Source organism: Tachypleus tridentatus, chromosome 9 (genome assembly GCF_004210375.1).
Source record: "Tachypleus tridentatus isolate NWPU-2018 chromosome 9, ASM421037v1, whole genome shotgun sequence".
NCBI lineage: Eukaryota > Metazoa > Arthropoda > Merostomata > Xiphosura > Limulidae > Tachypleus > Tachypleus tridentatus.
In genome coordinates this window covers 161,110,546-161,248,849 of record NC_134833.1, presented here as the reverse complement: position 1 = coordinate 161,248,849, position 138,304 = coordinate 161,110,546, and the positions used below count along the sequence as shown (strand labels likewise).

The window sequence follows — 138,304 nt, the reverse complement described above, 5'->3', positions numbered from 1 at the left end:
TGTACTATATCTTTACCAGAACTTACCTTTCTTTAGGTGTTGTTATTATTAGTACTTTATATTTACCAGAACACCTTTCTTAAGGGTGTTATTATTAATGTATCTATATCTTTACCAGAACACCTTTCTTAGGTGTTATTGTTAGCATGTACTATATCTTTACTGGAACACCTTTCTTAAGTGTTATTATTAATTAATGCTATATCTTTTACCAGAACACCTTTCTTAAGTGTTATTGTTAATGTACTATATCTTTACCAGAACACTTTCTTAAGTGTTATTGTTAATGTACTATATCTTTACCAGAACACCTTTCTTAAGTGTTATTGTTAATGTACTATATCTTTACCAGAACACCTTTCTTAAGTGTTATTGTTAATGTACTATATCTTTACCAGAACACCTTTCTTAAGTGTTATTATTAATGTGCTATATCTTTACCAGAACACCTTTCTTAAGTGTTATTATTAATGTACCATATCTTTACCAGAACACCTTTTTAAGTGTTATTATTAACGTACTATATCTTTACCAGAACACCTTTCTTAAGTGTTATTGTTAATGTACTATATCTTTACCAGAACACCTTTCTTAAGTGTTATTGTTAATGTACTATATCTTTACCAGAACACCTTTCTTAAGTGTTATTGTTAATGTACTATATCTTTACCAGAACACCTTTCTTAAGTGTTATTGTTAATGTACTATATCTTTACCAGAACACCTTTCTTAAGTGTTATTGTTAATGTACTATATCTTTACCAGAACACCTTTCTTAAGTGTTATTGTTAATGTACTATATCTTTACCAGAACACCTTTCTTAAGTGTTATTGTTAATGTACTATATCTTTACCAGAACACCTTTCTTAAGTGTTATTATTAATGTACTATATCTTTACCAGAACACCTTTCTTAAGTGTTATTATTAATGTACTATATCTTTACCAGAACACCTTTCTTAAGTGTTATTGTTAATGTACTATATCTTTACCAGAACACCTTTCTTAAGTGTTATTATTAATGTATTATATCTTTACCAGAACACCTTTCTTAAGTGTTATTATTAATGTACTATATCTTTACCAGAACACCTTTCTTAAGTGTTATTATCAATGTACTATATCTTTACCAGAACACCTTTCTTAAGTGTTATTGTTAATGTACTTTACCAGAACACCTTTCTTAAGTGTTATTGTTAATGTACTATATCTTTACCAGAACACCTTTCTTAAGGTGTTATTGTTAATGTACTATATCTTTACCAGAACACCTTTCTTAAGTGTTATTGTTAACGTACTATATCTTTACCAGAACACCTTTCTTAAGTGTTATTGTTAATGTACTATATCTTTACCAGAACACCTTTCTTAAGTGTTATTATTAATGTACTATATCTTTACCAGAACACCTTTCTTAAGTGTTATTGTTAATGTACTATATCTTTACCAGAACACCTTTCTTAAGTGTTATTGTTAATGTACTATATCTTTACCAGAACACCTTTCTTAAGTGTTATTGTTAATGTACTATATCTTTACCAGAACACCTTTCTTAAGTGTTATTGTTAATGTACTATATCTTTACCAGAACACCTTTCTTAAGTGTTATTATTAATGTACTATATCTTTACCAGAACACCTTTCTTAAGTGTTATTATTAATGTACTATATCTTTACCAGAACACCTTTCTTAAGTGTTATTGTTAATGTACTATATCTTTACCAGAACACCTTTCTTAAGTGTTATTATTAATGTACTATATCTTTACCAGAACACCTTTCTTAAGTGTTATTATTAATGTACTATATCTTTACCAGAACACCTTTCTTAAGTGTTATTGTTAATGTACTATATCTTTACCAGAACACCTTTCTTAAGTGTTATTATTAATGTACTATATCTTTACCAGAACACCTTTCTTAAGTGTTATTATTAATGTACTATATCTTTACCAGAACACCTTTCTTAAGTGTTATTGTTAATGTACTATATCTTTACCAGAACACCTTTCTTAAGTGTTATTATTAATGTACTATATCTTTACCAGAACACCTTTCTTAAGTGTTATTATTAATGTACTATATCTTTACCAGAACACCTTTCTTAAGTGTTATTGTTAATGTACTATATCTTTACCAGAACACCTTTCTTAAGTGTTATTGTTAATGTACTATATCTTTACCAGAACACCTTTCTTAAGTGTTATTGTTAATGTACTATATCTTTACCAGAACACCTTTCTTAAGTGTTATTGTTAATGTACTATATCTTTACCAGAACACCTTTCTTAAGTGTTATTATTAATGTACTATATCTTTACCAGAACACCTTTCTTAAGTGTTATTATTAATGTACTATATCTTTACCAGAACACCTTTCTTAAGTGTTATTGTTAATGTACTATATCTTTACCAGAACACCTTTCTTAAGTGTTATTATTAATGTACTATATCTTTACCAGAACACCTTTCTTAAGTGTTATTGTTAATGTACTATATCTTTACCAGAACACCTTTCTTAAGTGTTATTATTAATGTACTATATCTTTACCAGAACACCTTTCTTAAGTGTTATTATTAATGTACTATATCTTTACCAGAACACCTTTCTTAAGTGTTATTGTTAATGTACTATATCTTTACCAGAACACCTTTCTTAAGTGTTATTGTTAATGTACTATATCTTTACCAGAACACCTTTCTTAAGTGTTATTGTTAATGTACTATATCTTTACCAGAACACCTTTCTTAAGTGTTATTATTAATGTACTATATCTTTACCAGAACACCTTTCTTAAGTGTTATTATTAATGTACTATATCTTTACCAGAACACCTTTCTTAAGTGTTATTGTTAATGTACTATATCTTTACCAGAACACCTTTCTTAAGTGTTATTATTAATGTACTATATCTTTACCAGAACACCTTTCTTAAGTGTTATTGTTAATGTACTATATCTTTACCAGAACACCTTTCTTAAGTGTTATTGTTAATGTACTATATCTTTACCAGAACACCTTTCTTAAGTGTTATTGTTAATGTACTATATCTTTACCAGAACACCTTTCTTAAGTGTTATTATTAATGTACTATATCTTTACCAGAACACCTTTCTTAAGTGTTATTGTTAATGTACTATATCTTTACCAGAACACCTTTCTTAAGTGTTATTATTAATGTACTATATCTTTACCAGAACACCTTTCTTAAGTGTTATTGTTAATGTACTATATCTTTACCAGAACACCTTTCTTAAGTGTTATTATTAATGTACTATATCTTTACCAGAACACCTTTCTTAAGTGTTATTATTAATGTACTATATCTTTACCAGAACACCTTTCTTAAGTGTTATTATTAATGTACTATATCTTTACCAGAACACCTTTCTTAAGTGTTATTGTTAATGTACTATATCTTTACCAGAACACCTTTCTTAAGTGTTATTGTTAATGTACTATATCTTTACCAGAACACCTTTCTTAAGTGTTATTGTTAATGTACTATATCTTTACCAGAACACCTTTCTTAAGTGTTATTGTTAATGTACTATATCTTTACCAGAACACCTTTCTTAAGTGTTATTATTAATGTACTATATCTTTACCAGAACACCTTTCTTAAGTGTTATTGTTAATGTACTATATCTTTACCAGAACACCTTTCTTAAGTGTTATTATTAATGTACTATATCTTTACCAGAACACCTTTCTTAAGTGTTATTGTTAATGTACTATATCTTTACCAGAACACCTTTCTTAAGTGTTATTATTAATGTACTATATCTTTACCAGAACACCTTTCTTAAGTGTTATTGTTAATGTACTATATCTTTACCAGAACACCTTTCTTAAGTGTTATTGTTAATGTACTATATCTTTACCAGAACACCTTTCTTAAGTGTTATTGTTAATGTACTATATCTTTACCAGAACACCTTTCTTAAGTGTTATTATTAATGTACTATATCTTTACCAGAACACCTTTCTTAAGTGTTATTGTTAATGTACTATATCTTTACCAGAACACCTTTCTTAAGTGTTATTGTTAATGTACTATATCTTTACCAGAACACCTTTCTTAAGTGTTATTGTTAATGTACTATATCTTTACCAGAACACCTTTCTTAAGTGTTATTATTAATGTACTATATCTTTACCAGAACACCTTTCTTAAGTGTTATTGTTAATGTACTATATCTTTACCAGAACACCTTTCTTAAGTGTTATTATTAATGTACTATATCTTTACCAGAACACCTTTCTTAAGTGTTATTGTTAATGTACTATATCTTTACCAGAACACCTTTCTTAAGTGTTATTGTTAATGTACTATATCTTTACCAGAACACCTTTCTTAAGTGTTATTATTAATGTACTATATCTTTACCAGAACACCTTTCTTAAGTGTTATTGTTAATGTACTATATCTTTACCAGAACACCTTTCTTAAGTGTTATTGTTAATGTACTATATCTTTACCAGAACACCTTTCTTAAGTGTTATTGTTAATGTACTATATCTTTACCAGAACACCTTTCTTAAGTGTTATTATTAATGTACTATATCTTTACCAGAACACCTTTCTTAAGTGTTATTATTAATGTACTATATCTTTACCAGAACACCTTTCTTAAGTGTTATTATTAATGTACTATATCTTTACCAGAACACCTTTCTTAAGTGTTATTGTTAATGTACTATATCTTTACCAGAACACCTTTCTTAAGTGTTATTATTAATGTACTATATCTTTACCAGAACACCTTTCTTAAGTGTTATTGTTAATGTACTATATCTTTACCAGAACACCTTTCTTAAGTGTTATTGTTAATGTACTATATCTTTACCAGAACACCTTTCTTAAGTGTTATTGTTACTATATCTTTACCAGAACACCTTTCTTAACTATATCTATTTTACCAGAACACCTTTCTTAAGTGTTATTGTTAATGTACTATATCTTTACCAGAACACCTTTCTTAAGTGTTATTATTAATGTACTATATCTTTACCAGAACACCTTTCTTAAGTGTTATTATTAATGTACTATATCTTTACCAGAACACCTTTCTTAAGTGTTATTGTTAATGTACTATATCTTTACCAGAACACCTTTCTTAAGTGTTATTATTAATGTACTATATCTTTACCAGAACACCTTTCTTAAGTGTTATTATTAATGTACTATATCTTTACCAGAACACCTTTCTTAAGTGTTATTATTAATGTACTATATCTTTACCAGAACACCTTTCTTAAGTGTTATATCTATATCTTTACCAGAACACCTTTCTTAAGTGTTATTATTAATGTACTATATCTTTACCAGAACACCTTTCTTAAGTGTTATTGTTAATGTACTATATCTTTACCAGAACACCTTTCTTAAGTGTTATTATTAATGTACTATATCTTTACCAGAACACCTTTCTTAAGTGTTATTGTTAATGTACTATATCTTTACCAGAACACCTTTCTTAAGTGTTATTGTTAATGTACTATATCTTTACCAGAACACCTTTCTTAAGTGTTATTGTTAATGTACTATATCTTTACCAGAACACCTTTCTTAAGTGTTATTGTTAATGTACTATATCTTTACCAGAACACCTTTCTTAAGTGTTATTATGTACTATATCTTTACCAGAACACCTTTCTTAAGTGTTATTATTAATGTACTATATCTTTACCAGAACACCTTTCTTAAGTGTTATTATTAATGTACTATATCTTTACCAGAACACCTTTCTTAAGTGTTATTATTAATGTACTATATCTTTACCAGAACACCTTTCTTAAGTGTTATTGTTAATGTACTATATCTTTACCAGAACACCTTTCTTAAGTGTTATTATTAATGTACTATATCTTTACCAGAACACCTTTCTTAAGTGTTATTGTTAATGTACTATATCTTTACCAGAACACCTTTCTTAAGTGTTATTGTTAATGTACTATATCTTTACCAGAACACCTTTCTTAAGTGTTATTGTTAATGTACTATATCTTTACCAGAACACCTTTCTTAAGTGTTATTATTAATGTACTATATCTTTACCAGAACACCTTTCTTAAGTGTTATTGTTAATGTACTATATCTTTACCAGAACACCTTTCTTAAGTGTTATTATTAATGTACTATATCTTTACCAGAACACCTTTCTTAAGTGTTATTGTTAATGTACTATATCTTTACCAGAACACCTTTCTTAAGTGTTATTATTAATGTACTATATCTTTACCAGAACACCTTTCTTAAGTGTTATTATTAATGTACTATATCTTTACCAGAACACCTTTCTTAAGTGTTATTATTAATGTACTATATCTTTACCAGAACACCTTTCTTAAGTGTTATTATTAATGTACTATATCTTTACCAGAACACCTTTCTTAAGTGTTATTGTTAATGTACTATATCTTTACCAGAACACCTTTCTTAAGTGTTATTATTAATGTACTATATCTTTACCAGAACACCTTTCTTAAGTGTTATTGTTAATGTACTATATCTTTACCAGAACACCTTTCTTAAGTGTTATTGTTAATGTACTATATCTTTACCAGAACACCTTTCTTAAGTGTTATTGTTAATGTACTATATCTTTACCAGAACACCTTTCTTAAGTGTTATTGTTAATGTACTATATCTTTACCAGAACACCTTTCTTAAGTGTTATTGTTAATGTACTATATCTTTACCAGAACACCTTTCTTAAGTGTTATTATTAATGTACTATATCTTTACCAGAACACCTTTCTTAAGTGTTATTATTAATGTACTATATCTTTACCAGAACACCTTTCTTAAGTGTTATTATTAATGTACTATATCTTTACCAGAACACCTTTCTTAAGTGTTATTATTAATGTACTATATCTTTACCAGAACACCTTTCTTAAGTGTTATTATTAATGTACTATATCTTTACCAGAACACCTTTCTTAAGTGTTATTGTTAATGTACTATATCTTTACCAGAACACCTTTCTTAAGTGTTATTGTTAATGTACTATATCTTTACCAGAACACCTTTCTTAAGTGTTATTATTAATGTACTATATCTTTACCAGAACACCTTTCTTAAGTGTTATTGTTAATGTACTATATCTTTACCAGAACACCTTTCTTAAGTGTTATTATTAATGTACTATATCTTTACCAGAACACCTTTCTTAAGTGTTATTATTAATGTACTATATCTTTACCAGAACACCTTTCTTAAGTGTTATTATTAATGTACTATATCTTTACCAGAACACCTTTCTTAAGTGTTATTGTTAATGTACTATATCTTTACCAGAACACCTTTCTTAAGTGTTATTATTAATGTACTATATCTTTACCAGAACACCTTTCTTAAGTGTTATTATTAATGTACTATATCTTTACCAGAACACCTTTCTTAAGTGTTATTGTTAATGTACTATATCTTTACCAGAACACCTTTCTTAAGTGTTATTATTAATGTACTATATCTTTACCAGAACACCTTTCTTAAGTGTTATTGTTAATGTACTATATCTTTACCAGAACACCTTTCTTAAGTGTTATTGTTAATGTACTATATCTTTACCAGAACACCTTTCTTAAGTGTTATTATTAATGTACTATATCTTTACCAGAACACCTTTCTTAAGTGTTATTGTTAATGTACTATATCTTTACCAGAACACCTTTCTTAAGTGTTATTGTTAATGTACTATATCTTTACCAGAACACCTTTCTTAAGTGTTATTATTAATGTACTATATCTTTACCAGAACACCTTTCTTAAGTGTTATTGTTAATGTACTATATCTTTACCAGAACACCTTTCTTAAGTGTTATTGTTAATGTACTATATCTTTACCAGAACACCTTTCTTAAGTGTTATTGTTAATGTACTATATCTTTACCAGAACACCTTTCTTAAGTGTTATTATTAATGTACTATATCTTTACCAGAACACCTTTCTTAAGTGTTATTGTTAATGTACTATATCTTTACCAGAACACCTTTCTTAAGTGTTATTATTAATGTACTATATCTTTACCAGAACACCTTTCTTAAGTGTTATTGTTAATGTACTATATCTTTACCAGAACACCTTTCTTAAGTGTTATTATTAATGTACTATATCTTTACCAGAACACCTTTCTTAAGTGTTATTGTTAATGTACTATATCTTTACCAGAACACCTTTCTTAAGTGTTATTATTAATGTACTATATCTTTACCAGAACACCTTTCTTAAGTGTTATTGTTAATGTACTATATCTTTACCAGAACACCTTTCTTAAGTGTTATTGTTAATGTACTATATCTTTACCAGAACACCTTTCTTAAGTGTTATTGTTAATGTACTATATCTTTACCAGAACACCTTTCTTAAGTGTTATTGTTAATGTACTATATCTTTACCAGAACACCTTTCTTAAGTGTTATTGTTAATGTACTATATCTTTACCAGAACACCTTTCTTAAGTGTTATTATTAATGTACTATATCTTTACCAGAACACCTTTCTTAAGTGTTATTGTTAATGTACTATATCTTTACCAGAACACCTTTCTTAAGTGTTATTATTAATGTACTATATCTTTACCAGAACACCTTTCTTAAGTGTTATTATTAATGTACTATATCTTTACCAGAACACCTTTCTTAAGTGTTATTGTTAATGTACTATATCTTTACCAGAACACCTTTCTTAAGTGTTATTATTAATGTACTATATCTTTACCAGAACACCTTTCTTAAGTGTTATTGTTAATGTACTATATCTTTACCAGAACACCTTTCTTAAGTGTTATTATTAATGTACTATATCTTTACCAGAACACCTTTCTTAAGTGTTATTATTAATGTACTATATCTTTACCAGAACACCTTTCTTAAGTGTTATTATTAATGTACTATATCTTTACCAGAACACCTTTCTTAAGTGTTATTGTTAATGTACTATATCTTTACCAGAACACCTTTCTTAAGTGTTATTGTTAATGTACTATATCTTTACCAGAACACCTTTCTTAAGTGTTATTGTTAATGTACTATATCTTTACCAGAACACCTTTCTTAAGTGTTATTGTTAATGTACTATATCTTTACCAGAACACCTTTCTTAAGTGTTATTGTTAATGTACTATATCTTTACCAGAACACCTTTCTTAAGTGTTATTATTAATGTACTATATCTTTACCAGAACACCTTTCTTAAGTGTTATTGTTAATGTACTATATCTTTACCAGAACACCTTTCTTAAGTGTTATTGTTAATGTACTATATCTTTACCAGAACACCTTTCTTAAGTGTTATTGTTAATGTACTATATCTTTACCAGAACACCTTTCTTAAGTGTTATTATTAATGTACTATATCTTTACCAGAACACCTTTCTTAAGTGTTATTGTTAATGTACTATATCTTTACCAGAACACCTTTCTTAAGTGTTATTATTAATGTACTATATCTTTACCAGAACACCTTTCTTAAGTGTTATTGTTAATGTACTATATCTTTACCAGAACACCTTTCTTAAGTGTTATTGTTAATGTACTATATCTTTACCAGAACACCTTTCTTAAGTGTTATTGTTAATGTACTATATCTTTACCAGAACACCTTTCTTAAGTGTTATTGTTAATGTACTATATCTTTACCAGAACACCTTTCTTAAGTGTTATTGTTAATGTACTATATCTTTACCAGAACACCTTTCTTAAGTGTTATTGTTAATGTACTATATCTTTACCAGAACACCTTTCTTAAGTGTTATTGTTAATGTACTATATCTTTACCAGAACACCTTTCTTAAGTGTTATTGTTAATGTACTATATCTTTACCAGAACACCTTTCTTAAGTGTTATTGTTAATGTACTATATCTTTACCAGAACACCTTTCTTAAGTGTTATTGTTAATGTACTATATCTTTACCAGAACACCTTTCTTAAGTGTTATTATTAATGTACTATATCTTTACCAGAACACCTTTCTTAAGTGTTATTGTTAATGTACTATATCTTTACCAGAACACCTTTCTTAAGTGTTATTATTAATGTACTATATCTTTACCAGAACACCTTTCTTAAGTGTTATTATTAATGTACTATATCTTTACCAGAACACCTTTCTTAAGTGTTATTATTAATGTACTATATCTTTACCAGAACACCTTTCTTAAGTGTTATTAATTATATCTTTACCAGAACACCTTTATATCTTATTACCAGAACACCTTTCTTAAGTGTTATTATTAATGTACTATATCTTTACCAGAACACCTTTCTTAAGTGTTATTGTTAATGTACTATATCTTTACCAGAACACCTTTCTTAAGTGTTATTATTAATGTACTATATCTTTACCAGAACACCTTTCTTAAGTGTTATTGTTAATGTACTATATCTTTACCAGAACACCTTTCTTAAGTGTTATTGTTAATGTACTATATCTTTACCAGAACACCTTTCTTAAGTGTTATTATTAATGTACTATATCTTTACCAGAACACCTTTCTTAAGTGTTATTGTTAATGTACTATATCTTTACCAGAACACCTTTCTTAAGTGTTATTGTTAATGTACTATATCTTTACCAGAACACCTTTCTTAAGTGTTATTGTTAATGTACTATATCTTTACCAGAACACCTTTCTTAAGTGTTATTATTAATGTACTATATCTTTACCAGAACACCTTTCTTAAGTGTTATTATTAATGTACTATATCTTTACCAGAACACCTTTCTTAAGTGTTATTGTTAATGTACTATATCTTTACCAGAACACCTTTCTTAAGTGTTATTATTAATGTACTATATCTTTACCAGAACACCTTTCTTAAGTGTTATTATTAATGTACTATATCTTTACCAGAACACCTTTCTTAAGTGTTATTATTAATGTACTATATCTTTACCAGAACACCTTTCTTAAGTGTTATTGTTAATGTACTATATCTTTACCAGAACACCTTTCTTAAGTGTTATTGTTAATGTACTATATCTTTACCAGAACACCTTTCTTAAGTGTTATTATTAATGTACTATATCTTTACCAGAACACCTTTCTTAAGTGTTATTGTTAATGTACTATATCTTTACCAGAACACCTTTCTTAAGTGTTATTGTTAATGTACTATATCTTTACCAGAACACCTTTCTTAAGTGTTATTATTAATGTACTATATCTTTACCAGAACACCTTTCTTAAGTGTTATTATTAATGTACTATATCTTTACCAGAACACCTTTCTTAAGTGTTATTGTTAATGTACTATATCTTTACCAGAACACCTTTCTTAAGTGTTATTGTTAATGTACTATATCTTTACCAGAACACCTTTCTTAAGTGTTATTGTTAATGTACTATATCTTTACCAGAACACCTTTCTTAAGTGTTATTGTTAATGTACTATATCTTTACCAGAACACCTTTCTTAAGTGTTATTGTTAATGTACTATATCTTTACCAGAACACCTTTCTTAAGTGTTATTATTAATGTACTATATCTTTACCAGAACACCTTTCTTAAGTGTTATTATTAATGTACTATACCAGAACACCTTTCTTAAGTGTTATTATTAATGTACTATATCTTTACCAGAACACCTTTCTTAAGTGTTATTATTAATGTACTATATCTTTACCAGAACACCTTTCTTAAGTGTTATTATTAATGTACTATATCTTTACCAGAACACCTTTCTTAAGTGTTATTGTTAATGTACTATATCTTTACCAGAACACCTTTCTTAAGTGTTATTATTAATGTACTATATCTTTACCAGAACACCTTTCTTAAGTGTTATTGTTAATGTACTATATCTTTACCAGAACACCTTTCTTAAGTGTTATTGTTAATGTACTATATCTTTACCAGAACACCTTTCTTAAGTGTTATTGTTAATGTACTATATCTTTACCAGAACACCTTTCTTAAGTGTTATTATTAATGTACTATATCTTTACCAGAACACCTTTCTTAAGTGTTATTGTTAATGTACTATATCTTTACCAGAACACCTTTCTTAAGTGTTATTGTTAATGTACTATATCTTTACCAGAACACCTTTCTTAAGTGTTATTATTAATGTTATATCTTTACCAGAACACCTTTCTTAAGTGTTATTGTTAATGTACTATATCTTTACCAGAACACCTTTCTTAAGTGTTATTGTTAATGTACTATATCTTTACCAGAACACCTTTCTTAAGTGTTATTGTTAATGTACTATATCTTTACCAGAACACCTTTCTTAAGTGTTTATTAATGTTATTAATTTCTTAAGTACTATATATCTTTACCAGAACACCTTTCTTAAGTGTTATTGTTAATGTACTATATCTTTACCAGAACACCTTTCTTAAGTGTTATTGTTAATGTACTATATCTTTACCAGAACACCTTTCTTAAGTGTTATTGTTAATGTACTATATCTTTACCAGAACACCTTTCTTAAGTGTTATTATTAATGTACTATATCTTTACCAGAACACCTTTCTTAAGTGTTATTATTAATGTACTATATCTTTACCAGAACACCTTTCTTAAGTGTTATTATTAATGTACTATATCTTTACCAGAACACCTTTCTTAAGTGTTATTGTTAATGTACTATATCTTTACCAGAACACCTTTCTTAAGTGTTATTATTAATGTACTATATCTTTACCAGAACACCTTTCTTAAGTGTTATTGTTAATGTACTATATCTTTACCAGAACACCTTTCTTAAGTGTTATTGTTAATTTCTTAAGTACTATATCTTTACCAGAACACCTTTCTTAAGTGTTATTATTAATGTACTATATCTTTACCAGAACACCTTTCTTAAGTGTTATTATTAATGTACTATATCTTTACCAGAACACCTTTCTTAAGTGTTATTGTTAATGTACTATATCTTTACCAGAACACCTTTCTTAAGTGTTATTGTTAATGTACTATATCTTTACCAGAACACCTTTCTTAAGTGTTATTGTTAATGTACTATATCTTTACCAGAACACCTTTCTTAAGTGTTATTATTAATGTACTATATCTTTACCAGAACACCTTTCTTAAGTGTTATTGTTAATGTACTATATCTTTACCAGAACACCTTTCTTAAGTGTTATTGTTAATGTACTATATCTTTACCAGAACACCTTTCTTAAGTGTTATTGTTAATGTACTATATCTTTACCAGAACACCTTTCTTAAGTGTTATTGTTAATGTACTATATCTTTACCAGAACACCTTTCTTAAGTGTTATTGTTAATGTACTATATCTTTACCAGAACACCTTTCTTAAGTGTTATTATTAATGTACTATATCTTTACCAGAACACCTTTCTTAAGTGTTATTATTAATGTACTATATCTTTACCAGAACACCTTTCTTAAGTGTTATTATTAATGTACTATATCTTTACCAGAACACCTTTCTTAAGTGTTATTGTTAATGTACTATATCTTTACCAGAACACCTTTCTTAAGTGTTATTATTAATGTACTATATCTTTACCAGAACACCTTTCTTAAGTGTTATTGTTAATGTACTATATCTTTACCAGAACACCTTTCTTAAGTGTTATTATTAATGTACTATATCTTTACCAGAACACCTTTCTTAAGTGTTATTGTTAATGTACTATATCTTTACCAGAACACCTTTCTTAAGTGTTATTATTAATGTACTATATCTTTACCAGAACACCTTTCTTAAGTGTTATTGTTAATGTACTATATCTTTACCAGAACACCTTTCTTAAGTGTTATTATTAATGTACTATATCTTTACCAGAACACCTTTCTTAAGTGTTATTGTTAATGTACTATATCTTTACCAGAACACCTTTCTTAAGTGTTATTGTTAATGTACTATATCTTTACCAGAACACCTTTCTTAAGTGTTATTATTAATGTACTATATCTTTACCAGAACACCTTTCTTAAGTGTTATTATTAATGTACTATATCTTTACCAGAACACCTTTCTTAAGTGTTATTGTTAATGTACTATATCTTTACCAGAACACCTTTCTTAAGTGTTATTATTAATGTACTATATCTTTACCAGAACACCTTTCTTAAGTGTTATTATTAATGTACTATATCTTTACCAGAACACCTTTCTTAAGTGTTATTGTTAATGTACTATATCTTTACCAGAACACCTTTCTTAAGTGTTATTGTTAATGTACTATATCTTTACCAGAACACCTTTCTTAAGTGTTATTGTTAATGTACTATATCTTTACCAGAACACCTTTCTTAAGTGTTATTGTTAATGTACTATATCTTTACCAGAACACCTTTCTTAAGTGTTATTATTAATGTACTATATCTTTACCAGAACACCTTTCTTAAGTGTTATTGTTAATGTACTATATCTTTACCAGAACACCTTTCTTAAGTGTTATTGTTAATGTACTATATCTTTACCAGAACACCTTTCTTAAGTGTTATTGTTAATGTACTATATCTTTACCAGAACACCTTTCTTAAGTGTTATTATTAATGTACTATATCTTTACCAGAACACCTTTCTTAAGTGTTATTGTTAATGTACTATATCTTTACCAGAACACCTTTCTTAAGTGTTATTGTTAATGTACTATATCTTTACCAGAACACCTTTCTTAAGTGTTATTATTAATGTACTATATCTTTACCAGAACACCTTTCTTAAGTGTTATTATTAATGTACTATATCTTTACCAGAACACCTTTCTTAAGTGTTATTATTAATGTACTATATCTTTACCAGAACACCTTTCTTAAGTGTTATTATTAATGTACTATATCTTTACCAGAACACCTTTCTTAAGTGTTATTATTAATGTACTATATCTTTACCAGAACACCTTTCTTAAGTGTTATTGTTAATGTACTATATCTTTACCAGAACACCTTTCTTAAGTGTTATTATTAATGTACTATATCTTTACCAGAACACCTTTCTTAAGTGTTATTGTTAATGTACTATATCTTTACCAGAACACCTTTCTTAAGTGTTATTGTTAATGTACTATATCTTTACCAGAACACCTTTCTTAAGTGTTATTGTTAATGTACTATATCTTTACCAGAACACCTTTCTTAAGTGTTATTGTTAATGTACTATATCTTTACCAGAACACCTTTCTTAAGTGTTATTGTTAATGTACTATATCTTTACCAGAACACCTTTCTTAAGTGTTATTGTTAATGTACTATATCTTTACCAGAACACCTTTCTTAAGTGTTATTGTTAATGTACTATATCTTTACCAGAACACCTTTCTTAAGTGTTATTATTAATGTACTATATCTTTACCAGAACACCTTTCTTAAGTGTTATTGTTAATGTACTATATCTTTACCAGAACACCTTTCTTAAGTGTTATTGTTAATGTACTATATCTTTACCAGAACACCTTTCTTAAGTGTTATTATTAATGTACTATATCTTTACCAGAACACCTTTCTTAAGTGTTATTGTTAATGTACTATATCTTTACCAGAACACCTTTCTTAAGTGTTAAGTGTTATTATTAATGTACTATATCTTTACCAGAACACCTTTCTTAAGTGTTATTATTAATGTACTATATCTTTACCAGAACACCTTTCTTAAGTGTTATTATTAATGTACTATATCTTTACCAGAACACCTTTCTTAAGTGTTATTATTAATGTACTATATCTTTACCAGAACACCTTTCTTAAGTGTTATTGTTAATGTACTATATCTTTACCAGAACACCTTTCTTAAGTGTTATTGTTAATGTACTATATCTTTACCAGAACACCTTTCTTAAGTGTTATTGTTAATGTACTATATCTTTACCAGAACACCTTTCTTAAGTGTTATTGTTAATGTACTATATCTTTACCAGAACACCTTTCTTAAGTGTTATTATTAATGTACTATATCTTTACCAGAACACCTTTCTTAAGTGTTATTGTTAATGTACTATATCTTTACCAGAACACCTTTCTTAAGTGTTATTGTTAATGTACTATATCTTTACCAGAACACCTTTCTTAAGTGTTATTGTTAATGTACTATATCTTTACCAGAACACCTTTCTTAAGTGTTATTGTTAATGTACTATATCTTTACCAGAACACCTTTCTTAAGTGTTATTGTTAATGTACTATATCTTTACCAGAACACCTTTCTTAAGTGTTATTATTAATGTACTATATCTTTACCAGAACACCTTTCTTAAGTGTTATTATTAATGTACTATATCTTTACCAGAACACCTTTCTTAAGTGTTATTGTTAATGTACTATATCTTTACCAGAACACCTTTCTTAAGTGTTATTGTTAATGTACTATATCTTTACCAGAACACCTTTCTTAAGTGTTATTGTTAATGTACTATATCTTTACCAGAACACCTTTCTTAAGTGTTATTGTTAATGTACTATATCTTTACCAGAACACCTTTCTTAAGTGTTATTATTAATGTACTATATCTTTACCAGAACACCTTTCTTAAGTGTTATTATTAATGTACTATATCTTTACCAGAACACCTTTCTTAAGTGTTATTATTAATGTACTATATCTTTACCAGAACACCTTTCTTAAGTGTTATTATTAATGTACTATATCTTTACCAGAACACCTTTCTTAAGTGTTATTATTAATGTACTATATCTTTACCAGAACACCTTTCTTAAGTGTTATTATTAATGTACTATATCTTTACCAGAACACCTTTCTTAAGTGTTATTATTAATGTACTATATCTTTACCAGAACACCTTTCTTAAGTGTTATTGTTAATGTACTATATCTTTACCAGAACACCTTTCTTAAGTGTTATTGTTAATGTACTATATCTTTACCAGAACACCTTTCTTAAGTGTTATTATTAATGTACTATATCTTTACCAGAACACCTTTCTTAAGTGTTATTATTAATGTACTATATCTTTACCAGAACACCTTTCTTAAGTGTTATTGTTAATGTACTATATCTTTACCAGAACACCTTTCTTAAGTGTTATTGTTAATGTACTATATCTTTACCAGAACACCTTTCTTAAGTGTTATTGTTAATGTACTATATCTTTACCAGAACACCTTTCTTAAGTGTTATTGTTAATGTACTATATCTTTACCAGAACACCTTTCTTAAGTGTTATTGTTAATGTACTATATCTTTACCAGAACACCTTTCTTAAGTGTTATTATTAATGTACTATATCTTTACCAGAACACCTTTCTTAAGTGTTATTGTTAATGTACTATATCTTTACCAGAACACCTTTCTTAAGTGTTATTATTAATGTACTATATCTTTACCAGAACACCTTTCTTAAGTGTTATTGTTAATGTACTATATCTTTACCAGAACACCTTTCTTAAGTGTTATTGTTAATGTACTATATCTTTACCAGAACACCTTTCTTAAGTGTTATTGTTAATGTACTATATCTTTACCAGAACACCTTTCTTAAGTGTTATTGTTAATGTACTATATCTTTACCAGAACACCTTTCTTAAGTGTTATTGTTAATGTACTATATCTTTACCAGAACACCTTTCTTAAGTGTTATTGTTAATGTACTATATCTTTACCAGAACACCTTTCTTAAGTGTTATTGTTAATGTACTATATCTTTACCAGAACACCTTTCTTAAGTGTTATTATTAATGTACTATATCTTTACCAGAACACCTTTCTTAAGTGTTATTATTAATGTACTATATCTTTACCAGAACACCTTTCTTAAGTGTTATTGTTAATGTACTATATCTTTACCAGAACACCTTTCTTAAGTGTTATTGTTAATGTACTATATCTTTACCAGAACACCTTTCTTAAGTGTTATTATTAATGTACTATATCTTTACCAGAACACCTTTCTTAAGTGTTATTATTAATGTACTATATCTTTACCAGAACACCTTTCTTAAGTGTTATTGTTAATGTACTATATCTTTACCAGAACACCTTTCTTAAGTGTTATTATTAATGTACTATATCTTTACCAGAACACCTTTCTTAAGTGTTATTATTAATGTACTATATCTTTACCAGAACACCTTTCTTAAGTGTTATTATTAATGTACTATATCTTTACCAGAACACCTTTCTTAAGTGTTATTATTAATGTACTATATCTTTACCAGAACACCTTTCTTAAGTGTTATTATTAATGTACTATATCTTTACCAGAACACCTTTCTTAAGTGTTATTATTAATGTACTATATCTTTACCAGAACACCTTTCTTAAGTGTTATTATTAATGTACTATATCTTTACCAGAACACCTTTCTTAAGTGTTATTATTAATGTACTATATCTTTACCAGAACACCTTTCTTAAGTGTTATTGTTAATGTACTATATCTTTACCAGAACACCTTTCTTAAGTGTTATTGTTAATGTACTATATCTTTACCAGAACACCTTTCTTAAGTGTTATTATTAATGTACTATATCTTTACCAGAACACCTTTCTTAAGTGTTATTATTAATGTACTATATCTTTACCAGAACACCTTTCTTAAGTGTTATTGTTAATGTACTATATCTTTACCAGAACACCTTTCTTAAGTGTTATTATTAATGTACTATATCTTTACCAGAACACCTTTCTTAAGTGTTATTGTTAATGTACTATATCTTTACCAGAACACCTTTCTTAAGTGTTATTGTTAATGTACTATATCTTTACCAGAACACCTTTCTTAAGTGTTATTATTAATGTACTATATCTTTACCAGAACACCTTTCTTAAGTGTTATTGTTAATGTACTATATCTTTACCAGAACACCTTTCTTAAGTGTTATTATTAATGTACTATATCTTTACCAGAACACCTTTCTTAAGTGTTATTATTAATGTACTATATCTTTACCAGAACACCTTTCTTAAGTGTTATTATTAATGTACTATATCTTTACCAGAACACCTTTCTTAAGTGTTATTATTAACGTACTATATCTTTACCAGAACACCTTTCTTAAGTGTTATTATTAATGTACTATATCTTTACCAGAACACCTTTCTTAAGTGTTATTGTTAATGTACTATATCTTTACCAGAACACCTTTCTTAAGTGTTATTGTTAACGTACTATATCTTTACCAGAACACCTTTCTTAAGTGTTATTATTAATGTACTATATCTTTACCAGAACACCTTTCTTAAGTGTTATTGTTAACGTACTATATCTTTACCAGAACACCTTTCTTAAGTGTTATTGTTAATGTACTATATCTTTACCAGAACACCTTTCTTAAGTGTTATTGTTAACGTACTATATCTTTACCAGAACACCTTTCTTAAGTGTTATTGTTAATGTACTATATCTTTACCAGAACACCTTTCTTAAGTGTTATTATTAATGTACTATATCTTTACCAGAACACCTTTCTTAAGTGTTATTATTAATGTACTATATCTTTACCAGAACACCTTTCTTAAGTGTTATTGTTAATGTACTATATCTTTACCAGAACACCTTTCTTAAGTGTTATTATTAATGTACTATATCTTTACCAGAACACCTTTCTTAAGTGTTATTATTAATGTACTATATCTTTACCAGAACACCTTTCTTAAGTGTTATTGTTAACGTACTATATCTTTACCAGAACACCTTTCTTAAGTGTTATTATTAATGTACTATATCTTTACCAGAACACCTTTCTTAAGTGTTATTATTAATGTACTATATCTTTACCAGAACACCTTTCTTAAGTGTTATTGTTAACGTACTATATCTTTACCAGAACACCTTTCTTAAGTGTTATTGTTAATGTACTATATCTTTACCAGAACACCTTTCTTAAGTGTTATTGTTAATGTACTATATCTTTACCAGAACACCTTTCTTAAGTGTTATTGTTAATGTACTATATCTTTACCAGAACACCTTTCTTAAGTGTTATTATTAATGTACTATATCTTTACCAGAACACCTTTTTTAAGTGTTATTATTAATGTACCATATCTTTACCAGAACACCTTTCTTAAGTGTTATTATTAATACCTATATCTTTACCAGAACACCTTTCTTAAGTGTTATTATTAATGTACTATATCTTTACCAGAACACCTTTCTTAAGTGTTATTGTTAATGTACTATATCTTTACCAGAACACCTTTCTTAAGTGTTATTATTAATGTACTATATCTTTACCAGAACACCTTTCTTAAGTGTTATTATTAACGTACTATATCTTTACCAGAACACCTTTCTTAAGTGTTATTGTTAATGTACTATATCTTTACCAGAACACCTTTCTTAAGTGTTATTATTAATGTACTATATCTTTACCAGAACACCTTTCTTAAGTGTTATTATTAATGTACTATATCTTTACCAGAACACCTTTCTTAAGTGTTATTGTTAATGTACTATATCTTTACCAGAACACCTTTCTTAAGTGTTATTGTTAATGTACTATATCTTTACCAGAACACCTTTCTTAAGTGTTATTGTTAACGTACTATATCTTTACCAGAACACCTTTTCTTAAGTGTTATTGTTAATGTACTATATCTTTACCAGAACACCTTTCTTAAGTGTTATTATTAATATACCATATCTTTACCAGAACACCTTTCTTAAGTGTTATTATTAATGTACTATATCTTTACCAGAACACCTTTCTTAAGTGTTATTATTAATGTACTATATCTTTACCAGAACACCTTTCTTAAGTGTTATTGTTAATGTACTATATCTTTACCAGAACACCTTTCTTAAGTGTTATTATTAATGTACTATATCTTTACCAGAACACCTTTCTTAAGTGTTATTGTTAATGTACTATATCTTTACCAGAACACCTTTCTTAAGTGTTATTATTAATGTACAATATCTTTACCAGAACACCTTTCTTAAGTGTTATTGTTAACGTACTATATCTTTACCAGAACACCTTTCTTAAGTGTTATTGTTAATGTACTATATCTTTACCAGAACACCTTTCTTAAGTGTTATTATTAATGTACTATATCTTTACCAGAACACCTTTCTTAAGTGTTATTGTTAACGTACTATATCTTTACCAGAACACCTTTCTTAAGTGTTATTGTTAATGTACTATATCTTTACCAGAACACCTTTCTTAAGTGTTATTATTAATGTACAATATCTTTACCAGAACACCTTTCTTAAGTGTTATTATTAATGTACTATATCTTTACCAGAACACCTTTCTTAAGTGTTATTGTTAACGTACTATATATTTACCAGAACACCTTTCTTAAGTGTTATTATTAATGTACAATATCTTTACCAGAACACCTTTCTTAAGTGTTATTGTTAATGTACTATATCTTTACCAGAACACCTTTTTTAAGTGTTATTGTTAATGTACCATATCTTTACCAGAACACCTTTCTTAAGTGTTATTATTAATGTACTATATCTTTACCAGAACACCTTTCTTAAGTGTTATTATTAATGTACCATATCTTTACCAGAACACCTTTTAAGTGTTATTATTAATGTACCATATCTTTACCAGAACACCTTTTTTAAGTGTTATTATTAATGTACTATATCTTTACCAGAACACCTTTCTTAAGTGTTATTATTAATGTACTATATCTTTACCAGAACACCTTTCTTAAGTGTTATTATTAATGTACAATATCTTTACCAGAACACCTTTCTTAAGTGTTATTGTTAATGTACAATATCTTTACCAGAACACCTTTCTTAAGTGTTATTGTTAACGTACTATATCTTTACCAGAACACCTTTCTTAAGTGTTATTGTTAACGTACTATATCTTTACCAGAACACCTTTCTTAAGTGTTATTGTTAACGTACTATATCTTTACCAGAACACCTTTCTTAAGTGTTATTGTTAATGTACTATATCTTTACCAGAACACCTTTCTTAAGTGTTATTATTAATATACCATATCTTTACCAGAACACCTTCTTTTAAGTGATAGTTATTAATGTACCATATCTTTACCAGAACACCTTTCTTAAGTGTTATTATTAATGTACTATATCTTTACCAGAACACCTTTCTTAAGTGTTATTGTTAATGTACTATATATTTACCAGAACACCTTTCTTAAGTGTTATTATTAATGTACTATATCTTTACCAGAACACCTTTCTTAAGTGTTATTATTAACGTACTATATCTTTACCAGAACACCTTTCTTAAGTGTTATTATTAATGTACAATATCTTTACCAGAACACCTTTCTTAAGTGTTATTAGTAATGTACTATATCTTTACCAGAACACCTTTCTTAAGTGTTATTGTTAATGTACTATATCTTTACCAGAACACCTTTCTTAAGTGTTATTATTAATGTACTATATCTTTACCAGAACACCTTTCTTAAGTGTTATTGTTAACGTACTATATTGTTACCAGAACACCTTTCTTAAGTGTTATTATTAATGTACAATATCTTTACCAGAACACTTTTCTTAAGTGTTATTGTTAACGTACTATATCTTTACCAGAACACCTTTCTTAAGTGTTATTGTTAATGTACTATATCTTTACCAGAACACCTTTCTTAAGTGTTATTATTAATGTACTATATCTTTACCAGAACACCTTTCTTAAGTGTTATTGTTAACGTACTATATCTTTACCAGAACACCTTTCTTATGTGTTATTGTTAACGTACTATATATTTACCAGAACACCTTTCTTAAGTGTTATTATTAACGTACTATATATTTACCAGAACACCTTTCTTAAGTGTTATTGTTAACGTACTATATCTTACCAGAACACCTTTCTTAAGTGTTATAATTAATTTACAATATCTTTAGCAGAACACCTTTCTTAAGTGTTATTGTTAATGTACTATATCTTTACCAGAACACCTTCCTTAAGAGTTATTATTAATGTACTATATCTTTACCATAACACCTTTCTTAAGTGTTATTGTTAACGTACTATATCTTTACCAGAACACCTTTCTTGAGTGTTATTTTTAATGTACTATATCTTTACCAGGAGATTTAGGCTCTTTCCTCAATTCCGACTTATTTCTAATGATTTGTTTAATTTTCCTTCTTTTTTGCAAATCTTTGATATATCCAGTGGATTGATTTAAACTTCGAGACAAACTCATAATTGTTAGAGTTAAAATGATTAATCTGTTGAATCTAACAATTGCTGTGTATGTATATTTTGATACTTCACGGTTTGGAAATGATTCATCTGTTGTTTAGATATTAGAAATGTTTCCACATTTGATTTTTCAAATTCTTGTATGTCATTTAGTGACTAACTGGGAAGTGAGAAAAACTGTCTATTTTTAACTTTAACTTAATAAAATCGATCCTTGAAAATCTAATAAGACGTCACGTGACTGAGGAAAGCTTGGCGTACACACACATTATTTAAGATTATGCACAAAATTCGATATACATTAAATTATTAAGAAATAACAACTTTTATTCATGTAGAGCTATAAACGGATTTTTCCCTAAATAAAAATACTTTCATTGGAAGCTTTTAGCCCTCTTATAGGAGCCATCATCGAACAACAATAAGAAAAACTGTTACATAATGCTACCTCTTAATTTTCCTACGATATGAATTTAAAACAACAACGTTAATCTATCTTAGGCCAAACTTCGATTCACAGTAATCCCCTAAACATGCTCCACGCTTTTACCTGTAAAAGTGTTATAGTCGTGATAGTCAGTTCTTTTGTTAGTTTAATATTACTCTGTCAGCGAAAGATGTTGCTACTTGGTTATTTCCTTCTATCTCCCTACAAGCTCAGCAGTAAACATGAAGGATTATAAGACTACAAATCGGGTTCCATTTAACAGTGGGCAGAACACAGACAGCCAATTGTATAATCTTGCACTTAACGACAAATAAACTCTCCTTGTGTTCAGAGGTTCTATATTAGAGATAGTTATGACTAAACTTTGGAGCCTTAACTTTGTTTAACTTATGTGTCATATAAAGTGTTGTTCAGATAGAAAATACAAAATATGAATCTCTATTACTGAATTTTGATCCTGCACTATAAGTCTGAGTTGTTGAATTACATAAGAACTTTGGTTTCTTAGAGTTCGTCAGTACTCACTTGTTTCTAAAATACTATGTCTATAAAACTGATTAATTAATTAAGAATGACTAATTAATTAAAAATAATTGTTTCTACAAACTATGTGATCAAAATTCATGTACCAAAATAAAAAAACATATGTTGTTGAGTATTACATTTCCAAAAGTTAAAATTTTGAAAAGTAATGTTAAATTTCTGCTTTCAAAACTAGCGAAATGGTGCTGTTGTAAATTTATTATTTTAAGTTATTTATCGATTCCTCTGAGTGGATTCAGCAGATAGCTAAATGTGGCTTTGCTATAAAAAAACACACAAACACTTGAGCGATTTAATAAAAATATCTTGAGATCCAGTCCACTTAAAGACAACAAACAACTTTTTGTTGTGGTCTGACATGGCCAAGTCGGTTAAGGCGTTCGACTAGTAATCCGAAGGTCGGGAGTTCGGATCCCCGTTGCACCAAACACGCTTGCTCTTTCAGCCGTGGGGGTGTTATAATGTGACAGTCAATCCTACTATTCGTTGGTAAAAGAGTAGCCCAAGAGTTGGTGGTGAGTAGTGATGACTAGATGCCTTCCCTCTTGTCTTTCACTACTAAATTGGGGACGTCTAGCGCAATTAGCCCTCGTCTAGCTTTGCGCAAAATTAAAAAACAAAATCAAACTTTTTATTTCTTCCTTGCGTTTATAGTGCCTTCGTTTCTACAGTGTTGCAAGTTGTAGGCCTAAATTTGCAAATGACAATAAAACAAAAATAAATCGCAAATTGTACCACGAATTACATAAAATAAACTTGCTGACACAATTCCAGAGTTAATCGATCGAGTATCTGAGTTTACGCAGTAACTAAATCTGATACTAATACTAAAGTCACGAACACTAAGCTAGTGAAATTATTTAATTTGTTCATCTCGATGAAGTGTTTCTCTAATTCTCCTTTGATATTCTTACCCGAGAGGTAAAAACTCATTTAACAACCTCCAATATTTTGTACGTGACAGTTATCTATTAACAGACACCAATCCTCAAAAACGCTTTAAAATGCAATGGGTCATTTTAAAACATACGGTCTTAGGTGAGAAATTCCGATTTTTTAAAAGCCTTACATCTATGAATTTAATCTAATAATTTATTCATAGCGCCTGAGCAATTAATTTGTAAGCGTATTTTACGACATTATATCTCGTGAATCTCATCATTTTATACAAGCACCATTAATTGAATCATTGAATGGAACCGTTGTACATTCTAATAACTTTCTTTATTTATTTGTATTGTAAGTAAGTATTCATGCGATGATTATAATTTCTATCCCCCAACCCCACCCTCTCTTTTTTTTAATTTCTGCTTTCGACTGGCTAACAACGGCAGTACAAATATATAGTTATGTTTACGCTTCCTAGGTGGCGGTATACTTTCACAATTCAAAATGGACGATTATGGTAAGTTGTTGTTGTAAACAACCTGTTAACTTTATATTCTGGTTTAATGTTTTAGATCTGCAATTATGTAAGAAATTGTGTGTAAGATAATAGCTTTTATTCAGTTGAATATGGAAAACTGGCTTAAAAGATAATCTTTTGAATGGTATGGGTGAAACAAAGCAGGTCAGATGACTCGGACGAGTGAGAATTGAAGTCATTTTAACTCGTGGAGTTTGGATCATATGATAATGAAAAGTTATCTGAAGTCAATTATACTATATTTTATAGTGGAAAACATTACGCGTCTATTGATGTACAAAGATATTAATGATGTGAATAATTTAATTTGAACGATAGACTCGTACATGTTTACAATGGAAAATGCTTGCACTGCGGTATTCAATTATTATATCCAGACAGAATGACTCATCATAAGAAAAATGAAAACCCAGTTAAACTTTCGTTAAAGGAGGGCATGCTCTACTATTTTATTAATGCAAGCCTGAAGACGTTTGCCATAAAAGGGAAAATGCTAAACATATTTAACTTGAATTGAGGTTGTTAAAGTCAAAATGCTGTTGCGTACTTAATATTTATTAGTGTTAAATTGTAAAAAAAAAAACGTTTCATTTCTGGTTAAGAGAACGAACTGTGATGCATCTTAGTTATTGTTATAGCTAGATGAGATTGAATGTTTTGTTATCAGTATTTTAAACCTTTAGTATGGGAATTAATACATAAATTTTAGCTGTGGTAAATATTTCAGTATTTTGTTGATTATCTATCTAATTTCTTTCTTGTTGCTTATCTGAATTATAGAAATAAAACTTCATATTGCTTGATCGAACTAGATTCTGATGAAATATTATGATTCTACAATCTGATAGAAAATTGTGGAGAAATATTTATAAGGTGTCCCATAGTTTTACTTGTAAAGAATTCTAGGTGAATACATTTTATATTGCAGCTATAAAAATATTCTAAAACATCTGTTACACACAAAACCATAACCTTTGTTAACTTATTATTATTATTAGCAAACCATGCCAATGTTTATTCCAAGTAACAAAGTATCTAGTTAAGAAAACTAAATAATTTAGCTTAACAAACATAAGAGTGCATTGAAATTTCAAAATTCTGTACTGAATCAGTGTTTTCAGTAATGTGACAAAATATTAAGATCATTGCCACAAATGCTTTATTTTCTGTAATGACTTTTTCATCTGTAGTATTAGTTAGTACCTTTACATATTTTCATTTAAAACATTAGTACCATTAAAAGTACCTGAAAAAAGATGTACATTTTTAGGTGCAATCATAACTTTTGTAACTTTGTATTAAGTTAACATTTTCAGTTTCTGAAATACATTTTTGAACTAGCAGGCGGACAATAAGGGACTATTTAAGGCTGCCTTTATATACTTTAAAAACTGGTATTTTAGGAAGTCATCAGTTCTCTGAACTGCTGGCCTCCATTACTGCCAGTGGCAATTCTAAGTCATTCACCACCTGAGAAAATAAAAAGTAGAGTAAGGCCCATATTTTCCAACTCTTAAACTTTTATTCGATTACTTTCAGAATTAAACTCAATGATATAAATATTTTTATCCTGTTTGTTCTCTCAAATAATCTTGTATAAGATCAGTATTATTTTTTTCAAGAGAAAATATCCTATTTGTACAAGATATCTCTTTAATTCTACGAATATCCTAGTAGCCCTTTTCTCTGTTATTTCCACTAAGTCAATAGCCTATCATAAATTGGTACTAAATGCACCTAATATTTTAACTGAAACTTGAATAGTAATTTGTGTGGAGAAATAATTACTCTTTTCACTTGTGACTGATACATCTTTAAGTAAATCCTGTCTTTATTATTAACAACAGAACCTAATTGTATAATGATCACTCTTCACAACTTCAGTTCTTGGAACAGTATTCTCAGTAGGTTAATCTTTTGTGTGTGTGTGTGTCTGAAAGGTACATGGGTACAGTGTTTTAACTCTGGTTTATTGTGGATAAAGCAGATGAAGACAGTGAAACATTACTACCTGGATTGGATGCCTACCTATTGCAAGGTTAACCCATAACTACTCAATGGTACTAATTATACAGCTGAGTGGGCTGAAGATGTTAAGATGTAGTGTCTTGTTGAGGGCTACAGTGTGGGCAAAACTCAAACTTGCAATCTTTGAAGTACAAGTTAAAAGAAGGTAATCTTTGGGTCATGCCACCCTGCATCCTTGTTATTTGTTATAAAAAAAAATAATAGTATTTTCCTTCATTAGCTTTTTGACAATTTGGTATAGAATCATATGAAAAAATCCCTTACTGTCTGACTCCATACAATACAAATCAATGTGTTGAAACAGAACTTGTTTTCAAATTATGTATTTTCATTCCTTAAATACTAATGCCTACAACAACAATGTAAGGTTATGGATATGTTTTTTAGTAATAATATAGGTGCTTTACCACATATAACTAAGTAGCCATTTGGATACTAGTTATTGGGATTTATGCATAATTTGCCTTATCCTGGACAGTTACATTCACTAAAATAAAATCATTAGAGAAATCACACACTAATCTTATAGTTTTCTTACTGTTCCTGTCTTAACGGGCCACCCTTATATTCTTACTCTATATAACAGGTTTTCATTGTTGTTAACAAGAAACTAGGCTTCTTAAGCTGTGTAATTTGGAGCCATTAACCAAAAAATATATTTTGTTTGTGCTCTTGAGTATAATTGTTAGTATGAATCACAGTTTAATTTCAACTTTCTTCACTTCTTGGAAGGAAAGCCATTTTTAGCCTTGGACCAGCAAAGAAAATGATCACATTTCTTATGTTTGTTCATCTTGCCCTGAATGGAGTGATATGGAACAAATATTAGATACATATCTTTCTTTACGTAATAATCTATATTAACATGCATCATTTTTGCGTGCTGTAATTTTTTATTAGAATAAGTGTTTTTAGCTAATTTTAATTTAATCAAACTCTTATAAAGGTTTGAAATTCCTAGATCTGAGATTAGTTGAGTTACAATTACATGTACTGTAGAACATTAGACCATTTTGTGTGTAATATATTCACCTGATATGGTGATTTCCATACTGGGTCGTCAATCAAAGTGGGCACACTTGCAGTTTGGTGTTCACACTTGATGCCAAATAAAGAACTAGTAGCTTGTAAAGAATGTTTTCTTAAAAACAATAAAATATAAATTGAATAATAAACTGATCTCAAAACACTAGTAATGTTTGTTCTCCATCTTTACACAATCTGTGATCGTGTGACAAGTCAATATAATGAAACATTCATAACACTTAAGTTAGGTATTACCAAAGAAAATGAAAAACAAATTATGCAAAATGGACAGTTTAATATTAAACCAAAGTATTTTTGTGTTAGCATTTCAACAATTTCTAAAGAAAATATATTTTGATCTTTGTAGAATATCAGAAAATGTATTTGACGTTTATTTAAGTAACAGTGGAAACAGAAAAATGTTTTGTATTTTTTAATTTAATGTGCTAACAATAATGTACATTTCTGTTTATATTAACAATAATGTGCATTTCTGTTTATATTACTAAACTAAGTCTGTCATTTAGAGTATGTTAACAACCATTTTGTTTCTATGAATGTAGTTACTTATACTTTTGACATGTAACTATTTACAGTATTGTATTCGTTACCATAGATGAATAAATCTTCTGAGAATCTACTTAAATTTCAAACATCAATCCAACAAAGTTCTATGGAATTAATTCAGGTTATGTGAAAGCAGAGTTTACAATAATATTTTTCACACGTACAATACAAGTTAGAGGGATTGTTTTCAAAAGATTGATTATTGTTTATGATTGTAAGTACTGTTTGAGATGAGATACTGAGCTACATTCATGTTTTTGTTTTAAACTTTGGGTCCGTATTTGTATATAACTCATTCCAAGGGACAGACGTGTAGTATATCTGCTACTATTGTATGTCACTGTCTTCTATTTATCCTGCTTTTCTTAATAAATCTGTTGTTAGAAACTAAAATGTTAAATTGAATTTACACAGAACTGTATGTGATATTTAAACATAATTTGTTTTAATGTGGTTGGTGGGATTATAATTGTCTGCTACTGTTTCCTCGTCGCACCAAACATGTTCATCCTTTCAGCTGTGGGGGTGTTATAATGTACAGTCAATCCCACTATTTGTTGGTAAAAGAGTAGTCCAACAGTTGGTGGTGATGACTAGCTGTGTTCCCTCTAGTCTTACACTGCTAAATAAGGAACGGTTAATGCAGGTAGCCCTTGAGTAGCTTTGCACGAAATAAAAAGAAAAAACAAAAACAAAACTGTTATTGTTTCTGTGTAAGTGTGTATGTTTGTTTGGTCAGAAATGACATTAACTAAAGTAGGTTTAGGTTTCAATTTCTGTCATGATAGCTAAAATAACTTTCACGAGGACAAACCCAAGTTTTATTAAGATCACTTTGGTTTCCTGTTTAGCTATCAGGCTCCAGATAAATTAATCTCTTAATGTACACTATAGTTTGATATTAAAAGTTTTTGCTGATAACCTATTAATTTTAGATCAATTTTTTAAAAAGTGAATCTTCAGTTTTATCAAATAGAAAAATACTAGAGGATAGCCTCTTATTGTTCAGTCATTATACAATATTAAATAATAGCCTGTTATTGTTAAAGTAGACAGATGTTTGGTGCTGGTGCCACTACTGTTGACAAGACCCATATGAAGAATTGGAATTGACTAGGTAATTTGGTCATTAGGTTTACCATGGATAGTAAAATTATGTGCAAATATTATAACAAAAGTTTACAGGTTTTATTATTGATAGATGACCTGTTTCAACTTTTTGTGAAACTCTGCAAGATAAATTATTTAAATTTTTTCCCCCACTGGAGTTTATTGTTTTATTTTTTTTGTTTGTTTAGCATTGAACTCAAAATTACACAATTAGCTACCTGTGGTCAGCCCACTATAGCTATCGAAACTCGGTTTCTAGAAGTGCGAGTTCGAAGATATACTGCGGTGCCACTGGGAAGATTATTGTTTTGAAATGCTGTGCTTGTTACAAATGAGCCAACATTTGATAGACCTCTGACCTAATACCATGCCTCTTTAAAGAAATAACTTTGTTGATAATAAGTGTAGAACCACTGTTCACCATCTGCTTATAATAAGTGTAGAACCACTGTTCACCATCTGCTTATAATAAGTGTAGAACCACTGTTCACCATCTGCTTATAATAAGTGTAGAACCACTGTTCACCAGCTGCTTATAATAAGTGTAGAACCACTGTTCACCAGCTGCTTATAATAAGTGTAGAACCACTGTTCACCATCTGCTTATAATAAGTGTAGAACCACTGTTCACCATCTGCTTATAATAAGTGTAGAACCACTGTTCACCATCTGCTATAATAAGTGTAGAACCACTGTTCACCATCTGCTTATAATAAGTGTAGAACCACTGTTCACCAGCTGCTTATAATAAGTGTAGAACCACTGTTCACCATCTGCTTATAATAAGTGTAGAACCACTGTTCACCATCTGCTTATAATAAGTGTAGAACCACTGTTCACCATCTGCTTATAATAAGTGTAGAACCACTGTTCACCAGCTGCTTATAATAAGTGTAGAACCACTGTTCACCATCTGCTTATAATAAGTGTAGAACCACTGTTCACCATCTGCTTATAATAAGTGTAGATCCACTGTTCACCATCTGCTTATAAACTCTGTGAAAGAATCCCTGCAATACTAAATATGTTTAACCCAGTTTAGTCTTCTAAAGCAGGACTGAAGGCATTACCTTGAATTATCAAAGAAATAGTTGAATGGACTCAGTATAAAGATCAAGCCACAGGTAATGGAACACTTTGAATAAAAATAGTTGTAAAGGGGTAATTTGCTACCCACAGCCATGAAAATGGTTATTTACTATAGTTGACAAGGGTTCAATGTGATGAGATGGTTGAATTAGTCTATGAGGCTTAATGTTCAAAATAACCCTGGAAAACATGTAGGTGGTTAAATTGTTCTAGGTCTAGTTACTATTTATATAATCAGAGCAGGAGTTGGTTATGTTGAAGGGCCTTTTGCATCCGTTAAGATTGTGTTCAGTATAGGAACCTGTTCTAACAAACTACCATCTACATTGGTATTTTTAAAATTTAAAATGCCTTTTATATCTCTCTATCCTGTAGTTTAAGTATAATAACACTACTTTTGACTTTGACCTGAAGACATGGGTCACACTTTAATTATATAACCTTTTTTTCATGTTTTATCATTATTATGATTACAAGCTTTTACAGCTTATTTCAACTGCTGTTGTCCAGTTGTTAATACTGAAATATTCAGGAATAGACCATTGTATAATGTCTCTGAGGCATCAAAACTAAAAAAGCACTAAATGTCGTTTTGATGTTTGTTAAGTCCAAAGTAGCATGATTTGAGTTCAAAGGTGAAGAGGGTGTGTGTGCATAATATTTCAGAAATACACTTGTCCCCCTGGTGGTTCAGTGGTAAGTCCTTTGGCTTGTAATGCTAAATATTAGGATGTAATACCTGCAAGGAAGTGTAGAGTACATGTAACCTATTGTGTAATTTTAGCGTTTAATAACAAACAAGAATTGCATGTACACTATTTAATTTCGACGCAAACTGCCTTTCACATGCTCTACACAATAAACAAGTTCTGTGTTTGTGGCAGAAGAGTCTAGAATGCATAGTTCACTATAGTTTAAAGTTAGAAAACACTATAAAATGTTTGAAATATGCGAGACCAATGTGTGAAGTCAAAGATAATTCTGTTGAAAACGAGGCCAGAAGCATTTGAATTAAGGTTTTAAAGATGTTTTCTTTCTCAGGTGCGAGTTTGGAATTCATATTTGGTGTTTAGTGAATAAGGAAGACAAAGTTTTGAATATTGCTGTAAGACAAGTGTGTGTGTGTGTATGAAAATTGGAAACTCCGAGCTGTGGATTTGCTTTAACGTTAACTGTTTTTATTTAATTACAAAATCATAAGAACAAGTAATGCGAATATTGTAACTTGTTTCATCCTTTTAAAGTCGAGTGAAAGAAAAAAAAGAGGCATTGAAAATAATAATGAATTTATGACCTTCTATACGCGACAGTTATAATACTAGAGTAAATGAATTTGTAATCTTCTATACACGACAGTTATAATACTATAGTAAATGAATTTGTAACCTTCTATACACGACAGTTATAATACTAGAGTAAATGAATTTGTAACCTTCTATACACGACAGTTATAATACTAGAGTAAATGAATTTGTAACCTATACACGACAGTTATAATACTAGAGTAAATGAATTTGTAACCTATACACGACAGTTATAATACTATAGTAAATGAATTTGTAACCTTCTATACACGACAGTTATAATACTATAGTAAATGAATTTGTAACCTTCTATACACGACAGTTATAATACTAGAGTAAATGAATTTGTAACCTATACACGACAGTTATAATACTAGAGTAAATGAATTTGTAACCTTCTATACACGACAGTTATAATACTAGAGTAAATGAATTTGTAACCTTCTATACACGACAGTTATAATACTAGAGTAAATGAATTTGTAACCTTCTATACACGACAGTTATAGTACTAGAGTAAATGAATTTGTAACCTTCTATACACGACAGTTATAATACTAGAGTAAATGAATTTGTAACCTTCTATACACGACAGTTATAATACTAGAGTAAATGAATTTGTAACCTTCTATACACGACAGTTATAATACTAGAGTAAATGAATTTGTAACCTTCTATACACGACAGTTATAATACTAGAGTAAATGAATTTGTAACCTTCTATACACGACAGTTATAATACTAGAGTAAATGAATTTGTAACCTTCTATACACGACAGTTATAATACTAGAGTAAATGAATTTGTAACCTTCTATACACGACAGTTATAATACTATAGTAAATGAATTTGTAACCTTCTATACACGACAGTTATAATACTAGAGTAAATGAATTTGTAACCTTCTATACACGACAGTTATAATACTAGAGTAAATGAATTTGTAACCTTCTATACACGACAGTTATAATACTAGAGTAAATGAATTTGTAACCTTCTATACACGACAGTTATAATACTAGAGTAAATGAATTTGTAACCTTCTATACACGACAGTTATAATACTAGAGTAAATGAATTTGTAACCTTCTATACACACGACAGTTATAATACTAGAGTAAATGAATTTGTAACCTTCTATACACGACAGTTATAATACTAGAGTAAATGAATTTGTAACCTTCTATACACGACAGTTATAATACTAGAGTAAATGAATTTGTAACCTTCTATACACGACAGTTATAATACTAGAGTAAATGAATTTGTAACCTTCTATACACGACAGTTATAATACTAGAGTAAATGAATTTGTAACCTTCTATACACGACAGTTATAATACTAGAGTAAATGAATTTGTAACCTTCTTATAATACGACAGTTATAATACTAGAGTAAATGAATTTGTAACCTTCTATACACGACAGTTATAATACTAGAGTAAATGAATTTGTAACCTTCTATACACGACAGTTATAATACTAGAGTAAATGAATTTGTAACCTTCTATACACGACAGTTATAATACTAGAGTAAATGAATTTGTAACCTTCTATACACGACAGTTATAATACTAGAGTAAATGAATTTGTAACCTTCTATACACGACAGTTATAATACTAGAGTAAATGAATTTGTAACCTTCTATACACGACAGTTATAATACTAGAGTAAATGAATTTGTAACCTTCTATACACGACAGTTATAATACTAGAGTAAATGAATTTGTAACCTATACACGACAGTTATAATACTAGAGTAAATGAATTTGTAACCTTCTATACACGACAGTTATAATACTAGAGTAAATGAATTTGTAACCTTCTATACACGACAGTTATAATACTAGAGTAAATGAATTTGTAACCTTCTATACACGACAGTTATAATACTAGAGTAAATGAATTTGTAACCTATACACGACAGTTATAATACTAGAGTAAATGAATTTGTAACCTTCTATACACGACAGTTATAATACTAGAGTAAATATTTGTAACCTATATACTTATAATAAGAGTAAATGAATTTGTAACCTTCTATACACGACAGTTATAATACTAGAGTAAATGAATTTGTAACCTTCTATACACGACAGTTATAATACTAGAGTAAATGAATTTGTAACCTTCTATACACGACAGTTATAATACTAGAGTAAATGAATTTGTAACCTTCTATACACGACAGTTATAATACTAGAGTAAATGAATTTGTAACCTTCTATACACGACAGTTATAATACTAGAGTAAATGAATTTGTAACCTTCTATACACGATAGTTATAATACTAGAGTAAATGAATTTGTAACCTTCTATACACGACAGTTATAATACTAGAGTAAATGAATTTGTAACCTTCTATACACGACAGTTATAATACTAGAGTAAATGAATTTGTAACCTTCTATACACGTCAGTTATAATACTGGAGTAAATGAATTTGTAACCTTCTATATACAACAGTTATAATACTAGAGTAAATGAATTTGTAACCTTCTATACACGATAGTTATAATACTAGAGTAAATGAACTTGTAACCTTCTATATACGACAGTTATAATACTATAGTAAATGAATTTGTAACCTTCTATACACGACAGTTATAATACTATAGTAAATGAATTTGTAACCTTCTATACACGACAGTTATAATACTAGAATAAATGAACTTGTAACCTTCTATACACGACAGTTATAATACTAGAGTAAATGAATTTGTGACCTTCTATACACGACAGTTATAATACTAGAGTAAATGAATTTGTGACCTTCTATACACGACAGTTATAACACTAGAGTAAATGATTTGTGACCTTCTATACACGACAGTTATAATACTAGAGTAAATGAATTTGTGACCTTCTATACACGACAGTTATAATACTAGAGTAAATGAATTTGTGACCTTCTATACACGACAATTATAATACTAGAGTAAATGAATTTGTGACCTTCTATACACGATAGTTATAATACCAGAGTAAATGAATTTGTGACCTTCTATTCACGACAGTTTTATGGACTCGAGAAAAATCGTTGTTCCAATTCTTTCATGCTTCGAGTACTTCTTCGCTTAACAAGGAAATCCCCACTTCTGTGGATCACTTACTTCATTGTGCTGTTCCAAATAGTTTGTTTTTATCACAGACGTATTGTTTTAGAAGAACATAAAATGTGATTGTTAAAGTAAAACGTGTATTAATCCAACCGTAGCCTTGGTATTTTGAATTAAACGTGTTATTAAGAAAATAGAAGAGCATAATAGACTTTGTTTACCAGGTCATTTGGCAGTCATTGACCAAAGATGAGCGAGTCAGCGTGACAATGTTTTTGTTAGCTATATTTTATACGTTATTACTGCTGTTTCAGGTAGAGTACGTATAGTGTTTAAGATAGGCCTTGAATGCTTAGAAAATTCTAAGTTGTCGTTTTTCTCGTATAGGTAATTATAAACACAAGATAGGTGTTGGGATTGTAGAGTTTGTTTGTAAGATAGTTTTTCCAAGGAAATAGTATTGTGAATCAGCCAGTGTGTTAGCTCTCGTGTTTACTTTAAAGAAGTTGGTTTGATTTTGCGTTAGTCGTAGAACATTATAAAAGCTCGAATGTCATTTGTAACTTAGGCTTAGAGCAAGTTACGACAGTGTGGAAATGTTCCTGTGCAGAATCATTAAAGGAGAAAATAAATTAATTTAATTATTACGCGGAGTGAACGTTGAATTGTTTTTATCAAACAATTTAAAATAAACCTGCCAATGAAAAAACGATATAACTATATTAGAAGTTGTTTAATCTAAAAACATATTTTCTGTCATTCTAAATACAATTAAGAGCATATAAGATTTATCATGTTCAACTTGTGTGGAAATTCAGTCATGTAAACATGAATTTGGTGGGTCATTATTTACTCTTTTTGTAAGCCAAAGGAAACAGAAGGGGAAGGTTTTTTCTAAGTGGTTTTATAAGTAGTTTTCACCCAATCTACTTTCAAACGTTTTTAAATAAACAACCTGTACAACCTACATTGCTGTGAGTAACATTTTAGTCTCAATTTAGCAGTATAGGTTTCATAGTAGACGTTTTATTTTAAGAACAGCTTTGGCATGGATGCAAACCGCTGATGTAGGATGTTGGTGTTATTAATAAGTCTCAATGACGTCTCTTTGCCAATCATCAAAACTCGTGAAATTTGGTATCTCTCTGTGTGGCTATACATAAATTACTTATAAAGAAACGAACTCTCTTTTGTCCTTCTGATTTTGGGAGACAGTCTGAAATTCGTATCTGTGAAAATAATACATTTTAATGAAGTAAAATCACAAGGACTGCGTTAAAACAGCAAGTCCAAATTGTTACAACTCAAAACAAATTAAACAACAAACGCTGCATTAACTGAAAATATCCGGGGGGTACAAACTACAATGTGGGATTATAAAATTACCCTAGGATGTGGAGGTGACTGCGGAAGTAGGACCCACATTAAGGTGGGGATACACCGTTTACCAGTTTTAACCTCCATTCGCCAGTCTCGCATAAGAAATGGAGTAGCCATAGAAATAGAAATTAGGAAATTGAAATGCGGGTGCTCAAGCCCACAACGTTCCACATCTATATCACCCTTCAATGACTGCAAACAGTTGTGGGAAGGTGACTTCTCTCTCAAGAAAAGAATTAATTTAAAAAATAATTATAATAAGGTACTACCATTTAGGGGTAAGTAAGATGAAAACCTGCCTCTTAACGTTACCATTCCAGCCCTCAGTGTGGAAGAAAGGCACAACAAACGAGCTATACCAGCATGAAGCATCCTGTCCAGCTGGGTGGTGGTTGGGAGATACACTAGTTTGTTTGGATATTAGTTGAAATATATACAGTAGTATTACTTTGTTTTACATTAATGTGTATGTGTGTATAATTATTGACTTGTATTTCTTTCGTCCAAAGGCCCTTCATGGCCACGTGGGATAAGGCATTCGACTTGTAATCTGAGGGTCGCAGGCTCGAATCCAGGTCGCACCAAACATGATCGCCCTTTCAGCCGTGGGGGCGTTATATTATTACAGTCAATCCCACTATTCATTGGTGAAAGAGTAGCCCATGAGTTGGCGGTAGGTCGTGATGACTAGCTGCCTTCCCGCTAGTCTTACACTGCTAAATTAGAGACGGCTATCAGAGATAGCCCTCGTGTAGCTTTGCGCGAAATTCAAAACACACAAAACAATCTTTCGTCCATTTTCTACAGTTCATGTTTATTCCATAATACCGTTTTTCTGTTCCTCTAGTTTTATTTTCCAAAGTTTACATGAAAAAAATTGTAACGAGGTCGTTCAATTCTTTCTTCCCTGTATTATATCAGTTCAAAGTTGAGAACAGCTTGTATAGATAATTCTCGTGCAGCTTTGCTCGAGTTTCTAAAACAAACTAATTTCCAACGTGTTAACTCATTTAGAAAAATGACAACAATTGTTCTTATGTTTTGATTCATTCCGAGAATTGAATTTCGCGTAACTTGAGGAGGAGAATATGCGATTTTTCCGAATTTCTGATCTGTGAGGACAGTAAACACCAGTTTTTGTTTCTGGAATTTATGGTTGCGAGGGTCATAAAAAATTAACGTTAAAAAGAAACAAATGATTTAATTGGATTGCAAGTTGAATGAGTGAGTGGTGCAACAAAAACACGATTTTACTGACTCACGTATGGATCGGAGAGAAGGAAACATAACTGTGTTATATAAGGTCATACCTCAACACAAAGTATTCCGTCAGGCTTCCACTTTTCTGTTTTATGTTTATTTTTAGGAAAGATAGTTTTTGATGACATACAGTCTCAGAACATTGCCTGCTTTATAACTCGGGTCTTAACATTTTAAACCAACAACTTCCTTCTGATTTCTTGTAACTCGGGTCATAACCTCTTGAACTATCTACTTACTGGTGACTTCTTGTTGCATTGTTTTTTGAATTTCGCGCAAAGCTACTTGAGGGCTATCTGCGCTAGCCGTCCCTAATTTAGCAGTGTAAGACTGGAGGGAAGGCAGCTTGTCATCACCACCCACCGCCAACTCTTGGGCTACTCTTTTACCAACGAATAATGGGATTGATCATAACATGATAATACTCCCACGGCTGAAAAGGCGAACATGTTTGGTGCGACGGGGATGCGAACCCGCAACCCTCGAATTACGAGTCGAACGCCTTAACCCACCTGGCCGTGCCCGGGCCCTCATTGTATGAATACTGCCTTCTAGTGTAACAGTGGTATGTCTGTGAACTTGCAGTACCAGAAACCGCGTTTCGAAACCCATGGTGGGCAGAGCAAGGGGCCTTTAATGATTTATGATTGTTTGGTTACAGGACCTGTAACGATTTGTGATTTTGTTTGGTTACAAAATCTATCGATATTGCAATTACTTCTACAACTACTGGTATTTCTTGTTTGTTTTGCATAGAAAGTGAGCTATTTCACCTAATATTTGTGATACGTTCATTACATTATGTGTTGTAACGGGCAAAGATTTGTTAAACGTTATGCAGCATATAAATCTCGCCAATAGTAAAGGGCTCGTAAATAAGTCTACGGACATACAACGCTAAACTCCGAAGATCGATTCCTCGCAGTGAACACGATGGATGTGGCTTTTTTCTTAGAACAACCAAACAATGTAAGCAAGTGTGTTATTTGAGGTTTAAACCTTACACAGAATGCACTAATTCACGTTTCTCTTTCTCTCAGGATCTAAATAATTACCCACGCTTTTGGAGGGGGGGACACACGAACGCAAGGCGACACCTTGAGTCGTAAAAACAAAACATTTATTAAAGTAACTCCGCTTTCCTCGCTTTATCATTTTTTTTTTTTCAGTGGTAAAGACACCGGACTCTTTATCTGAGGTCCGCGGGGGTGCTGTTATAAAGTGACGGTCAATCCCACTATTCGTTGGTAAAAGATTAGCCCAAAAGTTGGCGGTGGGTGGTGATGACTCGCTGTCCTCCATCTAGTCTTACACTGCTAAATTAAGGACGGCCACATAGTTCTCGTGTAGCTTTGCACAAAAATTCAAACAAGCTTCAAGTAAAACTTACAATCCAACACACCAAGCTCATCTGAGGAATAGGGAGAAACATTTATTTTTACTGTTTCGCATCAGAACACGGTAGCGAAACCAGGTTTTCCACTTAGGGGGGTCAGAACATTTTAAGTTGGGCCAATAAATTAAAAAGCTGAATTTGTTGTAAATTTGTCATAAAATGGTTTTAGAAAATCAAGTGTGATGGTGTTTATAGAAGTTGTATGTGTTTTGGTTAATTGATACAGAGAGGGTTTATTGTTTATAAAAGCTGAAAAATAATGTGATAAATGTCTAGATATTTAGGGGGAACTAGTCCCCTTGGCTACGCCTCTGTCGGGACATAAAAAGATTTACTGGGACGTCTGGTAACTCTACTCATAAAGATATTAAAAATATATTTTGATAAGGGTGATAGTGTACGATGCTTGCTACTGGGACGTCTGGTAACTCTACTCATAAAGATATTAAAAATATATTTTGATAAGGGTGATAGTGTACGATGCTTGCTACTGGGACGTCTGGTAACTCTACTCATAAAGATATTAAAAATATATTTTGATAAGGGTGATAGTGTACGATGCTTGCTACTGGGACGTCTGGTAACTCTACTCATAAAGATATTAAAAATATATTTTGATAAGGGTGATAGTGTACGATGCTTGCTACTGGGACGTCTGGTAACTCTACTCATAAAGATATTAAAAATATATTTTGATAAGGGTGATAGTGCACGATGCTTGCTACTGGGACGTCTGGTAACTCTACTCATAAAGATATTAAAAATATATTTTGATAAGGGTGATAGTGTACGATGCTTGCTACTGGGACGTCTGGTAACTTTACTCATAAAGATATTAAAAATATATTTTGATAAGGGTGATAGTGTAGCTAATCATGGAACTCTTGATGAAACTATGGACGGATCAAAGGACAGAACTCTTACATCCCACTTTGTTTTGATGAGAGTAGCCCAAGTGTTGGCGGTGGGTGTTGCTGACAAGTTGTTTTTCTTTTAGTCTGTCAGTTCATAATTAGGGACGGCTAGCGCAGATAGCTCTCGAGTAGCTTTGCGCGAAATTCAAAACACACAAATCTTACTACAGTAACCATTGAAAAACCGCGGCAGGTATTCTTTAAAGGAAGGGGCGCCCTATTCCAACTGGAGTGTTTAAGAATGTTTACGTTCTCCTTCGTCCCGCTCCTGAGGCTAAGTATATGATTGTCGTAGAAAGATAGTTATTTTGTTTTATGAAGTTAGATATTATTCGACTTTAATTCCAAATGTATGCGGCAGAAACGAAAATGTGACTAAGTGTCCGAAAAGCGAAACCTCTACACACACACACACGCGCCTAAAAACGATTAATTAATTAAACATAGTCATAAATGGACCTGTTTTAGGATGGAAAGGATCTTTAAATCGTATGCTAAAGATTTGCTGTGAAGGAGAAACTGGTATATCCAGAGAACACCCGCTTTTACAGAACGGGCGCTGAATAATCTACCATTCCTGTGCCCTGCCTGTAAAGCAGAGAATAACCTAGTGTTCTTTTATTTGTCTGGGCGCAGTACATGTTGGTTATTTTGTGTGGTGCACGTGATATGGTGCGTAGGGCAGTGGCGAGACTGTTTCTTGCTTCTGCTGGTTTGTAGCAGTTTTTGGCTGGTGTTTTTAACCTGTTTTTTTGGTAGAGGTAAGTCACTTGCAGATAAGTTAACCGGGTGCATTGTAGAAGCATCAGGACCAATCTTAATACACTGTTGTGTTGATGTTCCAGTTTGTTGGACATTCTTGTTAACATGTTAATGGTAATTTGGCAGTTAGATTCAGTAGTTTATGAATGATGCTATCAGCCTTGCACCCCTTGTTTTTAACCATACAGTTGTTTTGACATAATTAATTCGGTTGCTAATGGTTTCGTATGTTCTGTTCACGTGAGTCTTTTTGTCAACACCAAGAAATTGGGTTTTCGAGCAAACTTTTATTTCGACGTTACATAATTTTAGCTTGTCACCCAGTGGACTCACACTGCTAGAAGTTGGGTTTCGATACTCGTGGTATGAAGAACATCGATAGCCCACTGTAGTTTTGTGCTGAACTACATACAACCAGACCCAGCATGGCCAGGTGGGTTAAGGCGTTCGACTCGTGATCTGATGGTCGCAAGTTCGAATCCCCGTCACACCAAACATGCTCGCTCCTTCAGCCGTGGGGACGTTATAAATGACGGTCAATCCCACTATTCGTTGGTAAAAGAATAGCCCAAGAGTTGGCGGTGGATGGTAATGACTAGCTGCCTTCCTTCTAATCTTACACTGCTAAATTAGGGACGGCTATCGCAGATAGTCGTCGTGTAACTTTGCGTGAAATTCAAAAACAAAAACCAAACAACCAAACCTTACTTTGGGTTTATATTTTTCTTTTTGAAGTTTTATCTCGACTTTCGTAGAAAATAATGCCTTAGATTACGGTGGGGCTGATGTAATTATTCGTAATGCAAACTTTTAGGTTTTGTTATCGCCCACGCGCTAAGTCAGGCTTTAACTTCCTGCCTTTACAATTGGTTGCTTCTGGAAGTAACGTCATGCTTAATTAATTTAGAACACTTATTCAAAATGGCCCCTGTATTATGACGAGAAACCCACTTGAAGTAAAATGTATTCTCATGACGGCTGGTATGGTTATTAAAGCTTTAATTTAAATAAAGTACACAACAACGTTTCGACCTTCTTTTGTCATCTTCAGGAAAATAAAGTTTACAACTGACCATTTGTTAACCTGTAGATGACCTCAGAAGATCGAAACGTAACTCTTACGTGTTGCAAATGTGTGACAGCCAATAAGGACGACGCTGTGATTTTGTGTGACGCTCTCTGCTCCAAGTCTCAGAATTATTTCCCGCTCTCACCGGTGAACACGTGCCAACGTCACTGTGAAACTTCCGCCAGGTGTCCTCGCCAGTTGTTGCTTTATAAATTGTTTTTCAGTTAAGTGCATTCAGCGGTAGTTAATGAAACAAAGGTCCTCTTGTTAGTTAAATAACTTAACATTAGGGTTAATTTAGTCTCATACCTGATATATATAATTATTGAATATATATTGGTACTGAAATCGTCAAACACATTCCCATGTCTAGTCTAACGTATAATTCAGTAACGGCTAAGTGTGATACTGAATCAACCGTCCAGTTCAACGGTAACAAACAACCAGAAGTGGATCACTTCACATCATCAGGCAGAGGTGAGGCTGTTTCAGATGTGCCTTATGTTCAAACATCCTTTTGTTCGTATCCATCTCACTTTATCTTATCCAAAATCAAATACGAGACAACATTGTATCATTTATTTTGTAGGCTTAATTAACCTTGAAGTTAAACTGCTTAGTCTAAACTGTTTATATTGATTATATTATGTTGAAGAAAATAATGGAACTGGATCACATATAGATACACTGGGATAGCTGGGTGAAATGTGTGCTATATTGACTAATTTAGTACTGGGTTGAAACTCGTGCTGTTAACTGATAAGGCACAAAAACATCGCTGGAATGTAAGTATCAAAACTATTTCTTATTTAAGGAGTATTTTGGCAGCCCTAATTGCTTTATTGGGTATTTTATGTTTATTTTTGTGCTTCAGTTTGAGATAATTAGAATTTCTAATTTTTTATATTACGTTTCCGAAGGATACAGTCTAGTTGGCACACTTGTATTAAGAACTTTAGTAACAAAGCAACAGACACTTGAAGGAATCTTGTTTGGTGTTCAAAAACATAAGAATGGGAAAAAATTCCTAATTTTAAAAAATGTTTTTAAGTACAGTATAAATACCATCCCTTCCCCCGCATATCGAGGGAGATCTTACAAGGCACGTAACATTTTCATTGTTATCTATATCTTTATGTGATTGAAATATTTCTCTATCCTAAAAGTTTAGGTTGATTCTTGAGTAATAGTTTAAACAAATACGTTACTCCTGTGGAGAGACCACGTCTTGACTTGGAACGTGTCTAGCAACCAGTACGTACGTCAAGTTGGCTTTCATCCATAGCAACGTAACGTATCATCCCAAAATGTTTACCACACTGCCAGTAACACCACGTTTCTAAAGTTTGAACATAACATCTAATGTTGCTTTAGAACTTCACATACGGACTGGAATGAAAACGGTTTCGTAAAGATGTATTATGTATTTTCTGTTTCAACTACATGGTTGGGCAAACAGTGCCATTAAAATCCGGATTTTTAGTGACAGCATAAGATTACAGGCTGAGGGAACTTAATTGTATCCTCATTGGTTAGCTGGCTTGGTGAAAAAGGAACGTTGAAGTCTATTCTTAGATTTCACGTGCCACTGAATCATACCAGTTTCGGAAAATTCCACCCTTCCTCATAACTGCGACCAAGGGCAAATTCAAGAACAAGAGAAAACTCTAAATTTTTTACTTGCAAGCTGCATGCGCAGTGTTTAAAATTTTGGTTACTGACGAGCGGTAACCAACGCTAACTTTACCTATTGGAGTAATGTGTAATATTAGTGTCATCTTTTAAGTATCCCATATCTCCATGATTTACCATTAAGCACGGAAACTTCTTGAAACTGATCGAATTTAGCGATGGGGCAAATCAAAAAAGTAGACTGACACACGCATATTTCTGTAAGTAATAGTCGTAATAAAAGTTATTATTTGGAACAGTTAACGTTAACACCGTCCAGAGTTTTTCAGCTGTCTACCGTATACATTACTTACGGTCAGAACTGAAGACCGACGAAGACAACGTTCAGAAACTCCTTTTCTGACGTCAGTTACGTAGATAGCGAGATATTACAGATGTGTTTAGTCTTAGAGTTGACAAACTAGAAATACAAATATCTTGCTCAACATATATACAGAACTACCTCTTTTTGATGGTAAACTCACGTTTATTATTACTTTATGTAAGCACATATTATGTACCTTTTTTAAAACATTTATTTTTCAACGTCCGGGACAAGAGAAACCTTTAAGTTTTTAGATAAGAAATCACAAATGTGATATTAAGGAAGACATTAACATTTATAATCTAAAGCTGCGTAGTGCTATATGTAATACACTGTATAAACTTGAACGTTTTACCTTTAGTTTCGTGATAACGAATGTTTGTTAGACGCTGTTCGATTAAAGTTACGTTGTAAAGGTGACATTTTAACATTTGGAAAACAGCAAACTTTATACGCTAATGGATCCACTTGTTAATGGATATAGACCGATATTACACTCTCGACGTGTAACACACAAGCCTTTTAATTATCACATTCCAGTACGGCAAAATCAAAGTTACAAGTGTTTTCTTCCTAGGATTGCGGGTTCGAATCCCCCGTCACACCAAACGTACTCGCCCTTTCAGTCGTGGGGGTGTTATAATGTGACGATCAATCCCACTATTCGTTGGTAAGAGTAACCCAAGAGTTGGCGGTGGGTGGTGACGACTAGTGCCTTCCTTCTAATCTTGCTCTGCTAAATTACGGATCGCTAGCGCAGATAGCCCTCATGTGGCTTTGTGTGAAATTCAAAAGAAACCAAACGAAACCAATTATTTTGTATGCGACAAGTTCGTAGTCTCCAGGTCTTGCGTTAGGTTTAGAAGCGCGCGCGCATGCACGCACACACAGATTGTATCGCCATAGCTATATACACTGTGTAGGCGATATTAATAGGTAGGTAAATAATGAATCAGCATGGCATACAACAGAATTAGAATTTGTCGTTTTGGTTATGACACAATAAGGGTTTTCTTGCTCGCACGACATCGCTCGTAGAAGACAGGTTTGCATCCTGTCTCTAGAACTGTACAACCTTGTCTTCCTTGACCTGCAGGTCAAACCATCGAAAAGATTAGCGGCTAAATGTTGGCTGAAAGCTTTATTTGTTGTCCATGTACATATCCGTTTCCCAGATATTCATTCACTTTATACTGCGAATTTTCTGAACACAGGATGTGTTTCGCTTCAACAATGCTGCACAACGGTGAACTCGCTTCAGTACTACTGGTGTTGCATTTGTTTTTAAAAGACAAGTCTAAACAGTTAACCAGAATCAAACAATACAATTCATCTCTCTGTTATATGTATACAAACAATGCAGTATTTCAATGTAATGTCCGTTATACACAATGTACAGTAAGAATCTAGTAGTTGGCCCGGCATAGTCAGGTGGTTAAGGCGTTTAACCCGTAATCTGAAGGTCGTGTGTTCGAATCCCCGTCATATCAAACATGTTCGCCCTTACAACCGTTAGGGCGTTATAATGGGACGGTCAATCCTACTGTTCGTAGGTAAGAGTTGGCCGTGGGTGATTTATGACTAGCTTCCTTCCCTCTAGTCTTATACTGCTAAATTAGAGACAGCTCGCGTTGATAGCCTTCGTGTAACTTTGGGCGAAATTCCAAAAAACAAATAAACAAACAATAATCCAGTAGTGACAATAGATAAAATTTGTTACGAATAGAAAATGCAGAAAATACTAAACAATTGGAGAAAGCGTAAAGCAAATTAGTAGCATGTACATTATTGACTACATTTAGGCCTAATCTTTGAGTTAATTAGGCTTAACTGTGATTACAAAATTTTATATTGACACTTTAAATATGTATAAATAATCGTCAGAATGTGATACTTTATTTAAAGTGTTACATCGCAGACCTCAATGCTGCTTCTATACTTTTTTAACAAAGAAAATATATTTAAAAAAACTCGATAAATAAGTTTTCTTGATTTCGGGGTGCTAAATAAACTACAGTTAACATATGTGGATTTTTATGACTCGGTTATACAGGTTTATTACATAAACTTATTTGATAAACAGCGTACCACTATTGAAACGGACACTGCATATCTTGTTCTCTATCGTACAATATATTTGTATCACAAAACTGGACGGATGATAAAATGTTACACGCATGTTTTCACGTCACAAAAGAAAGCTTATTATATCGAGAATATATTGCACAATTTTCTTCCTTTAGTAGCACAGCGGCAAGTCTGTAGGTTTATAACGTTAAGAACCGGGTTTTAATACCATTGGTGAGCAAAACAGAGATAGTCCATTGTGTAGCTTTGTGCGTAATAACAATAGCAAATAAAAAAAAAATCTTCCCCCAGTTGATGTACAAGCAGCTCGGAATGCTCGTGAAGTTTCCATTAAAAACAAACGATATTAACTATTGTGTCTTCTCAAGACAGCTGGTATGGGTATTATTGGGTTGAGGAATAATTCGTGAGCGTTTTTTCAAGTTAAAAAAATATATTCATAAATGAAACGCTTTCGCAAAATATTTCGTGTCATTCGGTAGATAATTTTTTCCTCTAATAGATGGTGTGTTTGATTTTCATATGTCTTTAATATTTGCTTTCATTTTCAGCTCATTAAATGGAATGTCAAGTGGACAAAATCGAGCATTTTCGACACCATCTGCTTTTCGCATTTAATTTCTTGCAAGTTCGTTTAAAACAATGCATACTATATACCTAGGTATTACATGAAATAAAGTATCATAATAAATGTTTTGGGTGTAATGTGTTCAGGCATTGAAGTATTGTATAGTCTTGCATGTAATGCTTGAATGAAATTATTTAAAAACGCTCACGAATTATTCCTCAACCTAATAGAACTTTAATTAAAATAAAGTACAGAACAACGTTTCGATTTCAGGTCATCTTCAGGTTAACAAAAAAGATGACCTGAGATCGAAACGTTGTTCCGTACTTTTATTCTAAAGTTCTAATACGCATACCAGCTGTATTGAGAATACATTTTTACTTCAAGTGGGTTTCTCGTTATTGCAAATATTCACTTATATCGCGACTTTATCAATGTATCATGACTATTTCTGCATCATATGTTCTTGAGAGCAAAACCTTTATTTTATGTAAACATTTGCGTATGTAGTATAGAATCCTTCATTACCATTGGTTGTGTAAATATTTGTTGTTATGGGAACTGAAACATGTTTGGAGTGTGATGAACCGATTTGTGACCCTCACAAATGTAAATATATTTTAATCAAACTAGTTACACACACACACACTATTAAGACAGAAATAATTGTTTGTTTTATTTTTCTCAGTGCTTTGTCTAACATAAGTTATTGCATGCTTTACGCTTGGTTTCTCATAATTTCATATAAGAATAATAAAAGCTAAAATGCGTTTATCCAAGTCAAATAGTTCGATTAATGTTTACCCTTAACAGTTTTAGTGTTGGGGTTGCATGAGGGCTACCGTGAAACCTTAAGTGTTTTGAGTGTTGACATAATAAGGATCACTTAACCTCGGGTCAAGTACATAAAATTTGTCATGAAAGTAAAAATATCGATTCACTTGTAAAGTTGAATCAGTTCTGAATTCGGATACTTTGTTATATCTTCAACATTTTAAATAAAAACAAACCTCTTTCATCAACAGAAACTTTGGATTAAGAAACCAAATATTTTTCCAGTTTCGTTTGTGTTATTTCATTTTGTACTTAGACTAACAATAATATTAGGCTATACTTTTGTTGCTAAGCGACATGGCATTGTTGGAATATAGTGTTATAGAAAAGCCAGTACGTTTTTTGTAACGTTAGAGTTATCTAATTTTCACCAATAGTTATTAGATGAACTCACTCCATATGTGACCGTAATTTTGATTGGCTCAAAATAATTTACCGAACGTTATATGCCTTGACTGCACTTTCCTGTTCTGCGTTGTCAAGCTTGATTTTGCAAAGTTTATTTATATCAGTTAGCTACGAAATGAGAGGTTAGGATATATTACAGGATGGTATGGTATTACTTGTCATTTTTTACTTGTTTAATAGCAGTATTATTACAGTTTTCAGATTAATACTGTTGTTATGAATTGTACTCAGCAGTATTCGTATTGGACTACAGCTCGTAGTTCGGAGTATTGTTGTTATTTTATCAAATTTCTGGTCTGGTTGTTTGCAGTTTCCGATTAACGTCTGCTTGTGATGTTTTCTGGAAAGGATACTTCCACGTAGCTGGGTTGTTTTGTGCAATATTCTATGAGTCTAGATGTTATGTAACGTAACGTTCCACCAGCCGATGGTTATTTTGTGTTTGTATTTGAATTTCGCACAAAGCTACTCGAGGGCTATCTGTGCTAGCCGTCCCTAATTTAGTAGTGTAAGACTAGAGGGACGGCAGCTAGTCATCACCACCCACCGCCAACTCTTGGGCTACTCTTTTACCAACGAATAGTGGGATTGATTGTAACATTATAACGCCCCCACGGCTGAAAGGGCGAGCATGTTTGGCGCGACGGGGATGCGAATCCGCAACCCTCGGATTACGAGTCGCACGCCTTAACACGCTTGGCCATGCCGGGCCCCCGATGGTTATTAGGTCTTTTACTGGACTCTACCTTTTGCCCGTTACAAAAACAAAACAAAACAGTATTACCAGTGAAACCACATTTTAGGCTAGACGAAGGCCGCGAATGGTGTTTGAAGTGCAACATGTGATATGGAACAAAACCTGGTACGTGAACAGATGAGACCTAATCAGCGTAAGAGATAACGGTCTTCTACCAGACGTTCCGATTCGTTGGAGAAGTTAATATACATATACGAGTGGATTTTGTTCCCAACAACCGTGCAGTTAGTTAAACAGTGTTCTCAAAACCTTGGTCATTGGCCTGTTGGTGGGAACAGATGTTTTAAGATGTTTCTACATCAAATTGTGTGATATAAGTTTACTATTATGTATACGTAGTATAATGCAGACTAACAACCTGCTATTTCAATTTCACTAGGATGGTACTAAAAATGAATTTTAGGCTTAGAACAACTTTGTGTGTGTGTGTGTGCGCCTGTCGGAAGACGTTAACATTGTAGTGAAGCTTGGAAATTGTTACGTAATGCTAATGAAGGCTACATACCGGATCACAGATTCCCCTGGCTTCAAGTATGGCCGTCTTCAACTGTGGACTAGTGATCGGAGAGAAAACTTCCAGACCTCTACAGGGACTTTGTAAGACGTTCTGTACCATAATAACAGAAATGACTGTAATTCTTGTAACTATCCCACAGCATGTTCAGAATCATGTTTCGATACGCAGCCAGAGATACTCACTATTGGGTAATTTGGTCATTCATAGTCGGTTAGTAAAGTTAGATAATGCAGAGTGATCCATATTCACAGATCCGTACAAATCATGATTATAAAACATTGCAACATTGGATAACTATTGTAACGTATTATTTATTATTATGTATTTATTTAATATGTTTGTTTCAGTTTAATATATCTTTATAAATGCATGTTACTTATATTGTTAAATGTGTATTACAAGAATCCCACCTGTTCTCTAAATTTCTAGATTATTGAGCGTACGAATCGCCAGTCTACGTGAATATGAACTTTCGTCCCGGCATGGCCAGATGGTTACGGCACTCGACTCGTAATCTGAGGGTTGCGGGTTCGAATCCCCGTCACACCAAACATGCTCGCCTTTTCAGCGGTGGGGTGTTATAATGTGACGATCAATCCCACTATTCGTTGGTATCAGAGTAGCTCAAGAATTGGCTGTGGGTGGTGATGACTAGCTGCCTTCCCTCTAGTCCTACAATGCTAAATTAGGAACGGCTAGCGCAGATAGCCCTCGAGTAGTTTTGCGCGAAAATTCAAAAAACAATATGAACTTTCTCGAGCCTCGCCTAACACGCGAAGAGACACTTTTTAATATTGTTGGTTTGCTACAGCTAGCATACCATAAATCCTGAAAGCTTTAACTGGTAGACGCTTATCGATAAATTAGATATTTGACCAAGAACGTTTATAGATTCCGAACATTACAAACTGTTAACGTTAATGAATTAGCTTCAGATGTTAGTATTTTTATGATGACTTTAAATATTGTCGCCAGTGAAAAACTTGCGTGTGCTCAGCGAAGCAGCTAGCTAGCCGTCAAAAGAAGTGTACCTGTGTCTCAATGTAGAATTAATTCGATCACCATGAACCGTTGATAAAAGATTCAGTTCCAAACTAGATAGAAGACTCGGTATTATTTGTAAAACTATTGTATATAAATCATTATTTGTAGTAACTGTTTGTCATAACCGTTATTATAAATTGTATTGTTGTTTGTATATTAAAATATATTTGTGTTAAGAAAGAAACTTGTGTGTATCGATCTTGTGGATAAATAACATAAATTTGATGTATATCGAAATTCAATTTCGGTTATTTCAAATCGTAATACGTAACGTAAGTAACATAATAACAGGAGACTCGTCGGAGATAAATTGATACGCAACGATGCTTTGTTTTAATTGTGTATTGTGTGTACATTGTTGCTATTTCATTTGTCCACCTTTATATACATAGCTACACCAGTGTTTTAGTGGTAAGCCTAAAAGCGTAATGCTAAAACTGAAATTCGATACCTGTGGGATGATGTCTTGATTTTATATTTAACAAATATTACTATTTGCCCAAAATAAGTTGTTTAAACAAGGCTATTAAATTATATTTATCAAATATAATTTTCTTCGTTTGATTTATATATGTAGTAACGTCACCCCGAGATAAAGCTGTGTTTCGAACCTTGCGAGTCTGGTTAACATCCGTTTAAAGGTATATTGTTGCGATATAAGTGTGACAGTCATTCACTTTGGCTGGATGATAGGTCGTATGGTGCTGTTAATCAGTGGACACGCATATGGTCAGTAGTTCAGAATTAGAGACGTCAGTGAGTAGACCTAGTAGCCTTGTCATAAATATAGAAAAAATAAAACGTGTTAGTTTATAACACAAATTAATTAAAGTTATTAATTTATATTCTTAGACTGTTAAGCATAGTCTTAAAGACTTACCAGTAGAATTATAGTATGATCAAACACAGTTTATTAAATAAAAAGAAACTCAATAACAAAACAAAAAAGGATGTCCCGAAAGTATTTTAACATGTTTAATTCCACAAGCCAATAGTTAAACAACTTGCGGGCATACTGTATAAAGAACGGAAAACAGAGTATGTTAAAATAGTCTACATATCGGTATGTTGGACAGTTACCTGAGTGTAGGTCTAGTTGTTTTAAGAGATTTAGGTTAGGCCTAAATGTGTGCATTCGTCTCGAATGTAAAACAACTATTCTGTAGTTGCAGGTAACTTATCAGAGTAGGGAAGTACAGTTAACTGAATTTTTATTCGCATTAATCGTTTAATATATTTGAAAAAAATTCTTATTGATAATTATTAAGCCTTACAGTATAAGGTCAAAATAAACATACTAAACGCAAGATGTTCTTTTAGGTAGTACGTAATAGATACATTATTATAGAAAAACCCGCGTTTGTACGTGTTAGGAGAGATTTTGTTTTTTTATAATTAATTAAATTAATTATCTTGAACTCGCTATTGTACGCACCAACTCCGCAAGTTGGGTGTGTGTGAGGGATCGTCTAATTTCCAAATACCCCCCAGGAGAATCAGACTCCCAAATGCCCACTTGGGTGGAGTGAAAGTGTCTGAGGGCTCAAGGCTATAGGTCATTCTGCTTATTACTGGTTTATAATGGATGAACCCATGAAGTATACAACCTAGTACGCGTTTGTGGAATGAGAAACCTCTTATTAAGTGATAAAGAGGTTAGAAACCACGTCATAATTAAGCTTGTAAAAACAACATTGTTACTTGTAAAGTGCTTTCAGTGGGTGGGATGATTCGGTTTGTTTTTGTAGACATCGAAGACGTTGTGCTTTATGTAACACTTTTACAAGTTTGATGTTTATATTATCCAGGAAGTGAAGTCGTTAGACACGTGACCCGAGGTTTTTGTATGTTTCGGATCAGTAGCTGTGGTAACAGAAATAATAGTTTTTTTTTCTTAGTCGTTGAAGAGAGTTATTACTCGGGCCAGCTTGTTTGGATGAGTGGATGTATCATCGTGAGAACAACGAAGAAAAAAAAATCTTCAAACATTCATGCGATCTGCGCGTGCATCCGTAAGGCTTCACATGTCAAGTTGTTTATTCTTCAAGTTCGTTAAGTTAGCATTTACACGAAGCAGAAAGTAATGCACGTTGCGGGTAAGGCTTAGCTTGCAGGTAACATACCACAGACACAGAGTGCGGGCGGGGTGTTATAATATGGACATAGTTGGTTAGTCATGCTAGTTGAGACAAGCAGCTGGACTTTTCGTGTCAGGCGAGTTTACAACTGTCGGACTTACTTTCCCTGTTCACCTTTACATCTAATATTAAATATTTGGCGGTCATAAATTAAAATCCTTTTCCTCTGTATTTACGTCATGTCGTTAATATAAATTTGTATGAGCATGACTTGACGTTACCATATACTGTATTCATGTTTGAGTTTCTTCATGTGTCTCTATTTAACCATTGGCTAGTTCGTAAATCAAACTTTTGTTTAAAAGTGGTTACATTTCTGTAAGAGAACTACAATTTTAGTAAATCGATGTCAAATGCAAGTTTAATAAATTGTACCAAACACATTTACCAAGTTAACAGTAATTGATACCTGTACAGTATGCATGTGGGAAAATGACTAACCCTTATTTTTATGTCTCGTAATGGGCAATGAAATTCGTATGTATGAAGGTAAAAAAACAACGTATCTTTCTGTTCGCGCTTTCAATACAGGGTCGTTAACAAAATCTTTATAGAGGGGGATGTTACTTTTGGATAAAAAATAAGTTAGATCTTAATGGTGAATTTTTATGATGAGTGGCTGTTTTTACGCCCTTAAAATATAAACTGTACTTACACATGAAAAGGGAACGGTTGCACCTGTCGGGTACACTTTCTAATCGCGCCAATGTACTGGTTATTTGAAATGCTCTTCAGTGTGATAATCTTGTAGGGATAAAAACCAACGCAACGTTTCTTATCGATTTTGAATCATTAAATTTTTTTTCCGTTTGTGGATAAAAGTTGGAGATGTATATTTGTTTCTGTTTGAGTTTCTTGTGTTTCGTTCACACTTTTGTCACTAGGCGTCTGAAATACTTTGTGTTTGAAGACTTCTAAGTAAACCATGTGACAGTTCTTATCATTGGTCAAGACTAGTACACTTGTTTGTGTGTGTGGTTCCATATACAAAAGCCACATCGAGCTATCTGCTAAGCCCACCGAGGGGAATCGAACCCCTGAAGTAAACTTATTAACTGGAAAAAAAAGAATTTTCAAACTATCTTCATTATAAAAGAGAATGTGGTAAAAATGTTTAAAATGTTTTTTAACGAAATTAATATCAAACATTGTCGCACCTCGGTGGCTCAGCGAAAAGTGTGAGGGATAAACACTAAAATTCGGGGCTCGATATCTATAATGTGCACAGCACATGCAGCCCATTATGTGTATCTTTTTGCTTAAAAAAAAAAAAGGGGCTAACGTTGTGGGATAGGATAGGTATTATTCCACATTCTTACAGTTTTATTTTTGTAGCAGATTTTATGTTTAAAAAGGCCCGGTATGTAAATCTGAAAAACAGAGATTGGCTCACGTCCTGTTACAGCACAGTTATAATTCGTGCTTCATAATTTGGTGCCATTGAATGTATTATAATGGTGGCGGTTAATTCTATAATTCCTTAGGTTATATGAATTATTAGTGGTTAGAGCGCTCGATTCATAATTTGCTGGTTACGAGTTCGAGTCACCATCACTGAACATACTTTGCGCTTTTAACAGTAGGAGTGTTATAAGTTTGGTCAGTTCCACTCTTCGTTGATAAAAGGGTAACCGAAGAGTTGATGGTAGTGGTATTGATTAGCTGTTTTCCTTCTAGTTTCACTACTAAATTAGGGTCGGCTAGCGCAGATAGCCCACCCTCGTGTAGCTTTGCGCGAAATTCGAAACAAGCTACACGAATTGGATTAAGATTAAACTCCTAATGACATAGCGAACTTGTAACGATACCTGATATTATCGCAACATCGATAGCCCATTGCATAACGTTTTGCTTAACTGCAAACAAACAAATCGATTCCCAGAGTAGATAGGATGGGTTCAGTTGGCTCCCTCGTCTTCTACCTTGTCTATCAGTTCAGAATTGGCCTGGCATGGCCTAGCGCGTTAAGGCGTGCGCTTCGTAATCTGAGGGTCGCGGGTTCGCGCCCGAGTCGCGCCAAACATGCTCGCCCTCCCAGCCGTGGGGGGCGTTATAATGTGACGGTCAATTCCACTATTCGTTGGTAAAAGAGTAGCCCAAGAGTTGGCGGTGGGTGGTGATGACTAGCTGCCTTCCCTCTAGTCTTACACTGCTAAATTAGGGACGGCTAGCACAGATAGCCCTCGAGTAGCTTTGTGCGAAATTCAAAAACAAACAAGCAAACAGTTCAGAATTAGGGACGGCTAGCTCAGGTAACCCTCGTATAGGCTAGCCCATTACCTGAAATAAATCAACAGTGACCCATATTGCAAAGACTGAAAGATTTTAACTATGTCACTTATCTTAAGTCTTTCTCGAATAATAACTTCTGGACAATAGACAGGATGCGGTTGTGTTTTGTTCTACGAATGTTAATCCAGTGTAACGAAGTTTCCTTGTTAAGAGTTTTTGTTTTTTTATTCATCATTTTGCGTTGTTAGTAGTTTCTAACATGGCGTTGTTTGTCGTCATTGCTAAATAGTACAAACACGACGTAGGCAGATTTTCTATTATAATCTTAAGTACAATTCTGTTTGCGCCTATTGGTTAAGGTTATTAGAAGTTTTGGATTGTTGCCATGAAAACCATGCCTACATCTAAGACGGTATACTTTATGATTAATTATTACGTAATCTTACCTGAGAGGCGTTACGATAGCAAATTTCAATATTCGTCATTCTACTGGCTTTGTAAATATTTATGAAAATATCTCTTTCTGTAGGTGTTGTTACCTATAGTATTGTACGTATAAATACAGGCTTCCTGTACTGATTGAAGTTTCGGAGATAAAATAACATATCTTACGAAGTGGGGCGTCAGGAAATATTGTGAAACTGATTCAACAAATGTTTACCCTAACAATTACCCCGTTTCTTATACGTTCTTCTAAGTTGTGTATCCACGTAATTAGCAATAGTTACGATTGTGGTGGTTACAAGATCCCTAATAATTATTCACGAGTCGCATTTAAAAAAACAAAAAACAAATCCGATAATTTTGAAAGTTAAAAATTAACTTTTCTTTTTGTTACTGTTAGATAGGTAATTCTGTCGTCGCTTGTTTGTTTTATTAAAACCAAAACGCGGATGTTAATATTTAGTTACTTAATCTAAAACTAGTATATTTTGGAAAGTTTGGAGGGGAATGCTGTCATGTCAGTTCACGAGAAGAGGACGTGTATGTTACGTTATAAAAACATGAATGTTCTTATTTCACTGGAGTATCAAACAGGATCGTGAACTGACAAGGGACATCATTCAGATGGATATTATATTATCAAGGGACATCATTCAGGTGGATATTATATTATCAAGGGACATCATTCAGGTGGATATTATATTATCAAGGGATATTATTAATATGCATATTATATTACAACACCTATATTTTCCAATCTAAAGTTCTAAGTTTAGTTAAACTTCCCCCCCCCCTCATCAGGAACAATCCGCATTATGACTGATTCCACTCCCACTGATTCCAAGTGAACCTACAGATGCTAAGTACCACAACTGTCACGTCCTCCCCACATGACACTTTCCTGTGGTCCTTATAATTTATTTTGTTTGTTAGAATTACTCTGATATTTTAACTTAAACTCCAATAGACAAGTCTTCTAATAACGACAGACACTCTTTCTCCCACGATCTGTCGATAAGGGAACGCTGGCCCAGTAATGTACTGGTTATTGTCACTCGTTTGAATGTATATTAGTATAAAGTTCTTTGACGTACTAGTTTATGGCAGTTAATTGAAGCGTGTTGACCCAGTGGCCATCATCTTGTGACCTTTGTCAAGCATTGTATTAAACATGGTTATGTTTTTAATACAGAATAATTAATAGATTCTGTAGTTATAATAGCTTCGCCAGTAATTACTTTGGAGACCAGAAACAAATCAAAAGTTGTGATTTTAGATGCGGCTGTTAATAACTGAGCTTCAAATTCGTACATTAACTGATAAATATTTCTCTTCCTTTTACGTTACTTCGTGTTATTTTAACTTTCCTTCATTTTATTATTTCTTTTCCTGGTAGTTTTCTTCCAATCGCTGTTTTGTGTGTTAGCTTTCTCTCTATTCGTCCCTCCTCGCTCTATGGAAAATATTTTATAGATGTATGATTGTGTTGAAACATGAACAAATACGCGGGGATTTGGTTTTCTTAAATAGTGCAAACCGCTTTAGGTTAAAGACCGTTTACCCCCAGATGAAGGAAAGTGCCTTATTTGGTTTGTTTGTTGTTACGATTTTTTAATAAACCCTGTACATAAGAGGTACAACCTCTACCTTCTATAGGAACAGTACACATACCCTTTTTTTGATTTAATGAAATAAAGCACGAGTTAATAGGAATTGTTACAACTTCTACTTAAAATTGTATATAGTCTTTACTTGAGCCTGAAGAAATGGACATACCTTTTATTTGAGTTTGTGTTTTATAGTGCCGTAATGACCTTGTATGGCCTGGTAGCCATTGCACTTGCAATCCGAGGATTGCGGGCTCGAATCCCCCTCACCGAACATGCTCGCCCTATCATCTGTGGGACATTATAATGTAACAGTCAATTCCACTATTTGTTGGTTAAAAAAAAGAGTAGCCCCAATGTAGATGTTAAGTGCCTTCCCTCTAGTCCTGTTCTACTAAATTAGGAACAGCTAGCCTTCCCTCTAGTCCTGTTCTAAATTAGGAACGGCTAGTGAAACCTAGTCCCCCAATAACTCTGTGCGAAATTCAAAGTATAGCAAACCCAGAATGTCGTATTTCGTTTGATCAATGAACACAAATGTTGTTGTGTTAGCTGAAATGTGTATGTCACTTCCATTTCAGGAACCTGAGATCTGGTAACCAACAGTGTAGTGGATGAGTCGTTTTTTACTGAACCTACTGGTGTGTGAAACTGTGTCACAGTATAATTTTAAAGTGTTTGGGATGTTTTCTGTATCCAGTTGTCCTAGTGTTTGACACGTTATTTATTTGTGATATGGCACTGCTTTGACTTTCTGGAATAGACTGCACAGGATATTTAGGTAACGAAAGCGTTTTTATCGCCTTCTCTGACGCAGTAGTAGTAGTGAAATTTGATTGGGTTTCGATTGAATTATTGTGGATGTTGTTCGTTGCCTTGGAAACTTACCACGTTTCTCCGTCGTATTTGCTTTAAGTTTTTTACCTCAACCTTCCCTTCATGACACTTACTGTAATGCTTACACAACCTTCCCTTCATGACACTTACTGTAATGCTTACACAACCTTCCCTTCATGACACTTACTGTAATGCTTACACAACCTTCCCTTCATGACACTTACTGTAATGCTTACACAAACTTCCCTTCATGACACTTACTGTAATGCTTACATTCCAAGTGCGTTAAACCCGAATGAAATTTGAGTTTCTAATGATAACAACTATGTATATGGTCATGATTTATATCACTTATACAGGACTTTTGAATTCCACTTGACAATGCCCACACCCACTCACCCACACTTACACATCTGCTTGAGAATCCGCACAGTCCTTGTATACTTACGTGTAGATACAAACAAACTTTTAGAGATTCAATGTGTACCCAGACTTCACTAGGCCTCTCTCGTTGTTAATGGAGTGTTTTAAAGAAGCATCGAAATGTTTACAAAAACATCCGCTAGGTGCTCTTTTTCTTCTAAACACGAAAGACTGTTAAGTAGTTTCTTGTTAAACTTTGTGATTTATAACCTGTTTATTGTCTGTGTTTATATGCTGTTCATTACTGGTTGGGTAGATATATTGCATCATACTGAATAACTTTAATTTTTGTGCTTGTTGCGACCCCTAGTGTAAAGAACTGACCATGTCCATTTGTTTTATATGTAAACTGCGTATGAGGGTCTTTATTTTTATGTTCTTTTTTATGGCTCGTGTGTTATTAGTGATTCTGATGTTAGACACGTGCATGACAAGCTGACGGGTTTCATACTAACCCTTTTGGTAACTCTTAAATTTTAAACATTTTGTAATAATACTTTGTTAACTTTCTGGTGTTAAATACGCTATTAATATGAAATAGTAAATTCAAATACAACATTCTGCAGCTGACGTTTGACACCGTTGGGTGGCAGAGAGAGACCATCTCGTTCTGGTGACGACTTGACTACTTCCGCCAGCGTGGGTGGGACCTTGAATAGTTCAGATCTTGGTCGACCATCTGGTTTTGTTTTTGTTCAACAGCCTAATACCCACCTATTGTAACCAGAAATCTTTTGATTTTATAGTCTTTGATGAAAACGATACTGGGTATAGTTGGTGTTTGGAATGTTTTGTTTTTTCGCGTGTTACTTATTACTCCGTTATGTAACTACCACAGACGTTGTGAAAGGGTGTTTAAAAATAGTTTCAGGGTGTAACTTTTCGCCACCAGGGGCTGTAGAAGATCCTGTATTTGTGTTCTCGGCACATGGCAGACGAAGGAGTCTTGACTTCAAAATGAACGCACATTATGTTGGGTTGGTTTTTGTTTGTTTGCTTTTAAGTGAATCACTGTGGTAGTTGTTAGTAGCTAGGACGTAATAACTTTTCTCGTTTGCTGGATCTGCGTTTCCGAATGAATTATTTAGTCTGTGCCTAACGCTACAGACCTTGGCCCTTGGACTTTTAAAATGCGCATGTGCGTGGGCTTTCGCGATTAAGAATTATGATAATACGGTCAAGAATGTGGAACTTCTGTTTATCCAATAAACTGTATTCAGTAGCAAATGGAAGTCAAAACGTGACCTAAGAAGTTGATAAAACAAGAACAATCCATACATTGTACACAGTAGATAACGCCGAGTGTAATTTTCGATCATGTTTTTCGTATAATGACACTGAACAGTCGTGATTGTTGGTCACGTGTGTTTCTAATATAAACATTTTTGTGGAGGTTTGGAAACAAACACAAATAGATTCGTGACTAATATTACCCCCCTCCACCGTTATTTCTTTGTAGTCAGATTAAATGCTACATTTTTTTTTCTCGTATTATTATTTTTAATCGGAGGAAACGTGTTAACGATTATCTTTTAAACCTGCATGCCGTGTGCATATTTCAGTAAAACTTAGTTTGTTTGTTTTTTGTGCAACTATTAACTATTTTAAAGAAAGGCGTATCGGTAACTTAATTATCTGCCAGAATTATATGAACAATTAGAAGTTTTAAATTACAGTGCATGAGGTAAAGGGTAACTCGAAATATGTTGACCACAATGTCTTGAGTGACTTGTTGCCCTTGGAACAACCACTTGCACTGTTAACCGTTTTCAGTCTGATGACCATGATTACGCACTGCTGCTCAACAACTCGTTCTAAATACTAACAAGAAGAATGAGAGGTCAGTTTTAGATCTCACGTTTTGGTCAGCTTTCTGTTAATCTTCCATTGTAACTGAACATCGACTCCCAAGGATAAATTTAAACAGACTAAAAACAGTGAAAGTTCATATTGTGACGGGAAAATTGACAGGTGTTTGTGGTGGGACCGGATCCCAGGAGCTTGACAGGTGTTTGTGGTGGGACCGGATCCCGGGAGCTTGACAGGTGTTTGTGGTGGGACCGGATCCCGGGAGCTTGACAGGTGTTTGTGGTGGGACCGGATCCCGGGAGCTTGACAGGTGTTTGCGGTGGGACCGGATCCCGGGAGCTTGACAGGCGTGTGGTGTGTTCTTTGATAGATTGTTTAGGCAGAGTATTCATGATGTATTCTCCTCCTCGTGTGTTTCCAAAACACACTGTTACCGTCCATTCTACAAAAGTTTCATGACAGTTATGTGGTTGGAAACTTCTGATCGATTGCTGTGATTTCTTTTAAATGAAAGTAGATACTGATTTCAAGTTCATTTAAAGTTGTGAATTTTTGCTTTATCAGTACAATCGGACAGGTCCAACTTTATCACAATGACCTTTTGGGGTTTGGAAATTTCAACGATGAGCGTGTCGGTCTGGACTGGCTCGACGTGTGGTTTCGAAGCTTGTTCCTCTGCTTGTACTCTGCTGGATAAGTCGTTTCTGTGAAGCGATTAACATCGAATTCTCTTCTTCATAATGTTGTGATGTGCATCTATCTGTGGCACAGCGGTATGTCTGCGAACATGAAACGCTTGAAATCGTGTTTCGATACCCGAAGGGGCAGAGCATAGATAGGACAATATGTAGTTTTGTGTTTTAATTACGAACAGTGAACCAACTACGAAGTGGCTGTGACGTAGTTGTCCAGCATAAGTACCCTCTAACATGATTGTACTGTCAAATAATAGGGACTTTGCTATGTGTGGTAAACAAGTCGTATATAGCCGTACGTTATTGAATATTGTTTTCACAAATTATGATCAACGTAATTGATGTAATGATTTTCTTCAAAATGTGTTTCCAATGCCACTACATTAATTACATTTTCAGTTTACGATATGTAACTTTACAATTTTCTTATTTAATTTTAATAACTATAATAAGATATTAAATGTTGTATTAATATAATTGCCTTGTAGTAGCCTAATAGCTACGATTCACAGTACTAAACATCAGGTTTCGATACTTGTGGGGGCAGAGCGCAGATAGCTCATTGTGCAATTTGTGCTTAACAACAAACAAAGAATTAACATAATATTGCCTGTTTAAAGACCTTTTTGCGGCTAGTGTGTGTAACTTTTTGTTTTGTTTAAAGGTTTTTAATCCAGTTTGAGTCGACTTACAACATGTTTCTATTATAAAAATCCTACTATTAAAACTTCTTTGGGCCAGATAGTTAAGGCACTCGACTCGTAATCCGAGGATCGCGGGTTCGAATCCACGTCACACTAAACATGCTCGCCCTCTCAGCCGTGGGGGTGTTGGAAAGTGATGGTTAATCCCACTATTCGTTGGTAACAGAGTAGCCCAAGAGTTGGCGGTGGGTGGTGATGACTAGTTGCCTTCCCTCTAGTCTTACACTGCTAAATTAGGGACGGCCAGCGTAGATAGCCCTCGTGTAGCTTTGCGCGAAATTCCAAAACAAACATAAACTTTTAACTTACATTAATGTAGAATTGTTTAATAGCTACAGATATCTTACTAGTTCAAAGTATTGAACCTTTGTGTGTGTTCGCGCGCACATTCAAATTAGATTTGAAAATAAGGTTTTTCCACTGACTTTTTTATATTTATTTTCGATATATTCATACTTAGAATCTAATACGTCACATCAGTAAAAACAAGTTGCTTGTAATCGGGGTTGCGAACAGCTTTGGGTTATAGGACCCCTGCTAGATGTGGGGGTAAGGAATGCCACCTATCATGTGGCGGTGTCTTTTTAACGTGCGCGTGCGTGTCAGGCGCGGAATGCGAGTCGACGACTGACACCATTCACTTCTGCATTAATGTATTAATTAAATTTAGGGTTAGTAACCTTCGAACGTAGATCATCAGAGGATTTATTTTTATCGTCAGTAACTCAATAAAAAAACAAAAACAAAATCGAAGGTATGCACGATGTTGTGCTTTCAAAGAAGAAGATGATGCCTTGTTAACGGGTTAATATACGGATCACAACTTTGATTTTTGTAAACCATCATCAAGTTTTAATAGGTCCGGATTATTCACATGTGCTTCCTTCATTGATGGATCCTTCTGTGGTACAGCGGTAAGTCTCTGCGGATTTACAACACTAAAATCAGGGGTTCGATTCCCCTCGGTGGACTCAGCAGATAGCCCGACGTGGCTTTGCTGTAAGAAAACATGTCTTTGTTGACGGCTCTAGATAGCTGGCAGAATCGATGACAACATGGGAGTAGTTGCGAGTTAAAAAAAGTTGATTTGAAGTCACTGAAAGTGGACAGAAGTAAGTGGTCAAACGTTAAATACTTTTTGTCACATTATTTTCGTATGTTGCAAATGGTTTATTTTTCATGGAAAAAGTGTTCCGAAACTCGCACACGACCAAGTAACCTATTTTTTTCTGTTTCACGCTATCCGCTTCAACGCTTACGTCAGTACGATATGGTTGTCAAACGGCCGTATCACGGTTTTTTTCCTTTTCCACTCACTACTTTTATGTCTATCTAATAACAACGATTCACCACCTTCGTAGAGCAAGTGACTCGTGTAACCGTGTAATATTCATGTTTAAGCGTTTTTCATTGCTATAGTTACCCAAAGCCTGCATATTTTCGAGTATTTCATCTCCACAAACCATGTTGAATTTTATCAAATTCAAATTTATGTATGTGGGATTTTAACTTTCCATGTAAGGAGATTATAATATATTTAATAAGCTGTATAAAGTTCAAATTTAAACCGTTTTTCAAACGCTCTATTTCGTGCTATGAATATTTATGATAGCTAAGTATTACAGCAATAGATGTGAACGCATATTGAACTATAATTACTTGTGATTAGGCTTGGCATGGCCAGATGGGTCGTTCGACTCGTCATCTGAGGGTCGCGGGTTCGAATCCCCGTCACGCCAAATCTGCTCGCCCCCGGACCCCTTAGTCAGGCGTGGCTGCACCACGCTGTGGCGCCAGGCTATATACCTTTTCCTCTTTTTTTCATAAATGTCATTGGCATGCCTGTGTGTAGCTTTGTGCAAAACTAAAAAAAAACAAACTTGTTATTAGAATACTGTATGTGTTTTGGTCAGGAATAAATGGTTTCTCGTTTACCTGGATTGTGTGGAAGAAATTCTGAATGAAAGACAATGTTAACTATGTAAATTCTGACATAGTTTTACATTACAGAGTGTAATTTAGGCCCAGTTATTGCAAAGCACGTGGGGATACATATACCCTATACTTTGCAAGGATTGTTTGGATATAATACACTTATGTATACCAAAGCTATAGCAACTGTTCTCCACACATTGGAAAACAGCATTAAAAGCATTGCTAAAGTGTTATACAGATATCAATATGATATACCACAGATGGGATTCCGACCAAGAATTATTTCAAACCATTAATTGAAATTGGCAATTCTTTGCACAGACAAAAATGTAATATAATACACAATTTGATAGAGAAAAACCTCAACTTTCTGTTGGTCACCTTTTTTAATATAATAAGTACCACGTGTCTTAATGGTTCTCACCAGGGCCCCACAGTGAAGAGTCTGAAATTTTGAAGGGTTCCATAGGTAGAATTTAAACTTGTAAATAAACCAAAAAACTTCAGTGTGAATGGTATATACAATGTATGCTGTGTGTTTACTTTCTACTTGTGCAAAATGACATGAAAACGTTACATGAAAACATTCCATGAAAACATTACTGCTTCCCTTTATGAGTGAAAAGTAACTTTGAATATAACATTAAAAAATAGGTTTATTTATCTGATATTCTTCAAACACATAACTAATAAATACATCCTCAATAAATATCAAACACCATTCACATAACTAATAAATACGTCCTTAATAAATATCAAACACCATTCACATAACTAATAAATACGTCCTTAATAAATATCAAACACCATTCACATAACTAATAAATACGTCCTCAATAAATATCAAACACCATTCACATAACTAATAAATACGTCCTCAATAAATATCAAACACCATTCACATAACTAATAAATACGTCCTCAATAAATATCAAACACCATTCACGTCCTAACTAATAAATACGTCCTCAATAAATATCAAACACCATTCACATAACTAATAAATACGTCCTCAATAAATATCAAACACCATTCACATAACTAATAAATACGTCCTCAATAAATATCAAACACCATTCACATAATAAATAATAAATATCAAACACCATTCACATAACTAATAAATACACACTAATAAATACGTCCTCAATAAATATCAAACACCATTCACATAACTAATAAATACGTCCTCAATAAATATCAAACACCATTCACATAACTAATAAATACGTCCTCAATAAATATCAAACACCATTCACATAACTAATAAATACGTCCTCAATAAATATCAAACACCATTCACATAACTAATAAATACGTCCTCAATAAATATCAAACACCATTCACATAACTAATAAATACGTCCTCAATAAATATCAAACACCATTCACATAACTAATAAATACGTCCTCAATAATAAATATCAATATCAAACAAAAATATCCTCAATAAATATCAAACACCATTCACATAACTAATAAATACGTCCTCAATAAATATCAAACACCATTCACATAACTAATAAATACGTCCTCAATAAATATCAAACACCATTCACATAACTAATAAATACGTCCTCAATAAATATCAAACACCATTCACATAACTAATAAATACGTCCTCAATAAATATCAAACACCATTCACATAACTAATAAATACGTCCTCAATAAATATCAAACACCATTCACATAACTAATAAATACGTCCTCAATAAATATCAAACACCATTCACATAACTAATAAATACGTCCTCAATAAATATCAAACACCATTCACATAACTAATAAATACGTCCTCAATAAATATCAAACACCATTCACATAACTAATAAATACGTCCTCAATAAATATCAAACACCATTCACATAACTAATAAATACGTCCTCAATAAATATCAAACACCATTCACATAACTAATAAATACGTCCTCAATAAATATCAAACACCATTCACATTCACATAACTAATAAATACGTCTAATAAATACGTCCTCAAAATAAATATCAAACACCATTCACATTCCTAATAAATATAAATACGTCCTCAATAAATATCAAACACCATTCACATTATCTAATAAATACGTCCTCAATAAATATCAAACACCATTCACATTACTAATAAATACGTCCTCAATAAATATCAAACACCATTCACATTACTAATAAATACGTCCTCAATAAATATCAAACACCATTCACATTACTAATAAATACGTCCTCAATAAATATCAAACACCATTCACATTACTAATAAATACGTCCTCAATAAATATCAAACACCATTCACATTACTAATAAATACGTCCTCAATAAATATCAAATGTTTTATGTTCAGAAAAATTGTATTTTGTCATTTTTTCAGTAAGAGGTCAATTTGACTGATGTGATATCCACCATTTAACAACAACAACAAACCAGGAAGTAATTATTAATTTCTCCTAATTTCCTTCTGGAATGATTGTTTTTAATTTTGTGCAAAGGTACACGAGGGCTATCTGTACTATATGTCCTTAATTTAGCAGTGTAAGACTTGAGGGGAGGCAGCTAGTCATCACTGCTCACCTCCAACTCTTGGGCTACTCTTTTACCAATGAATAGTGGGATTGACTGAAACATTATAATGCTGCTACAGGTGAAAGGGCGAGCATGTTTGGTGTGATGGGTATTCGAACCCGCGACCCTTAAATTACGAGTTGAACGGTTTAACCCACCTGACTATGCTGGGCCTTTCTGGAATGACGACAAATTGTAATAGAAAAACCCAGTTGTTTATTCTAAGTAACTTAAGCCTTGTAACAGTATTGAATTGTTCCAAGTTATTATTCGTGCTATATAAAATGCAAATCAAATGGTGAACATGTGCCTTACATAATGCATACATTACCTGCCAGTGTACCACACAAAATATTGTGTTTTTGCTCTGGATTGTAAATGACACATAACCCTACATTTTTTTTTTATTTAAAATAATTGTACTATTGCATTAAATAACTTTTGACTTATTCTGCATTCTTTGGTGCATTATTCATAACATGCAAAAAGAAAATGTTTTAGAAAGAGAAAAACTGTAATAATTATTATTGTGCAACAGAAGCCATTAAAAATTCAGTTTATCTTGTCAGTGTATTTCTCATGGCAATAAATGTTTGAACTGAAAGGGAAGTACTCAACTCTCCGTGTTGACGACAGTGTCGTATAATATATCAGTCACGAAAGGGAAGTACTCGACTCTCCGTGTTGATGACAGTGTCGTATAATATATCAATCACGAAAGGGAAGTACTCAACTCTCCGTGTTGATGACAGTGTCGTATTATATATCAATCACGAAAAGGAAGTGCACAACTCTCTGTGTTGATGACAGTGTCGTATAATATATCGATCACGAAAGGAAGGAAAGTGCACAACTCTCTGTGTTGATGACAGTGTCGTATAATATATCGATCACGAAAGGAAGGAAAGTGCACAACTCTCCGTGTTGATGACAGTGTCGTATAATATATCGATCACGAAAGGAAGGAAAGTGCACAACTCTCCGTGTTGACGACAGTGTCGTATAATATATCGATCACGAAAGGAAGGAAAGTGCACAACTCTCCGTGTTGACGACAGTGTCGTATAATATATCGATCACGAAAGGAAGGAAAGTGCACAACTCTCCGTGTTGACGACAGTGTCGTATAATATATCGATCACGAAAGGAAGGAAAGTGCACAACTCTCCGTGTTGACGACAGTGTCGTATAATATATCGATCACGAAAGGAAGGAAAGTGCACAACTCTCCGTGTTGACGACAGTGTCGTATAATATATCGATCACGAAAGGAAGGAAAGTGCACAACTCTCCGTGTTGACGACAGTGTCGTATAATATATCGATCACGAAAGGAAGGAAAGTGCACAACTCTCCGTGTTGACGACAGTGTCGTATAATATATCGATCACGAAAGGAAGGAAAGTGCACAACTCTCTGTGTTGACGACAGTGTCGTATAATATATCGATCACGAAAGGAAGGAAAGTGCACAACTCTCCGTGTTGACGACAGTGTCGTATAATATATCGATCACGAAAGGAAGGAAAGTGCACAACTCTGTGTTGACGACAGTGTCGTATAATATATCGATCACGAAAGGAAGGAAAGTGCACAACTCTCCGTGTTGACGACAGTGTCGTATAATATATCGATCACGAAAGGGAAGTACTCGACTCTCCGTGTTGACGACAGTGTCGTATAATATATCAGTCACGAAAGGGAAGTACTCGACTCTCCGTGTTGACGACAGTGTCGTATAATATATCAGTCACGAAAGGGAAGTACTCGACTCTCCTTGTTGACGATAGTGTCGTATAATATATCAGTCACGAAAGGGAAGTACTCGACTCTCCGTGTTGACGACAGTGTCGTATAATATATCAGTCACGAAAATGAAGTACTCGACTCTCCGTGTTGACGACAGTGTCGTATAATATATCAGTCACGAAAGGGAAGTACTCGACTCTCCTTGTTGACGACAGTGTCGTATAATATATGACCTGATAGATGAAAACCTTGGCTTTCTATTGGATATAAATAATATAATATTAAATATTGGAGAGAATTATTGGCAAGTTCTGAAAGAGAAGATGTAACAAGAGGGGTCTGATTGTCTATTTTATTGCTCTGTAACTTATTATGCTTTGTCTGAATGATGGAAACATTATAATGAGTAGTGTACATTTTATTTTATACTTTTTGGAGGTGTGATCAAATATTGTGCACCCCTACAAATTCATGTGTGTACAGGACCTGAGGGTTAAATAGAACCGTGATGAACAACCTGTGTGCCTTTTGTTTTGATAACCTTTAGATATTAAATGTGTATATGAACAGAACTGTGGACTTCTGATCCATGATATTTTTAAGCTTTTTTGTGAGAGAATAAGACTTGGGTATTCTGTGTTAGTATGAAAAGACATAAGATTTGGTTGTAGTGCATTAAAGTGCTAAATGACTTCATTATTCATGTCTAAATTTTGCTTAATAAAAAAACACTGGATTATTTTATTTTTCAGATGAAATATTTAGCAATGGCACTGATCCACTAGAATCCAGAATATCTGAGTTAGAGAAGAAGGTAGGAGACCAGGCTGATGAGATAGTTTCTTTGAAAAGTACAATAGCAGATATACTGCGACGTGTTAGCCAAATGGAGGGAAGAGGTTAGTTGACAATAATAATTTTTTATAAATTAATGCATGTTTGTTAAAACAAACTGATGTATTTCCTTACTTCCATGTTTATCATTGTATCATCAAAATTGAGTTCACTCTAATCTAATTTGCTTCATAAATACGAGGAGGAATTTTAATAATTAATGTATATTGCAGTAAGCTATTACTTGTTGAACTATTTCTTACAGTGGATTAACATTTTTTTGTTTTTAATTTATTTTTAACATACCACTCGGTTAAAAATCAAAGTAGGAAAGAAGAGAGTTTCAAAACATTCAACTAGCTCTTTTATTGAACATTAAAACCATTTTACTAAAATGTTGAATGTGTATCCAGCTTCCTGTTGTAAGCACTGAAGTTTCTGATTTATACCAGCTTTAGGGAATTCTAACCTTCATTCTGGAGCATAAATGAATAACAACAGTGCTATGTTCATCAATTATTATATTATTCATGTAGTTTTACTGTGGTTAATAAAGATAACTGACTACATTTAAAATATGCTCTGCCACTGTATGAATCCTACTCTTTTTTTTTTTATTATTTGCTTTTATCCAGGATTAATGTTAATGGACACAATTACACAAAACTGGTATAACTCAATAACAATTGAGAAATCAAATGAGAGATTTGACCTTGTATTTATTTTTAATATAAATAGTTTATTTACTGAATAATTCAGAGTAATAAACTACTGTCTAGTTTTATGCCACATGACAGTGAAATCTTATTGTGACAGTGACTGCTTGTTGTGTTTAACGTCTTTAGGGTTAATTCTGCTGTAAGATACTAATTGATATAAGTTGCTTGTATTGCCTCATTTTGTATAGTATAAAATCACTGATTTTTGTAGGTTTTAAAACAATAAAGATATAGAAACACCCATTTAAATACAACTATTAAAAAACCTAGATACACAAACCTCCAGTAAAAACCAAAATATAACTTTCTTCTTGTAGCTGTTGTAATTACCAACAACAGTATCACCACCCCTAACAAGATTACCTCCTCTTCACGTCCAAGTTACAGAACTTCAGGCAGCAACATGCAGCGTGACGTGGTTGATGGTAATGGGACAGAGAATTCCTATCATATACAAGTAAACAACAAGCAGCGATCTCCTTCAGCTACAGATATAAAAAATCAAGGAGCGAGGCTTTCGGATGCAAAGTCCGATCATCGTTCCCCAATGTACGCAGAAGAGAGAAGCCACACGCGAACGTCCTATGGGCCCAAGCGGTTGTCACATTATCCTGCAGGTTCCACAAGCTCCTTACAGAGCGAGGGAGGTCAGAGCTCTAACTCCCTCTCTCCCAGCTCCTCCCCAGCTCCTTCTCAGAACTCTATCAGAGGAACACCATCACCACGTCATACACCTTCCCCTAGTCGAGGTTTCTCAGCTTCTACTTCCAACCTTTTGGCCATGAAGAGGTTTTCAGGAAGTCAAGAAGCTGGATCACCAGCTGGAACTCTTTCAAGGTAAATACACTTCTTATCTGTGAACCTGTTTTTATGCTGATAAAACTTTATCTTGGAAAGTTTCAGTTAGTAGTAGTATTCAGATTGCATACACAATAATCAAGTGACTGTTGTTTCACTAATTTATTTATCTATATTCTTTGGATACTTTTTGTTACAAACCTATTAATAGTTTTTGTTCTGAGAAATCCAATCTTTTTTGTGATTATTTTTTTTTAATAAAACTTTTGTTAGCAAAATACTAGCAATGTAGGATAATTTTAGAACACTTCTGTAATACAAAATGCATTAGAATGCTACTTTTTTATTTTGAAATGACTGGTGATGGTTCTCCTATCCTTGAAATTGTATTGCTCTATTTTATGGCAATGCTCTAAAAAACTTGGATCAACTGGTTATAGGTCGTATATTGATAGTACTGTTTTTATATTAAAGTTAACCACCGTGAATACACATGGCCTACATTAAAGTAAGTGTAGAAATTTGAACTTCAGTAGCAAAATACACTAAAGTTATAATATTTTGTTGGTTTGTAATAATGTATTTTCTTGCATGGAAAGTGTTTTTGTATTCTTTTTTAATGCCAAAATATTTTATCTTGTAATGGAATGTTTTATATGCATGATAAAATGAAGGAGACAACTTTTTTCATTCCTAGACGTGTGACTACTGGATCTCTCTTAAATCTGCATGTCCGAACAGCATCTGTTTTGCAGCCCAGGCACGGGTAATGTTGACTGCCTTATGAGGCAGTGGTGTTTTTCTCCATAATGGTGGTGGTGGTCTTTACTAGTTAACAAGATTTCTTGTAGCTGGTATTGAGGCTTATATAGAAAGTACTATGTGTTCGTGGTGGTACGACTTAGTTGATAACCCTTGTATTAGAATATGTAAATATTTTGTGTGGAAGTATTTTGTATACATGTGGTGGTGGTAGTTGTAATTCACAGCATTTTGGAGTTTTCCAATACTTGATGTTGATACAGCATTTATGTTATGAGTCTGAAAACTTAAATGTCCTAATATCTTCTTCCTGCAAGCTAACAAGTATTTTGTTTAGGTGGTATTGAAGGTAAGTGTAGCTTGTGTAAAGTGTATTGAAGGTAAAGCTTCTGTTAAAAGTTATGCGGGAACGCTGACTTTGTATTGTTGATGGTGATGGTTTCAAACGTTAAATCGACAGTGACGTATTTAATCAAAAATTGTTTTAAGACTGTTATAAATAATGTGTGATTATGTTGATGTTGTATTTTAACTCTCAAGTTGTCCTGTTACTTGTTCTGAAGCTAAATCTCAGAATGAATAATTTTACATGTACTCTTTGTTCACTGTGGTGGTGGTTTTTAGGCTGTGGTGTGCCTGGTGTTGAAGCTAAAAAACTGAGAATATCTTGTCTTGAAGTTCTGTCTTTCATGATGGTGGCAGTTTCTGTTAGCTTTTATGTGACTGGTGCTGAATTTTAAGCTTTAGAATACATTATCCAGTTGAATTATGAGTTCATGGTGATGGTGGTATTTCCTGCTAACGTTGCTGTGTGACAGTATCTCCTGCTTGTATTGTAACCTGTATTCATGGTGATGGTGGTATTTCCTGCTAACGTTGCTGTGTGACAGTACTTCCTGCTTGTATTGTAACCTGTATTCATGGTGATGGTGGTATTTCCTGCTAACGTTGCTGTGAGATAATACCTCCTGCTTGTATTGTAACCTGTATTCATGGTGATGGTGGTATTTCCTGCTAACGTTGCTGTGAGATAATACCTCCTGCTTGTATTGTAACCTGTATTCATGGTGATGGTGGTATTTCCTGCTAACGTTGCTGTGAGATAATACCTCCTGCTTGTATTGTAACCTGTATTCAGGGTGATGGTGGTATTTCCTGCTAACGTTGCTGTGAGATAATACCTCCCTGCTTGTATTGTAACCCGTATTCATGGTGATGGTGGTATTTCCTGCTAACGTTGCTGTGAGATAATACCTACTGCTTGTATTGTAACCCGTATTCATGGTGATGGTGGTATCTCTTTCTGTTGTTGTGGCTGGTGTTTCTGCTGATGTTGTAAACAGATGTATTTTCAAATGCCTTATGTTCTTGTTGATGCATGGCTAGTGCCTTTTTGTTTTAATGTTTGTATAGTTGCTCATGATTCTTTCATGAATACCATAATAACTCTTGGTTAGCAAACTGTGTGTATAGTTTTATAAGAAATACATTCTTCTGCATTTTGTAACGGCAATAACGTTTGTCTGATATTAACATATGCACATCAAAAATCAAGTTTAAAACTAACTTAACTTCTGCTACTCTGTACTCTTGAATAGCAATAACATACAAACTAAAGTTTGTTATTACTTAGAAACTCTTGAGTTGGTTTATAATTTTAACTTCTTGTAGTGTTATGAAGTTTGATAAGTGTTTTAAATAAAATTCAGATTGTGAAGTGATGAGGTGTCTCTTATCAATGACAAGTTTTAATTTCTGAAACATTGTAAACAGAATACAAGATTTCCCCATTAGAATTTGGCAGATGGTTGTGGTTCCATTGGATATGTTTATGTTATGAGTATAGCAAGCTGTTGAATGTTGACAAGACCAATGATTGTTCATGTCAACATGTAGATATTTTGTAATATTTATAATGGGTTTATTATAAAACAAAATAGTGTAAGAAAAACACTTGATGCTGCAACTTATTGCTTCATATTACCCAAATACTTTTTATTTTAATAATAATAATGATAGTTATTAAAGATTTGATAAAGCTGTGTTTTATCATATTGTTGTTTAACTCCAGTAGTTATTACAATATTGCTTACAGACCATTAGTAAGGTTTAGTTTGATTTCATGATTATTGTATTAGTCCTACATCTGTATTCAGTTGTGGAATGTGGCTTTCAAATGTATGTATGTGGGGTGGAGATGAGGACAGTTTCTGTACTCAGGTTTGTTTGTGGTCTCAATTTTAAAAAAGACTTATTCTCCCTCAAGTATGTTCCTCACTTAATATTTACCGTTTTAAGTCAGAGCAAAAAACAATATTTTTTACCACTGATATCCACTGTTACAACTGATGGAAGTTGGAAATAACATAAAAATATTCCACCAAATATACTTTAATATATTGATTTAACATTACATAACATTTATGAAGAACTATTAATAACTTTGGTCTTTCTTACTTTGTTTTCAGCACCAAAGAAATAAGCCTAAATTCTGGTAAGTTATATTCTCTTTTGTCTTGCTAATATTGTGACGCTCCTGCCACACTTTGTTCAAGTATATCTCTTATTTTGTTTGTATACCTGTGTTATTAATGTTCAAACATAATAAGTTTCGTTCTTTACATTTTTACTAACTTTAAATATTCTTGTTTATTAAAGTTTATAACTCTTATAATTCTGCTTATTAATACTTGTACCATTCTACCTCACACTTTTGTCTTGAGCTATGTTTATCTTTCTAACATACAAACACATGTATGTTTTTCATCTTCTTGGACCCAACTGGTTGTGTTAACATTAAACTACTTTTTTTCATCTTAGATTATTTTTGTACGCTTTTGTCAGGCCTATTAAACGATAAAGCTGCATGTTTTTTTAATCGTAATTAGCGGGTTTTTTAAACATGTTTCATTTTTGCTACTGGCATTTAAGATGTGTCCTTATCTGCTGTAATGGTTTAATTTTAACTCTTTTAAAAAGTAACTGTATATTATTTTATCCAGATGTTTTCTCTCAAACTTACCAAATTTTATGTGCCAGTTTTCATTTTCCCAATTGTAGTTTGTAAAATTAACAATATTACTGTGAGAAGTATCATTTGTAACAGTTAATTAACATTACTGTTTATAATGAAATTTTCTTTCAGATGATCACTACAATGTATACAGACTTTGTTTGCAATCTTGTTTTCCAAAAACATCGCTTGGTTAAGTTCATTATGATTCCAGAAAACAGGATATTTTAACACCAAGTCTTATTTTCTCACCAGTTCAGTTAAGATTAATTTTGTGTTTCAGCTGATTATGATACACTTTTTATGATCAGCTATTTCTAGCTAGAAGATTCTTAACATTTTGTTATTACAGAGGAAGGGACACTGAAAATGTACTTGCGTGGTCGGCCAATTGTAATGCACATCCCATCTGAATTTCTGCAGGACTACACTCTGAGTAAAGTGAACAACGCCCCCTTACAACGACTACGCTTAGAGTGGGTGTATCCTTTGTTGTTGAATGTTTAAGTTCTATCTCTTTTTTTTTTTCTCTCCCCAGTTGATACCTCTAAGTGTCATGTAACTAAACAAATGAACTTAAGAAAAACTAGTACACATTTTATATTTAACAAAAATTGGTCATAAATTTGAATTTAATTGGACATGCAAATTAACACTTTTATTCAGTCTTTTGCAGTAGTTGGTGATATTCGTATTTACTTGGGTGTTATCAGTGTCATTTGTATCTATGTGAGTGATGTCCGTGACATTTGTATCTATGTGAGTGTTGTCCGTGACATGTATCTACACGAGTGTTGTCTAAAGTCTGGTTTTCCAGTTGTTAACCAGTTTAGATACAATATATACATCTGAGTGCACGCACTGTATATATCTAAACTTTTAATTTATGTAATACAGAGAGATCAGCAAGGTTCTTGCAATAAGAAAATAACTTGTAATTATTTAGGTTGTTTATAATACCCACATAATTTTTCCAGAGAAATTTATGGTTATTACTGCAACCACTACTATCTTTTATATGAAAGGATTACTGGCAGTGTAAACATGTTCTTGAATGTGGTTACACAAGGTGAAGAATATTTGTGCAAATGTCAAGTTATTATACTTAATTGTGATGTAGGACACTTCAGGTACTTATCGTAATGATGCTCTGAAGAGAACCAACTGTTGACACATTTTAATGTGTAGATCTCATGTCTGTAATAGAAAATCTTAAAGATGTTGGCAGGTTCTTACCCTTACATAACTCATCTAGAAGAATCTAGTAAAACTGGGATGTTTTGTTTATGTATTGTAGTATTTATCAGTATTTCTAATTTTTAAGTCCTATCTAATTAAAAAACAACAAAAAGCAACACCCATGTTTTCCCAAATATTGTTAAAAATCTCAACAAATAAGTGTTATTGATCATCGTATGATGTTCTGATGACAGTGATAATGTAAGCTGTGATGTAACTAGTATCTATCAAATGTTAAATAATGTCATAGATCATACTTTGCAAGCATGAAGCATTATTTAAATCAGTAGCTCTTTTGTTGTTGTCTTTTTTGTACTATCAGAATCCAGTGAATAGTATTAATATACAGGAAGTCATTACTGACCTTGTATGGGTTTTCACAAAGAATAATAATATAGTAGACTTTGATAAGCTCTAGTATTGAGCAACGTGTTGTGCCTTGTTGTCATAATAGTATTGAGCAACATGTTGTGCCTAAGGCTTGTTGTCATAATAGTATTGAGCAACATGTTGTGCCTAAGGCTTGTTGTCATAATGCTGTTTTGTTTTTACCAGAACCCACTTGAAGGCCTGTAAGAAAAAAGATTTATTTAAAATTCTTGTGATGAAATGTCTTTCAAATCAATGATCTTTAGTTAGTATTTAGTAATAGCAAAGAGAAAAACTTGGTAAATAACTAATAATTAGGCTTAGTGATTGTATAGGAGTCTAGTGCTAACCTTGACCCATAGAGCACAGTTATGGCTATAGAGGACGAGATTGTCGGTCCAATCTTCACCTGCTACCAACTGGAGAGATGGTTTACTTTGTGGCTGCTGTTGTGGTCCTTTACAATGTGGATGATCAAACTCAGCGTCATTATTTGGGTCATACAGATGATGTGAAATGGTAAGGGAAAGTTGGCTAGAATGTATAATAATGGTGTTTGATAAAATTCCTTTTTTATGAATTTGTTTATGAATATGAAGAAATAGACTATTTCTTGTGCTTGTCATCTCGTTTATTTCCTTTTTTGACGTACATAAATTTTAACAGCACAGGAACTACACTATAGCTATAGTGTGGAGATCCTTATGTGTGTGAGGACATGGTTTGTTCTGACACAAACCCAGGGGTGCATGCCCATGTTTCCTTGGACCAAAAATGTGCTCTGCAGTTTGAGGCCATGAGTGCACTGTAAGAGGGTTGGTCAGTTCAAACTGACCACTGACCAGTTCATTGATCATAGCTGACAATGGTTTGAACTGACCAACCCTCTTAACAATGGATGCTGTTAACTAGCTACTTTCCTTCTTATCTCTCAGTTCAAGGTTAGGGTTGGATATGCACAGATAACTTTTGTAATACTTCGGTACAAAGTTCTAAAAACAAAAACTATTATTATATGTGTAAATTATGCAAGATTTTCTAATACTTAGTAGTTTAAAGTCACACAAAAATATTTTTAGATATAAATCCTAAAACAAACATCCAAAAAATACACATCTGGCTGATTTAAGTTTCTTGACAGGTATTTTAGTACACACAAGAATAATAAAATACACACAGAGAGTGTCAGTATGAAGCCATTATAGAATTATATTTTTAATTTTTAATACAGCTAACTTGTGCTATAAGTAGTGTTTGGTTTATTTTGTCTTTCTCTTTGGCTTTTATAATGAGTAGAAAATTCAAGTACAATAATAAAACTGGAGCAGGAATATTTAAGAAATGTGTAAGGCCAGTTCCTTATTCAAGTATCGTGTTGTAGTGTTTGATGTACTGTGTATATATAACTTGTCTCCTTCTATGCAGTAGGTAAAGTGTTTTTAGGTGTAGGTAGTAATTCTTGTATTTGTATAACACTTGGGTGTTGTCTGTGATATTTTTAGTTTGGCAGTCCATCCAAATAAGCTCATTATAGCTTCAGGTCAGGTCGCTGGTGTTGATCGAAGAGAAAGACGGGTGAGTTAATATGTACCTTCAGACAAATATTGATTTAACTTTTGATAAAACCTGATTTGTCTTTTTTGTTGTTGTTTTTTAGTGCTGAATATTTAATGTATTTCCATTCATTTCTATTTAAAATAAATATTGATATTTAGATACTGGAATTATATTTGTAGTTTAATGTTAGTTGGTTGTAGATAAATATTACAGGGTGTACTTTTTTACTGTAGTTTTTCATTTTCTATAGGAGTTTTTTTTTATCTGTTTCCTGTATTTGTTTTCTGATATTTAGGTGGAAAACTCGTAGTTCTGTCTGTAATCCCCTAATTTTTATCTTACATTAAACACTTTGTGTTCTATCAAGATTTTTGTATTGACCTTTTATTTGAGATCTCTATCTCGTGTCAGTAACTGCAAACATCCTGTTTATTCACTCTACTCAGTGAACCTTAGTATAAATATTATGGAAGTTTTCTTCATTGTAAGAGACATCTTCAGACTACTTAATGTCATAAGAGACATCTTCAGACTACTTAATGTCATAAGAGACATCTTCAGACTACTTAATGTCATAAGAGACATCTTCCGACTACTTAATGTCATAAGAGACATCTTCCGACTACTTAATGTCATAAGAGACATCTTCCGACTACTTAATGTCATAAGAGACATCTTCCGACTACTTAATGTCATAAGAGACATCTTCCGACTACTTAATGTCATAAGAGACATCTTCCGACTACTTAATGTCATAAGAGACATCTTCCGACTACTTAATGTCATAAGAGACATCTTCCGACTACTTAATGTCATAAGAGACATCTTCCGACTACTTAATGTCATAAGAGACATCTTCCGACTACTTAATGTCATAAGAGACATCTTCCGACTACTTAATGTCATTTGGGTTTTACATTTTACACTGTGGTCAAGTGCAACTATTATGTTTTATTACCTAATATTACCCGGTTACTTTGAAGTGTCAAGGTTTTAAGATTAGTGATATTATTGTCGTCAGTTGAGTATTGTTGTTAGTACCTAATATTACCCGGTTACTTTAAAGTGTCAAGGTTTTAAGATTAGTGATATTATTGTCGTCAGTTGAGTATTGTTGTTAGTACCTAATATTACCCGGTTACTTTAAAGTGTCAAGGTTTTAAGGTTAGTGATATTATTGTCGTCAGTTGAGTATTGTTGTTAGTTAGTGGTATTCTTGTCGTCAGTTGAGTATTGTTGTTAGTACCTAATATTACCGGTTACTTTAAAGTGTCAAGGTTTTAAGGTTAGTGATATTATTGTCGTCAGTTGAGTATTGTTGTTAGTTAGTGGTATTCTTGTCGTCAGTTGAGTATTGTTGTTAGTACCTAATATTACCGGTTACTTTGAAGTGTCAAGGTTTTAAGATTAGTGATATTATTGTCGCCAGTTGAGTATTGTTGTTGAGTACCTAATATTACCCGGTTACTTTAAAGTGTCAAGGTTTTAAGGTTAGTGATATTATTGTCGTCAGTTGAGTATTGTTGTTAGTTAGTGGTATTCTTGTCGTCAGTTGAGTATTGTTGTTAGTACCTAATATTACCGGTTACTTTAAAGTGTCAAGGTTTTAAGATTAGTGATATTATTGTCGCCAGTTGAGTATTGTTGTTAGTACCTAATATTACCGGTTACTTTAAAGTGTCAAGGTTTTAAGGTTAGTGATATTATTGTCGTCAGTTGAGTATTGTTGTTAGTTAGTGGTATTCTTGTCGTCAGTTGAGTATTGTTGTTAGTACCTAATATTACCCGGTTACTTTGAAGTGTCAAGGTTTTAAGATTAGTGATATTATTGTCGTCAGTTGAGTATTGTTGTTAGTACCCAATATTACCGGTTACTTTAAAGTGTCAAGGTTTTAAGATTAGTGATATTATTGTCGTCAGTTGAGTATTGTTGTTAGTACCTAATATTACCGGTTACTTTAAAGTGTCAAGGTTTTAAGATTAGTGATATTATTGTCGTCAGTTGAGTATTGTTGTTAGTACCTAATATTACCGGTTACTTTAAAGTGTCAAGGTTTTAAGATTAGTGATATTATTGTCGTCAGTTGAGTATTGTTGTTAGTACCTAATATTACCGGTTACTTTAAAGTGTCAAGGTTTTAAGGTTAGTGATATTATTGTCGTCCAGTTGAGTATTGTTGTTAGTTAGTGGTATTCTTGTCGTCAGTTGAGTATTGTTGTTAGTACCTAATATTACCGGTTACTTTAAAGTGTCAAGGTTTTAAGGTTAGTGATATTATTGTCGTCAGTTGAGTATTGTTGTTAGTTAGTGGTATTCTTGTCGTCAGTTGAGTATTGTTGTTAGTACCTAATATTACCCGGTTACTTTGAAGTGTCAAGGTTTTAAGATTAGTGATATTATTGTCGTCAGTTGAGTATTGTTGTTAGTACCTAATATTACCGGTTACTTTAAAGTGTCAAGGTTTTAAGATTAGTGATATTATTGTCGTCAGTTGAGTATTGTTGTTAGTACCTAATATTACCGGTTACTTTAAAGTGTCAAGGTTTTAAGATTAGTGATATTATTGTCGTCAGTTGAGTATTGTTGTTAGTACCTAATATTACCGGTTACTTTAAAGTGTCAAGGTTTTAAGATTAGTGATATTATTGTCGTCAGTTGAGTATTGTTGTTAGTACCTAATATTACCGGTTACTTTAAAGTGTCAAGGTTTTAAGATTAGTGATATTATTGTCGTCAGTTGAGTATTGTTGTTAGTACCTAATATTACCGGTTACTTTAAAGTGTCAAGGTTTTAAGATTAGTGATATTATTGTCGTCAGTTGAGTATTGTTGTTAGTACCTAATATTACCGGTTACTTTAAAGTGTCAAGGTTTTAAGATTAGTGATATTATTGTCGTCAGTTGAGTATTGTTGTTGGTACCTAATATTACCCGGTTACTTTAAAGTGTCAAGGTTTTAAGATTAGTGATATTATTGTCGTCAGTTGAGTATTGTTGTTAGTACCTAATATTACCCGGTTACTTTAAAGTGTCAAGGTTTTAAGATTAGTGATATTATTGTCGTCAGTTGAGTATTGTTGTTAGTTAGTGGTATTCTTGTCGTCAGTTGAGTATTGTTGTTAGTACCTAATATTACCCGGTTACTTTAAAGTGTCAAGGTTTTAAGGTTAGTGATATTATTGTCGTCAGTTGAGTATTGTTGTTAGTTAGTGGTATTCTTGTCGTCAGTTGAGTATTGTTGTTAGTACCTAATATTACCCGGTTACTTTAAAGTGTCAAGGTTTTAAGGTTAGTGATATTATTGTCGTCAGTTGAGTATTGTTGTTAGTTAGTGGTATTCTTGTCGTCAGTTGAGTATTGTTGTTAGTTAGTGGTATTCTTGTCGTCAGTTGAGTATTGTTGTTAGTACCTAATATTACCCGGTTACTTTGAAGTGTCAAGGTTTTAAGATTAGTGATATTATTGTCGTCAGTTGAGTATTGTTGTTAGTACCTAATATTACCGGTTACTTTAAAGTGTCAAGGTTTTAAGATTAGTGATATTATTGTCGTCAGTTGAGTATTGTTGTTAGTACCTAATATTACCGGTTACTTTAAAGTGTCAAGGTTTTAAGATTAGTGATATTATTGTCGCCAGTTGAGTATTGTTGTTAGTACCTAATATTACCGGTTACTTTAAAGTGTCAAGGTTTTAAGATTAGTGATATTATTGTCGCCAGTTGAGTATTGTTGTTAGTACCTAATATTACCCGGTTACTTTAAAGTGTCAAGGTTTTAAGATTAGTGATATTATTGTCGTCAGTTGAGTATTGTTGTTAGTACCTAATATTACCGGTTACTTTAAAGTGTCAAGGTTTTAAGATTAGTGATATTATTGTCGTCAGTTGAGTATTGTTGTTAGTACCTAATATTACCCGGTTACTTTAAAGTGTCAAGGTTTTAAGATTAGTGATATTATTGTCGTCAGTTGAGTATTGTTGTTAGTACCTAATATTACCGGTTACTTTAAAGTGTCAAGGTTTTAAGATTAGTGATATTATTGTCGTCAGTTGAGTATTGTTGTTAGTACCTAATATTACCGGTTACTTTAAAGTGTCAAGGTTTTAAGATTAGTGATATTATTGTCGTCAGTTGAGTATTGTTGTTAGTACCTAATATTACCGGTTACTTTAAAGTGTCAAGGTTTTAAGATTAGTGATATTATTGTCGTCAGTTGAGTATTGTTGTTAGTACCTAATATTACCGGTTACTTTAAAGTGTCAAGGTTTTAAGATTAGTGATATTATTGTCGCAGTTGAGTATTGTTGTTAGTACCTAATATTACCGGTTACTTTAAAGTGTCAAGGTTTTAAGATTAGTGATATTATTGTCGTCAGTTGAGTATTGTTGTTAGTACCTAATATTACCCGGTTACTTTAAAGTGTCAAGGTTTTAAGATTAGTGATATTATTGTCGTCAGTTGAGTATTGTTGTTAGTACCTAATATTACCCGGTTACTTTAAAGTGTCAAGGTTTTAAGATTAGTGATATTATTGTCGTCAGTTGAGTATTGTTGTTAGTACCTAATATTACCCGGTTACTTTAAAGTGTCAAGGTTTTAAGATTAGTGATATTATTGTCGTCAGTTGAGTATTGTTGTTAGTACCTAATATTACCGGTTACTTTAAAGTGTCAAGGTTTTAAGATTAGTGATATTATTGTCGTCAGTTGAGTATTGTTGTTAGTACCTAATATTACCCGGTTACTTTAAAGTGTCAAGGTTTTAAGATTAGTGATATTATTGTCGTCAGTTGAGTATTGTTGTTAGTACCTAATATTACCGGTTACTTTAAAGTGTCAAGGTTTTAAGATTAGTGATATTATTGTTGTCAGTTGAGTATTGTTGTTAGTACCTAATATTACCGGTTACTTTAAAGTGTCAAGGTTTTAAGATTAGTGATATTATTGTCGTCAGTTGAGTATTGTTGTTAGTACCTAATATTACCGGTTACTTTAAAGTGTCAAGGTTTTAAGATTAGTGATATTATTGTCGCCAGTTGAGTATTGTTGTTAGTACCTAATATTACCCGGTTACTTTAAAGTGTCAAGGTTTTAAGATTAGTGATATTATTGTCGTCAGTTGAGTATTGTTGTTAGTTAGTGGTATTCTTGTCGTCAGTTGAGTATTGTTGTTAGTACCTAATATTACCCGGTTACTTTAAAGTGTCAAGGTTTTAAGGTTAGTGATATTATTGTCGCCAGTTGAGTATTGTTGTTAGTACCTAATATTACCGGTTACTTTAAAGTGTCAAGGTTTTAAGATTAGTGATATTATTGTCGTCAGTTGAGTATTGTTGTTAGTACCTAATATTACCCGGTTACTTTAAAGTGTCAAGGTTTTAAGATTAGTGATATTATTGTCGTCAGTTGAGTATTGTTGTTAGTACCTAATATTACCCGGTTACTTTAAAGTGTCAAGGTTTTAAGATTAGTGATATTATTGTCGCCAGTTGAGTATTGTTGTTAGTACCTAATATTACCCGTTACTTTAAAGTGTCAAGGTTTTAAGATTAGTGATATTATTGTCGTCAGTTGAGTATTGTTGTTAGTACCTAATATTACCGGTTACTTTAAAGTGTCAAGGTTTTAAGATTAGTGATATTATTGTCGCCAGTTGAGTATTGTTGTTAGTACCTAATATTACCGGTTACTTTAAAGTGTCAAGGTTTTAAGATTAGTGATATTATTGTCGTCAGTTGAGTATTGTTGTTAGTACCTAATATTACCCGGTTACTTTAAAGTGTCAAGGTTTTAAGGTTAGTGATATTATTGTCGCCAGTTGAGTATTGTTGTTAGTACCTAATATTACCGGTTACTTTAAAGTGTCAAGGTTTTAAGATTAGTGATATTATTGTCGCCAGTTGAGTATTGTTGTTAGTACCTAATATTACCCGTTACTTTAAAGTGTCAAGGTTTTAAGGTTAGTGATATTATTGTCGCCAGTTGAGTATTGTTGTTAGTACCTAATATTACCCGGTTACTTTAAAGTGTCAAGGTTTTAAGATTAGTGATATTATTGTCGTCAGTTGAGTATTGTTGTTAGTACCTAATATTACCCGGTTACTTTAAAGTGTCAAGGTTTTAAGATTAGTGATATTATTGTCGTCAGTTGAGTATTGTTGTTAGTACCTAATATTACCGGTTACTTTAAAGTGTCAAGGTTTTAAGATTAGTGATATTATTGTCGTCAGTTGAGTATTGTTGTTAGTACCTAATATTACCCGGTTACTTTAAAGTGTCAAGGTTTTAAGGTTAGTGGTATTCTTGTCGTCAGTTGAGTATTGTTGTTAGTACCTAATATTACCCGGTTACTTTAAAGTGTCAAGGTTTTAAGGTTAGTGATATTATTGTCGTCAGTTGAGTATTGTTGTTAGTACCTAATATTACCCGGTTACTTTAAAGTGTCAAGGTTTTAAGGTTAGTGATATTATTGTCGTCAGTTGAGTATTGTTGTTAGTACCTAATATTACCCGGTTACTTTAAAGTGTCAAGGTTTTAAGGTTAGTGGTATTCTTGTCGTCAGTTGAGTATTGTTGTTAGTACCTAATATTACCCGGTTACTTTAAAGTGTCAAGGTTTTAAGGTTAGTGATATTATTGTTGTCAGTTGAGTATTGTTGTTAGTTAGTGGTATTCTTGTCGTCAGTTGAGTATTGTTGTTAGTTAGTGGTATTATTGTCGTCAGTTGAGTATTGTTGTTAGTACCTAATATTACCCGGTTACTTTAAAGTGTCAAGGTTTTAAGGTTATTCTGTGAAAACCTTTTTGCTGTTGGTAGATGATGAGATACTCTTGTATGATTTCATGTCAAGTTGAAAAATAAAAAATGCTGGTGAGTTTATATCCTTTTTGATATTTTTGAAGGATATATTAAGCCTCTATATCATAAGTTTTCAGTTTTAAATTTGGTGAAAAATAAATAGGTAATATTATATAATTTAAAGCCAAGAAATACCAATAGCACAAGTTTTAATTCAGTAATGTAAAACATCTGAGTTGAAGAAATTATAATTTTTAGGCCTAGCAAATGGGATCAGACTAAAGCATACCAGGGCTTAATTAGCAACATTTCTTCATAAAATACCCTGTATTTCTGTTCACTTAAGAAAGTGAAAAATATTGAAATTTGGAAACATTTCATCACTTGTCAGTTTTAGTAAACAAACATCATAGAAGCAGTATCTTAAAATACAGACATTTTTGTTCACTTCTCATTTCATTTTTATTATTTCCTCTAGTTTTTGATAAGTTATAGTTTGGATTTTTTTTTTATAATGCTGTTGATCCATTGCGTTATTTGGGTATCATATTCCTAGTGTTTCATTAACGACATTTTTTGTGTATATTATCATATAATGTGCAAGTGGTCCTCGCTTAGAATTTGAATGTATGCATATTTTGATGTTATATTCACATTTGCTTCTTAATAAAACCATCTAGAGTTGATCATGTGAAAAATTGGTTATAGAAGAAATATTTCTACATGGAAAACTCTCTGTAGTTTATTACTTGTAAAGGTAAAGAAGCAGATAATCAAGAGCTAGTTGTAATAGTAACACAGTCATTAAAAAATGCTTGCAAGATTATTTCTGTTTTTTTTTGTTTGTTTCGAATTTTGCACAAAGCTACTTGAGGGCTATCTACACTAGTCGTCCGTAATTTAGCAGTGTAAGACTAAAGGAAAGGCAGTCATCACCACCTACTTCCAACTCTTGGGCTACTCTTTTACCAATGAATAGTGGGATTGACTGTCTAATTATAACGCCCTCATGACTGACAGGGCAAGCATGTTTGGTGCGACAGAGACTCAAATCTGCAACCTTCAAATTATGAGTCGAACGCCTTAACCATCTGGCCATGCTGAGCCCTGGGGTTTTTAAAAAACCATTATTAAAGGTGGAATGCACACACTAAAAATTAGCATCATCTATTGGTGTATAACTATAGCTGTGTTTCAGAGGAACAGAAACTGATATTTAAATATATATTGCTGTATAATTTTTGTACTAATTAATTTTCAAGAAAATATACCAATTTTAAGGTTCTTTTACCTAGTTTTTTTTTTTTTAACTATTTGATTAGTAGTTTTCTCAAAATCTAATGACCATATGGAAGACTAGTAATGATAAAAAATGTATGAAATTTTGATACGTTTCAGTTCCATGAATAATTTAATAAAGTTGTTAACCCTATCTCTGCCCTGTGTATAGGATGTAATGTTGAAGCTCGTGATTATCGTGTGTGATACACAGCTGTAAATTGATATGCAGTTCCTGCCCATGAATGTTGCAATAGGAACGGATTGTTCTGGTTCAACATGTGAGATTGGAAGACAGCTTCATATAAGCATTACATGTGATGCTCAAAGTGTGTGCATGAATGATCATAGGTTAATTTCACCCTAGAGAAAATATGAGTCTTAGGATTGTTACCTTCTAAAACTCTATACTCCACTCTCCTTGAAAAACCCTAGAAGAATATGTTTTAGTTGCATCTACTTGGGTATGTGATGAAATAAGCATATATCTTTAAGAAAACTCAACAAAAACATTAAATTACGTAAGAAAAGGAAAGTGTTAAAACTTTATCACGTTTTTTTTTCTGTTTCTAGGAGATTACGGTCAAGAAGTGTGTTATCCTCTATTCTTTAACTATATAATTCAGAAGAATAACTTTGCTTGTAATATGAAGGTATATTAATTTTACTAGTAATGTTTCTGTACATATCTGTGTTGTTGGCAAGTGTTGAAATAACGTCAGTGTCATACCCTCATTGTAATGCACTGATGTTTTTCTTTTTTCTGTTTTCTGGTTCAGCCCCGAATCGTGGAAAGGGTAAAGTGAACTTTTTGTTTCTTTTGCTGTTGTGCTTTTTTTTTTTTTTTTTTTTGCAGAATTGCAGCTGCTCTATTAAAGTTGCATATTTTAGGCTTAGTTCATACAAGATACAGGAAAGAGTAACTTGTTTGTAAAATGCCAGTTTGAGGAACTAAATATTAAAGTATTCCATTTTAAACTAATTTTAGATTTACAATGGTTGAGTGAAGGATATGTTCAAGTTATCTAAGTGTCATACACCAACTTATGTGCTTGTCTAAATACAAAATAGTTACTAAAAAATTGTTTTTTTTATATATGAAACATTTCCAAATTTTGTATGCATGTAGTCTAGTATTCTACCAGCTATAAATGTGATGTAAAAATATTTTGTCCAAAATACAAAATTTTTCAAACTTTCTGTTGTTCGGTTATAAATCTTGAGATTGTATGTATGAGAACTCTGAACTACTTTACTTTGTTTTATTAGATGCCTTGAGAAAAAACAAAATTTATGATATAATTAAGTAGAAACTAACAGCTCTTGAGTTGCTTTTGCATGGCTTCTGGCAGGCTTAGCCAACTGTGAAGGAAGCTTACAGCATGACACAGGTGCATGTTGCACATTTGCAGACTGTGTTTGGTCTACTGACATAGATAAGTTTAGTATAAATGAAGTGTTGGTTATAACCAGTCAGTGACTTGTGCATTTTTTGTCCATTTTAGCCTCACATCAGAGTTTGGGATTCAGTTAGCCTAAACACGCTACATGTGATTGGCATTGGAGAGTTTGAACGATCTGTTTGTTGTGTAGCTTTTTCCAAAGCTGTAAGTACTCTTTTTTTTTTTTTTTTTGTGATGGTGGGATTGTTATGTTTAATTTAGCCCTGGGTTTATTACTGACAAATTTGTTTAGTTTTGTGTTTTCTTGTTGGGTGCCATTATGTTGGAATAAATCTTAACAGAAAGGAATTTGTGGACTTCAAAGCATTCAAATTAGACCAGAATTATAACTAGTGGATAAAAAATACAGTACTTTTGCAATGATGAAAATGTATTTTGTATACCAGCTTGTAAAAGTAAGAATATATGAAACTGTGTTGTGGTAAATAACTTAATATCTGGTAAAAACTGGAGATTTGGAAAGACTATTTTAGCTGTAAAAATTCTGATAGTTGAGAATGCAATATTTTATTTTTTCATGTTTTTGAAGGATGGTGGCTCCCTCTTGTGTGCTGTAGATGATTCACCTGAACATGCAATATCAGTCTGGGAATGGCACAAAGGAGAAAAAGGTCACAAGATTACTGAAACCAAGGTAAAAGTTTAAATACTAGATATTATGTGGTATGATTTAAAGTTCTATTGACAGATAATTTGGAAACGGAGAAGTATATTCAATAAATGATTGGTGGTATACAGTACAGTTTGGATGTGCAGTGTGATGGTAACATTGAATTCATTGAAAGTCATGTTTCATGTCAAATCTAAACCTAACAAACTCCATTCTTCAAAGCAGCAGTTATAGATGCGAATGTACCTTTCCTTCCATGTATATTGAGTTGTATTGTGGAAGATTGAAACCTGGTCACAAAAAAGGGTGTTGCTCTAACCTAGGTTTGATGCAAAAACAAAATAAGAATTTTGAATACCTAAACCATTGCACTTTATAAAGAATCAAACATAAAAGTATTAAAGTCATTGCGTAAGATAACACAGCAGTAACGTACAGTAGTTGCTCCAAAATGATGCATGTTTAACTGAAGAAAAAATATGTTAACATGTTTCAGTTAAACAGTGTCATCAGAAGGCCCAAGTTTCATATCATGTAATGAGAAAATATGTGTCAGCAGCTGTGTGCAACACACTTATACATAGTTATTGTGGGAATTAATGGGCACTAGTATACAATATTAATAATCAAACTGCCATATTGAACATGTGTTCACGTCTTTGAACATGGTTATTCATTATTTTCCAGTTTTTCTTAAGAATTCTCACATGCATTTATGTTTCAAATCATTGTTTGTGTTGAGCAGTGTTGGTAGTTTTGAGTTTAAAATGTCTCGTTATCTCTACCACTGAAGGTGGACAGAGATTGTTTTGTTCAGATCAAATTTTGATAAAACTTGTTGGATATGTGTAGAATATAATTCCTCATTGCATAGCCAAAAATGGTCTTTGTCTGCTGATAGCGATGTACCCACCCTCACATTCTCTTATCTTTTGATAGTGGTGGGTGATGGAGGTATATGGTCTACCAATTGCCCCTCTAGTTTGGTTTTGTCTTCACCTCTGAAAACGATATTCTTAAGTATTTCATGACTGTAATTGATCTTGGTTATACTGCTACAATGTAGATTAAGAACACCTTAATTCCTACCACTGACAATTATTTTCTGTGCCATTCCATTTGCTGAATCATATGGTATAAATTATATTTACTTCAGGGTTGTTTAAGATTCTTAGAACACTGAGGAAAATGGAGCTCGGAGATAAAACTCTAAATTTCCTTAATTTTCAGAGTTCTTCGGACACCGTGTTGGCTGCAGAGTTTCATCCTATGGATCGTTATGCACTAGTGACATTAGGGAAAGGACACATCCACTTCTGGGGCCTAGAATGTGGAACTCTGGTTAAGAAACTAGGACTTTTTGAGGTGATTTTTTTTTGACACTCCATTTACATATTGACATGAACTTTAACCTTTGTTTTGGTGCAAGAGTAATTTGACTTAAATTATTTTAGACTTTTTTTGTGTGTGACATTTTTATATAACAGTTTCATCATTTGAAATAGCAGATTACAGTTTAGAATATTAATGTAATTTAAAATGAGTAAATATATATTTAGAATTATCAAAAATTCTGTTGTCAGTTCTCAAGTTTTTTGTTATTTTTAAATAACATATTCTTTTATTTCTGAGTTTACATTTTATGATGTTTTTACTAGCTATGGATAGAAAAAGTGGTTTTGGGTTTCTATAAAATATTTCTTATTTAACATGTAACTAACAGTGTGAAACTTATTTTGTTACATTAAATCTATCTTGTAGATTGTTATGCACACACCTATGATATATATAATTGTTTTTGTTTGGTTATTTGTTAAGAGTTGTAGCTGCTACGTCAGTTATATTGGTTGCAATAATTTTTATTTTCTTAGAGATTTGCACTTCATTAATAAATTTTTCTTATTCTTGTCTCAGATTCTTCTCTGATTCTTGTTTTAGTGGTAGAGCAGGACTTGGAATAAATGGTCTGAATATTTGTAAAGTAATGTAACAGCTGGCATGAATGACCAACTGGCAAGTAATGGAAAAATGATGGTGCAGTGAGTGGTTTCTTCTTTTTGTTTTATGGTTCTCACTTCAGCAGATCCTTTAGAATGAGTTTGTATTCACTTGTGTTAGAAGAGATTCTGCTAAATGTGAACATTTTATGTTTATAGTTGTTTTAACTTCATAGAAACAAGACAAGCCCAAATATGTCCTGTGTATGGCTTTCACTGATGTTGGTGATCTGTTGACCGGAGACTCTAATGGAAACATCATTGTGTGGTCCAGAGGTAACTCTTGTCCTTCTGTTGGTCTGCATGTTGTATAGACCTTACTTTTGTAGGTTTAGGTTTCACTTCTGCCAAACATGTATTGCATTTTTATACTAGAAATAACCTCTCATGTATATGTGAAAAATACAGGAAACTTAAACAAAAATAGAAAAACTTATTTTGAGTGACGACAGCTAGCTATGAACATTTACGTTTTTATAGAATAAAAGCTGATATATGTCTTAATATTAAAAACTTCAGTTATGATAGTATAAACGGTTCTGCAAAATTTCACACACAAAACAAATGCAGCATGTTATGTTATTGACTGTCACTATTTTGTGATATCTGTTTTTGAGGATTTAATTAAATAAATCAATTTAATATTGTTTGTTAGGGTTACCAAATTGTTGAAATAGAATCCCAACACTTTTACTTCTGAAACTTTATTTAAGTTAGTATGGTATCAATTTCAACTATGCAAGAAAGAAAACTAGTTATACCACTATTTAAACTGTGAAGTCAATGGACTTGAATGTATTTTCAACAGTTGTGAAATATGATTTCCCACTTTTATACAAATGTTTTAAATAACAGTAAGCCATGTACTACTATTATTTAACATTATGCCTTTTGATGAATAATGAAAAGCGAGCAAGACGTCTTGAATTAGAAAGTTAAAAGGAACGGGCTTTATTTCTGCAGGAAGTAATCGGCAAACACGAACCCTTTATGGTGCACATGAAGGACCAGTGTTTTCTCTCTGTGTCATGAAAGATGGAACATTTGTTAGTGGAGGTGGAAAAGACAGACGAATTATCGAATGGGATGATTCGTGTACGAGGACGGGAAGAGAAGCCAAGGTGACAAAAACTTCAATTATTGTATTTATTACTGTTTAACTCAAACAATGTAATATCCGTGTATTGTCCTTGCTTATATTAGTTTAGTAAATTGTTATATATTTGGTACATTTGTCTCATCTGATACAATAAGATGATCTTTAATTGTAATTCTAAAACTGTAACTAAATTTTAAAATCATTAAAAGTCATTGAACTAGGATGTTGTGAGGAAATACACACTAATAGAGGAAACAGTTTATCTTCAAAGTTTATTCTGGTAATATGTGAGCAAACTCAGAAGGAATGTTACTTTCCATTTGTACTTCTTCACAACTTTGTGCTCTTAACGTTTTTTGCTGATCTATAATATTACATAAGTACATATCTATATTTTGTAAACCTTTCAACTGTGGCTTTAAGGTTTCTTTCTCAGAACATTAAAAACTGTATTTATCTGGTTTATTTTAACAACTCTAAAATTTTCCAGTTACCAGATGCATCAGGGGGTATCAGAACCCTTACCCAGGGCAAAGGAAGCATGTTGCTAGTAGGGACCACAAAGAACTGTGTGTTGCAAGGCACGTTAATGTTGAACTTCTCCACTGTTGTACAGGTATGTTTTGATTCTCCACTGTTGTACAGATATGTTTTGATAATATTTTTCCACTCTTTTTACTAAATCAGTGATGTGTAACAAGATGATTTCATAATTTGGAATGTCAAAGGAACCATATCATTAAATTCCTTTGTTAGCTCCTTACAAAGGCTCAGTTTTTGACCAGCTTGCAAGCACAAAATGTGTTGAGCTTTTTGTAAAAATTACAAGTCCTTTTCCCTAAGGATCAGACTTTTAAGTATTTTTAGTAAAGATTTGTCTGAATCTGACAGTGGCTAATTTGAATGAAAGGTGATTTTTGTGCTAATATTTAAAATAAATACCATATCAATAGTTTTCATACTGCATTTGTACAGCCTGTTTAACTTTTCTCTACTTTAACCATACAGACACAGCCTGTTTAACTTTTCTCTACTTTAACCATACAGACACAGCCTGTTCAACTTTTCTCTACTTTAACCATACAGACACAGCCTGTTTAACTTTTCTCTACTTTAACCATACAGACACAGCCTGTTCAACGTTTCTCTACTTTGACCATACAGACACAGCCTGTTCAACGTTTCTCTACTTTGACCATACAGACACAGCCTGTTTAACGTTTCTCTACTTTGACCATACAGACACAGCCTGTTTAACGTTTCTCTACTTTGACCATACAGACACAGCCTGTTTAACGTTTCTCTACTTTGACCATACAGACACAGCCTGTTTAACGTTTCTCTACTTTGACCATACAGACACAGCCTGTTTAACGTTTCTCTACTTTGACCATACAGACACAGCCTGTTCAACGTTTCTCTACTTTGACCATACAGACACAGCCTGTTCAACGTTTCTCTACTTTGACCATACAGACACAGCAGCCTGTTCAACTTTTCTCTACTTTGACCATACAGACACAGCAGCCTGTTCAACTTTTCTCTACTTTGACCATACAGACACAGCAGCCTGTTCAACTTTTCTCTACTTTGACCATACAGACACAGCAGCCTGTTCAACTTTTCTCTACTTTGACCATACAGACACAGCAGCCTGTTCAACTTTTCTCTACTTTGACCATACAGACACAGCAGCCTGTTCAACTTTTCTCTACTTTGACCATACAGACACAGCAGCCTGTTCAACTTTTCTCTACTTTGACCATACAGACACAGCAGCCTGTTCAACTTTTCTCTACTTTGACCATACAGACACAGCAGCCTGTTCAACTTTTCTCTACTTTGACCATACAGACACAGCAGCCTGTTCAACTTTTTTTCTCTACTTTGACCATACAGACACAGCAGCCTGTTCAACTTTTCTCTACTTTGACCATACAGACACAGCCTGTTTAACTTTTCTCTACTTTGACCATACAGACACAGCAGCCTGTTTAACTTTTCTCTACTTTGACCATACAGACACAGCAGCCTGTTTAACTTTTCTCTACTTTGACCATACAGACACAGCAGCCTGTTTAACGTTTTTCTACTTTGACCATACAGACACAGCCTGTTTAACGTTTCTCTACTTTGACCATACAGACACAGCCTGTTCAACGTTTCTCTACTTTGACCATACAGACACAGCCTGTTCAACGTTTCTCTACTTTGACCATACAGACACAGCAGCCTGTTCAACTTTTCTCTACTTTGACCATACAGACACAGCAGCCTGTTTAACTTTTCTCTACTTTGACCATACAGACACAGCAGCCTGTTTAACTTTTCTCTACTTTAACCATACAGACACAGCAGTCTGTTTAACTTTTCTCTACTTTAACCATACAGACACAGCAGTCTGTTTAACTTTTCTCTACTTTAACCATACAGACTCAGCCTGTTCAACGTTGGTTTATTCTTGATATACTTTTTATTCTTTGTCATTGTTTATTCTGTAACTTCTGTTATACCTTAACTGTCATACCTTTATTAAGTGTGCACCACATTTATCCTTACTGCATGCATGTGCCACATCTTGGACTTTTTGTGATTATATATATTTCAGTTATTAAAATAAATACAGTGAAATGTTACAAATACTTTAAGAGAAAGTTTTCTACTCCAAATTCTTCTATTTAGACTCTTACGTGATGTAGGAAAGTGACGACTGAGAATTTATTCAAATGTTATGTTCCAATGAAGAAATCGAAACATGTAATAGTAATAAACCTGTATGTTAATACCAAGTTGATTGGCATAAGTTGAAATTAAGTTTAATAATTTTTTTTATTGTTTGTAAGATATCTTAGCAAGCATACTTTGACCCACTATATCCATGGAGGATTTTTAAACATTGAACAATTGAGAGCCTTGTTTGTTTTGATGGTTATAGTGTTATTGGTCTCCATATCAGTTTAGAATTAACTTCTTATACTCATGATTTCGGGGAAGAAAACCTGTTTGGCTCTAATTAGTTTGTTGACTGTTAGTATTGTATGATTGTCCCAGCTGTTTTGTAATTTTAAGATTGTTTGTTAATGTTTGTATATGAACAACTGATAATAATAATAAAATAATGATAGACTTAGAAATGTGTTGAATAGTTATTATATACATGTGATGAAATATGAGTGTCTGTATAGAGCTTTAGTGTAGAATTTCTGTTGTTTTACTCTGAAACAATTAAAGTGGTTTCAGTTCTCTTGGTAATATTTTCTTTAGTACCAATGATATAGTAACTTTTGCCTCACCCTGTACATAAAATTAAACTTTTGCCAGCTATTAACTATTGGATTCAACCTATACTTTCAGGGTCATACAGAGGAGTTGTGGGGTCTTGCCATTCACCCAACACAAAACCAGTTTCTAAGTGGGGGATATGATGGTAATGTGCACCTTTGGGACAGTATGTCTCATTCAGTAGTATGGAGTATAGACATCAGGGTAAGTTTACATCTGTAACAAGATTAAAACTAGGTGCTTATTGTGCATCACTAATGTAGCACTCATCGTATGTCCAATAATACTTAGTTTCTTCTGTACTTTTGAACTGAAGTTTGTATCTTTTTAGGCTTAAATGTGTGGTGTTTTGGGTGTCTAATTTGTTGAAATTTCATCTTCTTTAATTGTTTAATAAAGATAAATGTGTTTATAAGAAACATTTTAATGTAATACCTTTTTATTTTTCCACTGTATTCTACATTTTAATCACATTTGCTTGAAAAGTTCATTAACTTTAAAATTTTAAAATTGTAAGAATATTGTAGGAGTTGTTCTCACAAAGTGAAATATCTTATGTAAAGGACTTGACTAGTGGTGTGATATAACATGCACAAGGTAGCATCATGTATAGAAGTTTTATTACTTTAAATCTTGTAATGGGATGGTTAATACTTAAGTGTTACAATTATTAAGTGGCAAGTACCCTTTGTTGTTTCTCACTGTTCATTACCTCTGTAGTGTGTATTTGAATCTTATTGTGAAGTCTTATGTTTTTGCCTGTTACAACATGTAATCGGGAGGAAAGACATTACGAGAAAAAAACAAAACAATTTTTTTTATGTAATACATACATACATATATATGACACCTTAGCAGTAACTAATGAAATCATTTCAATACTGACTGTATTTTAGTTTAATTATGTTTTTGAGTGTGTGTGAATCAGAAAACCAGACGCTTTATTAGTAATAAAATCATAGACTCGCAAGTTGGTTGGTGCTCAAAGGTGAATTTTCAACAAATTTAATAATTGCCTTAGAAACTATACTTTGGTTAGGTATAATTCCTGTGTGGTTGCCATATTTTTAAATATTTAGTTTTTGAGTAAAAAATGAAACAAAATATGCAGATCCTCGAACTCAAGTTCCTCTCGGTTGTTCAGCTGTTTCTGTGATGTTTTACAACTATGACGTAATAGTTGCCAAACACGCTTCATTGCACACCGACCATTGTGTTCCTTTTAGTGCTGGTGTTTTGTGTTAATCTATCGGTGCTTTTTTTTAATTACATACTTTGTGAGACTATTTTTTGTCTTGATATTGGTACTTTGTTTTATGATAACATGGTTACTGGTCAACAAATTCATAGTATGATTCTTCCAATACATCAATATTCAGGCAATGTCCATCAAAGTCTCGAGTCTGGGTAATGCACTCTTCATCTTTTAATCTGTTTGACATCTTGTCGTATGAACAACAACAAATGCACTCTCTCCTGGTTGGCATCTGCTTGCATAAACCACACCTACACCTTGCACAAACATATGGAATATGTCATTTTAATCATACATTTATGGTAAATATTAAATTAACTATTCAGACTGCTACATCTAGTTTGATTTTATAGACAGAATCATAACATATAATTTAAATTCATTTTGTTATGAGTCGTAAATACTCTGTACAATGATTGTGGAAGGGCCAAGTATTAGTTACAATTGTCAGCAAAGTATAAACAAATAAAACCCAGTCTGTGATACCAATAATGTATAAACACCAGACAGGTTTCAAGATGCTTAAAATTGCACATGAAATAATACAGACCATATTTGTTGTCATAACTTAGGCTTACCATTCTTCCACTGGAGGTATTACCGACTCGAACGGCCTGGGTGCTATCAGTATCACTCACAGTTCTGATACTCTCGCTCGTGGAACTGTCCTCATCACTAGAACTTGTCAGATCTGTGTCAAATTTAACTGTTCTAGGTTCGTTCAGAGTAGGTTCAAATTGATATGGAGCTACTCAACACTGTTCAGAACACAAAGTCAAAACAAACTGAATGTTAATAATAGTTGGATTTCTCTTTCTTGTAGGAACCAGTACAGTCTGCCTGTTTCTCACCTGATGGAAACATTATTGTGTTAGCAACTGTGACTGGTCGCTGGATGGTTATGGATAGTGCTACTAGACAACTGTACAATACTAATTCTGATATAAATCAGATAATCGACTGTATAAAGTTCTCGCCAGGTACAGTTCTTATAATGATATAGTTGTAAAAAAATTTATCTTTTTAAACTAGTTCCAGTTTTGATATGTTAAGTGCAGTTAATATATTAAGAAAAACAAACCTGTGATTCATTATATGATATGTGATAGAGTTATGGGTCTTGTAAAGTGTTTTGTTAGCCTGACAGATTTTGGCTGGAAGTTTGAGTAGTTTTACTGTGATATTTGTCTTGTATTATGTTGGAATTTACTTTTGTTTCTAATTGGCAAAGCATGGTTATACTTAATTGGATTTGTTTTTCTAATAGATTGTTTGTTTATATAAATAGTGCTTTGACCACAGCTGTGTTTTGTTGTGTCCCAGCCATCTTGATGGGTTCTCGTACCAAACTAAATGCACCATTGGCAAGAGAAAGAGACACGACAGACATGGTATGGTCGAAATACTGTTCAACTTTTTCTCAACAAATTCCCAAGGGACTAGATGATGAATAGTGTTTAATAATCCTAATATCATCAGTTCATTATCTTAATACAAATATTATTGGTTATTTTTGTTTCATAATATTCACAAATTTTGTTAAAGATGGTAAACTCCTGGCTGTTGGATCACATGACAACTACCTGTACATTTACCAGGTTCAAGAAGATTACAAGAAATATAACAGAATTGGACGATGTTCAGTAAGTCCAGTCACCATCATTAGTCCTGATGTAAAACAAAATTCTCCTGTTCTCAATATTTACATACTGGATAACAATAAGAAAACTTAATACAACAGGTCTTTTGTTGTAACATGATTTCAGAAGAATCTTTATAAAACTTAAAGAAATATAAATGTTGCTAAATGTTTTTTATTGATTATTTAAATGTTTTTTTCTTGCTTGGAAATATGTTTTAAAAATCTGTGTGAGATAACATTAATTAAATTCAAATGTTAAATTTTTCCATGTAAACCATTTGAATTGCATACCCTTACTTTTTTCTATAAGTTTTCATACAAATACATTACAATATTTGTAAATAGAAATGCTGAGTGGGTCAGAGCAAACCTCTCAATAAAGAATATAGAACTATATGTAACACAACAAACCTGTTCATGACTAAGCTGTAATTATGTAATCATGGACTCGGTGTAACATCACTAACTTTCTAGGAGGGACTTGATAAGGTATTCTATCTGCAGTAATCTTTACATTGTTTTACTTCGTACATTAACCTAATTAATCCATTGACTGCCAATTCACCATATAGGGTTCAGTCCACCAGCGATTAACTGTGAGTGCTGTATACAGCGTATGACTTGCAAACATCAGTGTGCAGTCAAAGGATCACTTTTTAAGTAAATTATTAAACTAGAAGTTCCATCTCAATGATTTATTATAGTGCAGAAAATATTTATTTAGCTGTAGAGTTCTTAAACAATATCTGTATAAGAAGCAGTGTGGGTTACATATTTTACACCTTACTATATGTTATGCTTGATGTCTCGCCTTGCTCGTTAAGTAATATTAAGTTATTGGTTAGAAGAACTATGAAGCATAATTAAAAACGTATAATAATGTTGCTAGTGGTACGTCTGCTGTATCCACCATCAACAAGACCTTTCATCCAATAAAGGCCAGATGAGATACAACAGATGTGATATGGTTGAGATACTATTTATATTCTTGACAACAACAGTGTTGGTAAAGTGTAATTCCTCATTGTTATTTCATATTATTTTCTTGAATTAACCTCTCTAATAATCTTTAGAGTAATGTCTTTTTTTTATTCTGTAAAACCATATAAGTTTAATGTTTTTAAAAATGAACAGCACCACTGAACTAACTTGAGACTTCAGTATTGTAAAAACAATTGCACATTTTATAAACTCAGTTTGACTGGTAGACAGCTATTAACCACGTTGATGTGATGTTTCAAGATTCACAGTACCCTTCTTGCAAACTGAAAGTAATCAAATAAAACCATTTGAATTTTATCTGTAAGAGGCATAAACCATTACAAGATTAATTTCCTATCTTTGCAACCATGTCTACAGGAGAAAGAGTGTATATATATATTCCACCAGCTGATATAAGATGAAGTCTGCAATGCATACACTGTTATGATACTGAGCAACTCCAAATTTCTGTTGCTTTCTTACAGTATATGAAAAAATATTTATACTTCTATTGAAGTGTAGAGGTTTGGAATTACTTTTCATTGGCTTACATAATATTTTAGGACTCTAAAAATGCACAGTTCAGCAGTTGTAATTTGTGACAATCATGCTGTTATTTATTTATTCTAGAAGTCATTATTTTTCTCCATAACTCCATTTCTCTAATAAACAATACACAAGTAACTGAGTTTTGTAGGGAGTGAAGCTAGTTACTGTTACTTTATTGTTAAATTGCAAACAGTTATCAAAAATAAACATGTTTTAAATGTTTTTATAAATTATGTAAAATAAAGATAATGTTTCTTGCAAACTTGTAAGAATTATTTGATAGAAATAATAAACCAAAAAAATGCACACTTCTTTCAACTGCTCTGTTCCTCTATACATTGTCCAAGTTTGGCACCCGAAGAAAAGACAAAGAACGGCGTTGGAGTTGTTCAGAAATGGTAGGACAGTTTAAGGAGCACACTAACTTGTGCATGAAGAGTAGTTTTTATGTGAAGATAGCTCACTGCTTGGCTTTTAACAGTGCCGCATGCTTAACTTAGTAGTTGTAGAAGTTGTTAGTGACATGATATGTGCATGAGCGATAACTGACACTTTCCACCAATTTTGTAACATGCCTATGATATTTAGTAGCATAAGTTATTAACCCTTTCACTGCAGTAAGAAAATGTGGCTCCCAGTTAAAGTGTAAATGTCAAATATAGAAGATAACGTAAAAGGTAACTGAAACTTTAGTATAGTTATGATTTGTATGCCTGGAATGCATTAATTTTAAAAAGTAATATAGCACAGTTACGAAAAGAATGGTTATATTCTAATATATAAGAATATGATGTTCTTAATGTGATGGTGTCCTCTTTCCAGGTATGTTAGTGGGTGAAAACAACAAGCTTTTCATCTTGGGTGTGTTACAACAGTGATGGTGAAATCCCAGTATTTGATTTACAGTAGCTTAAGAGCTGCTGTTGCATAGCTGCCTTCATTCTAGGTTGTCAGATCAAAATTCAAGAATGGTTGCACATGTAGTCCATGTGCAAATTTGGCCTAATTTCAGAAATGATATAAACCACATACCTAGTTTGAGATGACTCTTTTTAACTATATCCTACAAATGTGGTTAAACCTTCCTAAACAACAACATGCTCCCTCTCACTTTGATTTTATCTTTAGTTCTCTTTTCTTTGGGTTATCTCACTTGTTAAGTAACAAACTGACTGTTGTTAAGAGATTGGTTCTTACTATTGCAGATAGAGGACCTAGAATAATCAGTTTCAGATTTTTTAAGAAATTTGAAAATTAATTTTTGCAAAGGATGTTCAGTATTTGTTTCACCTCTTAAAAAATAGATGATTAGTAATAATAAAACACATTCCAGTTTATAAATTGTGGAATATTACTGATGTGGGTCTCACAGAGAATGTATTTTATAAATAAAACATTCGAATACAAATAAATACAGTTGGCTCTTTTATCCATGGGCAGATTATCTGGTTTGTGGGTAATTCAATAAGTTATGCTGCAGTGTAACTCTGAACTTCTTTCACTATTGGTCCTATTAATTTTGTACACTATTCATTTCTTTTATTTTGTTATTTATTCTTTCATTTATTAATGTTCTTGAGAATGAATTGTTGAAACATAAATGAATTGTGTTGGCAATGCATCAAAAACTCAGTTATTGAAAAAAGTTAAAGTTTGACAGTGGGATGTACTTCAGTTGCACTGTGCAATTCAGGAAAGATGTACATGAAACTAAAAGCGAAATACATTAAATGTTTTTTTTAGTGAAAGCCTATCACTGTGTGCATAACATTTTAATGTCTATTATGTAAAAGTCCTGGCAGGGCCAGGTGGTTGAGGCACTGGACTTGCAATCTGAGAATCACTGTTTCAAATCCCCGTTATACCAAACATACTCGCCCTTTCAGCTGTGGAAGCTTTATAAATTGATGGTCAATTCCACACTTCATTGGTAAAAATAGTAGTTCAAGAGTTGGCAGTGAGTGGTAATGACTGCCATCCCTCTAGTCTTACACTGATAAATTAGGGATGGCTAGCATACATAGCTCTTGTGTAGCTTTGCATGAAATTCAAACAAACAAACTAAAAGTCCATTTCTCAACTTCTTTCACTTTTCTTAGCAATGTATAGGGGTACATAACTGTTTTCTTGTGCATTTTATATTATCTCTTCCTTTTTACCCTGGATATTTGAGTCAGCTGTATTTTTATTGCTACTTATTAATGAAACAAAGTTATCTGAACAACATTTTAAATATGCTACTTTCCAAGAATGTACTGTAACTAAACATTCCAAGATATACAGCAAAACAAAAAGTGAATAGCAAACAGAGTCACTACCAGTGCTTTATAATATTGTTTGAGTTTTATTAAATCTTTAGTTCAAACTGAACATAATTTTCATGAAATTGTTAATTATTTTCACTTCCTAATAACTAAGCTAACACAAAACTAAACTATTCTGTGTTGTATTTCTTAATTTGTGAAAATAGTTTCCAGTTATTCAGTTTTTCTCTAAAGTGTTTACAGTTTAGAGAAACTGTTATTAAAAAATTAAATTACTAACATTAATCTAGTAATATGATTTAGATTCAATAATGTTTTTCTTTACTACCTATTAATATTCTACAGTTAAAATATCTGATATCTTTCAGAATTTTCATCTTGCCTTAAATATAATTATAGAAATGTTATCCTTCAGTATTTATATGTTTTTAGGTATAATATTTTCACTGAAGAACATTCGAACAGGAAGTCTTCTAGTAACCTAAACTCCAGTACTTTTCAAACCCTGGTGATAAGCCTACTAATGTTTTTAATTTTTCTTCATGCATTTTTATGTATTATTATTTTGATCTTGCCGGAAGTTAGAAATCTACTTTCTCAAACCGAGTACATGTTCAACTAATTTATTTTAATAGATTTTTGTTTGGTTTTTTTTGTACAAATTTAGCTGAAAGTTAAATGTTGCAGACAATATTGTTAACCAATCATTTCTGTTCTTGTGAATCTATAAGGATCACTACTGTCATTTACTTGTTACCAAAGCTCTAAAATAGTTCTTTTATTATTATTCTTTCACTTATACTAATACTTTGACCTTTTGTTTCCCTACCAACAGGGTCACTCAAGCTATCTAACCCACTTTGATTGGTCTGAAAATAGTACCTACATCCAGACAACATCAGGAGACCATGAACTTTTATTTTGTGAGTTTCAGTTTTGATTTCAAGACCAGTGAGTTGGTCATGTTTTTTTTTAGTGCTATTTACATATACCTCTATTAAGTGTTTTCCTGCTGTAGAGCATTGAAATAGTTTAACTGTATAGTGTTTTTTTCTACAGTGTTTGAGCTATACCATGTTTTAATAGGTTTGTTGTCCCACTTTTAAACTGAGTCATGTTTATATGTATTAAAGAAAACTATATTTAAACAGCTTTAATGTTATGGAAGAACAGCTACAGTAGCTACTTTGTGTGTGTGTCAGAGATAAAGTACTTGTATCTATACAAAATACTAAAACATTATACAAATGATGTGTATTGTTACATCCATTTTGAAATAAGCACTCGATTTGTCCTTGTTTTTCAGGGAATGCCTCCATTTGTAGACAAGTCACAGACATGGCTGTAGTCCGAGACATCACGTGGGAAACGCAGACTTGCACTCTTGGGTTTAATGTCTTAGGTGAGCTTACATTTTGTACTGTTTTAGAAATTTTTATTATAGATAGCAACATCCTGGGAAACTTTTATTTCATGTGTAGGTCTTTTACTTCTGCTTGTGAAACAAAGATGAAGTTTATCAGTATTGAAAACCTCTAGGCAACTGTCTTTTGTAATAATCTTCTGTTTTTGATTTTTTGTCACGTAAGTGATGAGAAAAGTTTATATAATGAGAACTTTAAAAGACATAGCTGTTGTATTTTACCAGTTTCAGCTTTTTATTTAAAATACCAGTAATTATTAGTTCTTTTGAGGTCAATTTCAAAACAAGTTTTTGTTCAGTTTAACAGAATGTAATACAAATTAGCTTGCTATTAACTTTGGGATTATTCTGTTGAATTAAGACATGTTTTATGAAAAAATATTAACGGTTGACAGGAGTGTGGCCTGAGACTGCTGATGGATCAGACATCAACACTTGTGACAGATCCCACAATAAGAAATTGTTAGTGACAGGTGACGACTTTGGAAAAGTGAAACTTTTCTTATTTCCTGCTTGTCAGCCTAAGGTAAGCGTTAAGAATGTGAAATATCTTTTTATAATATTTATATCCATAAATTAAACAGACAGTATGGATCTGACACAGCAGTCTTAACTGTATATAATGGTGACATTCAGAAAGTTAGAGTACTATTAGAGTGAAAAGAAGTGAATTTAGTTATAATGAATCTATTCTGTTAAACGACAAATTTCAGCCCTTGGTTTCTGCAAATGAGAAACTATTACAGGAAAGGAAAGCAAAATGGTTAAATAATATGGAGGTTTTAGGTGATTCCTTGACAAGACATATGGATAGGATAGTCTGTAGGATATATAGGGAGATAAGAATAAGATTATGCTACTCATGAGCATGGGTGGAGGATATGACTAACAGAGGAGGAAGGATAATGAATGCAGGCTAGAAGATGTGTGGTACATGTAGGGGCTAAGGATGTACGGAAGGGTAAGTCAGAGGGACTAATTACTAAGTACAAATGGTTAATAAAGGCATATAAAGAAATAGACCATAACGTAATTTTATCAGGGATACTGCCCAAAATTAATTGTGAGGATGAAGTAAGTAGGTCACTAGGACTAAACGTTAGCCTTAGGTTAGTATGTAAGGTTGAAAAAATAGTACAAGGCTGGTTGTACTTGCGGGTTCAGGTCAGTGGAAGAGAAGAGGTTTTTTGAATGAATGGTTTTCATTTAAATTGAATAGAGGCTGGCTCATCAACTCAGCTGTAAGAAAAATTTTAAACTAAGACCAAACAATGATGAGGGCCAGGGAACTGTAAAGACAAAAGGAATTAAAAGAAAAGTTTTTAGTGTAGAAAATGAGTATAGAAGTAGTTATAAGGATAGGCTTGATCGTTACTGTTGTAATGCTAAGTGTATAAGAAATAAAATAGATGACCTTACAGCATCAGTAGGAATGGATGATTTCAAATAATGGGAATAACTTAAACATTATGTGATTTTGTGGAAAGAAATTTCTTTGAAATACAGGGTTACAGGTTATTTGATGAGGATAGAGTATTAAAGGGGATAGTAACTTTGTATGTAGAGTGTGAGTTATGTCCTGTTGAAGTTGAGGATATTAAAGATAATATCAAGGAGATTGAATCCATTTGGGTTTATATCAGTTGATATATGCTTTGTATAGTAGCTTTGTATGTAAAGTGTGAGTTATATCCTGTTGAAGTTGAGGATATTAAAGATAATATCAAGGAGATAGAATCCATTTGGGTTTATATCAGTTGATATAAAGAGAAAATGCTTTTAGTGGTAATTTGTTACATGCCACCAGATGGCACTGATGAAATTAGTAAGAAAATTTTACAATGAGGTTAAGGTATCGACTGTTAGTGAATCCTAATTATAAGTGATTTTTAATTTCAGGCATAAAGATTGGGAAATGCTAGAGTCAGACCATGAGGTTTTCAAAACTATTCAGGATGATTTTCTTCACTACTTAATCAAGGAACTTTCTACAAATAATGTTATTTTAACTTTATTCTTAAGTTCACATACAGAAATGATCAGTTGGATGAAAAATGGAGAACATCTGGGTATAAGTGATCGTTTCCGTATTAGATTTGATATTTTTCTGCATATGGAGATAAGGAATGATGGTATTTTGGTTACAAATTTTGAAGGGATGTAACAAGAATTCTGATTTATAGTGGACAGTTGAGTTATTTGGGGACATTGATCAGATGTGGAAAATATTTAAATAATCAAGGTAAATATGTACTCTATAGAAAGAAAAAGCTGCATGTTGAGTACCAGGTTGGCTTTCAAAGAGTTTAAGTTATCAAATTGAAGAAAAACAAATTTAAAAAACATTAAATTGACTGGTATGAAAGAGACTTAGAAGGTTATAGAATATCAAGAAAGTTGGTGAAACATGAAGTTATGAGATATAAAAGGTTGGTTGAAATTCTAAAAATTAACAGTTAAATTAAAAGTAGGGAAAACAAGATATTAGAATGGGGTAGGACTCTTGAGGGGTGATAAAGGAAGACTAGTATCAGATGGTTATGAGGTGATTGAGTTATTAAATTTTGCTTTTCCTTCAGTTTTACTAACTAAGATTTAACCAGTATTCCATATCTCAAACAGTTGATAAATGAAAACAAGATCAAACAAGGTTACATTAGTTCTGAGCTGGTTAAGAAAAAATTGGGAAGCTGAAAAAAATAAGGCTCCTGGGCTTGATAATACTTCCCCAAGATATTTGAATGAATTTAAGAACTGGATATGTGAGCCACTTCTGATTTTTGTCAGTCCTTGAACAGTGGGCAGGTACCAGAGGATTGGAAGTTGGCTAATGTAACTCCTCTTTTCAAGGAAGGTAATAAAAAAATTATCCCAGTAATTATAGACCCATTAGTCTTGCATCAGTTGTGGGAAAATATTTGGAAAGTCTGTTAAGAGGTTTTGCAAAGTCATTTGACAAAGTTTGGAATTTTATTGGTTAGTCAACATGGTTTCACTAAGGGAAAATCTTGCCTTGCATCATAATCTATTTACATTCTTTGAAAAGGATGATGTTTATGTAGATGAGCATAAAGGTGTATCTGGATTTTCAGAAAGCATTTCACAAGGTGCCACATTTTCAGAAAGCATTTCGCTAGGTGCCACATTTTCAGAAAGCATTTCGCTAGGTGCCACATTTTCAGAAAGCATTTCGCAAGGTGCCACATTTTCAGAAAGCATTTCGCAAGGTGCCACATTTTCAGAAAGCATTTAGGGTGCCACATTTTCAGAAAGCATTTCGCAAGGTGCCACATTTTCAGAAAGCATTTCACAAGGTGCCACATTTTCAGAAAGCATTTCACAAGGTGCCACATTTTCAGAAAGCATTTCACAAGGTGCCACATTTTCAGAAAGCATTTCGCAAGGGTCCACATTTTCAGAAAGCATTTCACAAGGTGCCACATAAAAGGCTTTTAAAAAACTGTTTCTGTAAGTGTGGGGGAAAAGTTAGCAAATTGGATAGAAGAGTGGCTGGATGTGAGAAAACAATTGGTTGTTACAAATAGAGTTCAGTCAAACTGGATTAATGTCACAAGTGGGGTACCTCAGGGCTCAATCTGTGGAACTGTTGCTTTTTTTTTTTTTTAAATTAATGCCATAGATGAATAAATGGTCAATATCATGTACAGATTTATCTAATTTATTAAGTTTTTGGGTGTGGCTGGCTATGAGGAGGATATAGCTTATTTGTAAAAGGATTTTGATCATTTAGTGAGTTTAGCAAATAAATGGCAGGTGGGTTTTGATTATAATAAATGCAAGATAATGCATGTGGGTTATCATAATTTGAATTGTCAGCAAAAAGCACACTACTGGTAGGGTAGAGCAAACAGGATTTTAGTTTGTATCTGCTGAAATATTGAATACAAGTCTAAAGAGGTTACAATTTCATTGTATAGGTCACTGGTTAGATTACATCTGGAATATTGTGTTGAGTCTTGAACTCCTTACCTCAGAAGGATATTGAATTATTGGAAGTGGTTCAGAGAACGATTACTAGAGTGGTACTTGGGATGGAGGGGTTGTCATATGAGGAGAGGCTGAAATCTTTGAAATTATTCTCTTAAAAAAAAAATTTAGGGGAATTTGACTGAGGTACTTATGTAAATAAATTAATAGTATTGATGTATTATCTTCATATTTAACTGTGAGAATAGTAGGTCGAGGGGACACAAATTTAAGTAGGGTAGGAATCATCTTCAGCTAAGAGTTTTATTTTTCTAATAAAATTGTTGGCCTTTCGAATGGGTTGCCTTAAGGTGTTGTAGAAACAGTAACTTTGGAGTTTAAAAGAGCTTGATAGATATGTGAATGATAAGGGCTGGCTTTAAGTTTTAATTTAGTTTAGAGTATGGGACAGCCAAGATGGATCATTAAGTCCATATTGTCCCAAAACATCATGTTATGGATCTTGTATATACTAGCATAGACTTAAATTTTTGTACTTGGAGAGTAAACATTACATTTTATTTATTTCTAGTGATCACAAGTACCTTTATTGTTAGTTTTGCTTGAGTAAAAAAACTTTATTATTGCTATACAGTGAACTTTAATTTGCTAAACTATTTGTAAGAAACAGTGTTTGTTAATATAATTCTTAATATTTTATTTGTAAGCTGCACCAGTGAATATGATTGAGGTTATTTTACACCAGTATTCTCTCTAAACTTATCTAGAGCCTTCATCACATGTACAGTGGACACAGCAGTCATGTCACAGCAGTGAGTTTTCTCCCCGACGACACCCGAGTTGTCAGCCTTGGAGGAAGAGACTGCAGCATCATGCAGTGGTCAGTCTGCTAGGACTTGAAATACACTTGCAGACAGAAGTGTTCAACTGTGCGGAGATCTGTTTGTCTGTTGTAACACTGGTGTCAACATTCGTAACACTAACAGCTTTTCTTTATTGTTTAATGCACTTTTGATTCAGTATATTACATTCAATATTACTGTAAGGTTTCACAGTGCCATCTGATGGTAGAAACTAGAATATTCTATCTTACATTTTAAATAGCAAACACTTCTGAAATCTTAAAAGCTTTGAGTAGAACACTGATGATGCAAACAATCTTAGCCTAAAAAACAGTGCTGAACAAAATACCTTGAGCCACCTTGGTTTAGTACAGCTAATATTTGGGTATACTTAGGGGAGATGTAACAAAACACTGTTCTTTTAATCTTTCATTTCTTTCTAGTGTTGGAATGGTGACTGATTACTAAAACACTTAGTGACCATTACAGGTTCATTGTCTTAACTTATTAATTTACAAGGTGGTTGTTTACTTCCTTTTAAAAATGTACAATTAGTATTTTATTATGGATATTTTGATTTGGAAAGTAATGTTTGAGATGTACTTAAACACAGATTGTTTTAACAGACTTCTTGTTTCAAATCTATATTGTTTATTCTATAATCTGAATAGTGACTGAAGTTATTCTGTCTCACAAAGTTTGTTGCATTCATGGTAACTTGGAAAGTACGGATTTAGTATAATCAAAGTTTTATAGTGGCAGATGTGTAAATCCATTCTGATATTTTGTTGTAAGGTCATTTTTAAGGGATGATTTTGAGTTTCTTCAGTTTGTTTTAAAATCATTATTATACAAAATGATGCAGCTTTATTTATATATCCTTTTTTGTAAATACACATCTCAAAGTTTTCTTATTCTTTAACTTTTGGTGTGAGAAAGTAATACGTGAAATCTAAAACCCAGCTGTCAATGAACTCTGTTTTAAGACTGGAAAGAATGTTTGAACGAAAGTGACCTTTTTGTGGCAGTTCAGCTGTGTATGAACCACACAGTTTTTATATTTAAACTTCAGATTAACAAGGGTGAGCCTTGACGATTCGAACATTTTTATTGGCTGGACTTCTGGAATTCTATTTACTAGAGTGTCGATTTTCATTCCACTACAAGAAGAAACTAAGTTTTTTTTGTTTTTTTTTATATGTATATTTGATCATGAAGTAAACATTTGTATTTGAAATACTGATGTTTGCTACTCCAGTAATCTTGTAAAATTTTCTTCACATAGGTCAATAATTGTATAGAAACTCTTAAAATGTACTGTTGTGTTAACTCTAATAGTAAAATATACTCTGATTACTAGATTTGTGAGTGTATCACATGTACCACAAGCAGTGCATGCAGAATTTAATGAGATTTGATATAGTTGAGTTTTTTTAGGTCAAACATAGTGTGCTTCAAGAGTGCACTTGTGTATCTTAACTGATAGTTGTGAGAATTTATTGTACTGCTACTGTTTTTACTTAAGTTTTAATTTGTAAAAATTTATCAGAGGTCAAGATTATTGGTAAAAACAGAATTTATTATGTTGTATGTGTTGTTCTAAAATATTTCAAATGTTTGAATTAAATTTCAAAACTGAAAGAATTTGTAGTTTTGAACAAAATGTTACTGATAAAATAGCTTAAGGTCAAGGAGAGAAAACATTTAACTTTTTGTTATAAGAGATGGTAATTTGAAAACATTATATGGTTAATATTACTTATTTGTAGAAACACTTACATGAAGGACATAAAATATTTTATAGTTTTTGAAGTCTGGTATTAGTAATGTGATAACATTTTGTAGTGTGTTTCTTTAAATAGATTCTTGTGGCTTTTTCATACCAGAATTTCAAAAACGTCTTTGATCATAAATATGACACCTCAAATACTTGCAGCTAGCTGTTTAATTTGTTTATAGGAATGGTGCTGCTTTTCACTTATTTCACTGAATCTTCTGATGGATCCAGTGTATCTACGGCTTGTCACTGTTGATCAGCTGAACCCTCTGGTGACGGATCTAGAGGAGCTGTGGCTTGTCACTGTTGATCAGCTGAACCCTCTGGTGACGGATCCAGAGGAGCTGTGGCTTGTCACTGTTGATCAGCTGTACCCTCTGGTGACAGATCCAGTGGATCTACGGCTTGTCACTGTTGATCAGCCGAACCCTCTGGTGACGGATCCAGTGTATCTACGGCTTGTCACTGTTGATCAGCTGAACCCTCTGGTGACGGATCCAGTGGATCTACGACTTGTCACTGTTGATCAGCTGAACCCTCTGGTGACGGATCTAGAGGGCTGTGGCTTGTCACTGTTGATCAGATGAACCTTCTGATGCATCCGAAACATTTGCAACTTTTTAGTTATTTTGTCAAACATATTGTGAGTCCAGATGAGCTGTATCTTACTGTTGTTTTCCTGAAGTGTGTGACGTATCTGTGGTAGGATTTATACTAAAAGAAATTAAAACTATTTTGTACACTTAGCAGAAAGTGTTGTTAGTATTATCCATTTTTTATGAAAGTTGTTGTTTGTTAAATTAGTGAAGTTAACTGCAAGGTCCATCCTAAAAGTATTGTTAGCAGATAGGAATTTGTTATTAATAAATATGAACACGTGAAATACCACAAGAATATTAGTAACTGTATAATTAACACCAGTTTGGATTACTGATTCGTGTATTTCAACATAATTACGTTATTGCACAGCCACATTTCAGACCAGATTTTTTTAATTGTACCTACGTAAGATTCTATATATCAAAATATATAACTTTCCTATTAAACATGAGGTCAGGTCAGCTCGTGCAATGATTTTGTGAATCATTTATCCATCTTAGATTATTCAAAATATTACCTGTTTTCTGAAACTGTTTTAAATTCAAAACTTCGTATTAAAAAAATGTTTCTCACTTTCCTTGAGCCCCATTGTAATACCTTAGTTATGCCTCTTACCCCTTGCCCCCCCCCCGCTAATACAGCGGTATGTCTCCGGATGTACAACGCTAAAATCAGGGGTTCGATTCCCCTCGGTGGACTGTACAGATAGCCCGATGTGGCTTTGCTATTAGAAAAAAACACACACACTTACCCCTTGCCTAGCTTGAGTACTTCAGATCCATTAAGGGGCGGCATGTTGTCCATACATGAAGATTATAAATCCTGAAACAGCGTTTGATAGTTGAGTTTAAGTAGCTGTGTAAAAGAAGTGAAGAATTACTTTTCGTCGCGTTATAACACAGTATTTTACTTTTCTGTTCTTTGTGTAAATTAAAAGTTTCATACCAGTAATATGAAATGAGAAAGTCTGCTGAGAATGCGATTTAGCTTACATATTTTAAATTAGTCTAATATCTGATTTGTACGTCATTTTCTTACGTCACATCTACTGGGAAAGAAAAAAAATGAAGTAAACTATTACTTCAACTAAGCTAGTATCAGAAGAAAGTAGAACTTAGTGGAACTAGAATATTTAATGTTTAAATGCTTTAGTTGGAATTGGATTCATTAGGTTTTAATCCAAATACTGAACAGTAAATGTTTTCCTTGATATTCATATTGGAATTTTCAGTCTTACGTAAGATTAAGAATAGCGTAAAATAAGCTTTCAGAGTTTATATTTATCTAATAGCTTCCAGTTAAGACTCGCCGCCCACTTTCCCGACTAAAGTAGAAGGTTATTTAACCCTAGTTAGATTTCTGTAAGTTGTTTCCGCATGACGTAGCACATCATCTGACGCTTGTTTATCGTTTTATTTGAATAACTGAAGATCTACGCTTCTGTTAAGACTTCAGTGCACAGATATAAAGTCCTCGGATAAATGGCGGTGTAATTCATATCTCGAAAGTAAAACTAACAATGTACAGAAAAATGTGAGGATAGTATATTTTCTTATGCAGGTTTCTTGATTTAAATAACTCTTTGAAATTGAGGTAACTTTTATTTAAACCACTAAATCTCTCGGAAGTAAGAAAGGAATGATTCGCCACCCTTTAAATGGGGACTTAACCTAAACAGCACTGCTAAGTAATGTTACAGCAAAACCTTTTGAAGGTTGTTGTTTTGTTTTTGTCCGTTTAAAATATAATTAAGAAAAATGTATTTGTCTTTTTTGTAATAGAATGTGTAAAACTTGTACTATTGTAACAAATTATGTATGAAATATTGAATGTAAATAACGTACTTAATAAATAAATTATTTACTGACAGAACTGTTTTCCAGCCTGCGCTTTAAGAGATTAACTATCGAACCTGTGGGCCTATGGTTCATATTTACAAGGTCGGTATAATAAAACAAATTGGTACTAAATTAGTACTTTTACTACTACTTTACACGAGTTCAGTTTAATTACCAGTGCTATTATTTATAATACAAATTTATTTAATTAAGTTATGAACGGTAATGTAAAAAAAAAACTTTCGAGGAATCACCGTGAAAGTGTTTTCGCCCAATCCCCGGGTTAACCAGTGAGTAGAATAAAAACATTCATCAGTGTACAAATTTTGAGACCGAGATCAGTTGTTTGGTGTTACTTAAAAGTCGGTGCCACCAGCGGTTGAGCAGGAACTACGTGACACACAATAACACATTATATACACAAGTGTACAGACTTAGGCATGGTGCTAGAACCGCCTGCCACCATGGTTTTTCTAAACTTTATCCTCTGCCCTTCAAAATGTGCATCTTCGATGTCATGACAAGAGTTATTCTGCAATAGCCACCCCTAATTTCGATTTGACACAAAAGTGAAGGAAGACATTACAACACTTTCCACAATTAGTGGTATCCGGCTGTCACTTCTATAAACGCACGATTTTACAGCAACAGAACGCGAACCATGGACCTTATGGTTTTGGTTCACAGTACGGGACAGTAACTACTTGGATACACCTATCCCAAACAAAATAACTTCCACACATTCTTACAAAGTTAAAGATATCTGAACCAATTGCTGTTTAACAAAGACATGAACAATTGGTGAAATCGAACATGATCCAAGGAAAATAAATTTCGATGGTACAATAAATCGATGAAAAAACAAATACGCGAAGATGAAATATTAGCCACGTACTATCGAAAATTTTGCAACGTCGTGTATCTCGAACCGTAAACTGACTCTGTGTACTACAGCGGTATTTGAACTGTAACTTGTTAAGACTGGCTAGTTTTCTTTACGAAAATATGTGATATCACTAATGGTCAAAAATCCTTCAACAGATTTTACATAAAAAGAAAATGCATTTTTCTTTAAAAATAAATAGTTAATATCTAGATAAAACATAAATGATTTCACTGGCGTACTTTAAAAAAAAAAAAAAAAAGCCCTTTTAAAAACAATTCTCTTACGGGTAACAAGATGGTGCTGGAGTGAATGTTTGTTTGTTTTTGAAGTTCGCACAAAGCTTGGTCATTCCAGGCCTAGAGTGAATGTACAACAAAACTTGTACTTTAGTTGTCAAAATTTATTACAATTTCTTGAAACCAAACGAACAGAACCTTTTGTAGCACTACTTATATTTTACTATTCTTGTTGAGGCATAAAATTATTATTTTGTGAAAATACAATTCTGAGTTTCGAATTTCTTATTCTACCGAGTTTGGCTTAAGGTATGGAATACGAAAGGAATAATAATAGAGGAATCTATAATCGACTTTTCCTCCTTCGATATTTCAGAATTAGGATCACTTTCTGGGTAATAATTTGGATCGTTCTCGGGAAAAAAAAGTTTCAAAATAGAAAACGCAAATTTTGAGTACAACTGATTTAGGTTCGCTCGTGGAAAGAACAACGTTATGGCTACAAAATCAGAAGTTAGTGTTAAGCCTAACCAGGGAAATAAACGCGAATGTTGCCGTTATACGTTTGAAGATTGCAAGTTGCTAGCCTAACGTTTATTCGTACTGTAAAGAACGCGAATTACAGGTATGTTTTTCACATTCCAATCCAGTTGTCCGTTTCGTATTTCACGTCAGAAGTATAGCATTTCAGTCCGATTTTTCGTTTTCAAAATGTTGATGTACTTATGCGAATATCGGAATTGGGGTGTGTGTGAGAACGTGTATTTTTCTTATTGCAAGGCCACATCAGGCTATCTGCTGTGTCCACTGAGAGGAATCGAACCTATGATTTTACCGTTGTAAATCCGAAGACTTACCACTGTCCCAGTAGGGGACCCACCAATTGGTATACTTGTGGAACACAGTGATCAGAAATGCTATTTATATACACTTCCGACCTGAAATCCGAAATGGACAAATGATGTGACAAAAGTAAATCTATTGCTTAAGTGATTAAAAAAAAAAAAACTTTGTTGTTATAGTTATACAAACGGTTATTTTTAATAACAAGAAACTTTGTTGTGTAATCATGTTTTCTAAGACTATTTTCATCCTCTGAGGGTAATATAACAGGTCTTTACACTTGCAAAGCTTTTTTTCTAGGCTTAACACAAGTAGGTAATTAACTGTTTTACTCAACTGTGTCAAAGTCTCTTTTACTTTATCCTACTCTACGTTTGAGTAAAATAATGAAAGAAAAAAGTTTCCGACTACAATAACAATGCCTTGTCCGTGTACTAGTCTAGGTTTTAATGTGTGAAGTCATGTTGTGGTTGAAACAGTAGCTGTTTGATATCGGTAGGCCTAAAATTTAAACCAACCCTTGAGCAACTAATCAGTTATTAGGAACAATACTGTAATATCCTGTAAATGGGGTTAAAATACCATTCTTTGTTGTTTAAAGATTCCTATCGAAGATGTAACTTACAATCAGATGAACATTAACGCCCGGAGAATTTTACGTTTCCGCTTTTCTGTAGTAGCGCCCTCTGACATTCAAGAGTTTATGGGCCTATTAGCTGTTTTATTGCTCTTTGTGATTCTGATGAAATCAGTTCAGTACTATTAGATTTTTTTTTCCAAAAATAACCTAGGGGATCAGAATGGTGTATTTGAAGTCTACTGATAAACACTTGCTTATAAAAATAATTCTGTTAAACAAAGTCGCAGAATAATAGTTGTGGTTAAATGTTTACTGTTTTTATATTATATAACAATATTTGAAATAATTGTAGCTTGATTTATTCACAAAAGTCATTTTGGCGAACCCCGTCTTCCAACATATAACAATCTAGTAACTATTTATTTATATTATTACACTCTATCAAGTTTGCAGTTGCATTTGCTTGTTATTCAAGTTAAAACAGGCACTGTGTTCATAAACACAGGTATACGATGTAACTCAGAAAGGTTTGACTAAATAGGTTTTTCTTTAGTCACTTTCCATCGTTAAAAAAGTCCTCACTGCACAGTTGAATGAAGTTAGTCATCTTTTATTTTCTGTGCATTTTAAAAATATTTTAAGAGAATAATTAGAGGGCGTTAGTGAGTATATAATATTTATTTGTTTGTTGTAAATACAAAGCTACATGATGGACCAACTGTGCTTTGTCCATCGCAGTTATTGAAACCCGGTTTCTAATGTTATAAGCTCTGAGACTTGCAGCTGAGCCACCGCTCTCTGTGTAAAAATATATTGTAACTGTTTCGGTTTTCTGAACAGGTTCAGTAAATCTTTGAAAAAAAAACGTTTAAAAATAAAAAAGCTGTAAACTTCTTAATGCAGAGCTGCATTCATTCAAACACCAACGTCCAGTCACGTCTCTTTTTTTGATCTAACCATATATTGGTTGATAAACTCACATTGTTCAAGGGTCTGTTTGCGTAACGTCTCACACTTTAGTAAGTAATATAATTAGTTGACGCAAAACAAGCAAGCTTTATAAGCAGGTGCGCTAAAGAAATGAATTTACACTCGAAATTACTGCATTGTTTTGCGTGTACTGCACGAGCTGAATGCTCACCTGGTCTTGGAATTTCACGATTTTCGTTGTGTACAGTAACCATTCTTCCATAAGGTCATTTACGAAACTTTCTGAGTAGCAAGTGTCTTCTTGTGATTAGCTTAGAACAATAGCCGTCTGGTGATGCTGCTAGAATACTGTAAGGAAATGCCACCAAGGTTGTAGAGTTGTATTATCATATTACAAACATTCTATCTCTGCATAAAAGTATCGATAAAAGACGCCAAACTGGAAAGATGCACAAACAAACGACAACGCTTTCGATAAAAATACAATGACCGGAAATATAACAGGAAGACATTCTATTCTAGAAGGATGTCCTGACAGTAGACAAACTATAATGAGTACATGCCCAGTCAGAAGACATGCTGTACTGGAATATGTCCTATTAGTAGACAAGCTACTCTGGGACAATTTCTTCAGAGAAGGCAAGCGATACTGGAAAGATGTCCCGTCAGAAGTTTCACCATACTGGAAATATGTCCTCACAGAACACAAGCTATACTGGGAAGATGTCCTTAAAGAAGAAGTACAGATAATATGTTACACAAAGTCATTTAACATGTGGCATATAAAAGTATGTCATCATGTGTAAGTAACCACTTTTAATAGGATTGTGAATAGTATATACAACCTGGATAAAGAAAATATTGCTGAATTAATGATATAAAAGGATATTTCCATATCGCAAACACTGAAATAGCTTAAGTCGTTAAACACATCAGATTACTTCCACAACAGCAATTAATTACTCATAAATTAAATTGTAACATAAAACATTTACTTTAAGAGTAGGACAGAAAATATTTTATTGTTGAATTATATAATGTTTTTATCCATAGATGGCGACACCATGCAGATAAATTTTCGCATAAATTTGAACGTTGGAAACAGGTTATACAGAGAGAACCACACTAAAATGTTTACTATTGTTAGGAAAATATTCTGTATTTGGTAACGGAAAATATAGTTTAAAATTGTAAGAAAAATACATGTCTTAAAAAATCTCTAAAAGTTACCACATGATTATCGGGTCCGTATTGCAAGTTTTCTGTTTCTATTTATTCCGAACCATCATGGCGTCTTCCTCCTCCACCTCGTACCTCTCTATGTTCTCTCTAATGATGTCTGATGTTTCTTTTCCTTATAGCAAAGCCACATCAGGCTATCTCTTGTATCCACCGAGGAGAATCGTACGCTTAATTTTAGCGTTGTAAGTTCGTAGACTTACCGCTGTCCTAGCGGGGGACCTAATGATGTCAGACCGTCTTTATTTCTTTCTTTTTTGCCATCCTTTGGGTCATTTACCTTAGATTTCCACCGATATGACTACGTTACCAACGTATTCGTCTGAGTTTCGCATAGATCCTTTTGAAATGAACGTATGAACATTTATGAGATAAAACAATGAAAGTTTATACAATTTTTAACCATTATTGTAAAGTTTCAAAAAGTCCCAAAATCAACATTTGTTTGTTAATTTCCTGTTAGGCTTTAAAACAGTACGAGCTACAAGTGCGCATGTGTGACTCAAAAGTAAGATATATAGGCAAGTAGAGAGCCAGATTAATAAAAAATATTATAGTGGGATATAAGAACAGAAACCACTGGCATTGTTTGGATGATTTAGAACCAGATGATCTAGACGTTACCGCTCACAAACAAAAGACAGTGTCATAACATTGCTGTTAACCAGTTGAACGGAAAACATTCTGTATTTATTGTAAACCTCAAAATTATTTAATTTTACCATCCCATAATTTCTCGTTTATCTCTCAAATACGCTTGGCAATGAACTTTATCGTCCAAAAATTATGTAACACAGTATTTAAATCTGTTATTTCGTCAAACAGTGGCTGCAGAGCAACAACATAATAAATTATACTCGTGAACCTAGCAACAATTATGAATAAATTACACTTGTGAACCTCTTTGTTTTTTTATAATTTCACGCAAAGCTACTCGAGGGCTATCTGCGCTAGCCGTCCCTAATTTAGCAGTGTAAGACTAGTTATCACTACCAACTCTTGAGCTACTCTTTTAGGAGCAAATAGTGAGATTGACTGTAACATTATAAAGCCCCCACGGCTGAAAGGGCGAACACGTTTGGTGTGATAGGGATTCGAACCCGCGAACCTCAGATTACGGGGCGAACGCCTTAACCCACCTGGCCATGCCGGGGCCTCTTGTGACCCTCGAAACAATTATAAGTAAACTATACTTATGAACCTAGAAACAGTTACCATAATAAACTATACTTATGAACCTAGAAACAGTTACTATAATAAACTATACTTATGAACCTAGAAACAGTTACTATAATAAACTATACTTATGAACCTAGAAACAGTTACTATAATAAACTATACTTATGAACCTAGAAACATTTATATGCAAAAACGGCTCGTTTGGGTTGAGAAAATATTTTACATAGAAGAGCGAACAACGTTTCGACCTTCTATGTAAAATATTTTCTCAACCCAAACGAGCCGTTTTTGCATATAAATTTCTCAACAAGTGGGTTTCTCGACATCACTGAACCTAGAAACAGTTACTATAATAAACTATACTTATGAACCAAGAAACAGTTACTATCATACACATAATTTAGAGCTCACAAGTGAAAAAAACTGTTCATTTCTGTATGGATTTCGCAGCATCATGAGTTCTTCAAAGTAAATGTCATAAAGTGTAAGAATCCATGCGACACATTTTGAAAAAAAAAAGTTTACTACGCAAATAAAACAATTTTAATACGTCAAGTGTGAAGAACAATACCAATGATAAAAAAAATACAAAGTTGGTTTCTTTAGGAAATTTTTGGGTTTTGTTTGTTTTCAGCTCAAAGCTACACAATTGGGTAGCTATGCTCTTTCCGTCGTGAGCGATCGAACCTTGCTTCCAAAGTTCAGTCTCTTACCTTTCACCCAGGCGGCATGTCTGCGAACTCACACCACTAGAAACCGGGTTTCGATACCCGTTTTGGGCAAAGCACAAATAGCCTATTGTATAGTGTTGTGCTTAACGACACATAAACAGATGTGCATACAAAAGCAGTGTAACTCACGAATATTTCCCATGAAAAAACAATACGAGTGACTGCACGTTTATCGTAAATAATTGCTCAAGTTACACTAGGTTAAAGGTCCCCAACTGCTCTCTTACTGAATTAATTGCAACATTGAAAAAAAAAAAATTATGGGAAGAAGAATGATAATACTTATTTGTTCAACATGGTGTGCGCGTGCATGTAATTTTATGAAAATATAAAAAGGGCAACATTGTTTTTCACTAGGGCAACGTACCCTACCGGCCATTATACAAAACAAAATATCAATTGTTTCGAACCGCCTAAACATCGGATTTTTTCAACTTCAAAAAAAAAAAACAAAGATAATGTGCTAGTAAATATATATATATATATTTAGGCTCTTTCGCAAAGGATAGTATTGAGAATTTTTGTACAAAATATCTTATTTTGTACAACCCAGCAGGGTTCGAATATTAGGCTTGAAGGTAGCGAAATGGGATTAATTTGCAAAGGTTTAGCTACATACATAACTCATTTGCGTTTTAAAAATCTTTAATCGTGGCAGTGTTACTAACGCACGTGATTGACCCCCTAGTGGAGAAATTAACTTTATGGAACCTGAATAGACGTCCTGAGTTACAATTAGAGAAAGACCACCCCACAGAGTAAGTTACAAAGTCTTGCTCCTTTCAAAACTCACACCCCCGCTAGATAGCGCTGCGGGGTGATTGTGTTGTCTGTAACGAGTACAAGATGACTGCAACAGTTCGTCTACTGTTGTGTTATGTTATAATATTTTTGTTATATCGTCAGGGCACGATTTGTAAAGTCCCACATGAATATTTTCATACTACACAAACGTCGTAAAAGAAACAGAACTAGCCTTGTAAAGAAACTCGAGATATGAAACATCTTTACCGTTTTGGTGACCAGTAGAACGTCACGAATCCAATCTACCAATATATATAAACTCAACATCAACTTCTACCGTCTCTTCTTTTGTTTGTATGTTTTGAATTTCGCGCAAAGCTGCACGAGGGCTATCTGCGCTAGCCATCCTTAATTTAGCAGTGTAAGACTAGAGGGAAGGCAACTAGTCATCACCACCCACCGCCAACTCTTGGGCTACTCTTTTACCGACAAATAGTGAGATTGACAGTCACGTTATAATGTCCTCAGGGCTGAAAGGGAGAACATGTTTGGCGCTACGGGGATTCGAACACGCGACCCTCAGATTACCAGTCGAGTGCCTTAACCACCTGGCCAGGCCGAGCCAATCGATTAAGTACTGTAAGTTTTGACATTTGGTGATTTTTATCTTTTATATAAGTACGGAATTCAGGTGAGAAGTGTTTATTGGCTATTAATAATGTGATGTCATCAGTTTGGATTGGTGAATTAGAAACTCTTGAATAAATTATGTAAATATGCTTTCAACTGCTTCCAGAACAGAGCGTTTAGTTTTTGTGTATGTGTATTTCTACATATATATATGTATGATAATTCATTATTTTGCTGTTTGAGTAACAAATAAAACGTATAAGAAAATGTAAGACCATAATCACATATTCGTCTAGAATATGAATTACGACCTACCTCTCGTAGTCCACTGGAATAAAACATATGATCTGTATCTAGCAGTTTGTTTGTAGTTGAGCACAGAGCTATACAATGGACTCTATGTGCTCCACTCACCACGGGTATTGAAATCCGTTTACTAGTGTTGTAAGTCCGCAGATATTCTGCTGTACCACTAGAATTAGACTTGTGACTTGTACCATGTAGACATCTAAAACAAAAGTTATGACGGAGGTGAAGTAATTATTAATGAGAAGAAACCTACTTGAAATAAAAATACAGAATGACAAACACCAAACTACAAAACCTTATACTGCTGTATACCATATGTTCCCGATATCAGCGAAAAAAATAACCAACATTTGGACAAATCACAACATTCCAGTAAACACCAAATTTATTCAAAAACCAGGTACAAAACTAAAGCCCATACTATGTACAAACTACACTGACAAACACAACACCAACATAATTTATAAAATACAATTGCCACGACTACTGCATTGGAGAAATAAGCACAAAAATGGAAACTAGGTTTAAAGAACAATAAAACAACAACAACAAAAAACACCTTTACACGTTTTTGAATACTGCAAATCAAATAAACACAACATAACCATAGAAAGGCCTGGCATGGCCAAACGCGTAAGGCGTGCGACTCGTAATCCGAGGGTCGCGGGTTCGCGCCCGCGTCGCGCCAAAACATGCTCGCCCTCCCAGCCGTGGGGGCGTAATAATGTGACGGTCAATCCCACTATTCGTTGGTAAAAGAGTAGCCCAAGAGTTGGCGGTGGGTGGTGATGACTAGCTGCCTTCCCTCTAGTCTTACACTGCTAAATTAGGGACGGCTCGGTGCAGTGGGCTAACAACCTACTCACTTAAATACTTGTTGAAGAATCCGCAAGCGATTGCGGCCCTATGTTCCTAGATGGAATCTAATGGTGAGAACTAACTAACTAACTAACCATAGAAAACATCCATATATTAAGTAGGGAAACAAATATAAACAAACGCAAAATCAAAGAAGCTCTACTTATACAGCAACTAAAACCAAAATTAAACCAATATAAAGGAACACCTTTATACCTATACCAATTAATAACCTAACATCCAACTGCAACGCCACCTACAATCCCGTACCTGTTTATGCTCTTGTCCCTAAGACTTTTTCTTTCTTAACCCGAGACCGGGCATGTCCAGGTGGGTTAAGCGTTCGACTCGTCATCTGAGGATCGCGGTTTCGAAACCCAGTCGTACCAAACGTGCTCGCCATTTCAGCCGTGGGGGGCGTTATAAATCCACGGTCAATCCCACTATTCGTTAGTAAAAGAGTAGCCCAAGACTTGACGGTGGGTGGTGATGACTAGCTGCCTTCCCTCTGGTCTTATACTGCTAAATTAGGGACGGCTAACACAGATAGCCCTCGAGTAGCTTTGTGTGAAATTTAAAAAAAAAAATTCAAACTGAAGATGACTTAGGCTGAACTTTTCTTACCCAAACACCGACAGACATTCATGACATAGGAAGGTCGAAACGTTGTTCTCTCCTTATCAATAAAAGTGTTAATACCCATACCAGCAGTTCTGTGATACAAAATATCATGACATGTATCTAGCAGTAGTAATAGTATACACGTGGTGACACAAAGTGTCAAAAACACACTTAGTTATATCGATATGTACTGGTTTATACGACTGGCATTGTTTTAGATTATTAAAATTTTATATACATAAGACATCTCAAGCATAACAAAACTTAGGTTTCAATTTAAAATTACATTTTACAAATTCAGTGGAATTGAAAAGAATAATTTAGGATATTTTACTCTGAAAGTAAATGTAAGCTTAACTTTTACAGTTTAAATATTTTATACTTGACTCACTTTAAAATAAAGATTGTGTCGCTTTAATTGAGGCTGTATGTTAATATGAGTTGAGAAAATGTAATATATATTACAAAAGTATTACGATACGCCGTTCGACCAGTGAAATAGTGAACAATTTTTATTCTTAGCTAATTTTGAATTTCAGACATATCATCACAGATTGGTTCTACCAGTTTCTTCTTCCGATACTTAAACTAACAGAGTTGATTGTGTTTTATACACAGCAATGCAATTTCGTTCTTTCAGAGTACATAAAGCTGTCGAATGCAACGACAAGAAACAGTAGTTTAATATATATGGCCTGGCATGGCTTGGTGGATAAGTCATTCAACTCGCGAGTTCGAATCTTCATCACACCAAATATTCTCGCCCTTTCAGCCGTGGGGGCGTTATAACGTAACGGTCAATCCCACTATTCTTTAATAAAAGAGTAGCCCCAGAGTTGGCGGTGGGTGGTGATGACTAGCTGCCTTCCATCTAGTCTTCAAGAGCTAAACATAGGACGATTAGCGCAGATAGCCTTCGTGTGGCTTTACTTGAAATTCAAAAATAAACAAACAAATAATATATACATATATATATATATACAGCTCTGAATACATTAACAAGAAACGGTAGTTTGATGCATAAAGGTGTTGAATACAATGACTTAACAAGGGTATTGTGACACACAGAGCAAACCTTGGGCCACTTTGACAAAATATGTAAATAATTCACACTAAAAGTGATTATATATATCAAACAAAAAGACAGTCTTGTAGCCAAAATAAAGGGAAAACAAGAAAGAAAGCTATTGTATGGTCGTTTCTGTTCATATATTTTGCTCATTATACGTAAGCCTCCATGTGGCACGGCGGTATGTTTGAGGACTCGCAACACTAGAATTCGGGTTTCGATACCCGTGGTGGACAGAAAACAGATAGCCTATTTTGTAGGTTAGTGCTTAATTTCAAACAAACATTATGTATAAATTAAATATATAAAGGCCCCCTACAGTCTTACACCTACCAGTACTAAAGTGTCCACGACACCTGAACAATAATGGTCATTTTTACAAATTTTATTTATGATGACGACTTAAGGTGTTCGAGTGTTGTTACTTGTTTTGTGTCTTAAATAAACGTTTTTAATACATGTCTCAGTCGTCTCTACCATATATATATATATAATATACCTTCTTATTACTGTTTACTGTAATTACAAATGACAAATGGTTTGCTTTACCCTGAACATTATAGAACTCTAGAACAGATATGCAAAATCTGTTTCAGCAGCTTTGATCACTATTAATTTAAAGGTTATGTGAAGCTATCGAGAAAATTTCAATGATTTCAATACCCCTAATCTTTGAGTAGCAATAACAACAACAAAGAAATCGTTCAAGTTTTCTTTTGTTAGTGGTATGAACGCGAAAAACACATTAGTATGCATACTTGTGAAAGTTTATTTTCAAAAACGTAAAATTTGCTTTAAGATTGCTTTCCAATTTTACCGTTATTTGATGTTAAAGAGAGACAACTTCAGGAAGTGAGCACGACGTATAGGAGTGAACGCTGGAGACAGCTAGTCATCACCACCCACCGCCAACTATTGGGCTACTCTTTTACCAACGAATAGTGAGATTGACCGTCACTTTAAAACGCCCCCACGGCTGAAAGGGCGAACATATTTGGTGTGACCAGAATTCGAACCCGCGACCCTCAGATTACGAGTCGAACGCCTTAACCCACCTGGCCATTCGGGCCTTATATAAACATATAATAACCATCTAACAGAGTGCAGTATCTAGCTTATATAAATATATAATAACCCATCTAACAGAGTGCAGTATCTAGCTTATGTAAACACATAATAACCCATCTGACAGAGTGCAGTATCTAGCTTATTTAAACATATAATAACCCATCTAACAGAATGTAGTATCTAGCTTATGTAAACATATAATAACCCATCTAACAGAGTGCAGTATCTAGCTTATGTAAACATATAATAACCCGTCTAACAGAGTGTAGTATCTAGCTTATGTAAACATATAATAACCCGTCTAACAGAGTGCAGATCTAGCTTATGGAAACATATAATAACCCATCTAACAGAGTGCAGTATCTAGCTTATGTAAACATATAATAACCCATCTGACAGAGTGCAGTATCTAGCTTATGTAAATATATAATAACCCATCTAACAGAGTGCAGTATTTAGCTTATGTAAATATATAATAACCCATCTAACAGAGTGCAGTATCTAGCTTATGTAAATATATAATAACCCATCTAACAGAGTGCAGTGTCTAGCTTATGTAAATATATAATAACCCATCTGACAGAGTGCAGTATCTAGCTTATGTAAACATATAATAACCCATCTAACAGAGTGTAGTATCTAGCTTATGTAAACATATAATAACCCATCTAACAGAGTGTAGTATCTAGCTTATGTAAACATATAATAACCCAACTAACAGAGTGCAGTATCTAGCTTATGTAAACATATAATAACCCGTCTAACAGAGTGTAGTATCTAGCTTATGTAAACATATAATAACCCGTCTAACAGAGTGCAGATCTAGCTTATGGAAACATATAATAACCCATCTGACAGAGTGCAGTATCTAGCTTATGTAAACATATAATAACCCATCTGACAGAGTGCAGATCTAGCTTATGTAAACATATAATAACCCGTCTAACAGAGTGCAGTATCTAGCTTATGTAAACATATAATAACCCGTCTAACAGAGTGTAGTATCTAGCTTATGTAAACATATAATAACCCGTCTAACAGAGTGCAGATCTAGCTTATGTAAACATATAATAACCCGTCTAACAGAGTGCAGATCTAGCTTATGTAAACATATAATAACCCATCTGACAGAGTGCAGTATCTAGCTCATGAAAACATATAATAACCCGTCTAACAGGTGTAGTATCTAGCTTATGTAAACATATAATAACCCATCTGACAGAGTGCAGATCTAGCTTATGTAAACATATAATAACCCGTCTAACAGAGTGCAGTATCTAGCGTATGTAAACATATAATAACCCGTCTAACAGAGTGCAGTATCTAGCTTATGTAAACATATAATAACCCGTCTAACAGAGTGTAGTATCTAGCTTATGTAAACATATAACAACCCGTCTAACAGAGTGCAGATCTAGCTTATGGAAACATATAATAACCCGTCTAACAGAGTGCAGATCTAGCTTATGTAAACATATAATAACCCATCTGACAGAGTGCAGTATCTAGCTTATGAAAACATATAATAACCCGTCTAACAGAGTGTAGTATCTAGCTTATGTAAACATATAATAACCCATCTGACAGAGTGCAGATCTAGCTTATGTAAACATATAATAACCCGTCTAACAGAGTGCAGTATCTAGCTTATGTAAACATATAATAACCCGTCTAACAGAGTGTAGTATTTAGCTTATGTAAACATATAATAACCCGTCTAACAGAGTGCAGATCTAGCTTATGGAAACATATAATAACCCATCTAACAGAGTGCAGTATCTAGCTTATGTAAACATATAATAACCCATCTGACAGAGTGCAGTATCTAGCTTATGTAAATATATAATAACCCATCTAACAGAGTGCAGTATCTAGCTTATGTAAATATATAATAACCCATCTAACAGAGTGCAGTATCTAGCTTATGTAAATATATAATAACCCATCTAACAGAGTGCAGTATCTAGCTTATGTAAACATATAATAACCCATCTGACAGAGTGCAGTATCTAGCTTATGTAAACATATAATAACCCATCTAACAGAGTGTAGTATCTAGCTTATGTAAACATATAATAACCCATCTAACAGAGTGTAGTATCTAGCTTATGTAAACATATAATAACCCAACTAACAGAGTGCAGTATCTAGCTTATGTAAACATATAATAACCCGTCTAACAGAGTGTAGTATCTAGCTTATGTAAACATATAATAACCCGTCTAACAGAGTGCAGATCTAGCTTATGGAAACATATAATAACCCATCTGACAGAGTGCAGTATCTAGCTTATGTAAACATATAATAACCCATCTGACAGAGTGCAGATCTAGCTTATGTAAACATATAATAACCCGTCTAACAGAGTGCAGTATCTAGCTTATGTAAACATATAATAACCCGTCTAACAGAGTGTAGTATCTAGCTTATGTAAACATATAATAACCCGTCTAACAGAGTGCAGATCTAGCTTATGTAAACATATAATAACCCGTCTAACAGAGTGCAGATCTAGCTTATGTAAACATATAATAACCCATCTGACAGAGTGCAGTATCTAGCTTATGAAAACATATAATAACCCGTCTAACAGAGTGTAGTATCTAGCTTATGTAAACATATAATAACCCATCTGACAGAGTGCAGATCTAGCTTATGTAAACATATAATAACCCGTCTAACAGAGTGCAGTATCTAGCGTATGTAAACATATAATAACCCGTCTAACAGAGTGCAGTATCTAGCTTATGTAAACATATAATAACCCGTCTAACAGAGTGTAGTATCTAGCTTATGTAAACATATAACAACCCGTCTAACAGAGTGCAGATCTAGCTTATGGAAACATATAATAACCCGTCTAACAGAGTGCAGATCTAGCTTATGTAAACATATAATAACCCATCTGACAGAGTGCAGTATCTAGCTTATGAAAACATATAATAACCCGTCTAACAGAGTGTAGTATCTAGCTTATGTAAACATATAATAACCCATCTGACAGAGTGCAGATCTAGCTTATGTAAACATATAATAACCCGTCTAACAGAGTGCAGTATCTAGCTTATGTAAACATATAATAACCCGTCTAACAGAGTGTAGTATTTAGCTTATGTAAACATATAATAACCCGTCTAACAGAGTGCAGATCTAGCTTATGGAAACATATAATAACCCGTCTAACAGAGTGCAGTATCTAGCTTATCAAAACATATAATAACCCGTCTAACAGAGTGTAGTATCTAGCTTATGTAAACATATAATAACCCGTCTAACAGAGTGCAGATCTAGCTTATGGAAACATATAATAACCCATCTGACAGAGTGCAGATCTAGCTTATGTAAACATATAATAACCCGTCTAACAGAGTGTAGTATCTAGCTTATGTAAACATATAATAACCCATCTGACAGAGTGCAGATCTAGCTTATGTAAACATATAATAACCCATCTGACAGAGTGCAGATCTAGCTTATGTAAACATATAATAACCCATCTAACAGAGTGCAGTATCTAGCTTATGTAAACATATAATAACCCATCTGACAGAGTGCAGTATCTAGCTTATGTAAACATATAATAACCCGTCTAACAGAGTGCAGTATCTAGCTTATGTAAACATATAATAACCCGTCTAACAGAGTGCAGATCTAGCTTATGGAAACATATAATAACCCGTCTAACAGAGTGCAGTATCTAGCTTATGAAAACATATAATAACCCGTCTAACAGAGTGTAGTATCTAGCTTATGTAAACATATAATAACCCGTCTAACAGAGTGCAGATCTAGCTTATGGAAACATATAATAACCCATCTGACAGAGTGCAGATCTAGCTTATGGAAACATATAATAACCCGTCTAACAGAGTGTAGTATCTAGCTTATGTAAACATATAATAACCCGTTTAACAGAGTGCAGATCTAGCTTATGTAAACATGTAATAACCCATCTGACAGAGTGCAGTATCTAGCTTATGTAAACATATAATAACCCGTCTAACAGAGTGTAGTATCTAGCTTATGTAAACATATAATAACCCGTTTAACAGAGTGTAGTATCTAGCTTATGTAAACATATAATAACCCATCTGACAGAGTGCAGATCTAGCTTATGTAAACACATAATAACACATCTGACAGAGTGCAGATCTAGCTTATGTAAACATATAATAACCCGTCTAACAGAGTGCAGTATCTAGCTTATGTAAACATATAATAACCCGTCTAACAGAGTGCAGTATCTAGCTTATGTAAACATATAATAACCCGTCTAACAGAGTGTAGTATCTAGCTTATGTAAACATATAACAACCCGTCTAACAGAGTGCAGATCTAGCTTATGGAAACATATAATAACCCATCTAACAGAGTGCAGTATCTAGCTTATGTAAACATATAATAACCCAGCTAACAGAGTGCAGTATCTAGCTTATGTAAATATATAATAACCCATCTGACAGAGTGCAGTATCTAGCTTATGTAAACATATAATAACCCATCTAACAGAGTGTAGTATCTAGCTTATGTAAACATATAATAACCCATCTAACAGAGTGCAGTATCTAGCTTATGTAAACATATAATAACCCGTCTAACAGAGTGTAGTATCTAGCTTATGTAAACATATAATAACCCGTCTAACAGAGTGCAGATCTAGCTTATGTAAACATATAATAACCCATCTAACAGAGTGTAGTATCTAGCTTATGTAAACATATAATAACCCAACTAACAGAGTGCAGTATCTAGCTTATGTAAACATATAATAACCCGTCTAACAGAGTGTAGTATCTAGCTTATGTAAACATATAATAACCCGTCTAACAGAGTGCAGATCTAGCTTATGGAAACATATAATAACCCATCTGACAGAGTGCAGTATCTAGCTTATGTAAACATATAATAACCCATCTGACAGAGTGCAGATCTAGCTTATGTAAACATATAATAACCCGTCTAACAGAGTGCAGTATCTAGCTTATGTAAACATATAATAACCCGTCTAACAGAGTGTAGTATCTAGCTTATGTAAACATATAATAACCCGTCTAACAGAGTGCAGATCTAGCTTATGTAAACATATAATAACCCGTCTAACAGAGTGCAGATCTAGCTTATGTAAACATATAATAACCCATCTGACAGAGTGCAGTATCTAGCTCATGAAAACATATAATAACCCGTCTAACAGAGTGTAGTATCTAGCTTATGTAAACATATAATAACCCATCTGACAGAGTGCAGATCTAGCTTATGTAAACATATAATAACCCGTCTAACAGAGTGCAGTATCTAGCGTATGTAAACATATAATAACCCGTCTAACAGAGTGCAGTATCTAGCTTATGTAAACATATAATAACCCGTCTAACAGAGTGTAGTATCTAGCTTATGTAAACATATAACAACCCGTCTAACAGAGTGCAGATCTAGCTTATGGAAACATATAATAACCCGTCTAACAGAGTGCAGATCTAGCTTATGTAAACATATAATAACCCATCTGACAGAGTGCAGTATCTAGCTTATGAAAACATATAATAACCCGTCTAACAGAGTGTAGTATCTAGCTTATGTAAACATATAATAACCCATCTGACAGAGTGCAGATCTAGCTTATGTAAACATATAATAACCCGTCTAACAGAGTGCAGTATCTAGCTTATGTAAACATATAATAACCCGTCTAACAGAGTGTAGTATTTAGCTTATGTAAACATATAATAACCCGCCTAACAGAGTGCAGATCTAGCTTATGGAAACATATAATAACCCGTCTAACAGAGTGCAGTATCTAGCTTATCAAAACATATAATAACCCGTCTAACAGAGTGTAGTATCTAGCTTATGTAAACATATAATAACCTGTCTAACAGAGTGCAGATCTAGCTTATGGAAACATATAATAACCCATCTGACAGAGTGCAGATCTAGCTTATGTAAACATATAATAACCCGTCTAACAGAGTGTAGTATCTAGCTTATGTAAACATATAATAACCCATCTGACAGAGTGCAGATCTAGCTTATGTAAACATATAATAACCCATCTGACAGAGTGCAGATCTAGCTTATGTAAACATATAATAACCCATCTAACAGAGTGCAGTATCTAGCTTATGTAAACATATAATAACCCATCTGACAGAGTGCAGTATCTAGCTTATGTAAACATATAATAACCCGTCTAACATAGTGCAGTATCTAGCTTATGTAAACATATAATAACCCGTCTAACAGAGTGCAGATCTAGCTTATGGAAACATATAATAACCCGTCTAACAGAGTGCAGTATCTAGCTTATGAAAACATATAATAACCCGTCTAACAGAGTGTAGTATCTAGCTTATGTAAACATATAATAACCCGTCTAACAGAGTGCAGATCTAGCTTATGGAAACATATAATAACCCATCTGACAGAGTGCAGATCTAGCTTATGGAAACATATAATAACCCGTCTAACAGAGTGTAGTATCTAGCTTATGTAAACATATAATAACCCGTCTAACAGAGTGCAGATCTAGCTTATGTAAACATGTAATAACCCATCTGACAGAGTGCAGTATCTAGCTTATGTAAACATATAATAACCCGTCTAACAGAGTGTAGTATCTAGCTTATGTAAACATATAATAACCCGTTTAACAGAGTGTAGTATCTAGCTTATGTAAACATATAATAACCCATCTGACAGAGTGCAGATCTAGCTTATGTAAACACATAATAACACATCTGACAGAGTGCAGATCTAGCTTATGTAAACATATAATAACCCGTCTAACAGAGTGCAGTATCTAGCTTATGTAAACATATAATAACCCGTCTAACAGAGTGCAGTATCTAGCTTATGTAAACATATAATAACCCGTCTAACAGAGTGTAGTATCTAGCTTATGTAAACATATAACAACCCGTCTAACAGAGTGCAGATCTAGCTTATGGAAACATATAATAACCCATCTAACAGAGTGCAGTATCTAGCTTATGTAAACATATAATAACCCAGCTAACAGAGTGCAGTATCTAGCTTATGTAAATATATAATAACCCATCTGACAGAGTGCAGTATCTAGCTTATGTAAACATATAATAACCCATCTAACAGAGTGTAGTATCTAGCTTATGTAAACATATAATAACCCATCTAACAGAGTGCAGTATCTAGCTTATGTAAACATATAATAACCCGTCTAACAGAGTGTAGTATCTAGCTTATGTAAACATATAATAACCCGTCTAACAGAGTGCAGATCTAGCTTATGTAAACATATAATAACCCATCTGACAGAGTGCAGTATCTAGCTTATGAAAACATATAATAACCCGTCTAACAGAGTGTAGTATCTAGCTTATGTAAACATATAATAGCCCATCTGACAGAGTGCAGATCTAGCTTATGTAAACATATAATAACCCGTCTAACGGGTGCAGTATCTAGCTTATGTAAACATATAATAACCCGTCTAACAGAGTTCAGTATCTAGCTTATGTAAACATATAATAACCCGTCTAACAGAGTGTAGTATCTAGCTTATGTAAACATATAATAACCCGTCTAACAGAGTGCAGTATCTAGCTTATGAAAACATATAATAACCCGTCTAACAGAGTGTAGTATCTAGCTTATGTAAACATATAATAACCCATCTGACAGAGTGCAGATCTAGCTTATGTAAACATATAATAACCCATCTGACAGAGTGCAGATCTAGCTTATGTAAACATATAATAACCCATCTAACAGAGTGCAGTATCTAGCTTATGTAAACATATAATAACCCATCTGACAGAGTGCAGTATCTAGCTTATGTAAACATATAATAACCCGTCTAACATAGTGCAGTATCTAGCTTATGTAAACATATAATAACCCGTCTAACAGAGTGCAGATCTAGCTTATGGAAACATATAATAACCCGTCTAACAGAGTGCAGTATCTAGCTTATGAAAACATATAATAACCCGTCTAACAGAGTGTAGTATCTAGCTTATGTAAACATATAATAACCCGTCTAACAGAGTGCAGATCTAGCTTATGGAAACATATAATAACCCATCTGACAGAGTGCAGATCTAGCTTATGGAAACATATAATAACCCGTCTAACAGAGTGTAGTATCTAGCTTATGTAAACATATAATAACCCGTCTAACAGAGTGCAGATCTAGCTTATGTAAACATGTAATAACCCATCTGACAGAGTGCAGTATCTAGCTTATGTAAACATATAATAACCCGTCTAACAGAGTGTAGTATCTAGCTTATGTAAACATATAATAACCCGTTTAACAGAGTGTAGTATCTAGCTTATGTAAACATATAATAACCCATCTGACAGAGTGCAGATCTAGCTTATGTAAACACATAATAACACATCTGACAGAGTGCAGATCTAGCTTATGTAAACATATAATAACCCGTCTAACAGAGTGCAGTATCTAGCTTATGTAAACATATAATAACCCGTCTAACAGAGTGCAGTATCTAGCTTATGTAAACATATAATAACCCGTCTAACAGAGTGTAGTATCTAGCTTATGTAAACATATAACAACCCGTCTAACAGAGTGCAGATCTAGCTTATGGAAACATATAATAACCCATCTAACAGAGTGCAGTATCTAGCTTATGTAAACATATAATAACCCAGCTAACAGAGTGCAGTATCTAGCTTATGTAAATATATAATAACCCATCTGACAGAGTGCAGTATCTAGCTTATGTAAACATATAATAACCCATCTAACAGAGTGTAGTATCTAGCTTATGTAAACATATAATAACCCATCTAACAGAGTGCAGTATCTAGCTTATGTAAACATATAATAACCCGTCTAACAGAGTGTAGTATCTAGCTTATGTAAACATATAATAACCCGTCTAACAGAGTGCAGATCTAGCTTATGTAAACATATAATAACCCATCTAACAGAGTGTAGTATCTAGCTTATGTAAACATATAATAACCCAACTAACAGAGTGCAGTATCTAGCTTATGTAAACATATAATAACCCGTCTAACAGAGTGTAGTATCTAGCTTATGTAAACATATAATAACCCGTCTAACAGAGTGCAGATCTAGCTTATGGAAACATATAATAACCCATCTGACAGAGTGCAGTATCTAGCTTATGTAAACATATAATAACCCATCTGACAGAGTGCAGATCTAGCTTATGTAAACATATAATAACCCGTCTAACAGAGTGCAGTATCTAGCTTATGTAAACATATAATAACCCGTCTAACAGAGTGTAGTATCTAGCTTATGTAAACATATAATAACCCGTCTAACAGAGTGCAGATCTAGCTTATGTAAACATATAATAACCCGTCTAACAGAGTGCAGATCTAGCTTATGTAAACATATAATAACCCATCTGACAGAGTGCAGTATCTAGCTCATGAAAACATATAATAACCCGTCTAACAGAGTGTAGTATCTAGCTTATGTAAACATATAATAACCCATCTGACAGAGTGCAGATCTAGCTTATGTAAACATATAATAACCCGTCTAACAGAGTGCAGTATCTAGCGTATGTAAACATATAATAACCCGTCTAACAGAGTGCAGTATCTAGCTTATGTAAACATATAATAACCCGTCTAACAGAGTGTAGTATCTAGCTTATGTAAACATATAACAACCCGTCTAACAGAGTGCAGATCTAGCTTATGGAAACATATAATAACCTGTCTAACAGAGTGCAGATCTAGCTTATGTAAACATATAATAACCCATCTGACAGAGTGCAGTATCTAGCTTATGAAAACATATAATAACCCGTCTAACAGAGTGTAGTATCTAGCTTATGTAAACATATAATAACCCATCTGACAGAGTGCAGATCTAGCTTATGTAAACATATAATAACCCGTCTAACAGAGTGCAGTATCTAGCTTATGTAAACATATAATAACCCGTCTAACAGAGTGTAGTATTTAGCTTATGTAAACATATAATAACCCGTCTAACAGAGTGCAGATCTAGCTTATGGAAACATATAATAACCCGTCTAACAGAGTGCAGTATCTAGCTTATCAAAACATATAATAACCCGTCTAACACAGTGTAGTATCTAGCTTATGTAAACATATAATAACCCGTCTAACAGAGTGCAGATCTAGCTTATGGAAACATATAATAACCCATCTGACAGAGTGCAGATCTAGCTTATGTAAACATATAATAACCCGTCTAACAGAGTGTAGTATCTAGCTTATGTAAACATATAATAACCCATCTGACAGAGTGCAGATCTAGCTTATGTAAACATATAATAACCCATCTGACAGAGTGCAGATCTAGCTTATGTAAACATATAATAACCCATCTAACAGAGTGCAGTATCTAGCTTATGTAAACATATAATAACCCATCTGACAGAGTGCAGTATCTAGCTTATGTAAACATATAATAACCCGTCTAACATAGTGCAGTATCTAGCTTATGTAAACATATAATAACCCGTCTAACAGAGTGCAGATCTAGCTTATGGAAACATATAATAACCCGTCTAACAGAGTGCAGTATCTAGCTTATGAAAACATATAATAACCCGTCTAACAGAGTGTAGTATCTAGCTTATGTAAACATATAATAACCCGTCTAACAGAGTGCAGATCTAGCTTATGGAAACATATAATAACCCATCTGACAGAGTGCAGATCTAGCTTATGGAAACATATAATAACCCGTCTAACAGAGTGTAGTATCTAGCTTATGTAAACATATAATAACCCGTCTAACAGAGTGCAGATCTAGCTTATGTAAACATGTAATAACCCATCTGACAGAGTGCAGTATCTAGCTTATGTAAACATATAATAACCCGTCTAACAGAGTGTAGTATCTAGCTTATGTAAACATATAATAACCCGTTTAACAGAGTGTAGTATCTAGCTTATGTAAACATATAATAACCCATCTGACAGAGTGCAGATCTAGCTTATGTAAACACATAATAACACATCTGACAGAGTGCAGATCTAGCTTATGTAAACATATAATAACCCGTCTAACAGAGTGCAGTATCTAGCTTATGTAAACATATAATAACCCGTCTAACAGAGTGCAGTATCTAGCTTATGTAAACATATAATAACCCGTCTAACAGAGTGTAGTATCTAGCTTATGTAAACATATAACAACCCGTCTAACAGAGTGCAGATCTAGCTTATGGAAACATATAATAACCCATCTAACAGAGTGCAGTATCTAGCTTATGTAAACATATAATAACCCAGCTAACAGAGTGCAGTATCTAGCTTATGTAAATATATAATAACCCATCTGACAGAGTGCAGTATCTAGCTTATGTAAACATATAATAACCCATCTAACAGAGTGTAGTATCTAGCTTATGTAAACATATAATAACCCATCTAACAGAGTGCAGTATCTAGCTTATGTAAACATATAATAACCCGTCTAACAGAGTGTAGTATCTAGCTTATGTAAACATATAATAACCCGTCTAACAGAGTGCAGATCTAGCTTATGTAAACATATAATAACCCATCTGACAGAGTGCAGTATCTAGCTTATGAAAACATATAATAACCCGTCTAACAGAGTGTAGTATCTAGCTTATGTAAACATATAATAGCCCATCTGACAGAGTGCAGATCTAGCTTATGTAAACATATAATAACCCGTCTAATGGAGTGCAGTATCTAGCTTATGTAAACATATAATAACCCGTCTAACAGAGTTCAGTATCTAGCTTATGTAAACATATAATAACCCGTCTAACAGAGTGTAGTATCTAGCTTATGTAAACATATAATAACCCGTCTAACAGAGTGCAGATCTAGCTTATGGAAACATATAATAACCCGTCTAACAGAGTGCAGTATCTAGCTTATGAAAACATATAATAACCCGTCTAACAGAGTGTAGTATCTAGCTTATGTAAACATATAATAACCCGTCTAACAGAGTGCAGATCTAGCTTATGGAAACATATAATAACCCATCTGACAGAGTGCAGATCTAGCTTATGGAAACATATAATAACCCGTCTAACAGAGTGTAGTATCTAGCTTATGTAAACATATAATAACCCATCTAACAGAGTGCAGTATCTAGCTTATCTAAACATATAATAACCCATCTAACAGAGTGCAGATCTAGCTTATGTAAACATATAATAACCCATCTAACAGAGTGCAGTATCTAGCTTATGTAAACATATAATAACCCATGTGACAGAGTGCAGATCTAGCTTATGTAAACATATAATAACCCATCTAACAGAGTGTAGTATCTAGCTTATGTAAACATATAATAACCCATCTGACAGAGTGAAGATCTAGCTTATGTAAACATATAATAACCCATCTAACAGAGTGCAGTATCTAGCTTATGTAAACATATAATAACCCATCTGACAGAGTGCAGTATCTAGCTTATGTAAACATATAATAACCCGTCTAACAGAGTGTAGTATCTAACTTATGTAAACATATAATAGCCCATCTGACAGAGTGCAGTATCTAGCTTATGTAAACATATAATAACCCGTCTTATTTCGAATCGTGAGTAAATCAACACGCTGTTGTGGATTCTTTGCTGGATTACGAAGATATCTTATACATCCCTAATGACGGATGGGTTTGTTATGATGTATTATACATCCCTAATGACGGATGTGTTTGTTATGATGAGTAATACATCCATAATGACGGATGTGTTTGTTATGATGTGTTATACATCCCTAATGACGGATGTGTTTGTTATGATGAGTTATACATCCCTAATGACGGATGAGTTTGTTATGATGTGTTATACATCCCTAATGACGGATGGGTTTGTTATGATGTGTTATACATCCATAATGACGGATGTGTTTGTTATGATGTGTCATACATCCATAATGACGGATGTGTTTGTTATGATGTGTTATACATCCCCAATGACGGATGGGTTTGTTATGATGTATTATACATCCTAATGACGGATGTGTTTGTTATGATGATTTATACATCCATAATGACGGATGTGTTTGTTATGATGTGTTATACATCCTAATGACGGATGTGTTTGTTATGATGTATTATACATCCTAATGACGGATGTGTTTGTTATGATAAGTTATACATCCATAATGACGGATGTGTTTGTTATGATGTGTTATACATCCCTAATGACGGATGTGTTTGTTATGATGTGTTAAATATTCTTTATGATGAACTCTTTGATGTATATGTGTTATACACATCTCTCATGGACGATTCTTTACTAGTTTATGACTCTGTGTTATATATCTCACATCGCAAATAGTTTGCTGGTTTTTTATGTTGTGCTAAGTTTTCCGAAAAGCAGGTTCTTTACCGTTTTATTTTAAATTATAAAGCAATCCGGTTGATAACAGGTACAACTTTAACTGGTTTTAGTGAAAACATTTGTTGAACTGTTAAACTGTGTTATTATCACAGCATGAAGAGGGCACAGTGTAATAATCTAATATGGACCGTAATATATTGGTTTCTGTCATAGTTGTGGCTCACAACTAGCAAGATCTAGTGTTACGAAGATGATTTAATAAATCAATTTAATTATTTTAACATTCACATAATAATTACTGATCGTGGCGTTAACACATAGCTTTGTTTTCCTGTTTTTCCAAAGACACAATTCTGTTCTGGTGTTTTATCGTAGTGTAGTTCTGTTTTTAAATGTAGTCAGAGCACAATTCTGTTTCCATATTTAATAATTTTTAAAGTGATATCACAATTCTGTTTTAAAGTTTAATCATATCATAGTTCTGTTTTAAAATTTAATCATATCAAAATGCTGTTTTAAAGTTTAATCATATCACAGTTCTGTTTTAAAGTTTAATCATATCACAGTTCTGTTTTAAAGTTTAATTATCTCACAGTTCTGTTTTAAAGTTTAATCATATCACAGTTCTGTTTTAAAGTTTAATCATATCACAGTTCTGTTTTAAAGTTTAATCATATCACAGTTCTGTTTTAAAGTTTAATCATATCATAGTTCTGTTTTAAAGTTTAATCATATCACAGTTCTGTTTTAAAGTTTAATCATATCACAGTTCTGTTTTAAAGTTTAATCATATCACAGTTCTGTTTTAAAGTTTAATCATATCACAGTTCTGTTTTAAAGTTTAATCATATCATAGTTCTGTTTTAAAGTTTAATCATATCACAGTTCTGTTTTAAAGTTTAATCATATCACAGTTCTGTTTTAAAGTTTAATCATATCATAGTTCTGTTTTAAAGTTTAATCATATCACAGTTCTGTTTTAAAGTTTAATCATATCACAGTTCTGTTTTAAAGTTTAATCATATCACAGTTCTGTTTTAAAGTTTAATCATATCACAGTTCTGTTTTAAAGTTTAATCATATCACAGTTCTGTTTTAAAGTTTAATCATATCACAGTTCTGTTTTAAAGTTAAATCATATCACAGTTCTGTTTTAAAGTTTAATCATATCACAGTTCTGTTTTAAAGTTAAATCATATCACAGTTCTGTTTTAAAGTTTAATCATATCACAGTTCTGTTTTAAAGTTTAATCATATCACAGTTCTGTTTTAAAGTTTAATCATATCACAGTTCTGTTTTAAAGTTAAATCATATCACAGTTCTGTTTTAAAGTTTAATCATATCACAGTTCTGTTTTAAAGTTTAATCATATCACAGTTCTGTTTTAAAGTTAAATCATATCACAGTTCTGTTTTAAAGTTTAATCATATCACAGTTCTGTTTTAAAGTTTAATCATATCACAAAAGTTCTGTTTTAAAGTTTAATTATATCACAGTTCTGTTTTAAAGTTTAATCATATCACAGTTCTGTTTTAAAGTTTAATCATATCACAGTTCTGTTTTAAAGTTTAATCATATCACAGTTCTGTTTTAAAGTTTAATCATATCACAGTTCTGTTTTAAAGTTTAATCATATCACAGTTCTGTTTTAAAGTTAAATTATATCACAGTTCTGTTTTAAAGTTTAATCATATCACAGTTCTGTTTTAAAGTTTAATCATATCACAGTTCTGTTTTAAAGTTAAATCATATCACAGTTCTGTTTTAAAGTTTAATTATATCACAGTTCTGTTTTAAAGTTTAATCATATCACAGTTCTGTTTTAAAGTTAAATCATATCACAGTTCTGTTTTAAAGTTTAATCATATCATAGTTCTGTTTTAAAGTTAAATCATATCACAGTTCTGTTTTAAAGTTTAATTATATCACAGTTCTGTTTTAAAGTTTAATCATATCACAGTTCTGTTTTAAAGTTAAATCATATCACAGTTCTGTTTTAAAGTTTAATCATATCACAGTTCTGTTTTAAAGTTAAATCATATCACAGTTCTGTTTTAAAGTTTAATTATATCACAGTTCTGTTTTAAAGTTTAATCATATCACAGTTCTGTTTTAAAGTTAAATCATATCACTGTTCTGTTTTAAAGTTTAAACATATCACAATGCTGTTTTAAAGTTTAATCATATCACAGTTCTGTTTTAAAGTTTAATCATATCACAGTTCTGTTTTAAAGTTAAATCATATCACAGTTCTGTTTTAAAGTTTAATCATATCACAGTTCTGTTTTAAAGTTTAATCATATCATAGTTCTGTTTTAAAGTTAAATCATATCACAGTTCTGTTTTAAAGTTTAATCATATCACAGTTC

The 138,304-nt window shown here is 32.9% G+C and overlaps 1 protein-coding gene across 20 annotated transcripts; it reads left to right on the top strand.

Annotated features, from left to right (window-relative positions):
* Positions 1–25,416: 25,416 nt before the first annotated feature.
* Positions 25,417–110,745, top strand: LOC143226825 (echinoderm microtubule-associated protein-like 2). 20 transcript variants are annotated; one of them, XM_076458281.1, is made up of 23 exons: positions 25,417–25,452; positions 68,530–68,676; positions 69,648–70,167; positions 70,826–70,894; positions 73,359–73,384; positions 74,256–74,385; positions 75,881–76,030; positions 77,014–77,086; positions 85,924–85,941; positions 86,650–86,751; positions 87,137–87,241; positions 88,448–88,582; positions 89,391–89,490; positions 90,178–90,335; positions 90,804–90,929; positions 93,668–93,799; positions 95,674–95,830; positions 96,396–96,493; positions 98,370–98,420; positions 101,122–101,209; positions 101,593–101,688; positions 102,105–102,235; positions 106,425–110,745. In XM_076458281.1, exons 1-23 carry the CDS (start codon positions 25,440–25,442, stop codon positions 106,548–106,550), a joined length of 2,751 nt encoding a protein of 916 aa, XP_076314396.1. In that variant the 5' UTR covers positions 25,417–25,439; the 3' UTR covers positions 106,551–110,745. The 20 variants fall into 20 exon arrangements, with proteins under 20 accessions (XP_076314396.1, XP_076314399.1, XP_076314385.1 ...); XM_076458284.1 differs by lacking the exon at positions 25,417–25,452 and adding an exon at positions 27,467–27,646; XM_076458270.1 differs by lacking the exon at positions 25,417–25,452 and adding an exon at positions 42,368–42,915.
* Positions 110,746–138,304: the final 27,559 nt, after the last annotated feature.

Coding starts and splice junctions, on each gene's coding strand:
- LOC143226825 (XM_076458267.1), top strand. CDS start 49,623: ATGGCCGTCTTCAACTGTGGACTAGTGATCGGAGAGAAAACTTCCAGA. Junction 76,031..77,013: donor CATACAGATGATGTGAAATG/GTAAGGGAAAGT, acceptor TGATATTTTTAG/TTTGGCAGTCCATCCAAATA. Junction 101,689..102,104: donor TCTTGGGTTTAATGTCTTAG/GTGAGCTTACAT, acceptor AACGGTTGACAG/GAGTGTGGCCTGAGACTGCT.